We start from the raw sequence: 111130 nt of genomic DNA, 5'->3' as shown, positions 1-111130 counted from the left end.
GAATTAAGGTTCTAGTTCTAAAATTTTACCCTTGTTGTTAGAATTTTTTAGTTTAGAAAAAGATATATTTTTTATAATTTAAAATTTTAAACATTGCCTAACTAAAAACTAAAACCTAAAAACTTAAAACCTAAAAACTTAAAACTAAAAACTAAAAACTAAAAACTAAAAACTAAAAACTAAAAACTAAAAACTAAAAACTAAAAACTAAAAACTAAAAACTAAAACTAAAACTAAAAACTAAAAACTAAAAACTAAAACTAAAAACTAAAACTAAAAACTAAAAACTAAAAACTAAAAACTAAAAACTAAAAACTAAAAACTAAAACTAAAAACTAAAAACTAAAACTAAAAACTAAAAACTAAAACTAAAACTAAAAACTAAAACTAAAACTAAAACTAAAAACTAAAAACTAAAAACTAAAAACTAAAAACTAAAAACTAAAAACTAAAAACTAAAAACTAAAAACTAAAAACTAAAAACTAAAAACTAAAAACTAAAAACTAAAAACTAAAAACTAAAAACTAAAAACTAAAAACTAAGTTGATTAGGCATTTAAAAGTATCTCAAAGAAAGTAAGAAAACTAACAATTAGTTGTTTAAAAATAAATGTATTGGTTAAAGAACAAATTTTGAAAAAGAATGTTTCGAGGTATTTTCGCGACAGTTTTATGAGAAATAGAACAAATACCTTCATTGTTTAGTTAAGTTTCATTGAGTTTTGTTTAGAATTATCCATTAAAATCAGGAAAAAATCTTTGAAAAATTAGATTTAATTTTAAAACCTAATTTTTGGGATATTGCAACAAATTTTTAATTTAAAAAAATCTTAGCAATTTCACAAAAGAAGAGAGTTGTTTGAAAGAAGTATGAAGTAACTCATAGAAATATGTTAAAAATCAGACTTTTTCTAATAAAACTCTGTTCAATGAGTTTAAACTAAAAAAAATACTAGAAAAAATAAGAAATAAATCCAGCTATTTTTTTTCGCCGTGAAAAAAAAATTAATGCTAAAACAGTGCAATTTTAGTTTAAGTTATTCAATAAAAAAATGTTTTATGATTTTTTAAACCTTCTGACGCACCGTTGCTCTCCTCAAAAATTGCAGTTTAAGACCGAAAAAAACAAGAAAAGAAAACACCAACGCCGCACCAACTGTCACGATACTATATTATGAAGCCATCCAGTTTATACGGACTTGCTTTTTAGTTTGGACATTATTGCTTCTACTGCTGTAGAGACAGTGCTTTTAGCTAGGGTAATTGTTGCTATGTTGGAAAAAAAATAATTTCATAAAATTTCTTTTAGATTTTTTTGTTAAAAAATGAACAAAATAAAATTTCATAAAAATTGTTTCGAAAATTTCAAACGATCAAAAAACAGTCCAACCACTTAGTCTCCTCCTCAACCCCTTCCAAAAACAAACAATGCAAACCTCTGAGTGTTAGTTGGCACACAGAGAAGAATCGAACCCATCCAGTAGACTCGTTGAGGAAAAAGAAATAAACGCACTTTTTTGAGTCACCACACCACAGCCCATGGTTTTGGACGATTTCAGTCAAGCGCGCGCACGAGAAGAAAATGAGGAAAAGCCAATCACGGCTTGCTGTGACTCCTCACCGTGTCAAGCACGGTGAGTGATGGTGAGGAAATTTCGGGGGTCGGTTGTGAACTACGTAGTTGGTTCTAATTTTGTAACTTTTCTCTATTTGTTACTATTTTTATTTATATTTGTAGAAAATTTATGAAAAAAATACGTAGTTTTTGTTTGTTTTCCGAATTTTCTCACTCCGTACGATATTCCTAATGGAGTGGCTAAACAATTTAAACTCAACGACGGTAAGAGAGGGGTGCTTTCAGACAGAATGAGGGGCACGTGTGTGTTCCCACTGAATGCTAATGGTTTCGAATAAATCAAAGTTCCGTCACAAAGAAAAGTTTAACTTTTACTAACCTTCGTCAACATGTTATATTATGCCGATGCCGCACTCTCAAACACTCCACTATCGTTTTGCTTCGTTGACCTACATCAAGGAGCAAGTGCAATCATATCGCATATAAGAGGGGAGGAAAACTTGGCGCCTGTGCATATGTTTGTCCATTTCTTGTAGTGGGTCTGTGAACTTGTTTCACTTCCTTCTTTCCCAACTAGAACACTTTTTTTGCTGTTTTTTACTTGTCTGACTTTTGTTATATCATCCTTTTAGTATTTTCTTCCTATATAAATGGACCTGTTTTGCATTAGCTTCTCTTTTTAGTATGAAGCCGATATGTTTTGACCAAATTTATTATGTTGATTTGTGATTGTGGCCAAAATTATCTTCAAATGAAATGGAACGTTTGCTTGATGAACCGTATTCACTAGAACGGGGTCTTCAGATCCGTGTAATTTACATTTAATGTAACAATGTACCGTAATCTGGGGTGAATCGGGACTACAGTCTGAATAGGGACAGCAGTTTTAAGACCACTTAAAGCTTTTAAATTTGGAAATGGATGTACACATTTTGTTGGTCTGAGTCTGTTCTAGCCGAAACCAACCAGAAAAATCACAATATTGTGCTCCAAAATGGTTAAAACTGCTGTCCCAATTCGCCTCATGTGTCCCGATTGACCCCAGTTTGCGGTAATTTAATGTAATGTAATGAAATGCTGAATTTTCTGCACTGAATCTTCTCTAACCGGTAGAATCCGAAAATTTTCCTTATTCGCCCCATGTAATGAATAAGCCAATTGCAATTCAGATTGTTTTCAGTTGATAAGATTTCTATTTCCATTGACATGTTGAAGTTTTTTTGGGAAAATATTTGTTTTCCCCCGTGATTTTTCGTACCAATTTTGAAAAGGGTAATTTTGCAACGGCCTAACTTAAAAATTGAAAAGAGGATTCAAAAACCTCAACATTAAAGCGTTTTACATATAAAAAAAGATAAAATAAAAAAATAATCTCAAAAATCTAAAAAAAAATTTAATTGTAAATTTGAAAATTCTCTAATTCAAAATTTCGGCAGTCCTAAAATTTAAAAATCTAAGATTTAAATTTCAAAAAAAAATAAAATTTATAGATCTGAAGATTCTGCCTTAATTTTATTCTGGATAATCGATACGATATTTTTTTTTCAAAATGTGATTTAAAAAAACATAAAATATATATAAATTCAACAAAAATAAACTTTAAAAATTAAAAACTCGGAAATTACAAAATGTAGAAATTTCAAAATTTTCAAATTTAAAAATCTTTAAGTATTTTTTTAAAATTTAATCATTTGAAAAATTAGGGATTCAAAAATTCAACTATTCGAAAACATAGAAATACAATGATTTAAAAATTGTGACATTCAAAATTCAAGTTCATTAAATCATTATTAAAAAAAATAAAAAAGGGAATCCTAAAACCATAAAATTTAAAAAATTATAAACATATAAAAAAAGGTTAAAAGTAAAAAATAGGGTTTATTATAATCTAAATTTGGAAATTCTCCAAATAATTTCGGCAATTCCAAAATTCAAAAAAAAATTTAATAAAATAAATAAAATTTGAAAAAATCAAACATGCAAGGATTCTTTACCAAGATTTTACTCCGGATAATCAGCACGATTTTTTTCCAAATTTGAATCATTAACATAAAATGTGATTCCAACAATTCATTAAAGTTATCTGATTTTCTGTAATTGCGGGAATTAGGATTTGAAAAATTGTTAATTTTTATTTCATCCAATTTATTTCTTTTTAGATTTTTTGTAAATCTGAGATTTTTAAAAAATTAAAAATTAAGTATGAATGTAATAATTTAAAATTTTATAAAAAATGGATGTGTGGATGTGGAATTCAAGATTGATGATTTAAAAAGTTTATTTTACGATTCGTTTTCTGAATTGTTAATTTTTTATGCTTGAATGTTTAATATTTTTTTCAATTTAAGTTTATTTATTTATTTTTTCCTTTTGCTTTGCTGATAGTTTGATGTTTTGTATCGTAAATTTTGAAAACATATTCTAAATTTAGAAAATTTTTGAATTCATAAGTTCAAATGTTTAGATATTGAAAAAAGAAACATAAACAAAATCAAAAACTTATTTAAAAAAGAACATAATTTTTAAACTATTATTTTCAAATTCTAGAGCCGGGTCCGTGGTGTAGGGGCAAGCGTGATTGCCTCTCACCCAGTCGGCATGGGTTCGATCCCAGAAGGTCCCGGTGGCATTTTTCGAGACGAGATTTGTCTGATCACGCCTTCCGTCGGACGGGGAAGTAAATGTTGGCGCCTAGAGGATAGGTCGTTAGCTCAGTCCAGGTGCAGGAGTCGTCTCCCTGGGTCCTGTCCTGGTGGAGTCGCTGGTAGGCAGTTGGACTAACAATCCAAAAGTCATCAGTTCGAATCCCCTGGGTGGATGGTAACTAAGGTGTGAAAAGAGGTTTGCAATTGCCTCAACAATCAAGCTTTCGGACACCTAGTTTCGAGTAGGAATCTCGCAATCGAGAACGCCAAGGCGTAGAGCGTGTAGAGCGAATAGTTTGATTTCAAAAATTTCAAAACGTCTGAAATTTAAAAATTCACAAATACATACATTCCAAAATTTGTTAATCCAATTTTTTTCAATGCATTCATATATAAATTTATAGATTCAAATAATGAAAATGTCAAAATAAATTTTCAAAAATAAATAAAATTTGATAGCAAAACAAATATATTAATGAACTCAAAAATGATAAAATACATAAGATTGAGGTGTTGGAATTTTGAATTTGATTGAAAAAAATGGCATTTAGAATTAATTAAAATATTATTTAGAATTTTGTCGGATTAGGGGTAAACAAGTTTTCGCCTACTTGATACAGCATTTGACGTATTGATCATAGGGTAAATAAGATCTATTTCTTTTTCAAAAATGTTTTATTTAATTATTTATTAAATCAAAATAACAACTCCAATACTTCCAACTTACGTGAAATTGACCGAGGATTCCGAATATGACAAAATTGAGACCAAAAAGTGCCGTTTTCTTGGCCTACAGGGCAAAAACTAACGTTGTAAAATTTTTGTTCTAGAAAAATCGCAAAACTATGAGAAAAACTGCGATTGGCCAAAAAGTTAATACCGTAAGCTTATAGTCCATGAAATTACCTATCTTTTGACCTATAGGAGTATGGGTGTTCGAGGCTGTTGCAAAAAGATATTAAGGTTTTAAAAAAACCATTTTTAACAGTAATTTGCAAAAGCTATGAGAAAAAGTTAAACCAATCCTGGATGTCTATAGCACATTTTGAAGGGCTTCGAAAGACCATTTGAATGCATCTTAGAGAGTTGGAATTGATGAAGTTTTACGGAAATGCGAGCAATTTTAAGATTTTTCATGTGTTTTGGACCTCAAACTTCAATGCCCGTTTTATCCCACTTCCCTTTGTCGTAGAGGGCTCATATTTGGCATTAGTTCATCTCATGCATAGACAAACAAACGCTGAAAGTTTCATCCAAATCGGAGCACCTCGATACGACCTCTAGAACAAACCGAGCAGAATCTACAAATACTGCCTCTTAAGAATCAAAATAATAAATTAAAAAAAATCATAAATTTAAAAAAATATGGCCATTCTAAAATTTTAAAAGTCCAACAAAAAATAATAAAAAAAACTTAAAATTTAAAATTTATAAAAATTCAATAAAAATTTAAAATTTAAAAATTCAAATATCTAGGGATTCTTGCCAACGTTTTACTCTGGATAATCGAAATGATTTGTTTTCTTCAAAATTTGAGTCTTTGACCTAAAATATGATTCCAAAAATTCTCCAAGGTTATCTGATTTTCTGTAGTTAATAATCCTTTATTTTCAATTTATTTTTTTTTATATTTTGTGAATTTCCAAAATTTTATGAATTTAAGATTGTAACCTCTTATATTTTTTTTAATATGATTTTCGAATTCTTAATTTTTTATATTTTAAAGATTAAGAATTTTTCAATTCTAGTTTGAGTTATTAATTTTTTATTTCGAAACATTTGCTGGTAAGGAAAATAGGAAAACTTTTGAACTAAACTGGAACATTGAGAAAGTTCAGACCAAGACTACCCTAGCTGATTATTATTGCACACTCTTGAGTTATCCATCACAATAGGCCATGGAAAAGCCGAAAGCAACCAGGATTTTATTTGAGCATCGATAAGGCAAGGCTTCTGCAATCCTTTTTGTGATAACACAATTCTCCTAACTATTAAGCCTACGGGCTGCGTCAAAGTAAATGTTTTTGGAAGTTACCCCAGACCCCTTTTACGTCTTAGGGTAACTACATTCAAACGTTACACTTTTTTCCAACTTTTAAGACATCAGTTCAATAAAAAGTTTAATGATTAGGACGTAGATATTTCAGAGAATTTGAATTTTCTTAAGTAGGTATGTGATTAATCTCGAATAATTCCATGTTACAGCGCCACGAACACTTAGAGTGGCTTTCTCATCCGATTCCTTAAGTAGACACCACGTGCTCATCACACGGTTGGGTGGCAAATCCATTAACATTTTGCATATGAGCAATTCTCTACAAAACCGGCCGATTTCGACCATTTTCATTTTTTGTATTTTTTGATTTGGCTCAAACTTTGTGGGGGCCTTCCCTATGACCAAAAAAGCCATTTTGCATCATTAGTTTGTCCATATAAATTTCCATACAAATTTGGCAGCTGTTCATACAAAAATGGTACGTAAATATTCGAAAATCTGTAACTTTTGAAGGAGTTTTTTGATCAATTTGGTGTCTTCGGCAAAGTTGTAGGTATTGTTAAGGACTATTTGAAAAAATAGGTACACGGAAAAAAATTTCCCGATTTTTATTAACTTTTTCACAAAAACTCAAATTCCCAAAATACGTATTTTTGATTTTCGAGATTTTTGATATGTTTTAGGACAAAATCCGCAACTTTGAGCTATAGAGAACATGGTCAAAATCTGGCGAGTTATGATTTTTGAAAAACTGGTGATTTTGGAAAAAATCGAAATTTCACATATTTTTTTGACCTCATTTTTTAATGCAAAATTGAATTTGCAATCGAAGCAGATTTTTTGATAAAGGGCTCCGTTTTCAAGATATAGCCACCGAAAGTTTGATTTTAGCGAAATATTTGCAGTTTTCAATTTTTAAAAATAGTGACCATGAGTGACCATTTCTAAAATATTTTTTTGAAAAGTTCAGAAAATTTGCTATAAAATTGTCTAAGAGACCTCTGGTTGCTGAGATACAGCGGCTTAAAGAAAGAAACACGAAAATTGAAGTTTTCTAAGTCTCACCCAAACAGCCCACCATTTTCTAATGACGATATCTCAGCATTAATGGTCCGATTTTCAATGTTAATACATGAAACATTCGTGAAATTTTCCGATCTTTTCGAAAAAAATATTTTGAAAAAAATTAAATCAAGACTAACATTTTAAAAGGGCCAAACTTTGAATATTATGCCCATTAAAAATGTTAGTCTTGATTTAAAAATATTCAAAATATTTTTTTCGAAAAGATCGGAAAATTTCAGGAATGTTTCATGTATTAACATTGAAAATCGGACCATTAATTGCTGAGATATCGTCATTAGAAAATGGTGGGCTGTTTGGGTGAGACTTAGAAAACTTCAATTTTCGTGTTTCTTTTCAAGCCGCTGTATCTCAGCAACCAGAGGTCCAATCTTCAATGTCTCTTAGACAATTTTATAGCAAATTTTCTGAACTTTTCAAAAAAATATTTTAGAAATGGTCACTCATGGTCACTATTTTTAAAATCGAAAACTGCAAATATTTCGCTGAAATCAAACTTTCGGTGGCTATATCTTGAAAACGGAGCCCTTTATCAAAAAATCTGTAAAGTACTTTTCGATTGCAAATTCAATTTTGCATAAAAATGAGGTCAAAAAAATTTTATGTATGAAATTTCGATTTTTTCCAAAAATCACCAGTTTTTCAAAAAATCATAACTCGGCGCCAGATTTTTTGACCATGTTTCTCTATAGCTCAAAAGTTGCGGATTTTGTCCCCTAAAACATATCAAAAAATCTCGAAAATCAAAAAATACGTATTTTGGGAATTTGAGTTTTTGTGAAAAAAAAGTTAATAAAAAAATCGGGAAATTTTTTTTTCCGTGTACCTATTTTTTTCTAAATAGTCCTTAACAATACCTACAACTTTGCCGAAGACACCAAATTGATCAAAAACTCCTTCAAAAGTTACAGATTTTCGAATATTTACGTACCATTTTTGTATGAACAGCTGCCAAATTTGTATGGAAATTTATATGGACAAACTAATGATGCAAAATGGCTTCTTTGGTCATAGGGAAGGCCCCCACAAAGTTTGAGCCAAATAAAAAAATACAAATAAAATCCATTTCCGGTTTTGGTAGAGAATTGCTCATATCCAGATTTTTTTTTTTTTTGAAAAGGACCATTAAATTATTGTCTTTCATATTTTTATAGGACCTAATAAAAAAACTCTAGATATGAGTCACCCCCGTCGAAAAATATAATATTATATTTTGTTTTATCTGGGATAAATTAGGCCTTTTTGGATGCTTCCGGTGTCATTCGACTGTATATATTGTTAGAAGAACTCAAAATATGGTCCCACTGGCCGGTTTCCAAAACCGGTTCCGGAGGAAATCCGAAATATTGGCCAAAGGTTTTTTTTTTCGTCCTGCCAAAAATTAAAAAGTTTTTTTTTTTTTTTTTGTTACGCTGTGTAATTATTGCACACTCTTGAGTTATCTATCACAATAGGCCATGGAGAAGCCGGAATCAACAAGGAAAGCAACCAGGGTTTTACTTGTGTATCGATTAGAGAAGGCTTCTGCAATCCGTTTTGTGATAACACGATTCTTATAACGAGTAAGCCTTAGGGCTACGGCAAAGTAAAGATTTTTGGAAGTTACCCAGACTCCTTTTACGTCATAGGGTAACTATATATACATCTGTAAGACTTTTTTAAATAACTAGGCAATTAGCTATGACAGATTATACATACTGATCATCAGGTCGTGACAATACTCAGAAGCAGGGCGCCGACTCTGGGGGCACGGTACTTTTGCCCCCTAAAATTTGGCTGGGGGGGCAGCCCATACATTGTGCCCCCCAAAAATTTTTGAAGAAAAAAATTCTTATGCCAAATATAAAAAAATCACAGAAATAATTGAAAAAAAATAATATCTAAAACTTAAATGGAACATTGCTTGTACACGCGGATAGAATTCTTGTAAGCGAATCCGTAAAATAGTTCGAAAACATTTTTTGTTTCCGAAATCGCTGAAATTTTTTGAACAAAGTCGTTTACAATTTTTTGGATTTAGATGCATTTTTTTCTAAATCGACAACGTTTTAGAACGTAGATTTTACGGATTTGTTCATAAGATTTCTATCTGTGCATGTTGTTCCAAAAACAAAACCAATGTACTTACGAACTTACGCAAACTCTTGCGAAAACAATCATCATTCTGCAATTTGCCATTTTAGATCAGGATTTAGCGAATATAAACTAAAACACTTTTCAAAATGGTCATTTATTGACTGCTTGACATTTGCAAAAATGCTGATAAATTCGATAATTTTTTGGGTAATTTTAGAAAAGATTTGAAAAGATTTCAAATACATTTGTTAACCGTTAACCGTTATATATCAATTTTAGCCGAAAAATACAATTGTTTCAAAAAGAGTATTCTTTTTTTTGAAAACTAGCACACCGCGTTACTGAGAAACCAACAAATTAAAATCTAATCTGAGAAAATTCCACATTATAATCTTTAAAAAACACAAGCTATGATCGATTTAAAAAAAGCTAAAGAAATTTTAACTGCACCCTCAAAAAATATGCCAAAATTCAGGGAGAAGAGAATAATACTAAAAAACAGAAAATTTTCAGGAAATCAGCATTATTGAGTATTGGGAATCCATTATTAAACGTTTTTGGTTATCTTAAATTCTTAAATACTTAAATTCTTAAATTCTTAAATACTTAAATTCTTAAATTCTTAAATTCTTAAATACTTAAATTCTTAAATTCTTAAATACTTAAATTCTTAAATTCTTAAAAAAATAATTGATGTATCATAATTTTGAAATTATCGATTTTTTTAAACATTGAATTTTATTGTTATTTCTGATTGTTTAAATTTCTGAACTTCTGCTTTTGATTTCTGAACTTTTTTAAGCCATGAGTTTTTTTAACCTTAGAATTTTTCATGCTTATTTTTTTTAAATTTTGGATTATTGAATTTTGTGTATATGTTTTTTTTTTTTCTAAATTGCAGATTTGAAAAATGGATGTATTTTTAAATGTGTATTTGTATTTTTAAATTTATGATGTTTTAGAATTTTGCTTTTTACTTTTGTTTTTATCTTTAGAATATTTGTATTGTTGAATTTTTAAATATCTGATTATTTTTATTATTGACTATTACTTCTAGAAAACCCGGTCGGAAAAAAAATCTGGTAAATTTGAGTGTCTGGCGCAGGCGGACGTTTGTCGTGCAGTTCAGACACACTTGGCACATTTCTTTTAGCCAGGTTTTGCGTGACGCCCGACGAATCTGGCAAAAATCTGGCGGAATAACACACAGCTGTCTGGCACATAAACCAATCGGTTCAATCGGTTGAACCGTGCACGACCGGTTTGTTGCATATTCGCCAGAATTCTGGCAACATTCTTGGGCCAGTCGGGGGGAAAATCTGCCAGACGTCTTGCGCAGCTAAGTGCAGCGCCCAAGACAAAACGCCCGCCAGGCGCCCCCCTTTTCCGTCTGGGAATAAGTGAGAATATGCCAATGAAAAGGAGTTTGCCTTCCAAACATATAAAAATTTCCCCCCAATTAACATTTTCAATCACGATAATTTATTAATATTTCTCTAAAAAAAATGGATTCCGGATGAAAAAAAATCGTATCACATCGCAATAAAATTATTAAAATTCGTGATATACAAGAAACTTTAACATCTAATCGCCACTCTTACCTATCGATTTCGGAAAACAACCGTGCCCCCCAACATTTTGGACTAGTCGGTGCCCCTGCTCAGAAGAGGATTTAATGTGGAGTTTCTTTAGAAAAGGTCCACTAACTTATAAAATTAGCACGACTCATCCGACTTCTTAAGTTGACACTTGGTTGACACCACGTGCTCATCACACGGTTGGGTGGCAAATCCATTCACTGAAAAAAAATCATATCCTGCCCTCAGCAAAGCAAACTCAAACTCGCTTTTGCGCTTAGGTAATTTCTGCTGTTTCATTTCTTCCTCGTTCATTAGTGAGCTAATTAATTTCGGAATTTGCGGAAACCGGAAGCCGGATGGGACCGTGAAATTTCGGAAGAATGAAAAACCGCAAAAAAGTACTGCGACAGAAAAGGTAATTTTTATTGAGATTTTCAATTTTCAAGTTTGTTTATTTCATTCATGTAAGTTTTATGTTATTTCCGCCTAATTCTTCCGCGAGGCACGCCTCTTCATCGAGCTGCTACACTGCGGGCAGTACCACTTGCCCTTCGGCGAGGACGTAATGTTGACGCACGGATAGTGGAACCACTCGAAGGGGCACTTTAAAAGAAAAGAGAATTTCATTAGTTAAGTTGACCACATGACCACAAACCCCGGTTCAACCTACATCCTCATTATCACACGCGACCATGTCCCCGTACGAGACCTGATTGCAGATGCAGTACCGCGGCTCGTTCGGATCGTACGTCCACTCGCCCTCCGGCGTCTGCTCCACGACCATGCCGTTCTCGTTCAACACCACACCGCCGGACGGTCCGTGCGGTTGTGTCCGTCCGTGGCCGGCGGGACCGCTTGGTCCAACCCCACTGGGACCCGGGGGATTCGATGAAGATCCGGCGATGGCCGCTGCTGCTGCCGCCGCAGCCGAAGAAGCTACGCTGGAGCCACCCGCCAGGACGCCCGGAATCGTGGTCGGTTCGAGCAGGTCTAGAGCAGAGGCGGAAGAGGAAGAAGAAGAGGAAACGGTGGCCAGGTTAAGCTGCTGCTGCTGCTGTTGTTGTTGTTGCTTCTGGTGGTGATGTGCTTGTAACAGTGTTGTGGTTGCTGGTGTGACGTGACGTGACGGGAACCGGGTTCGTGTTAGCGTGTTACGGGGCAGGAGTGAAAAGAGAAGGAAATGAGTGTGAGTGAGTTCGTCTGGTAGTTGTTTCATGCAAAAGTTCTAACCTGCCGCCCCCACCGAAGTATTGGCCGTCAGCTTCTTCTTGTGCTGGCGGCGCTGTTGATTCGAGAACGCGTTGCTGGTCTCCCGCTCGACCGCCACCAGGGCATTGTGCGTGGCGCCGGCCAGTTCACGATTGATGAGCAACTCGTGGGGCCCGGCTCCGGCCGCCGCCGCTCCGTGAATCGCCTCATAACTAGCTTTCAAGCTCGCCGTACGACGTCCCTGCTGCATCTGCTGCGTCTGGGCGATGGCCTGGCTGGCCGCGGCCGCAATTGCATTCCCAGCGTTAAACTGCTGAATGTTGTAGGTCACCGGCGCCGTGTTCGGCGTGGAAGAAGACGCCGACGCCGGACCAACCGAAACCGACGAAGAACCCGTCCCAGTCAGCATGTGGTACGCTCCAGCCGCACCCCCGCCCACCACATTCGGCGTAGTCGGACGAACCGCCGCCGCAGCCGCACCAATCGCTGCGGCCACCGCAACCGCCTGCCTCTTCTCCGGCGGAGGACCACCCATCGAGTTCGAGGACGAGTTCGACGGCCCATCCCGACGCTTTTCCGGCTTCATCTTGTACCGACTGTCCGACACCCGCCCAGACCCAGACTGACCACCCCCTCCCCCACCTCCCCCTCCAACCCCACTAATCCCTCCCATCAACGTGTCAAAGTACCGATTCTCCTTCTGGTTCAACCCCCCGTTACTCGTCGAACTGTCCAGCTCCAGCGACCGCTTCTCCAGTATCTCCGTAATCCCGTTGTGGTCCGCCTCCAGCTCGCACTTGAACTTGTACAGCTCGCTGTCCAGCCGGCGCAAGTACCGATCAACCAGGTCGTACATCTGCCCCGCCAGTTGCACCTTCTCGTCCGAGTCCTCCAGCACCCGGTAGTAATCCTTCCGGATGCCGTAAAACTCCGAGTCGGCCGACGGGCCCTGCAGCTCGCCGCGCCGGCACTGCTGGAACAGGGTGCGCACGCGCTTGTCCAGCGAGTCCATGTTGTTCTGCACGGACAGGTCCATCTCGCGCATCTCGGTGAAGCGATCGCGCAGCTCCTGCGGCAGGTGCTCGATCACTGGAAAGGATTGTAAAATTATGAAAAAAAAAATTTAAAAACTCTATAGCACTAAAATTTTTAATAGTATGAAATTCTGAAAATTTGAATTTCAAAATTCAGGAATTCATAAATTGATGAATTCTTAAATTAAAAAAAAAAATCTGAAATTTTCAAATTATAAAATTCTAAATAGGAGAATTAAAAAATTCTAAGTTTCTTAAAAATTTAACGTAAAAATGTTGAAATCTAGATTTCTTAAACTAAAAAAAACTATAATCCAATAATTTAAGCTAAATATCTAAAACACTAAAATTAAAAAAAGGTTCATAACTATACAAAAATAATCCTGAAATTCCGTTTCTAAGCTAAATCCTGAAACAAAAAAAAAATCTGAAATTTTTGCAATTGAAAATTTTAGAATTCAGAATTCCTGAATTCCTTAAATCCGTAAATTCTAAAATTTGTATGTTCTAAAAATCTGAAGTCCCAAAAATCTAAATGCTATTATTTCGTAAAATTACAAAAAAAAATCTAAAATTACAAAAATTTTAATCACAAACAAAAAATTCCTGAAAATTCTAAAGTTCTCAAACCATTAGATTGTAGAGTTCTTGTATTCATATATTCTAAAATTCCAAACTCTAAAATTCAGAATCTGAAAAATTCTAGAATACATTAAAAATTCTATAATTCAAAAATCATAAATCTCTCAAAATTCTGAAATTATAAAATTTTGACATTCAAAATTAAAACATTATAACAATTCTCAAATTTTAAAATTCTAAATGATAATGTGCTAAATTTCTGAAATTTCAATTTGTCAAATTTTGAAATTATAAACTTTAAAAACAAAAATTCTAAAACGTTAAATCTGTAAAATTCTAATATTCCATATGTTTATTTTCTAGAATTTTACTAATTTAAAAAAATCTTAAAATCTTAATTCTTAAATATTGAATATCTAAAATTCCAAGAATTCTAAAATTCTCAGAATTTCGGAATATTAGAAAATTCTTAAATTCGTGAATTTAGTTCGGAAATTTTAAAATTTAAAAACTCTATAATTTGATAAAATCTCAAATTTTAAATGTTTAAGATTGAAAAGAATGGAAAATTCATAAAAATTAAAATAAATCTCGTTATAAAAACTCTAAAATTTTAATGTTTTTGGATGTCTTAAATAATATAACTTCAAAATCAAATATGATTTTTTTTAACCTTAAAAAATCTATAAATCCTAATTCCAAAAATTCTAAAATTAAACAAATTTTAATGTCAAAATTGTAAAATTAGAAAATTCTTTAACTCTAAAATTCTAAATTCCTAAATGTTAAAATTATAAAATTCGAAACCCCTTGAATTGCTCAATTCTAAAATATCAAAATTTCTAATACTCGGAAGTTTTAAAATTAGAAAATCTGGAATTTTTAAATTTTAAAATTCTGAATAAATGTTCTGAATTTTAATTTTCACAAAATCTAAAATTTTAAAGTTAAAAAATTATTAAATCCTTAAATGCCAAATTTCTTAAATTTTCAAATAAAAACTTATGGAAAAAATAATCTCAATTTGAGATATATCTATTTTTTTTTCTTTTTTTATTATTTAAAAAATTTAAAATTCTGAATTTGAACTTTCACAAGATCTTAAATTTTCAAATTAAAAAATTAGTAAAATCTTCAAATGCTGAATTACTAAGATTTTCAAATAATAAAATGCAAAAACTATAAAAACTTATTACTCAAAAGGTTTCAAAGTTCTAAAAATTTAAAAATTTTAAATTGTAAGACTCAAGAATTTAAAAATTCTGTAATTTTATGTGTCAAAAATTTTAGAATCCTCAAATTGAACAGGTTTTAAAAGAATAGAAAAAATCGAAAATAAAAAAATACAAAAGTTCTAAAATTCCTTAGTTGTTAAATTCTAAAATCTTAAAATTCCAAAACTTCCAAATTCTAAAGTTTTACAAAATTTAATTCTAAGTTCTAAATTTTGGAAATTGTAAAGTTCTTAGATTCCTCAATTGTTATGTTCTTGAATTCTAAAATTCTAGATCGACAAAATTCTGAATTTAAAATTCTTAATTTTTGATATTCTAAAATGTAGTTATTCTAAAATGTTTGCAATTGAAACCAATTTTCAATTTATTTAAACAATTTAAAAAATCAAAATGTTCCGAAAGTTATGAAACATCTATTTTTAAAAAAAAACCTTTATTGTTAAGTTCTTGAATTCTCACATTCTCATGTTCTAAAATTATAAAATCTGAAAGTTATAAAATTTACACATTTTGAATTCAAGATTTCAAAAATGTTTAGTTATAAAATATTGTTGAATTATAAAATTCAGAAATTCTAAAATTTTACCATTGTTAACTTAAAATTTCCGAAGAAACTCTTATTTTAAAATTTTATGATTCTAAATTTAAAACCTAGAATTTGGTAGTTCTCGAATTCATTTTTTTTTTTTTTTTTGATTAAATTTTACAATTACAATTTTCAAAAACTAAAAAAACATTAAATTTTAAGGATTTTTCAATTTTTCGGGATAGATATTTTTATTTTATTATTTTTGTTAATAGTTTAGTTTTACGAATTCTACAAACTTGAAAGATTCTTAAATTATATGAATTTTAATAGCATAACAAATTTCGTAAACTTTAAAAACTTCAACAAAAGTTTGTAAACATTTTGTAAACGTTTAGGATTTCTACCGATTTGTCAACTGTCACATATTTCAAGATTTTTACAATTATTTAAAGAATTTTTGCAAATTTATAATCATGCATCACACCCTTAATAATCGTCTAATTGGATGAAAATCAGACCGAATCAGTCAAACATAGGTACAAAAATTTCCTCTTCAAAAACAAAAATCCATTTCCAAACATGCGATCATTGAACGGATCACGTGCCATCAAAATTCAAAATTTCAAATCTTCCCGCCACATTCGCAACGAACGCACTCCAACGAGAAAGAAAGATGGAGCACGTTCACCGCCTCAACTTCGTCCATCTTGCCCTGTTCATCTGTCAACAAAACAAGCCAACCAGCAGCAGCAGCCCCCAGGAGGAATCGCTTCCGACGCCAGTCATACTCACTTTCCAGGTAATCCTCCAGGTACAGCATCGCGACGCGTTGCTGGGGAACGTTCCGCGGGTGGACACGACCGGCCGGAACGTGAAATTCCGGTGAAAATGGGCGAAAAACTGTAACTTTTCACACTGCGCGAGTTTGTTTTGGCGTCGGTTTGACGTTTTCCTCTGCGCGTGGTGGAAAACAGTAGGCTGCGAACGTGGTCTAGTTTTTTGATGTGGTGAATTTGCGTAAGAGGGCGGTGTCTTGGCTAAGCTTGAATGGGCGCGCACTTTTTCTCACCACTTTCACGTGATTTTTGCTAACAAAATTTTTAATTTTTCAGATTAATCATGCGTCGTCGCGAGATTCGCAACTTCACCATCAAGCTGAGCGATCTGAAGGAGTACGAGCAGGCCAAACAGGAACGGCTGGCGGCCAAGGCCAGCGAGGATCGCTCGACGGGGAGTGACGGTGCCGGAGGAGGTGGCGACGATAGTGCCGGCGATGTGGACCCGCTAAAGTCGCCGGAAGTGACGGTGACGCCGCTGCCGAAGGTGGGCGGTGCCAAGACAAAGCAGGAGATCCGGGCCCGGATAGGGTACCAGCTGGAGTTGCCGTAAAATAAAATTGTTTAATTTAAGTACTAAAACGTGAAGAATTTTCTTATTTATTTTCACAACACTCAAGAAAAACAACGCCCAGATTTGGTTTCACTTTATTTATTGAATACTTTGGTAAGTTGTCCTCTCCCAAGACTATTATTTCTAAATAATTGCTGCTGCATTTGGTTTGTCGGGGAAAAAGTCACTTTCCCAAACAAGTAAATGCCATCTCATATAAAATTGATTCTCGCACACAGTCCATCGTCGTCGTAAAAGTAGTTTTCTCGAAAAAGAATTTCAACAAAGTTGAACAAAACTTCTAGTCTATTCTGTTGAATCTGTATTTTTTAGTACGGAGGATAGAAGGATTGCGAAAGAAGAGAAGTGAATTGTATTTAGCAAAAATGCTATTCTACGCACTATATTGTCACGTTTTTTTTTTGTTTGTCTATTTTTGCTTTGTCGTACTAATTCGATTGATTAACTTTTTTGTTGTTGTTGAAAACTACGCTAAAGTATGGAACGGCTGCAAACGGAACGGAACGGCTTTGTTTTTGCTGATTACTAGCGCTAATCTGCTTAAAATATGTACTTAAAGTCTAACACAGATTAGAACGGAATGGTTGCAAGCTAGGTTGTGGGAAAATGGACAAAACTAACACACAGTGCTGGACATCTATGCTTTTTTTCCTTTTCTAACATTATTCAACAACCTGATTATTGCAAGCGATTTGAAAATTGTATCTTAACTATTTTTGATTTTCGTAGTTTGGAAGTTAGGGGAAATTCTCGTATCTTTGGCAGGTTAAGCACTCGCTCCTAACTCCATCCAATTTGCTGATTTTCACTATTTAACCAACTAATTTTGCAAAACTTTTGATAGAAACTTGCTTGCTCACTTCTTATTGGGCTATTTATCACTCGATTTCTGTTGAAATCGCTTTTAATGAGCTTTAATTGAATGTCAAAGTTCTGACCTGCCAACATTAGAGGCACGCTGGAATTAGATGCTGTTCCCCTAGTTAGTTTAGTTTTTCGTTTTTTTTTTTTAAATAGAAAAAAATACTTGTTTTTTTTAAATTTACAAATCTTTTCAAAATTCCACGATCTACACAAATTAGAAAAAAACAACGACATTTACAACGGGCTTTTTTATTTACTTTTTTTCTTCTCTCACTATTGTTCTATGTCTTATTTTTTCTTCTTTGCATTTTACGATTTAAAAAAAAATATTTATTTCACAAGCATAGAAAACTATAATGATTTTTTTTTTCACGGAAATTAAAAATTTTACAATTTTTTACAATATTCGAAGATTTAAAGAATTTTACACATTTCATCAATAAATTTGATCAACTGTCTAAATTTCAATCATTCATCTAAATTCTAAATTTAGATTTTTAATTTTTTTTCTAAATTCCAAATTGTACATTTGCTGAAGATTTAAAAAACTGATAATTTAAAATTTTATACATTTTACGAATTTTAAAAACATTACAAAAATGCCAAATTTGAGCAATTTTTTAAACTTGACAATTTTTTCAATATTCAGCCTTTTACAAATTTCATAAACTGCACGTAAATAACAAATTTGAAGTATTTAAAAAGTTTAACATTTTTTACAAATATTATTATTACAGATTATTAAAACTACAAAATTCGACAAAAATTATTCATTTTGTGAACTTCCCAAATTTAAGAAACTTAAATATTAAAAATTTAACAAATTTTACCAACTGTGCAAATTTTTAAAATTTAACAAATTATAAAAATATAGCTAATTTTGAAAAGTCTTACGGCAAAAAATGATTTCAAGAAAATTTCAAATTTTACAATTCTCAACAATGTTTACAGATTTTAAGAATTTTACAGATTTGATCAATAAATTTGACCAACTGTCTAAATTTCAATCATTCGACTAAATTCTAAATTTAGATTTTCAACATTTTTTTCATTTTCTGAAGATAAAAAAAAATCAGATAATTACAAATTTTGTACATTTAACAAATTTTACAAACGTTACAAAAATTACAAATTCGAGCAATTTTTCAAATTTGTCAATTTTTAAAAATATTCAGCCTTTCACAAATTTAATTTAAACAATTTTAAACTGTAGGTAAATAACAAATTTGATTTTTTTTTTAGAAATTTAACAAATTTTACAAAAATTACAGATTTTTAAAAATGAAACTAGAAATTTCGAAAAAAATATACATTTTGTAAACTCACCAAATTTTAGAAACTTTAATATAAAAAATTTTACAATTTTTGATAATGTTCTTAAATTGAAGAATTTAACAAATTTGACCAACTGTACAAATTTCAGAAATTTTAAAATTTTAAGAATTTAACAAATTTTAAAAATATTACTAATTTTAAAAATATAACTTATTTTAAAAAGTCTTACGGAAAAAATATATTTCACAAAAATATTGTTTTTTACAATTTTCAACATAGTTCACAGATTTCAAGAATTTTACAGATATGATCAATAAATTTGACATTCATCTAAATTCATTCTTTTACATTTTTTTTTCTATATTCCAAGCTGAAGATTAAAAAAAATCCGAAAATGATAAATTTTAGCCTTTTTCAATTTGTTTTTTTTTTAATATTCTACCTTTTATAAATTTTATAAATTTTTAAACTGTATTAACAAAACAAATTTTAAGAGTTTTAGAAATTTAACTAATTTTACGAACATTACAAACTTTGAAAACTTAATCTGAATTACAAAATATTAGAAACTTAAATATTAAAATTCTTACAGTTTTTTTTTTGGAAATGTTCTCATAATTAAAGAACTTTACAAATTATATGATCTTCGAAATTTCCCTTTAAGGCATAATTTTTTTTTTTTTATTTAAATTGCAATTGTTACAAATATACAAATATAAATTTTACAAATCTTACAATTCAAACAAATCTAAAGAATTTACCAATTTCACAAAAAAATAAGTTTATAAATTTTATAAACATAACAAACTCTACGAATTTTATAATTTAACAAAAAAAAAATAGCACATTTAAGAATTATAATTACAGATTTATTTTTTTTTATTTTTGCTTTAGCATTAAAATTAAAATCATCAAATTTTACTAATTCTTCAAAAAACTATTAAAACTGCGTTTTTTTACCAATTCTAAATTAAAAAAAAAAAAACAGCACATTTAAAAATTGTTGACCTTTTTTTCATTTTTAATTTTTTTTTTTCAATCTTACAAATTTCACAGGTTTAACGAAGACTAATTCAAATTTCACAAGAAACGTTTGCCCTGGTTGTAGTCGAGAAGAGGGAGAAAAAAAATTAAAAGAATTTAGAATTTTACTAATAACAAAATTTGTACATATTTTTTTCTCCAAATCCTCCGATTCAACAATTTGTTGTCTTGTTTTGGGTCGTTGAGCTCAAATATGACCCCAAAAATGCTTTAAAGTGATTTGTAAATTTTAAATTCAAGATTTGAACGCCAATTATAGCGTTAAGAAATATTGAAAATGCATTTGGTGATGTAACAGGCAATCAACCACTAGAATTTGACAAATGTGGGGTCACAGAACTCGAATTTGATGTTAAAAGTGAGAAAAAAGATACGACAAAAAATTGGGTTGATGATTCGTTTATCTGAAGTTTCTAAGAAAACTCGCTTGCAACAATCAGGTTGCAACTCTTTTCCCTCCCTTTATTATTATTATTATTTCCAGAGCGCTTTCTCTTACCTTGGACACACACTCCGGCTGTACACTTAGTCACACCTATACTTATAGTTCTAGTCACTTTACGTGTCGTCAAAGCGAAAAGGCGGAGAATTTAATTCTCAAAACGTTTTCGCGCACCTATCTTAACACATTTTTTATTAATTTTCTCGCAATTTCGGTACACACACACGCAGTCTCTTTTGTTAAATCACTGTGTTTTAATTGAACATAATTTTACCTTTTAATTTAAATTTTGAAGTTAACGCCATCTATCTTTTGCAATCAGCAATACAACATTTGAATGCAAGTTGACGAAATTGCACGCAACACGTCGTATTGTTCCCTCCAAAAGATAGATGGCGCATAGAAGAAAATGTAAAAATAAGCTTTTCCGGTCGCTTTGGGTCAACAATAATTCTAAAAACGATTGAGATCTGTTGAGTTCTAGTACTTTTTCTTAAAAACGTGTTTAATTCTATCGTTTTTCCCGTCCCCAATAATTGCTATATTTTTTTAACACTCTAAGGTTGATTTGCTGTCGGTTGTCTACTTTTCAAGGTAGGGAACAATCTAAAAACTAATCTTGTTTGAGATCTAAGGGGAGAGGGAGAGAGCATCGTTACGTGGAATATCTAGATCTGGTAGGAACCCAACAAGTACGTGGTTTTGTGTCTTTTTTAAAAGTCGAGTCCGGATTACCGAACTTTTCCAACTTTAGTCTGCTCTAAACTCTAAGTGTAACTCTACTTTATTAATTGTTCCTCTCTGCTTCAAATAGTCTTTCACAGAGAGAATGCTAAAAACAAATAAAAGTTCAAAACACGAATAGTTATAGAAAAACGAGGGAGAGATTTTCTTCTTTTCTAAAAAAATCTGAAAGTTACAAATTTCCTCCCACGGTGGCATTCTGATGATGCTGGTGGATGCTGGCCAGATTGTGGGGATCTTCGTCGATGCCGCCGCCGCCGGAAGACGACGTGGAGGCCAGCTGCCGGATGTGGACCCCGTTCAGTTTGCCACCCTTGCTGAGCGCTTCGACGAGCATGTGGAGGCGCTGTTCCCGTTCGGTGTGGCGTCGCTCGAGCGAGGTGACCTTTTTGGAGGTTTCGGATAGTTTTGGACAGTTTTTTGAACGGGGAGAGATGAGCTTGAATTAGGATGATGGATGTTGTGAAAAACTAGCCACTAAACTGCATGCCGATGTGGTTAAATTTAGAGAATAAAATTTACAGAGATGATTTTTTTTAATTCTAAAAAATATTTTTTAAATATATTTTTAATTAATTTTATTCTCTAAATTTTAATTTTCTTTATTAATTCAGAGCGCGAGGAAAGACAGAGAGCAAGAGAGCAACGCTCTCTTGAGAAAATGAGAGTCAAGCAGCTAAGAGAGTCGCTCTCTTGCTCACTGTCTTGACCCAAGCAAGAACTACTCTACACTTATCTAGAAAACTCATCAAAATCAAAACCAGCAGAAAAACATACGCCAACCAAACCGACTGACACAGTAAACAGTAAACCAAGCGAAAAGCACCTCTCTCTCGCTCTCTCCCTCCCTCTACTACTGCTACGTGAGCGTCGCCGAGTGACCACTTCCGGTGCCATTTTTGCCGTTCGGTCGACTTCTTTTGGGACTTCCGCTAAGCCAATGGTGGAACCGGGTGCCTCCGGATGCCGACCGGACCGTTCCGAGACTGCGCGCAATGACCTTCTTGAACGTTTGTTTACGCTGGATTGAAGAATGTGTTTTTTTTTTTGGTGGGGAAAAATTTAGTGAAAAAATCCGAAACCAGAATATCCGACGGTGAGGCAAAACGAAGAAAAAAAATCAAATGCGTGATTCGGTGTGAGAAAAAGTAAACAAAGCTCGAGTGAGTGTAAAAAATCGTGTTAATCAAAAAACGTAAACAAACTAAAACGTCAAACAAAACATAACCTCCGAAAATTTCACTTGGACCGCGACGTGGTCGATTCGGACGCACTTGTCACCTTGTTCCCCCCGCCCTGGCTTACCTTGGCCTTGAGCGCGTAGTAGTCCACGTTGTGGTTTGGCCGTCGCTTCTCCTTCGTCTGGTGTTGCTGCTGCTGGAGGTGGTCCTCCCGGTCGGCCAACCGCTGCTGCATGATCCGGACCGTTTCGTGACACGCGGCCAGCTCGCGCTCGTGGGCCGCCTGCAGCGTTTTGAGCTGTGTGTGTGTTTTGGAAATTACGATTATGACTTTTTCAGGCCACACTATGACTATGACAAGTTGCGATGAAGCAACCTTCTTGATGTAACAACATTGATTCTGGCAGATTCATCGAAAGAGCTGTCAAAATCCACGTGTTTTTTTGCAGGGAGTTGTCAAAATTACTTTTTTCAGTGTTTTTGCTGTTTCCACTCAAGCAACAATCAAAGCAATCTTGTCAAACAACAGGTCTTTTTCCAATTCTGACACTCGCCAGAATCGGAATCAAAATCAGTTCTAATTCAACTAATTTGAAGGTTCTAAAACGACAGTTTTGAAGAAACAATACTCACATCTTGCAGCCGCTTGTCATGCAACGTTTTGTAGTCCGCCTCCAGCAGTCTGATCTTCAGGTTGGCATCCTTGAGGGCACTCCCGCCGCCGCCACCATCCCCACCGTCGGCAAACTGGGCCGGATCGTACGCTTTCCCACTCTTCACGGCCGGCTTTCCACCTTCCGGCTTCAAGTACGAATCGCGCTCCTTTTGCAACTTCCGGATCGTGCGCTTGCAGTCCTCGACCTCGCGCGTCAACCGCTGCACCGCCTTCTCCTTGATGGCCAGATCGACCCGCATGCCCCGGATCGTGGCCAACAGGTGGGCGTCCTCGCGGCTCTGGATCTGCGAGTCGGACAGCGAGTTGGGCAGCTGCTTGGACGAACTGGCCGCCGCAGCGCTGGCGGACGCGGCCCGCTTCGGCTGCTGTTGACCCGCTGCTCCGGCACGTCCCGTGCCCGCCGCCGTCAGCTTGCTATCGGTTTGCACTGAAATGGACCGTGTTTTAGTACCGGAACTGTGGCTGCTGCCTGCGGGAGAGCACTCCCGCTCGGGCAGCTCTTCGGTTTGCGTGAAGCAACTGCTGGTGGCCACGTGGGCCTGCGCGGCGGCGGAAGCAGCGGTCAGCGAGGTTGCCGCGTGGCTCGTAATGCTCGACAGCTCCTCCATCTGGCGGATGATCTTCTCGTTGAGCTTGGAGTTGATCTCCTGCAGGCTGAGCACCTGCATCTCCAGGTCGGCAATGTGCGTCTCGTACTTGGCCTGCACGCTGTTGAAGCGGGCTTGCACGTTCGCGAGAATACCTTGCGCTTTCGCGTCCTGCTCCTTGGCGTCGGCCTCGAGCTGGGCGATCCGCTGCTCCAGAAGACGCCGGGTTTGCGACGAGGACGACTCCTGCTGCTGGGCACTGTTGGTGGTGTTTTTGCTGGCCACTACAAAACAAAAAAAAATCAACATCAGTCTCAACCTTCCGTCAAAACACCCACAAGACTCACCAATCAGCGCCGACACCGAGTCCGGGTGCTTCCGCATCAAGATCCGCTCCATCTCGCGGCACTGCCGCTGCAGGTCCTGTATCGTGCGGGTGTCCTTTTCGTTCAGCTCCTGGTAGCGCTTCCGGTCGCGTCGCGACTCCTCCAGCTCCGACTGCAGTATCTTCTGCAGCTCCAGCGCCGCGTCCCGATCGCTCCGCGCCGACTGCAACTCCGCCCGCAACACGTTGGCACACTCGGTCAGATGCTGCACGTCCAGCTTCAGCCGGTCGCTCTCGTCCTGGATCGAACCGTGCGTCTCCCGGAGCGCCCGGTGAACCTGCGACAGCGTGTCGTACTGAATCTTCAGACTCTCGTACCGCTCCTCGGTGTCCTTGAGCTTCTCCTGCAGCTCCGTAATGCTGAGCTCGAGCTCGCGCTCCTTTGCCCAGCTGTCGTTCAAGGGCCCCGAGTGCGTTGGCGAGGGGGCCGTCGACTTGTCGCAGAACTTCCTCGCGGGACTCTTGACTCGGCGCGGCGAAGCCGCCGTCGGTTCGTTCAACGTCAGGTTGTAGATCTGCTCCAGATCGCGAATCCTCGACTGATTCTCCTTGTTATCCTCGGTGGCCTTCCGCAGAGGTTGGCCGGAGGAACCCTTGCTCAGACTGTTGCGTTTCTTCGGAGTCGTCGTCGCCTTGGAGGGCGGCGTCTTGACGACATTCGGGGCAACGCCCGAGCTCGGTCGTTTCGTGCGCATTTCTTCGCTGCTCGCCGGAACGACCGGTGGAAGGGTGTACGTTTGGTCGCAGTCGGGTCGGAGATCCGGTTGGCCGTCGTCGAGCTCGTCGTCGGGGTGGCTGCTGATGACGAAACTTCTTCGCCGGGACTGGTCCCGTACCGGAGAGGGAGCGGACGTCTCTTCCTCTAGCGTGCGGTCGTCGTCGTCGTCATCCTCGTCGTCTTCGTCGTTGACCTCGTAGGTGGCGGTCCGAGCAGGACTGGGCTTGTGGTGCTGGAAATAGAATTAAAGGGGGGATTTTAAACGTTTTGTTAGTTTGTAGGTTAACAACTAGGTGGCACCAGCGAGAAGTTATTGACGTTATTTCATGGGATAACTAGGCAAAATAGGCGAAATATATCCATTTCCATCACTCTAAGCGGAGGTGGCTGAACGATGCTCGATAATCCGGAATGTTGCTTGAAATTTACTAAAACCAAGTACATCAACCAGTAGAGCTACTTTTTGTGAGCATTTCTGTTTAATCCGACTTTTAACAAATGTTATTCCTATTTCTTTTACAAGCATTTTACAAAAATATTTTCAAAGTCTATTGAGGTTTTGCAGCGCGACTGTGTTTCAAATGTAGGTGGCGCCAAAATGAGGTTACTTGCCAAAAATCGTATTCCTTTCTGCTAGATTGAAGAACAAAATCGCTTATTTCTCATGATTCCCTGCATCAATCTTAATGAAACTGGTTGCAAAAGACGAGAACACGAAAAAATGAGTTTCCCCGTATATATCAATGAAATAAACAGTTATATAGTTGATAACAGATGTGTTAACGTATATTCAACAATTTGTATTGATTTTTGACAGACTTTCTTGCCAAATAGTCCAAATTACTATCTTTTTCTAAATCTACAGTTTTCTCATAGAAAAATCAAACAAATATTGGAAAGTTATACACCAAATTGTTGGAAATAATTTTTCTCATCCGAATCCGGCTTAAGTTTTATAAAAATGTTGATTATGAAGGAAAAAACACATTTTTTTCAAAAAATCATAGGTTTACGCTATTTGTTCATAGGTGGCGACACGTGTCTTTTAGCTTTGCTGCAAATTCTCTATTCCCGTCTGACGAGAATACCCTGTTGCCCACGAAATTTCTATTATCGGCCTTTATTTTCTTTATTTGCCTTCGCTTCATGCTCTGTTTTCGTCAGCCTTCGACGAGAATAGGCAAACCGTCAAGTGATTAAGGCGTTTTTTTTTTTATAGCGCTTGCTAATTAATTGCATGTTTCGGGACTATTTTTCACGTGAAAAGCTAAAGCACGTGCAATCAAAGTGATGAGAAATTGTGCCGCAAAATAGAAATTTGAATCAAAAGTGCATTAAATTTGATCTTGTTGGCAAGTAAATGCAAAAACTGTAAATTTGGTTTATTGGACCATTTCAGAAAAAAAAAAACTCCAGATATGTTAAGGTTTATGTTAACATTCTATAGGTCGCCTTCCCTAAGGTGTTATGATAAGGTCCAGCTTGTTATGATATGATACACTACCTTCCCTTCACTGAGCAATCGAATCCAGAAGGGAAAAGACCACCAGTTGTGTTGGTCAGAGCCGGGATTTCAACACCGATCTACCGCTTACGAGGCGGAAGCGTTACCACTGGGCTACGTGGCTCGGTCAAATAATGACAGGTATTCTTACAAAAGCCTTCCATGTATCTACCGGATTTAATCTTAAATCATTTTGTAGCATAGTTTTAGAGTAATTTATCACACTTTATACCAATAATTTGAACAAAAACTGTGTATGATGGGTAAGAGGTGGGCAATCGAAGGAAACAAATGATTCTGACTTCATTTGCATTCGTTAAATCCTGATAAACGGAAACGATAGGATTTTTAAGTGATATTATAGCATAAAAGGCAACAAATATTTCAGAACAGGACATACATTTTTATTCAGTAGAACATGTGCCTTTTTACAATGATGAAAAAGGATATCAATTATTTCAGTTGGGTGCCTTCCAACAACTCAATCACAACCCCATTAGCTAACTCAAAGTTCTTCAGCGTAAGTTTCTTCCAGTCTTCAGTTTGAATCACCCCGACGTTCCTTCCGATAAAGTTGATCGCAGCTCGCTTCAACTTTTTCGCGTGGTACAAATCGGCAAGAACGAGTGTATTCACGGCAGTTTCCTTCGATATTTGACCACAAAGTGCGGCCTCGCAGCGAGTCTTCAGCGTCTCCAAGTCGTACTTGTCGGCTGCCTGTAGCAGATCAAAGGCCATCGTCGCCATGTCCGAATCCGCCACCGAATCGGTGTAGATGAAGCGCAGCAATTGTTCAAACACTTTGGGCTCAATGTCGGTGATTGTTACCTTGTTCTGGGTGGATTCGATCATCTCGTGGCTCAACATTGCTCGGAACACTGAGCTGCGGTGTGCCAGAACCCCCTTGTGCGCCAAGAATTCTTCTCCATTGACTGCGAGGACAACGTCGGTAAATTCTTTATCATCCAGTAAGATCGGGCCCAGCTCAAACAAGTTAGAATCCCTTCCAGCTGGCAAGCTAACATCTGCACATTTAAAATCTTCTATGATTGTTAATTCTAGGTTAAATGTGACTGAATCATCTTCTTCATCTCTTTTCATATTGACACATTCGCAGTATGTGTCTTTTATAGTTTTTCCTTCATTAGCTGTTTTTGTAATTTTTTTATCATTGATTACGGTCTCCACTTTTGCAATAAAGTTGTATGAATCACCGGAAACAAAGCGTAGGTACACATTAAATACTGATTTTGAGTTGTGTTTAAGGATCAGTTCCCAGAACCATTTTATCTTTTTATCATCACCTGATGAATATTCAGATGATCTCACGTAATCCACTTTACAGAGAGGTAAATTTTGTACAGTCCACGTGTGTTCATAGGTTGTAACTTTTGTGTCAGTGCAATAGGAGTACGGCTGCGCTTGGACTCTCCGTTTGACCGAACTGCTTGCTTCTTCCATGATTCTTAACATTTTTAAATAAAAATCAGCATTCAAAACAATTGATAAATAACGAAAAACTTACAGCGATGAGCGAAGCCGACTTTCTTCAAATCGAAACACAATAATGCGATAATGGCAGCAAGATTCCTACAAATACGACGAAAGCAAAGGGATATAGGGGAATGCAACCAACTTTCGACAATATATTAGAAAACTTCCGATTTGTAATATAAACACAGTAGATATTTAATGTTAAGGTTATTGCAAACTTTGCACCAAATTATCCACCCTTGCAAATAATATCTGCACACCAAATATTTGCACACTTGAAATCCTACCCCTTCTCAAATACAAATTAATTCAATGTTCAACAGTTATGCAAAAAAAAAACGGTAACGCTCCCCTAGTGAAACATTTTCAAAGCTCAGCAAGTTTGTTTTGTATACTCAAACGACCACTCGAAACCACTCGTACATCCGTCCGTCTGTTAACGTATACAGATGCTGGTTTTCCTATTTAGTTAGCATAAGAGAGCACAGAGGCAGCGTAATGTTGACGGTATGTGTAGTAAGCCTTTGACAACTGCAAGATATGCATTTTTTGTTATACAGCCGTTCTACGAAGAATTGTCCCTCATTCACCCAGTTAGAAGATGATAAATTATGTTTACAATTTTCTTGGTGAACAACAGCTAAAATGATTATTCCGTGAAAAATAAGGATGTAAAAGAAATCCAATGTCTTTTAATGCAATCATTTGTAAAAAAGCGATGGCTTATTTTTACTCTGAAGATAACTAGAAAATCCTTAAACTGTAATCCAGGGTGACCAAAATTTCTGGATCAATTCTAGCATTCCTAGATGCCAAACACATACCATATTTGGTTTAGATTTTTTTTTATCGAATGGCACTTCCTTTGTATTTTTTTGATTTGGATAAAATTTTGTCCATGTCATTTTGCGTCATGAGTTTCTCCTTACAAGCCTCCATACAATTTAGGGGGCCGGTCAAACAAAATGGGTATGTAAATGAATGAAATTCTATATCTTGAGAAGGGCTTTTCTGATCGATTTGGTGTCTTTGGCCAAGTTGTAGGTTATGATTAGGGCTTTTCAGAAAGAAACAAAACAGATACAGTTCTGACTCGATTATCCGAAGGCCTTGGCAAAATATCACTTCGGATAATCAAAACATCAGATAATCAAATCACAAAAAAAAAATTTCGCTGTCTTATTTTAGATTGTCGAGCTTAAGTCCTAAACTACTCTAAAGTGAATTAGAGTTTTTAAATCCAAGATGGCGGCCAAAATGACAAAGATGAAATATTAGAAAAAATGCATTTTCAATTTAATGGAGTACCCGCCGTCGAGCAGTTTTGACAGTTCGATCCATAAGAAATACATTGTAGAAAAAAGCAAAAACTGCTCGACGGCGGGTGCTCCATTGGCAATCAACCATTCAAAGTTGACTAAAATGGCGTTGCAGTAATTAATTTAAAAAAAAAAACATTTTTTTGATTCGATTATTCGCAGTCCCATACAACCCTTCGGATAATCGAAACTTCGGAAAAACGAGGCTTCGGATAACCAAGTCTGGACTGCACAGAGAAGAAAAAAAAATATTTTTTATGACTTAGGCCGTTGCAAATATTTTTCAAAGTTTATGTCGCCCCCTTCATAATTGGTCCGAAAAATCAGAGGGCAAAAAAAAATTTTTTTAACTTCTAAATTTTAATAAAAATAAAAGTTAAATCAACTGAAAAAATCTAAAACGCATTTTTCTGCAATGATAATCATATTTAGCATGTTTGGGCTGGATTAAAAATATTTTTAATTTTTATGGAATTTCAATGCAAAAAAAAACAAAAAAATATCGTCAATTCTTAGGTATTTTGGAAACCAATGATAAAAAAAACAACAGGACAGGTGTATAATGCATTTTTAAACACATTTTTCATACAAATGTTAAAACCATGGGTCGTATATAAAATTTTCAACTTTTATGTTAATCACCCTGCTGAAGGCAAAAAAAAGAAAATTTAAAAAAAAACCCTAGGTGAATTTTGAACCAAATCGGTAAAGGTTAAGGCTGGTTTTCATATTTTAAAATTCATTTTTTTTAATTAATTAGGGAAAGGTGGGGCAAGACGACCATATGGGGCAAGAGGAACAATCGCCCGTACGGCCGTAATTTGTACAATTTTGATTATTTCCAGTATGAGAAATTGTTGCTAGCAATGCAATTAGCTGATTCTACTACCACATAACCGCTAAATCAACGTAAACGCCACGGGGCATAAGATTTAATGAAGTTTTTTTTCAAAACCTTTGTTTTCTTTATTTTGGAAAGTACAAAATAAGGCTTAGGGTTCGTTTTAAGGCTCATTTTATCAAATGTTATTTTTCCTAGATCAGTAGTGTCCTTACCAATGGCTTGAACCTATTATAATGTATGATTTAACTTTGGTTATTTTTGTTGAGAGCTTTTAAAAAATCTTTTTCAGGTGGGGCAAGTGTTTGGATTATTAGTATTGAAAAAAATACGAATTGCTGCAACAACATATTTTATTGGGAAATAAATACATAAAAGTACTTAAAAACTGATTAACAGTTGTTTAAAAAATTGTCCAAGCAAAATATAGTGATAATATGAAAATTTACTATTTATCATCTGAGTAATGTTTTTTCGTAAAAACAATCAAATTTATAGTAAAATATTATTATTCAATCTAAAAATGAAAGAAACGTTCCAAATACATTCTTATCTGATGTATCTAAGTGATAACAGTTCAATTGTTAGCAAATTAACATGTTGTCTCATGCATTGTTCGTCTTGCCCCACTAGCTGAGTAGAACGTGTGGAAAATCAAAAATTTAAAAATCATTTTTTACATTAAAAAACAGGATTTTTAAAAAACTTGTTCTATCAAAGTCTTAGTCAAGACCTGGAATAAGATGATTATAAAAAAATCCGACAGATTTTTTAACGTTTTTAATAAGTTATAACGAGCATTTCCTTAGCTTGTTACACTTGCCCTCCTACTCCAAATGCCGGAACTGGTAAATTTCAAGCTCAATCATACTTTTGTACTTTTAATGATTACTTTGTTGTGGAATTATCAATTTGAATGCCGCAATACATTGTGGTTCAGATCGCAAAATTAAGTGGAAAATTGATGAAGTTTGGTCAAGTTTTAACATGTTAACCCAAGTAACATTTTTTGTTGCGGATCCTTAAATGCAACTATTTCGTAACACCCAATATGTGCTATCACAACATAGTTAGAACACTCGTGGTGCCCTAAAAAGCGCACGAAAATTTTGTGTTGGCAACATTTAGCCGCTTGTTTCAACTTTGTTACGACGAAGTTCCAGAAACAATTTGTTTGTCTAAATATGTCGGTAAAGTAGTTTGTTGTGTTGTCATGATGTTGCCGTTATGTTGTCGTTTAATTTGTGCGAAACAAAAAAACCTTTTTAGACAAGAAAAAAAACTAATTTGCCCCTGTCGGGATTCTGTACTGGTACCTTCAGATCTTCACACCTTGCCTCTACCACTGAGCCACGGATGAATTGATGAAAGGGTAAATGGTTGGGCTGAACTGTATCTAAGGATTTTTGATTTCAATATTATTCTTAGCACACAAATCCGGCTAAGTCACATGTTGCAACAATGGAACCAATAAGTTTTCAATATGTTTCGATTACAAAACGAAATGGATTGTTGCAAAATTGTTTTCAATTCGGAAGGTTTGCAACATTGCAACGTATTGTTGCTAAAAGGTCATTTTTATGTTTCTACAGCATAACAAAACAAAAACTGGACTTAGTCAAATTTATCATGTTGCCAAATGCTACTTGGGAAGTCTTGAGAATATTGTGGCAAATAGGAAGGGGCCACTTTAGACTTGGTTGAAAACAAGGGTGGTTCATGATTAAAGTGTTAATAAAATCAAACTTTGCAGAAATATTCTTGCTTTCTTCTAAAAAGTTGTTGGCAATTTTGTCCAAGGCATCAACATTTTATCTCGCTCAAAAATTATCCAACTGTATGTTTTTCTATGTAATGTTATTGACAAATTGCCACAGGATGTGGGTGTTTAACCTGTTAGAACCTTACTGGTTAATGTAGGTCAAGAAAAAAGATACCAGACCAGACTACCAATAAGTATACCGTCATCTCCGTTCTCATTATCAATATTTAAGCATTTCTCTTCGCATCTCAAGAACCGTTTTCGAAGAACAAAAAAAACAAACTTGTATTCATATGCAAATGTGATATTGTGCCATCTCCCCTTCCTTCATCAGGTAGTCTGACCAAGTGTTCTTCTTGCGCGGGAGCAAGTTCTGAATTTACAAGTACCTATACTCTCTCCTTAATGAAGGCGCGTCGTGATCAAGCGAGAAGAACGGGACCGTTGAACTCGTTGAACCGGCCGGCCAACAACCGGGAGCTGGTTCACAAAAAAACGTTATAAAAGCCAGCCGGGACCGGCCGCCGGTGGTCAGTTTCGATCGCGGTTTCAATGGTGAAAAAATGAAGATCTTTAAGATTTCAGCACCGATTCTGGTGCCTCTAGTGCTCGTGCTAAACGTTGTGAGTGGACTATCGATCGTGGAAAAGGATGGGTCGGATGCCCTGGTGGTAGATCCGGAGATTCCGGAACAGATTGCAACGGTAGAAGTAGAAGAGCAGGGTGGTTCCGCAAGGCAAGAGGCGGCCAAAGAAGAACCGGTGCCGGTCAAGTACGATGGAGCTCAGCTGTGGCGAGTGGATTACGACGATCAGGATAAGCGCAATGCGGTGGCGGAGTTGCAGGATAAGTTTGGTGTGTGATGGGAGAATAGCATGTAAATTCAATCGAACCGCTAATGTTGGCAAATAAGTATTTTGACCTGCGATTAAAACTTAGCTATTTTATTTGCTAAATAACTTGTTAGGCTAGTGAAAATCTGCAAATTGGTTGCAAATACAATCAAATCCTTTAGCTGAAAACAGGAACGATTCCAGTGACTAACCAAGCAATTCAGTCATGAGAAAGATAAGTTTATCCGAATTTAATTTTTATCATTACAACCGGAAAATCAGAGAGGTAAACAATTGTTATTTATTATTATTTGCAAATTCGGACCCATTTAAACATATTTTAAATGTTTGTGAGATTTCGTACCGCAAAACTTTTTTTCCCGAAAAAATATGTATTTAGATTTTTTGAAAACAAATCAAATTTTTGAAATTCCTTAAAAATAAATCTCGATTCTAAAAAATCTAGAAGATTTAAAAATATTTAAATCTTTAAAAATTCTGTAAATTAAAAAAAAATCTAATAATTTATAAAATTTGTAAAAAAATATTCTACAAATACTGAGGGGTTTTTTTTCTAATTTGAAAGAATTACAAAAAAATAGCAGTTTCCAGAAACGTTTAGTGCGAAATAAACATAATTTCTCAAAGAATTTATAAATAATGTTGAAAAATTCTAATTTTTACAAATATTAAGGATTTTGATACATCTTTTAAAATCAGAGAAATTCTATTTTTTTATTCTTACAATTCCATTTTTTTACAATTTACAATTCCTATAATTAGCAAAAAAAAATTCATAAAATTTATAAAAAATTTAAAATAAATTATATTTTTAAAGAAATTCAAATTCCTAAATTTCTTAATACAGTCCAGACTTGATTATCCGAAGCCTCGATTATCCGAAGTTTCGATTATCCGAGGTTCGATTATCCGAAGGTTTGTATGGGACTTCAGATAATCGAATCACGAACATTTTTTTTCTTTTTCTTGTTTTAAACATCAAATTCGAGTTCTGCAACCCCATTTTAGTAAAATTTGAATAGTTGATTGCCTATTAAATAATAAAAATGCATTTTTTCAATAATTTTTTTTTTCGTGATTTGATTATCCGAAGTGAAATTTTTCCGAGGCCTTCGGATAATCGAGTCTGGACTGAACTCAGAAAATTTAAATGATTAAAATTTATAAAACTCATATTTTTTTTTGCAATCTTAAAATTTTAAAAATAAAATAAAATTTCTAAAAATTATCTAATCTAACATAACAAAACATAACATTCTTAAAATTATTTAATTTAAAAAAATTATTATACTTAAAATTTTAAAATTCTTAAATTTTCTCAAAATATAGAACAAAAATCTTAAAGGTTCTCATTTTTTAAATATGTAAGATTTTGGAAATTCTTAAAATTTCTTGAGATTTAAATTTCCCAGAATTCCATTCGCAAAACTGCACAATTTCCCAAAATCCCATTCCCTTGAACTCATGTCCCAGAATAAATTTGATGGAATTAAAATGAAGGATATACTTTGACGAGAATTATGGAATTCGGAGAGATTTATTCACCAACTTAAGGTTCCACTGCAATCAAGGTACATTTTAGAAGGTGAAAGGAGGTAGGCTTTATGCTTTAACGGTGCACAACAACCAGAGCTTTTGCACACAGATTTTTGTTACAGACATTTTAGTATCTTCAAAACTTCAGGAACTATCGGTATAATTTTTGATTCAATCAGGGTGACCACTCAAATCCCATTTTCAAATTCCAGACTTTTTCCCGACTTTTCCATAAACTAAAAAAATAGGCATTTCTTATCTAAATAATGCATTTAAACTAAAATGTTAAAATCAACCATCGCGATGCATCCAAAACAAATCTAAACAAAATAATAAAAATCAAACTGTTTACAATTTTCTTAAAACAAGAAACTCAACAATAAACTCCTAAAAAATACTTTAAAAATGGTAGCACTCATCATATTGATTCAGAGCAGAAACATAAACAAATAAAAAAATTAGAGTTTTTTTTTATTAGGTCCTATAAACATATGAAAGACAATAGTTTAGTGGTCTTTTTTTTTAAAAAAAAAACTCTGGAAATAGTCTTTGAACCGAAAACTTAAAAATACTTAAAATTTCAATGTTATTTTTTTAAACTGGCAAACGAATAGTTTTTGATAATTTATTCCGACTGAAAATAACAAAAAGTTAAAGATAACTGAATAACATTTTATTCTTAATTTTTTCGCTTAAAACATGATTTCAAAGAATTTAGAAAAATATTTAGGGAAAAATATTCGCTTTAAAAAAATTAAGTTCCTTTAAAAAAAAAAATCTTAAACTTCAAGTAAGTTACTGAAGAAAAATTAAATGAATTTAATTTGAAAATTGTACAAAATATGACAAAATTATTCAAGAGTTAGAAAATAATTTTAAAACTATTTTGCTTGGAATTCCCGACTTTTGGACAAAAAATCTCAAATTCCAGACATTTTCCCGATTTTTGTGGATTTTGGCGAATTCCCGACTTTTCCAATTTCCCGACTTGAGTGGCCACCCTGTGATTCATCTCTTAAAGTACAGTCTACCAAATGATTTACATCAAAGTTTGACTATTTGTACAATCAGATTTTTGCAGGTTTGGGTCCGTAAGTTTGACAATTTTGGTATAAGAAGACAACAACTTCCTTGGTTGCTGTGCACCCTTAAGTAAAATGTAATTACAAAAGCCGAATCGGTCCTAACCAGGTCCAAGGACTTTTCCGAGAAAATGTATTTTACTGCAAAAAATTGTGTAAATTTACATTTTTTACAACATAAAATTTGTGTTTTGACAAGTTTGCAAATAAAGTGTTCAGTAATGCAATACCATCTTTAGCATGTATTCTTTAACTTTAAAGATCGTGAAATGTTGCCATGTTTATTTTGAATGACAATAAATATTTGAGAAACTGTTTTGATTTTCACTATTTTTATCAACTAACCTTCTAGATACCGGTGATTTGAAAGACACTTTATCAAACTTTTTTCTTATGTTTTCATTTATTGCTGTTCATATCTGCCACACTTTCATCAATTATTCACTAAACTTGTTTTTCTTCCTTTCTCCAATGACACTCAACCAGAGGCCTCCATGTGGAACTACAACGTCAACAGTTCGGTGGACGTGTTCCTGCCGGAACCCCAACTGACCAAAGCGCGCCAATTCCTGTCGGCGGCCAGCGTCCCCTTCGAGGTGGTGATCGACGACATGCAGCGCGCAATCGACGAGGAAAATCCGTCCAAGGACCAGCTGGACCTGTGGGAGAACCGAGACGGTAAGATCCGCGGAACGAACGCACCGTAAGTCCTTTCACCCGCGGAGGCACTGACTGACTGACGGAACCCCACTCGGATTGGTGGATAGTCGCAGTCAAGTCAGGTTGCCGGTTGTCACGGGGTTGTTTTGACACCCCGTTACCCCTCTTCTTAGCAAAAGTTGCGTTTTCGTGTGCGTTTTTCCACCAACTGAAAGGTGTTTGACAAAGGAGCCACTTCTCCTTGACTTGCACTTTAGCGATGAGGGGGAAAAGTGTGTCCAATTATGCATTTTCACGCACCACCCTCTTCAAGTTAGAATTGGCGGCTTTGATTGAGTTCTTTGTTGAAAGGAATCGTTTATAAATCCGTCACATTTGCGCGGCTTGAAATGTTCAACTTTCTGCAGGTCACATTCGTTGATTTATTGCATTCAAAACTTGCACGCAAGTTAGGCTGAGCGTTGTGCTGCCATCTGTTGACAAATTATTGAAGTGTAATTTTGTAATACAGTCATTCATTACAGAATTCATTAGGGACCAACCATATTTTGAATGAATTTTATAATTTTAACTAGTTTACTTAAGCTGCCCATGTTCACATAAATGTCCCATATGCAAAAACAGCAAGCTGAGAAAAACGCATTTGAAGTTTGTCCCACACATAAGGTTACGTGTTAAGTTTTCACAAAAAACTGGATTTCCTGCTGATTTCTTGAACAAAGTACTGGATGTTATAGGCTTTTCTGAAAGATCTCGCGATTATGAACAAAACTGCATCAATAACTCAAAAACCGATGAAAATGCATATGGGACATTTATGCGATCAGGGGCAGTAAGGCCATTGTAAATTCTTAAACAAGTTTTTGACTCTTCAAAAATTAAAAAAACAGGGGGCGACAAAAATATTTCTTTTTATTTTTATTAAAAATTGGTTGTGCTTGTAAACTCTTTCAAATAAATTGTACAACATTTATTTTTTGTATTTTCAATCAAATTGGACTTTTGCAAATTTAGAATTTTGGGAACAAAGATCGGAAGATGTTTTCATAAATTCATTGATATTTTGCAATTTTTTGGTGGAAACATCACAGTAATCTATTGTTTTCATAGGAAATTTGAAAAATTGACTTGTAATTTAACTTCAGCTGTAAACAATTGAGAGTACGTTGTATGACGTTTACTTACGCATTTTTGATCACAAAAGTGCTTTGATTTACATAGAAAAAGACGTAAAAATTGAAAAAAAAAACTATATTTTCATAAATTTATTGATATTTTGCAAAGTTTAGACAGTTGCAAAACTGTTAGAATAAATAAAAACATTTTCTAAATTTAGCTTTAAAATCTATCAATTTTAAGATTATATATGTTAAAACAAAGAAAAAATCATTTAAAAAACTAATTTGAATTCGAAGAATTAAAGTTTTTTTTAAATTTTAGAATTCGATATTTTTAATATTTTATTTTTAATATTTTAAAACTTTCTTCTTTCTTTTTATTCTTATTTTGAATAATTTGAAAATATTGATTTATGAATCATTTTAAAAATTTGAATAGTTAAACAAAATCAGCAATTTCAACAATTTGAAGAACTTTATTTTTTTTTATTTTTTTTATGAATTTCAGGAATTTTAAAAATTTGGTCAGTATAAATAACACGAATGTTACTGAACCTTGCAAGAACATAAAAAAAATAAATGATCCTTAAATTGAAAATTTTAAAATAGGAATAATAAATCAAGATTTTAAAGGATGCTAAAATTTCGTTTTTTTAAATTTTGTATTTTTTTTAATTCTTCATAGATTTAAAATATTTATTTTTGAAGATTTTATGAGATTTTGAAGATTTTTCATCATTATAAATTTTTGAATCTCATTAAACTCTTCTAATTCTAAAAATTAAACTGAATGGATTTTCTAAGTTTTAAAATTAAAAAAATAATTTTAAAAATATGATTTTTTTATTAAGAATTTGAAAATCTTTAAAAAAATAAAAATTTAAAGGCTTTTAAAATGTTTAAGAACTTTAAAGAGCGAAGGATTTAAAAAAATCCAAAAAAACATGATTTTTAAAATCCTAAGAATTTTAAAAATATCAAGATTTTTTTTTAAATTTGTAGAATTAAAAAAAATAATTCTGAAAATTTGAAAAAAAATATTTTTTTGTACTCGAAGAATTTAAAAAAAAATAAGAATCTCATAAATTTTAGAATTTAAAAAATATTTGTAATAAAAAAATAAGAATTTTTTTTAATTTGCAAAATTTAAAGATTTTAAAAACCTGTAGAAGATTTGTAGAATTTTTAAAATCTGAACTTTGAATAATTTAAAAAAATAAGAATTATAAACAACAACAAAAAATTAAGAAATTTAAACATTAAAAGAATCTTAAAAAAATTAAAAATATAGAAAATTGAAAAATTTGAAAATATTAGAATTACATGATTTTAAAATTGAAGAATTTGAATAATTTTAAGAAATTTAGATAATTTCAAGAATTATGGCAACTAAATAAATTACACAGTTCAGCAAAAAATCAAATGTTTCTTGTCTCTGAGACGAGAATATGTGTTCCTAGAAGAATTTTGCCTGCAGAATCCGAATCCGGGTCCAGAATTGCTCCAAATGGTCCCAATTTGAGATACACCCGTTTGAAATGTTAGTTTAGGCCAAAATTAGCTACTTTGTCGACTATTTTACAAAAGAACTATTGAATAAACAACTAAACCAATACGTGTATCTTAAAGTTCACGTTTTCCCCTTTCTGAAACACCCCTGGTTTTTTTTAAATTTGATTGTTTTTACGCATATTTATAGCCATTTTAAAAATAAAATTTGACTTGCATGCAAGTTGATAAAACTTGAATGAGAACCAACTGAAAATATAATTTTAAAATAGCTATAAATATACGTAGAAACAATCAAATTTTAAAAACCAGGGGCGTTTCAGAAAGGGGAAAACGTGAACTTTAAGATACATGTATTGGTTTAGTTGTTTATTCAATAGTTCTTTTTGTAAAATAGTCGACAAAGTAGCTAATTTTGGCCTAAACTAACATTTCAAACGGGTGTATCTCAAAATTGGGACCATTTGGAGCAATTCTGGACCCGGATTCGGATTCAGCAGGCAAAATTCTACTAGGAACACATATACTCGTCTCAGAGACAAAATCTTGTTGGACTGTGTTATAGTTTTATTTTTCAGCAAATTGAATTTTAAGAACCTTAAACTCTTTGAAATTCGATTTTTTTTAAATGTAAATGAGATTCCCAAAATTTCCATTTTTTTAATTCTTAAAATTCCAAACAAAAAGTTCATAAAACTCTTACTTTTATAACATTCTTGAAAACTTAAAAAAAATCTATTTTTTTATTAGGCTGGTACAAATTTTATTTAAAGTTTTGTCTCCCCCCTTCAAAATAGGCCCGAAAAATCAGGGGGCAAAACATTATTTTTTCATAAAACTTCAAAATTTCAATGAAAACTTAAGTGAAATCAACTGAAATCAATTTTAAATGCAATCCCCTCCTGCGTTTAGAATCATTTTTAGGTCGATTTAAAAATCATTTGAATTTAAAGAAAATTTTCGATGTTTACTGTAATTCTGTAATTCTGTAATTTCGGAATACATTCGTCCGGCTTCAGCTGAAAATTCATGCTGTCCCATGTTGCATGTTCGAGTGTAGACCTACGGAAAACCTTGCCGCGAGGATAGGTGAGTGAGAAGTACACGAACCACCTACGACATAATTCCTCGGGCGGCCCAGGTCAACTCGAAGTTACCCCAGGCACCCCCAGTGCAGGACACATTGGGGGTAGAAAGTGGATAGAATTTTCAGTGAATACAATAATTATGACAATATAGGTTCATATAATCCTTGTTCCTTGATCTTACCTTTTGACACTATCAAACCTAGCAATATTACTATTGCATCTTACCATTCCCTTTTGATAGTGTCAACTTCAAACCTTCATCCATTGTGCAATTAACACACAATTTCCGCTATATTCTTCATGCGGAATCGTCGTCTACTTTCTTCGCCTTATTATCACTTAACCACGACGCGATATTGTTCTCACATTTTTTTGAGCTTCAACGACCGATTGTTATTCACGCACTTATAAAAATACTTGTTCTGTTTCGCGGCTTTGTCTACTTTAATTTTGGACATGATTATCTTTTCACTGTGAAATACACACTGTTGGCTGATACAATGACTTTTTCGGTCATCGTATGCTCGCAAGGTACATGAAAAAGACAGAGAAAAAAAAAATGGGATTAGTACAATGTAAAATAAAATCGAACATTGAATAACAGACTAACACAGAAAGAAAGAATAAAGAAACCTTCAGAACTACCAACTTGTAACGAGAAGCTTACTAGAAAACAACTGAAGTTGTGAAATATGAGACAAGACAAACAAACTTGAATAGCTAACATATGAGCAGTTCTCTAGGATTTCGGTCATTCGATTTTTTTTGTATTTTTTAATCCGACTGAAACCCCCCTGGTGCCTTCGGTAATCCCAAAGAAGCCATTTTGCATCATTAGTTTGCCCATAAAATCTTCCATACAAATCCGGCAGCTGTCCATACAAAAATGATGCATGAAAACTCAAAAATCTGTATCTCTTGAAGGAATTTTTTGATCGACCTGGTGTCCTCGGCAAAGTTGTAGGTATGGATACAGACCACACTGAAAAAAAAATGATACACTGTAAAAAAAAATTGGTGATTTTTCCATTCAACTCCTTATCACCAAAACCCGATTTGCAAAAAAACACTATTTTTAACTTTTTTTACTCCTTGATATGTTTTAGAGGACATAAAATGCCAACTTTTCAGAAACTTCCAGGTTGTGCAAAAAATCCTTGACCGAGTTATGAATTTTTTAATCAATACTGACTCTTTCAAAAAATCGAAATATTGGTCGCAACAAATTTTGAACTTCATTTTTCGATGAAAAATCAAATTTGCAATCAAAAAGTACTTTAGTAAAACCCCGATAAAGTGCACCGTCTTCAAGTTATAGCCATTTTCAGGTAACCCTGCTGAAAATAGTCGCAATTCTCAATTTTTTTAAACTAGTGCACATGTTTGCACACTTTTGGAAAAAATACTTTTGAAAAGCTGAGAAAATTCTCTATATCCTGCTTCCTGGGACCCCGCTGATACGACCCCCAGTTGCTGAGATATTGCAATGCAAAGGTCCAAAAACAGGAAAATTGATGTTTTCCAAGTCTCACGCAAACAACCCACCATCCTTCAATGTCGACATCTCAGCAAGCAATGGTCCGATTTTCAATGTTGAAACATGAAACACTTGTGAAACTTTCCGATCTTTTCGAAAACAATATTTTCAAAATTTCCAAATCAAGGCTAACATTTTAAAAGGGCGTAATATTGAATGTTTGGCCCTTTTGAAATGTTAGTCTTGATTCCAAAATTTTGAAAATATTGTTTTCGAAAAGATCGGAAAACTTCACAAATGTTTCACATTTCAACATTAAAAATCGGACCACTACCTGCTGAGACATCGACACTGAAAAATGGTGGGCTGCTTGCGTGAGACTTAGAAAACTTCAACCTTCCTGTTTTCAAACCTTTGCACTGCAATATCTCAGAAACTAAGGGTCGTATCAACAAAGTCCCAAGAAGCAAAATATAGAGAATTCTCTCAGCTTCTCAAAAATATTCCCTCCAAAAGTGTGCAAACATGTGCACTAATTTTTAAAAATTCAAAATTGCGACTATCCTCAACAAAGTTACCCAAAAATGGCCACAACTTGAAAACGGTGCACTTTATCAAAATTTTACTAAAGTACTTTTTGAATTCTTAAAATTCTTGAAATTCTTAAAATTCTTGAAATTCTTAAAATTCTTAAAATTCTTAAAATTCTTAAAATTCTTAAAATTCTTAAAATTCTTCAAATTTTTAAAATTCTTTAAATTCTTTAAATTCTTTAAATTCTTAAAATTCTTAAAATTCTTAAAATTCTTAAAATTCTTAAAATTCTTAAAATTCTTAAAATTCTTAAATTCTTTAAATTCTTTAAATTCTTAAAATTCTTAAAATTCTTAAAATTCTTAAAATTCTTAAAATTCTTAAAATTCTACAAATTCTTAATTTAAAAAAAATAAAAAATTTCAAATGCTTAGAATTTTTAAAATTCTTCAAACATTTGATTTCTTTAGATTCTTTCAATTCCTTACACAGTTCAGCAAAAAATCAAATGTTTCTTGTCTCTGAGACGAGAATATGTGTTCCTAGAAGAATTTTGCCTGCAGAATCCGAATCCGGGTCCAGAATTGCTCCAAATGGTCCCAATTTTGAGATACACCCGTTTGAAATGTTAGTTTAGGCCAAAATTAGCTACTTTGTCGACTATTTTACAAAAGAACTATTGAATAAACAACTAAACCAATACGTGTATCTTAAAGTTCACGCTTTCTGAAACACCCCTGGTTTTTTTTAAATTTGATTGTTTTTACGCATATTTATAGCCATTTTAAAAATAAAATTTGACTTGCATGCAAGTTGATAAAACTTGAATGAGAACCAACTGAAAATATAATTTTAAAATAGCTATAAATATACGTAGAAACAATCAAATTTTAAAAACCAGGGGCGTTTCAGAAAGGGGAAAACGTGAACTTTAAGATACATGTATTGGTTTAGTTGTTTATTCAATAGTTCTTTTGTAAAATAGTCGACAAAGTAGCTAATTTTGGCCTAAACTAACATTTCAAACGGGTGTATCTCAAAATTGGGACCATTTGGAGCAATTCTGGACCCGGATTCGGATTCAGCAGGCAAAATTCTACTAGGAACACATATACTCGTCTCAGAGACAAAATCTTGTTGGACTGTGAAATTTTAAAATTAAAAAAAAATAAAAAGCTTCAGAATTTTAAAAAAGTTAAGAAATTTAAAAAAATCACAATAAAACAAATAAAAAAAAATGAGCGTTTAAGAATATAAATTATCATATTTCAAAATATAAGAATTTTAAGATTTGTTGAATGATTTCAATAATTTTAAGAATTTTAGATTTTTAAGAATTTAAAGAATTTAAAACATTTTTAGAAATTTAAAAATTTTAGAACTTTGAGAATTTTAAAATAATTCAAAAAACTTCATGAACTTTTAAACAGGTAATGAATTAAATCTATAGCTTTTATTTCTATAAACTTTTTTTTTTAATTTTTTTGGAAGTTAAGAATTTTTAAGAAATTTTAAGAGTTAAACTGAATAACCAGCAAGCATTTTTAATATTTCACAAATTCATCACTCCAACTCAAAAGTAATTCTTTCCACAGCTTGAGCCAAGCACCTGTGCATATCAAATTATAAGGTGGTGCTTTTCACAAAGCAGGTACGCTTTGAACAAAATTCCTCAAATTAAAGTAAAGCAAGTCGGCAAATTTTCGCCCAACAATGGAATGCAGCAAAGAGTGAAAAGACGAAACTTTTTCCTCCGCACCTTATAGAAAATTTGACTCATGACTTTACAAATCGGAAAGCGTGTTTCCTCCCCTTGGAAGTAACCCCTAGCTCACCAATCGTCCTCCCGACAGAAATCTAACGCAGGTTGCATTCAAAACTTGCACGCAAGTTAACTAACGCTATCGTGCTGCCATCTAGTGACAAATTTGAAAATCAGTTTCTAACTTCGCATTTTGTAGGCGGTTTTCGTCAAACCAAGGGTTATTTCCGGCCAACTATCGTCATTTTTGAATTTCCCCATCCTTTTGCACGGGTTGGGTGAAAACATTGGCGCAGCCGAATTTTGCTTGGTGCCCTCGCATGTGTGTGTGAAAATGATTGATTGATTGAACGTTCCGGCTGGTGGCCTGTCGCGCGGGAAGCAAGGAGAGGGGGAGTGGTGTTGATACAGCACACACATGTGGAACAAATTTATGATGTGCACAACAAACAGACATACATACATTTGCGGAGGGGGGTGGGATTCCATTGTGTTGCCCTTGGCAATGGATTTGGACACATGTCCAACGTCGACATTGATTAGCTTCAAGAATTGCGGAATTTCGGTCATAGTTTTCTTCATTTTTGAATTTTGTCATGTGACTCAGTCATATTTAGTTGAAAAAAATCCAATTGCAATTCAATTTCTGAACAACAACAAAAAAAAGACTGGCGTGAAACGCACATAAATCAAATCAAAAACGAATTAGCAGCAATAATTTATGAAGTTCACTCCCACGAAACTCGAAACCCCAACGCTTCCGAAAAGGTAATTTCCGGCGAGACTAAACGTTCGTTTATCGCTTATGAAGCAGCAGCTCTTACCTCGGCCAACCACCGTTCCATCCTTGATTTAATGCAACCTCCTGCTCCCGGGAGGTATTATAATAATCGCGTGTTGAATCCCTTTTCACCCCAATCTTTCGAGGGGAGAAATAAATATAAACACTTTCCAACTTTTTTTCATCGAATTCGAACCCCTCTCGATCAGCCTAATTAAAGCAATTATCCGGAGCTCCTGCAGCAACAACTTCAATTCCACGCACAAAAGAAAGCAATTTTACGACTTGAGGTGTAATTGCCGCGCGAGCTCCACGACGTGTAACCAACATCACCTTAAGCGCGAAAAAAAACTTGCTCGTTTTGTTTTATCAATACTCATTTAAGTACCCGCCACAACCCCTCCTCACCAACAAATACAACACAATTGCAATTAGTCACCCCTCTCAAACGTTGTACGCGATTACACTTCGATTTCAAGCTTCATTCCGTTCAAAATTTGTTCGTTGCATGCAACAACTTGCACGCAAGTTAAACCTCCCTCACTACCGCCATCTATTGAGCAAATTTTGACTTTCCCAGGCCATCGCATGACGTGGACGGCCTACCACCGGCTCGCGGACATCCACGAGTGGATGGACTACCTAGCGGACACCTACCCCCAGCTGTGCAGCACCCGTACCATCGGCAAGTCGCACCAGGGCCGGGACCTCAAGGTGCTCCGCATCTCCAACGGAAACCCGGCGAACGCGGCCATCTGGATGGACGGCGGAATTCACGCCCGCGAGTGGATCAGCCCGGCGACGGTGACCTATCTGGTGAACGCGCTCGTCGAGGAGTGGGACGACCAGCCGGAACACATGCGCAACGTGGACTGGTACGTGCTGCCGGTGCACAACCCGGACGGGTACGAGTACACCCAGCAGTACGACCGGCTGTGGCGCAAGAACCGCCGAAGCGCCCTGTACGGACCGTGCTCCGGGGTGGATCTGAACCGCAACTACGGCTACAAGTGGGGCGGCCAAGGTTCCTCCAAGCAACCCTGCTCGGACATCTACGCCGGATCGGGACCCTTCTCCGAGCCGGAAACCAAAGCCGTCTTCAACTTCATGCAGAGTTCGGCCGCCAACTGGAAGGGCTTCCTCACGTTCCACAGCTACGGCCAGTACATCCTGTACCCGTGGGGTTACGACCGGGTCGTCCCCCCCGATCACGAAGACCTGAAGCGAGTCGGCGACGAAGCCGCCCAGCGGATGCGCCAGTCCGGCGGACAATCGTACACGGTCGGCCCTTCGGGGAATACCCTCTACCCGGCGTCCGGCGGTTCGGACGATTGGGCCCGCGGCGAGATGAACATCAAGTACGCGTACACGGTCGAGCTGCGGGACAGTGGCCGCAACGGGTTCGTCCTGCCGGCCAGCGAGATCATCCCGACCGGGAAGGAGTCGGCGCTGTTTATCGACACGATCGCGAGTGCCGTGGCGAAGCTCAAGTAGGGGGATTGTGTTGGGTTTTCAGTTGAATAAAGAGAACTTCGCTAAACTGCTGTTTTAATTTGTATTGTTTGTTTTATTATTGCTCAAAATTTATCAACTCAAATTGCATTTATCAATTGACAAAAAAAATATGGTTTTGCAATGCTTTATTAGAGGATCTAATTAATTGTTGTTGATGTGTCCACTTTTTTAAGAGGATAAGGGAAATTCTCCACGGTATCCTCAAGTGAATTTCGCTTGAAAAAAAAGTCAAATTTCAAGCCTGATTTTTAAATTTGAAATTTCATGACTATAATTGTCATTGTCATTGTAGATAGTTACAGTTATGCTACTATCTATAGTTTGCAAAACATCAATGAATTTATGAAAACAAAATGCCTAAGCTTTTACGTTATTTACCGATCTGCGATCGATTATAAAATTCAACTTTACAATACAAATTTTAAAAATCCAAAATTCACGGTTGTGTGGATAGCATTTTGCTTGCCAATTCAAAGGACAAGGGATCAAACCACGCCGTGGGATGGAACCTGGATCATTTGCTTACAATGCCTTTAAGAACATTTTAAGTTGTTCCTTAATTCTTAAAATTTCTTTAGATTTTTTTAATTCCTTATTTTTGTTTAATTCTTGAAATTCTTTGAATTCATTAAATTCATGAAATTCTTAAACTACTTTAAATTATTTAAATTCTTTAAAATATTTAAATTCTCTATTTTTTTTAACTTCTTTAAATTCTTAAAATTTCTAAAATTCTTAAAATTCATTCTTAAAATTCCTCAAATTCTTATAATTCTTAATTTTTTTAATTTTTCGATATTCTTAAAATTCTTAAAATTCTTAAAATACTTAAAATTCTTAAAATTCTTAAAATTCTTAAAATTCTTAAAATTCTTAAAATTCTTAAAATTCTTAAAATTCTTAAAATTCTTAAAATTCTTAAAATTCTTAAAATTTTTAAAATTTTTGAAATTCTTAAAATTCTTAAAATTCTTAAAATTCTTAAAATTCTTAAAATTCTTAAAATTCTTAAAATTCTTAAAATTTTAAAATTCTTAAAATTCTTAAAATTTTAAAATTTTAAAATTCTTAAAATTTTAAAATTTAAAATTCTTAAAATTTTAAAATTTTAAAATTTTAAAATTTTAAAATTTTTAAAATTTTGAAATTTTAAAATTCTTAAAATTTTAAAATTCTTAAAATTCTTAAAATTTTAAAATTCTTAAAATTCTTAAAATTCTTAAAATTCTTAAAATTCTTAAAATTCTTAAAATTCTTAAAATTCTTAAAATTCTTAAAATTCTTAAAATTCTTAAAATTCTTAAAATTCTTAAAAATTTTAAAATTCTTAAAAATTTTAAAATTCTTAAAATTCCTAAAATTCTAAAAAAATTAAAATTCTTAAAATTCTAAAAAAAATTAAAATTCTTAAAATTCTTAAAATTCTTAAAATTCTTAAAATTCTTAAAATTCATAAAAATCTTTAAATTCTTAAAAATCTTTAAAATCTTTAAATTCTAAAAAATCTTAAAATTCTAAAAATTCTTAAAATTCTTAAAATTCATAAAATTCTTAAAATCCTTAAAAAAAATTAAAATCTTAAAATTCTTAAAAAAATTCAATTCTTAAAATTCTTATTTTTTTTAAATTCTTAAAATTCTTTAAATTTTTTGAATTCTTTAAATTCTTTGACTTATTTTTTTTAAATTCTATAGATTCTTCAAATTCTAAATTTTTTGAAATAACATGAGGCGGTTACTGAGCGGCGATAGGGGTATCGATTTTGAACATTCGGAAAAGACGTGTTTTTCAATAATTGCAGCCTGAAATGGTGATGATATGGAAATTTGGTGTCAAAGTGACTTTTATGTAAAATTGGATTTCGTATTGAACAGGGACTAATTTTTACCCCTAAGAACAACGTTTCACGCTAATCGAAGAGGGATCGGCGAATTTTTTTCCGATTTCGAGTGAGTTGACAGAGCCAAATTCTTTATTTTTTAATCCTGTAAATTTAATAAAGTCTTTAAAAGTTTTTTTTTTTAATTTTCTGAGTTCTCTATTTTTTATTCTTTGAATTCTGTTATTTAATTTTATTTTTTTTAATTTTCCATGTTCTCAAGTTTTTTAATTCTTTCAATTCATAGTTTTTTTTATTGCTTGGATTCTTGAAATTCTATAAATGTATTGAAAAAAAATCTCATATTTTTTATAGTTTTTTAAGATTTTTAATTTTTAAATAAAATTAAATTGCCTAAAATTAAAAAAATAATATTTTCCCCTATTTTACGAATCCTCTAAATTTGAATGTTTTAAAAATTTACATGTTTTTAATTTTCAAGAATTTTTAAATTCATAAATTTCTTTAAAGTTCATAAATAATCTTATAAATCTGAAAACAATTAAATAAAAATCTTCAAAACATTCTTTAAAAAAAAAATCTTAAGTTCTGTAAATTCTCCAGATGTTTGAAATCAGTTTCCGTTATTTACAACCACATAATACTCAATTTTTATTAAATCCGTTCTCAAGACGAACAATTTGGATGACTTGGGAAGAAGAAGTTTACATACAATTTGGAGGCCTTTTGTTTCGCATTTTTGTCGTGAATTGTGTGTGTGTGTGTCGATTGCGGGCGGTGGGGCAACGCGGTTGCTTGACAGGTTCGATCATTTTTTTAAGTGTCCCTTTTTCTCGCAATGATAATACCAGTCCTTTCTTTATCATCGTTGATCGGAAGGCACGCCGCCAGTTGAGTTTGTCGTAGGAATTGTTTTTCAAAATAACAGAGTGTTGATTGTGTTTCCTGCTTGCAGTCGATTGCAGGCGGCGAGGCCACGCACTTGCCTTATAGAATTATTCGTGTCTTGAGCGTTATTTTTGTTGAGTAATTGGTGTTTTGTTTTTTTTGTGCTCTGTAATCTTAATTAATTACTTTGTGATTTTAAAAGCCTTTCCTATATCATCGTTGATCGGAAGGCACGGCGTCGCGTAAATTGCGTATAAATTGTTCGAATAAGGTGTTAAATTTTCACGGTGAAAAAGCCATTTCTATCGTTGGTTAAAAGACACGTTGACATTTTGGATCGTCGAGTGAATAGTGGAGCAAAATTTTCATTTATTAGATATTGAAATAACTGTGTGTGAGTGCTTTCGATTTGATTGTTCAAAGCTTGGTTCAAGTAGAAATTATTAGGGTTAGATTACACGCCAAGCACTTTTCTTGTCAATAATCATAATTGCAGTACATTAGAAAACACCCGAATATGTATTACAAAAATTAGAGCAGCCCTACTGCGTTGTGTTTACCGTAGAGAAGATTCTGAGAACGGATCACATTTCAAAGAATCTACAGGGAAGGCAGGATGCGTGGACATACCGAACCAAACGCTCCGATTCATTAGACGGCAAAACAATGTTTTCACTTCAAGTATTTACTTAGAATGGGTATTTTTTTTTATAAGTTTCGGAGGCAATAGTCAATGACCAATGATAAACCAAATAAATTTAAATACAAAATGTGTGTTTTCAAATCCAAATCTCCCTATTTAGACTGTAATCCCGATTTGCTTAACACAATTCTTAAACCGTTTTTTTCTGATTAAGCATATAATTTAATGTTAAAAATTTGTGGTGCGATATTTGATATTAATTTTAATTGAAGACATATTTAAACATAACTTCCAACTTTGTAACACTCACGATACGCGAACGATAACCACGTTCGCAACAATGTTCCAAAATCAATACTGCATTATTCATTTTTACGGCATGAAACGTACCGCGAGCAACAACAACAAAAAACAGAAAGAAAAGGTCCATCCCACTCACCTTGGCCAACGCCAGCCGGCTCTCCTCCTCCCGCCGGGCGATTGCTTCCAGCTCCTCCAGCATGCCGTTCTCCTTCATCTCCATCGGCGTCGATTCGCAGGAAATGTCCCGCAGATCCACGCACCACGGTTCCCGGTGCACCACCACTCCTCCCCCTCCTCCCCCACCAAACAGGGGTTGCTTGCGCATCAGGCGTTCCGCCTCCCGCAGAATCTCGTCCACGGTGCGGTCATCCGCCGGATTCGTTCCGTCCAACCCAGCCAGCCGGCTCACCTGCTCCAGGATGCTGTCCACATCGTGGTCTTGCTGTTGTTGTTGTTGCTGACGGCCACACCCAGCGGCGACGCCCCCGTTGGAACCGGAAGTCGCGAGCAGGCAGCTCTGCTCGTTCCGGAGAAACTCCAGAAAGGACGATTCGCTCGTTATGTCATCTAGCTGCTGCTGCTGGGCCTCGAGCAACTTTTCCATTTCCTCCTCTTGCACTTCCCGGAAGTGTGAATCACATTAAAAAGTAGCGAGCTGTTTGTTTTTCTTGTCACGGGCACGAAAAAAGGACACAATCACGACGACACGACGCGCGGATCGAACGACGGACCGAAAACTGAAACAATCACGCAATTTCTGCGGTTCTTATCTTTCTTCTTGGCAGCCAGGGGGGGCCAGGTCGTCAAATTTTCACTCTTCTGTTTTCTTTCGTATTTTTCCACTCTGACAGGATCGGGAAAGTGGCTTGGGTGGAAAACTCAAAGTAGTCGAAGAAGAGCAGCAAGCCAAGGATAACGCGATTTGTGCGTGGGTGGGTGGGGAGGGAGGAAGTGTTTTTGTGGTGGGTCGATCGGGTCGCCAGGGTAAACATTGGAGGGGGGGTACGTTCACCGAGTGGGTTTTGTTTTGAATGAACGGAAAATCGTAGAACAGTTTGGGGAATGTGGGCTAAAATGCAGAACAAATTTGGTGATTAATTGGTTTAAGCTGTGCAATATCTTTCTTGTTTTCATAAACGAATATTAAATAAATAATTTTATCAAAATTTGATTGATTTGATTGGATTATTTAATAGTTTGAATAAATTTAACAAAATTTCTAAGGCCAATGCAAATTTTTGTTTAGTTTTGTCCCTTCCCACATTTCGAAATATTCCAAAAATATTTTATTTTATTTAAATTATTCAATAATATGTCATTAAATGTTTTAACATTATTATTTTTTATAATAAGGAGTATAAAAAGTTTTCCAAAGAACAAAAGTTGCTTAAAATGACCTCCTGAGCAAGGAAAAAAATCGGACAGTACAGGGTTAAGCATACAAACTGAGTTTTTTTTTATTAGAATTGAAAAAATCAAGAATATTAACAATAGGGTCCTCAAGCCCTAAGTAAATTTTTAAGAACAACGTAAAAAAACGCGAAAAAAACCCTTCTGATCCAAGCTTCTGATCACTTTTTTTTTATTTTTATCAAAAAAATAAATAAATTGGCAAGACAACATTTTTTAATGGATCAACTTTGGTCCCCTTTGAAGGAGCTGTCAATTAGGACCATTTCTGTCAAGATGGCCGCGAAGTTAATTTTTTTTTAATTGATATAAAACACCATTTACAATCCTTTGCGGTCGTACAAAGGGTCATTGTTTTCAGAAAAGTAAGCTTTATCGTTGTGAACAATAATATAACAAATTTTAAGAATTTGATGAGTTAAAAAAATAAAAGAATATAAAAAATTAAAAATAAATTAATTTTTTTTTATATTTTAAAAATATTTTCCTTTGCGCTGGCAGTTGACCTCTAAGACCGTTTGAGATCTATCTCGACAATTATTTTTTAATATTTATGTTTGAAGAATTTCTGTAATTATTATTTAGATGTAATTAATGCTTAGATTTTTTTTAATAATTAAAAGAATTTGAATGTATTTAAGCATTCTAAGATATTTAAGCAAGATAAAGAATTCAAAGATTTTTTTGTTATTTTAAAAATTCAATATTTTGTCTTGAATATAAGAAATTTTAAAAAGATTTAAGATTTAAGAATTCAAGATTTTTTTAGAGTACTAAAATATTTAAGAATTTTATAAATTTCAAGAATATTTAATAATGATAATACATTATTTAAGGAACATTACTTACATAATTTAAAGCATTATAAAAAGACGAGTTCAAGAATTGACGAGTTCAAAAAACCTCGAGAAAATTAAAAGTGAAACAAATGATTAAAAAAACAAGAATTTATTTCATTCAATTAACAGTTTGAAGAATTTCTGTAATTTTGAAAATTCTAATACATTGAAGAGTTTAAGAAATGTTGATTTTTTTCTTAAAACAGATATTTGTTATTACTTTAAGAATCTAACATTTTATCATATATTTTAGGAATTATTAAAATATTTGAGAATTCAAGTATTTAGGACTTTTTTAGAGTACTAAAATATTTGGAAAATTTATAAACTTAAAAAGTATTTAAAAACTAATTATAATACTTTATTTTAGGAACATTACATACAAAATTTAAAACATTACATTATTGAAAAAAAAACAAGAATTTATTTCATTCACTATTAATTTGAAGAATTTCTGTAATTTTAAAAATTCCAGATCAAGTTTCAGAAATGTTGACAATTTATCTTAAAATTAAAAAAAATATTAGAATTCTATTTTTTCTTAAATTTCTAGGAATTACAAAAAGATTTAAGAATTCAAGAATTAAAAAAAAATCAGAGTACTAAAATATAAAAAAAAGTTTCAAGAATGTACATTATTTAAGGATCATTATAAACAAAATTTAAAGCATTAAAAAATACGAGTTTTGTGAATTTGAAAAAATCAAAAACTATAAATAATTTAAAAGTAAAAAATAATTCGAAAAATGAAATTTTGAACGATTTCTGTAATTTTAAAAATTCTAAAACATTTAAAAGTTTCAAAAATGTTGAGAATTAAGAACACGAAAAAATTTAAGCATTCTAAAATATTTGAGGAAAAACAAGAACTCTTGATATTAAGGATTTAATATTTTAGGAATAAGTCGAATACCAATTTTAAGAACCTTAAGAATTTTATTAGTTTTAGTAAATTGAAGGATTGTATAAAAAAAATTAAAACGCCAAGAATTCACGAATTTTATTTGAATACTACGAATTATTTGTAATGATATCATGAATTTTAAAATTATAGTAATTTAATCTGAATAAAAAAATACGATGAGGCTGAAGAATAACATTATCTATAATTGTCAGTAATTTAATCCCGAGTGCCCAAGTTTAATTGATGCTTAGAAGGTGTATTAAGAACTTTGATAATTTTTTTTATAAATTTCAAGAGTTTTACGAATTTTGAGATTTTTTTTTAGAATTTTAAGAATAATTATTGTTAGAATTTAAAAAGATAGGGAATAATTAATTTTAAGAATTGAGATAATTATAAAAATATTGAAGTGTTAGGAATTTTAAGTTTCATTTATTTTTAAATTTTCAAGGATTTTATGGAAAAAACATATTATGTTTATTTTGAAGAACTTATTTTTTTTAATTCAGAGAATTTGAAATATTTTAAGAACCGTCATTAGGGGTGACATTGGGTTTGGGGGGTGAGATGGGCCATACAAATTTCAGCATTTTTGTATGACTTAATCTCATCCCAGACCCAATTTCACCCCTGAAGACGGAATATCAGGAATATTATTAATCTCAATAAAATAAAGAATTTTAAAAAGTTAAAAACCTAAAATTTGAAGAATTTAAATAACATTAAAATCTTAAGAATTTTAAGATTTTAAAATTTTTATGATTTTTGAGATTTTTAAACAGTAAACTTGATTTGCCATTAACTTTTATCAAAAAATCTAAATTAAATAATTGCAATTTCTTTGCCACAACTGAAAAACGGTTCATAATTTCAGAAAACTTTATTGTGCATGTGAAAAAAGACGTTTGAAAGCGTAATAAACAACTTCAAGGAACCCTCTCATTTTAAACAACATTCTCCACCAAGTAGATGGCCTCGTTGTCTCCGCCGCAAATGACCTTGGACCGGCACGAATCGAACGAGTTGATGGCCTTCCGGATTCCGCTCAGCAGCGACGTGACGGCAATTTTGCTTTTGGCCCGCTCCCCGTTCAGCCACGGGTTGTTCGTATCCGATGCGGCGGCGGCGGCCATCACCGAACTCGTGTCGTGCATGAATCCGGTCGCGGAGGCCGCACTCGGAAGCGTGTTCTGGTTCCACTGCCACAACTCACCCCCTTCTGAGGCGGAAAAGAGTCGCGAGGGTTGCGTCCGGTGGAAGGCCAACTCCGTGATGGCGTGCTCGTGCGCTTTCAGGTAGGACGCTGGGAACTGGGGCTGACGCAGGTCCCACACCGTGATGGAGCCCTCCTCGCTGCCGGCCAGAATCTAGGGGGGGATAAAAGTTAATTTCAAATTTGTTTAATGTTTCCTAAATGATTCTCACGATATGCCGCTGCGTCGGATGATACGCCAGACACGTGACACTGTTGGACCGCTTCTCGTCCTCGCAGGACACCGCAAAGCTCCCGGTCGGCTTCTGGCTCTCGGCACGAATGTCGAAGCACTTGATGATGCCCAGCCGGTTCCCCGTGAGCACCTCCTTCGGGTTCAAAAACGCCACACAGCTAATCGTGCAACTGTCCGCACCGGAAATGCTCCGCAGCACCTTCTGCCCCACCGTCGACAGCACGTTCAACCGGCCATCCTCCCCAACCGTGGCCACGTCCGTGTCGTGCACGGAAAGCGCCGTACAGGGCGCCCCGTTCAGCGTGCTAAACGTATCGAACCGGTGCAGATTCTCAAACCGGAAACGCTCCTGCAGCTGGTCCTCGTCCCGCTCCCTATCCAACGCAATCAAACTGACGAATCCCTCCGTGTTCGACACCACACAGTGCCCCTCCCCCACAAACTCCAACCCGCTAATGTCCCCCGTGAAGCAGATCTCCGCCGTGCAGCGCGGCACAAACTCGTTCTCGTCCTCCTCATCCAGCCCCCCTCCGTAATCGTTCCGCACCAGCTTCCACAGCTTCACGTTGTTCACGTCCAGGTCCCAGCTGGTCGTGATGAAGTTGCTCGACTCGTCGTACTGTTCCGGAATCCACCGGATGCGGGAAACCTTCTCCGAGATGAACGTGCTGTTCACCCGGGTCGCGGTGCCTTCCGTGAGCATTATTGGTCCGCACTATCGATCCGAAAAACGCGCTGGCCTAATTTTACCTTGGCTTTTTTTTGCTTTGCTTGGCGGATTTTTGGGGTGGTGGACACACGCGAAACGGATGAGGATCGCGAAGATGCAAAACAAACTGACGACTCGCGGCCGCGGCAGAGCGAAATGCGCGCTGTCAAAATTGAGATTGAAAATAAAACAAAAACTGTTATACGGGGTAAGTTCGCAGGTTGAAATAAAGTTTTGGAGTTCGATAACAGCAATCAGGAACCTTACAAATGTAAAGAAGGAGAATCCATTCCGAAGTTTTTTTTAAAAGGTCAGAATTTTAATGAACCTAATTTTTGTTTTATTGCTTTTTGTTGGTGTTTTTATTTTCGCTTGTTTTTTTTTCATAAAATTATTTTTATTAGGTCTTTTTCGGTACTGGGACCTGGTTAGGACCGAGTCGGCTTTTGTAATTACATTTGACTTAATAATTACAGAGAATATACTCTCAGATTCCAAAATATCTATTTAGTTTTCTTTCAGTTAGTTTTCCTTCTGTTAGTTTTTCTTCAGTTAGAATAACTCGCCTTCACACAAAGCCGTCGTTTCTGGTTTGCACCGGATGCAAAGCAAGATCGCCCCAGCAGCTGGACACCGAGTTGCGGCTGAGGACAAAACGCAAAGGCCAGCAGAGCCAACCAAGACCCCTACACAATCCCCCTTCCCTTCCCACGCCTTGTCCTTAACATCAATCCCTTCCCTACACTCCCTGTTCAACTTTCGTTGGGTTTGGTCGTCTTTCGAGCTAGCTTAGCGCGTTTTCGACGGTGTTTTGTTAACTTTCGCCGACGGCCATGTCGGCGGCCGCGACGGTGGAGAGTGAGTGGACGGAGCACAGGGCTGAGAATGGAAGGACGTTCTACTGGAACGCGGCCTTGAGGAAAAGTGTGTGGGAGAAACCGGACGGGTTTCAACCCAAGACGCAGGCGGCGACGGGCATGGAGGTGGAAGACTCCGAAGGTGGTCAAGGTTCGCCGCAGGAAGGCTAAGGAGGAAATCAACGTCGGCGATGGCGGCAACGACGGCGATGTGGAGAAACTGCTCAGCAACAACAAGTTCAGCCCGCTAGCGGAGGAGAGCAACAACAACAACAATGCGAACCCAGCAGCAGAAAAAACCACCCCCGTGGTACCAGCAACCGGCAAGTCGGCCGGGGAGAAGAAGCAGCCGCCGCTGGTGGTGAAAGAAATGAGCTTCGCCCGCCTTGCGAAGGTGATGGCGACATGTGATGTCCAGCCGGAACACAAACTGACGCGGAACGGCACCAAAATTACGTGCTTCTCGAGCGACGACTTCGATACGGTGCAAGCTCACCTGAAGAAGAACAAGGTGCAGTTCTACACGCACGGAAAGCGCAGTGCGAGACCGCACCGGGTAGTAATGCGAGGTCTACCGAACCCGGAACCGGATTACGTCAAGGAGCTGCTCAAGACGGAACATCAGCTGGACGTCTTGGCAGTACACGCCATCAGGCGGAAGCAGCAGCTTCCCGCCATCGATGAGACGCCTTTCATCGTGCTCTTCCCCAAGGGGCATACCAGTCTGAAGGAGTTGAGTAGCAAGGTAAAGAAAGTGGGACCAGTCGTCGTCCGGTGGGTGGCCTACCGGAACAAAGAACCGCACGTGACCCAGTGCAAGAACTGCTTGCAGTTTGGTCACGGAACCAGTAACTGCCATCTCAAGCCCAGGTGCAGCAGCTGTGGGGGTGCCCATAGCACGGAAAAGTGCAAAGCAGAAGAAACGGAAGCCAAGAAGTGTGTCAACTGCTCTGGATCTCACGAGGGTCTGGACCGCAGCTGTCCCAAACGTGCGCAGTTCATCCAGTCGAGGCAGCAGGCGTCCACGCCGAAGCCGCCAGCATGGAAGAAGAACAAACAGACTCCGGCAGGAGCTGCGTTCACCGCGGCGGATTTTCCTCCGCTACCTGGAACGGTGCCGTCCGTTGAACCGGAAAATAAACATCCTCGTCCCGCAGGAAGAAGTCGAGAAGATACTGGCGCCGGCGCCGGTGCAACCCCGAAGGAGCAACAAGGCGAACGGAAGCTGTACAGCGAGTCGGAGCTGTGGGCCATTTACCGAGAATACAGAGTACGCTTGAGGCAGTGCAAGACACCCGAGGAACAGATTGATGTGATCGCACACTTGCTGACACACGGCGCGGGAAAATGATCATCTTCTTCAGTTACGTTTTTTTTTCTTTTATTATTTTTGTACCATTGAACCTCGGTCCTAACCTGGTCACAGCACCTAAAAGGACCTAATAAAAATAAGTTACGAAAAAAAAAAATCCCTTCCCTACTAACCCCGAGTAGGCCGCGGGTAATCGGCTCCCCTCCCACTAACATTTACACACAAGATCCTCTGTAATTATTAAGCCAAATGTAATTACAAAAGCCGACTCGGTCCTAACCAGGTCCCAGTACCGAAAAGGACCTAATAAAAATAATTTTATGAAAAAAAAAATATTACAGAGGATCTTGTGTGTAAATGTTAGTGGGAGGGGAGCTATTTTCACTTGTTCCTGATGGCAAATTAGGTATAATATTTGACTTAAATCAAAATAAATAAACTTAATTTATAAGGGATTTTTATCGTATGCTTAAAAATAAAAATAAATTATGCATGCCAAAAAAAGTCATCAATAGTACAGTTCATAAGTTTTTTTACCTGGGTCTCGTGGCGCAGGGGTAGCGGCTTCGGCTGCCGATCCCGATGATGCTATGAGACGCGGGTTCGATTCCCGCCTTATCCACTGAGCTTCTATCGGATGGTGAAGTAAAACGTCGGTCCCGGTTTCTCCTGTCTCGTCAGAGGCGCTGGAGCAGAAATCCCACGTTAGAGGAAGGCCATGCCCCGGGGGGCGTAGTGCCAATAGTTTCGTTTAAGTTTTTTTTAAAATGTTTTTCGTTGAAATTCCGTTAAAATTAGAATGAAACTGCTAAAATGTATGCAGCAAGGTATGCAGCATCACTTTACTGTAATCAGTGAATAAATAAATTTTTAATTTATTTAAGTTATGTATGTCTATCTTTCCACAGCCGGCTGTCTAAGACTAGACCATTTCATTTAAAATTTAACAACCGATAAACGGGAAATGTCTCATCCGCAGCATCCGATTGTTTGCCTTGAGAATAATATATAACATCTTTCAACAAACACTATGATTTTGGGTCGCATCATCATCTTCTATGATGAATCCTGACCAAACACCCTATCCTACTAACAAGTTTTCAGGTTCCTGGCGCTCGTGGGGTGTAAGCACAGAGTAAATCAGCTGCCCTAGTAGCAACCTGCGCTAACTAACATTCCCGTCCCTAAAATCGAGGTCTACAAACTGACATGGCGGGCGCCGTTGGTGGCCAATGACTGTTACCTATTCGCAACTGATCTAGCTTTAGCAATCATGGTGTTTTATCTTTTCAGCGCATTCATACATGCTGTTGATAAGGGAAACGCCACTAGATCGTCGAAGCCTATAATCAGTAGTGCTGAAAGGATATTACGGTTCTGTTCAGCAACGGAGGGGCAACCATGGGTGATCTCTCATGCTCATGCTCATGCTCATTTATTTAAGTTATGTATGATTTTATGAATTTTAATTTCAAAAATGCTTAAAAAATTTAAATATTTTTAAAACTCTAAGAATTTTAGGCTTTTTATTTTGAATTTTGGAATTATTAAAAATTATAAGAATATTAAAAAAAAAAACAAGCAATTGAAGAATTTAATGAAGACAGATTTTAATAGTTTATTTTGTTTAAATTGTATTTTTTTAGTCTGACATTTTTTTTAGAGATTTGAGAATTTTTAAATAAAACTAAAATTAAATAAAAATTATACCGAATTCTATATTTTTAAAGAATTATAAGAGAATAAAAAAACTATAAATTCTAAAACAAAAAAAACAATGGAAAAATTAGACATTTAAGGAATTTTATGAATACAAATTTTAAATTTTATTTTTTTTTGAATTCTAAGAGTTTTAAGAATTTTAGTATTTTTTTAATATTAAAAGTTTTTTAAAAATTTAAGGAAATCGAAGAAACAAAAAAAACAAAAACATTGCAAATTTGAGTTTTTTTTTTATTTAAAATTGAAAAATACATAATTTGGAGATTTATTTTTTTATTATTGAAGTGTTTTGAGAACATTTGAAAAATCAAAAGGATTTGAAGAATTTTAAAATTTTGAAAAATCAAAGAATGTAAAAAAAGTTAAGAATCTTAGGAATATTTAAAATTCAGAAAAATATATATTTTTTTAAATAAAAGTATTTATAGAATTTCTGAAGATTCTGTTAAAGATTTTTAAAGAATTTTACGAATTTTATAACTATGTATCTTAAGAATTCATAAATATTATGAAGTTTATAAATTTTGTGAAGTTTATTAATTGTATTTTGATTAGAAATTATATGAACTTGAAGATTTTTATAAATTTAAAATGTTTAAGAATTCCAATTATTTACGAGTTTTAAGGCATTTCAGATGGACTTTTATAGCATCGGTAGAGTTACAGGTAAACAGTTGGACTCACAATCCAAAGGTCGTCGGTTCAAATCCCGTGGTGGATAGGAGTTTTGATGTGAAAATCGGTTTGGATTCAAAGACCTAGTTTCGAATAGGAATTTCGGAATGGAGAACGCCAAGGCCATTCTGTAGAGAAAACATTTATTTTAAAGTGAAAAAAGTTATGGATTTAAAAAAGTAATTTGAAGATTTTTTTGAATAAAAGTTCAACCATTTCAGTTATTTTCAATTAAAAAAATGAATTCCCAATGAATTTTATTAGTTTAATATTTAAATTTTAAGCATTTCATGAACTTTAAGAATTTAATAAATTTAATAAATTTGATAAATTTCACGTTTTTCTATGAATTGAATATTTTTTGTAAATTGAAAAAAATAGGAATATTACGAATTTTAAAAACCTTTAGATTTTTAAAATTTTGTATAACCTTTCGAATTTCTAAGAATCTTAAATATTCATGTGAAAAATGTCAATGGGTCAGTGTGAATTTGTATATACTCAGTCTTTCCTATTCTTGTCTTTGCATGTTTCATTAAGAATGAGCAGGACAGAGTGCTTTTGAAGAATATTCCAATAATATCAGCAATCTAAGCTTCATTTTAGGACCCAATTAACAAAATTTTATGTTTTCACAAATTCATAAATATATATTTATGAATTTGTGAAAACATAAAATTTTGATAATTGGGTCCTAAAATGAAGCTTAGATTGCTGATATTATTGTTTACAGCGATAAAGCTTATTTTTCTGAGTACAATGACCCTTTGTACGGCCACAAAGAGTTTAAAATGGATTTTTAAATCAATTTTGAAAAATTATCCTCGCGGTCCTTCTTGACAGAAAAGTTCCTACTTGACAGCTCGTTCCAAGGGGACCATAGTTGATCCATCGAAAAAATGTTGAATTGTCAATTTTTTTTTTGCATTAAAATGAAAAAAAGTGATCAGAAATGGTTTTTAAACGTGTATTTTACCGTTGTACATAAAAATTGACATAGGGCTTTAGTACCCAATTGTTACATCTTTTTGACTTTTGAGATTTAAAACTACATTTTTTTGGATATTTCGACGCCAACATTTCAAAAAGCATCATGTACAAACCATGCGTTTTGAGAAAAACGCATTTGAGTGTTAAGCATCATTTTTCAATTCCAATTTTAATATAAAAGCAAAAGAAGATGTTCTAATGATAACAAACGATGACCCATTCAATTAAATTTAAATTTAAATTAAAACAAATTCAAACTAGCAAATCCGCACTGTAATCAAACATACCAAAATCTGCAATCCCTTTCCGATACAGATCTCCCCCACGTCACTTTTGACAGCGTCCCAGCTTGCGCAGACAACTCCTTTCCACGCGCTCTGGCATCCCTGGTGTCAGCCATCATGTCGTCGTCGTCGTCGTCCAAAGTAGAGTGATTTTTTCTCCAAAGCGATTCTGCTCCGTCGATCGTCGGTCGGATTACGGGCCAAAAAACGGGTTCAATCGCACGGTTCCGGGCACCGTTGACCGTCTTGCGACTCGCTTCCGGTGCGTAGTGTAGTGAAAAGTGCGAATTTCAGCCTTCTTCCGCTCCGCGAAAGCGCAACGCCTGCTGCTGCTCCGTGAAAAAGTCACGACACACACGGTGGGTGGCGAGAGGAGTCTGGGGCTGGGGAAATTTTACCTGACCTTCTTGGCTCTGGTGCTGGTGCTTTGAAATTCCAGGAAAGATAAAGAAATGAAGTTGCCTGCGTTTCCCGTTCGTTATCAGTGGAAAATGGTGTGAAAAGTGACGCGCGGTTTTTCGCGGAGTGAACGGAAACGGGGAAGCGGAGTTGGTCGGGGTTGGTCTGTGCGTTCCGATAGAGTTGGCCTCGTCGTCCTCCCTCCCAGCAAAAGTCATCACACACACACAACCCAGCCTACTGCTGCTGCTTGTGAGGGGTGGCTGAGAAGGTGCTGAAAGAAGGAAGTTAAAAAGCCAGAAATTCAAAGAAGAAATCGACTACTGCGATCAGTTATACTGAAAAATTAACGCGAAATCAAGCAAGTTTCAAGTGAGAATTGAAAAATTCAATCTGAAAGTGAGAAGTGCAAAGATAACAAAAAAATGAAATAAAGGAAAAAATCCAACCAGAAAACGCAACAGGAATAAATAGTACGAAATAATCAACAAAACACAACATCACAAAACGAAGGAGAATGCCGAAATGTGATTTAAAAACTAGATTAATTCCGGCGACCTTCGCCTGGACTCTGCTGCTGGGCACGACGTTCCTCTTTTTCTACTATCCGTAAGTGTCCCGTTTTTTCCTTCATATTTTTGTTCGATCCGACCTTTCTTGTCTCTTGTTGTGGGACGTCGACGACGACACAATCGATATAAAATATGCCAACCTTCCCAACACACACACACTCTCGCTCGCACACACATTGCCACAATCGCTCTATCCTCCACCAACATCATCTACCCATCTCGGGAGCTGACACGGTGATAACACACAGGATAAACAAAAAATAATATAAAAAGAATCATCCATTCCCGTTTGCCCGAGTCGAGGTCATTCCCTTCTGCGCCCGCAGGTCAAGGCGTCGTCGTCGTCGTCTCCGGGAATGATGGGAATATGGTGGTAGGTCACCTGAAAAGAAAAGGGAATGGGGTCGTTGTTACTGTGAGCTGAGGTTGTTGAGAATAGTCCTGGAAGCTGGTGAAAATTAATTCCTGTTTGTTCTTGTTTGAAACTGGTTTTAATGCTGGTAAAGTTGTAAATTCAGATATCTTGTGAACTTTGCTTTTAAAAAATATGTTTCTGTCAAGTTTCTGTTTAAAATATTGAAAAAGAAAACTTAAAACATGATTCAGTGATAAAAGATGATTGAATTAAAAAAAATATCGCTAAATAAGCTCTTGATTAAGTAACTTTTCATTCCACTTTTAATTTCGTTGTTCGAGTAAATTGTTTTTTGAAGTTTTTTAATCAAGCCAGGAAAATTTTCCATAAGAATGACATATTGGCCGTTTTCATTCGCTTCTGCATCCAAATCTAAACATTATTTTAGTGGAAAAATGGGTTCAAAAGCTGCATTTGAACATTCCCTGCCACTTGGGGTGACAATTTCGAGCTTTCCCAAAGTGGATAAAAGTCATTTAGAAAAAAAACTGTAATACCAAAAATCTACCACCTTTGTAGAGTGCCCGTGAGTTATTCATTTATCCTACAAACGAAGGGAAGGAACGAAAGTTCCCCAACAGGCAATTTTATTGACATTCTTTCCCAACCGAAATTCATCTTCCAGTTTCAAGTTATGAGCATTTAGGGTGAAATTTTAGTGTAAATGTTTATCATTTTTAAATATTTAACGAAGGAAAAGCTAAAGATATTAAGAAAGTATTAGACTACGACAAACAAACTCTCTAACAAACTTTTTGACAATTTGCCTGCCTTGTTTGTTTGCAGAAACGTCAGCTTGCATACATTTGGCTTTGTTTGTGAGTTTGCGAGTTTGGCAAACTGTCAAACACAAAAAAAGTGCGTTTGCCATAGTCTAATAGCTCCTTAATATGCCCTTAATAATGCAAAACGGTTTGTTTTGACATACACAGAAAAAAAATCGACGTCGTCGTGCTATCTTGTCGTACCCGCCATTTTGACGTTCCGAGAAAAACGGGTTTTAATGTTTGACCTTGAATATACAAAAACGAGAGCACGCAATGTAAACAATAACAAACACGTTTTGTTTGGCTCACCATTCTGTGCATTGTCCCGAAGTTTAGTTGAAGTTGGTTGCTGGAGTCCCGAGTTATAATTAAAAATGTTTACGATAGTCTAGCTTGTACGTGCGACAAACGCATCCTGACTTTCCTGGCCTGAAATCCCTTTGGCCTTTTGTCTCACTTACATCAATTTTCATGGAGTGACAACATAGCACGACAAGATTGAAACTACTTTCATATGTAAAGTGACAAAAATGCACGGAGTTTTTTCGGTTTTTGTTGAATATCTCAGGATTGAAATCGAATTTTGGGGATCTGTGAAGGTCAAAAGGTGAGGCATTGTGAGCTGCACAAAATGGCGTTCTTAACTCAATTTGGCCCAAAATGCACGTACGACAAGTTAGCACGATGGCGACGAAATGATGGTAATATTCATCAGGGAATGGTGACAGATTGTGTGTCAAAAGTTGTTTTTTTTAAATAATATTTTATCAGGATCTGTCATCATTCCCTTATGAATATTACAGAGAAACCTCTTTTTACACGGTAGCGTTACGCTTTTTATTTCGTCGATCTCTCCAAACCATACAATAGTTTTGCAAGCTTCAAAAAGCGTTTTGTAGATCTGGACAAAACCTACAAATTGCTTTTAAAAGATTGCAAAAATGTTGCGTCGAAATCGACAAATTAGAAAAACGTAACGCACCGCGTAAAAAGAGGTTTCACTGTGTTATCATTTTTGGCTGTGTATATCAAAAGAAGCCGTTTTGCATTATTAAAGACGTATTAAGGAACTAGTTCCTGAACTAGAGTTACTCAAAACAGAGGAATAGTATTCAACCAACCAAATATTTAACCATCCAAAATTCAACTTTTTTTTTTCTGTGTAGGAAATACACGGACAAAGTTTCAATAGAAGCAATTAACACAAATTTGTAAGGTGTAATATTGGAAGGTTTAATATTACATCTTTTATTTTTGTAATTTTGGTAATAATACCCCAATTACAATTGAAAAAAGTGACAGGTAAGTTACAGATTTTTGTCGGTAAAATTAGTTTTTTTTTCTGGCATAAAAGATGTACCCATTCCTAGATGTTATATTTTCAGGTTTTTTTTTTTCATCTTGAACAATATTTCTTTATTTTAAAACTACGGTTTCTTTTTAGAGTGTACCAATGTTCTACAAATCAGACAAAAACTCAAAATTTAATATCAGTTATCAGAATATTACGAAAAAGTTTTTTTAAAAGATGATTAAATCATTTTAAATCATTATTTTAACATTTTTTTAGACTTTTTGGACGTTTGTTGTGGTTATAGTTCTGCTCTAAGGAAATTCCAAATTTTCGTTACTATATGTTTTTCTATGTTGCTTTGCCCGCTGAATCTGAATCTGACCTAAAAAATTAAGCCAAAGTTTGACAATATGATAAATTATGATAAAAATCGGTATTTTGACACTTTGGCCCAATTCTGAGGTTACATTCAGAACACCACGCAATAACTAGGGCATTTTTAGGCACTAATTGTTAAACTCTAATTTTCAAACATGAATATCTTGTGAACTGAAAGAACTGGATCTAGAAAAATGCGAAAATCGAGATTCTTGGTTAATGATATCAACGGCACCATCAAATTTGAACATGATCATCGAATGTTTATTTTTATGAAAAGGTCCAGTAAAGAAAATTATATTTTTGCCTTCCTCACCTTACTGAGGAAAGGCTATAAAATAACTCGAAAAACGAAATTCTTAATTTGACCTCATAGACCCACCTTCATGTATACTTATCGACTCAGAATCACATTCTGAGCAAATGTTGTGTGTGTGGTGGGATGTTGATCAAAAAAATTTGCACTGGATTATCTCGGCACTGGCTGAACCGATTTGGACCGTATTGGTCTCATTCGATCCATCTTGGGATCCCATAAGTCACTATTGAAAATTATAAAGTTTAGTAAAGTACTTCAAAAGTTATGCTAATATAATGATAAGAACAAAAGTCCGAAAGATTGTAAAAAGGGTGGTTTTTGAAAGAAACCCCGTCATGTTATGTATTTTTAGAAAGGTATTCGAAAGACCTTTCCAACGAGTTCAAAAGTTTGAAGATCTGACATTCCTATCATATATTTCGATGAAAACGGTGTCCGGATCTATCATGCGACCTGTCGATGGATAGGCGATCAAAAGACCTCTGCAACGAGTTCGATAGATTGCAGATCTGACAACCCTATCAAAAGTTATAAGCACATAAGTGCTCTGAATTATGGAGATCTGACTAACCAATCTGATGGTATGAATAATGAATCAAATTGATAGAACACTGAAAAGTCCGCCCTTTTGTATCTATTTTGGATAGGCATCAACCACCTAAGGGTGGATTAAGTAACGTTTTTTTCAAGTTCGAGTGTTTTGAATATTCCTAACTCAAGGTGGTTTTAAAAACACAAAAAAAAACAAAAATTAAACATATTGTTCTGGTTTTGCTTACAAAAAAAAACTAGAATTTTCAATTTGCTTTTTCTGTGTACGATGGGAGTGTAATGGCCCAAATTTAATTTGGATAATTAGTTTTAATTGTAGAAGATTAATCTTAAACGTTGCAATATCACCATGAGTTGCTTTAAATTTAAACCAAAAAACGACCAAACACTCTGTCTCAATTAGGATAGTGACAGTCAGTTTGTTGTTGATTGGAAAACCTTTTTTTTTGCTTCTTCTCCTCCTCCTACTCCATCACTCCATGGTCACATAGTCGACAAACGAACCACGTAATCGAATTTTCGCATGTGACACTATGTTGAACCATCATGGCCCACGCCACGCCAAACTTGGTTTTTCCACGTTCCGCTGGAATGACCGACAGAACGAACGACCGACCGACCACCTATCATAGAACACAAAATAGTGAAACCACGCGACCGGGCCTCTTTTCTAGATGTGTGTGTGTGTGTTTGTGTGGAGATATTTATGGATTGGGACAACATGTCAGGGGTGTAGTTAACTGGATTTTTGAAAAAATATCTCTTTCTTCAAGAAAATCACAAAAAATCAAATTTAATAAAATATATAAAATTGCTAATTTAAATTTTAAATCAAAATTTTCCACAAATTAATCGCCCCTGGCTTCCCCTTACACAGATCTCAGACCAACTGTGACCACCGACGATGCGTGTAACCCATCGTCATATATTTCCACCCTCCCACCCTCCTCTGACTTTTTTCCGCTCACCCGTTTTGCCATAAATTTTCCCTATTTGTTACACCCAAATGGGTGACGACGACGACGAACGGCCAGCAGCCAGTGTTATAAAAATATCCCCATCCATCGCAACGCAACATCGAATCACAGATTCGACGGCACACTAGACTAGACGCAATGACTAAGATTTGCCTGAGCTAGACATTGGCTGAGCTAGACTAGCTTATCAAAAGGGCGTAGAAAACGGAATAAATTTGCACATTTTTCTTCTCGAGTTGTTGTTTACAAAATTAAGTCAACTTATACAACAATTCAGTTGATAAAAAGCAAATTTAATAATTTATGAGACGGTTTGATGAAACATAATTGATACACTTAAAATGGTTTAATCATGCTCATTTCTGTCAAAAGTAAATAAAGTTCATTTCTCTCCGCCTTGAAAATACTCATCAAATAACTGTCTGCAAAATGCGAGTCCACAAGTGAAAGAGAAAAAAGAAAGAAAAGCCGTTTCCTTAATGATAAAACTACTCACTGTCCTGTAACTAAAAAAACTTTATGAACCGAGCAGGGCAAGGCAACTAAAATCACCTCAACAAGCACCTGTGCTGTGCTGCTTTCATTTGCACACACACAACTCACTCGTTGACATCGCGTCGTCGCTCGTTTGGCTGCACTTTTCCTCTTGAGCATAATGATTACGACGACGAGGACGAGGATGATGATGCGGCGGACCGACCAAAGTCATGTCCCTTTTGAAATGGAGGTGTCTTTTGCTTTGGAAGGATGTGGGGTTATATTTTTTTCTGATTTTCACGAATTTGACTGTTTTGCCTTCCTCACCTTACTAAGGAAAGGCTATAAAATCACTCGAAAAACGAAATTCTTAATTTGACCTCATAGACCCACCTTCATGTATACATATCGACTCAGAATCAAATTCTGTGTGTGTGGTGGGATGTTGATCAAATTTTTTTGCACTGGATTATCTCGGCACTGGCTGAACCGATTTGGACCGTTTTGGTCTCATTCGATCCGTCTTGGGGTCCCATAAGTCGCTATTGAAAATTATAAAGTTTAGTTAAGTACTTCAAAAGTTATGCGAATAAAACGATTTTAGCAAAAGTCCGGAAGATTGTAAAGAGGGTGGTTTTTGTAAGAAACCCCGTCATGTTATACATTTTTAGAAAGGTATTCAAAAGAGCTTTCCAACGAGTTCAAAAGATTGAAGATCTGACAAACTTATCAAAAGTTATAAGCACTTAAGTGTTCTTTATGAACTTTTTAAAGGCCGGATCTCATATATTTCGATGAAAAAGTTATCCAGATCTATCGTGCGACTTGTCGTTGGATAGGTAATCAATAGACCTTTCCAACGAGTTCAATAGATTGCAGATCTGACAACCCTATCAAAAGTTATAAGCACATAAGTGCCCTGAATTATGAAGATCTGACTACCCAATCTGATGGTATGATTAATGAATCAAGTTGATAGATCCCTGAAAGGTCCGCCCTTTTGTATCTATTTTGGATAGCATTACTCTCTAAATGTAAGGAAGGCATCAACCACCTAAGGGTGGATTAAGTAACGTTTTTTAGTGTAAAAATTAAAACTTTGTGGATTGAAAAAAATAAAATGAAAACTCATTCATTTATAAATGATCTGCCAATCTACTATTCCTATTTGGATAAAATTTTGCCCATAATTTCCACTTATCAAAAGAATACAATTTGTATCAATAGCTTTTCTTTATAACTATACATTAAATTTCGAGAACTTGTCTTACAAAATTTGTATGTTAATTTACAAAAATCTTCGATTTGAGGTTGTGTGTGTGTGTGTGGTCCAATCCAATACCCGCTAACCGGTAGCGATATTATGGGAAAGTATAGTTTGTATCAGACTTTTGTATATGCCGAATGCTGATACAACTTATCTCAGTCCCGGGTATTAGGTGGTGATAGCCCTCGCGCTGCTTCCAACGACCCGTTTCAGAATGACAGAGCTCCTTGCGGTCCAATTCCGAGGTCGCTGGGCATTGTTTGGCCCCGCCTGAACATAGAAGCAAGCATCTGAAGGAAACTCGATCTATATTTAGACTTCCAATCCCCTCAGGCAAATCAGGGATCAGCGCGTATTTAATATGAGAAGATAACATGTTTCAACACTACGGATCATTTCACTTCTAGAGTGTAAACCTACTGATGGCCGACTGCTTAGGGTCCCAGACCACCAATCCAAAGGCGTGATTTCGAATCCCGCCTAATTCATTTTCGTTTTTTGTTCATATTCAAAGTTCAAATTCATGATTCCAAATTTCAAAGGAACCGACCGGGATTTGATCCCTGAACCATCTGCTTGTGAGGCAGAAGCCGTAACCATTAAGTCACGGAGCCGGTCTCTACAAAAATCTTCGATTTGAGGTTATTTCCAAAGTTGATGAGAATTATTCAAGAAACAATATTGAAACATTACTTTAAATCTTTGAAAAAAAAAGAATATTACAAAATTCTAGTTTTTATGTTTAAAATATTGTTTATTCAATTGAATTGAATGAACAAAGTGTTTAAAAATGCATTTTATACATGCCCAGTTGTTTTGCAATCATTAGTTTCCAAAATACCTAAGTATTGACGATTTTTTTTTTTTTTTTTGCTAATAAAAAGTTTTTGCGGTGTTGTACATTGGAATTTCATAAAAATTCATTATACTTTTAATCCAGCCCAAAAATGCTAAATATGATTATAAATGCAGAAAAATACGTTTTAGATTATTTTAAGTTGATTTGACTTCTATTTTCATTAAAATTTTGAAATTTTTTGAAAAAATATTATTTTGCCCCCTGATTTTTCGGACCAACTTGAAGGGGGGTGCAACATAAACTTTGAAAAATATTTGCAACGGCCTTTTAAAAAAAAAATAATAATAAAATTTATAAACCATGATGGCGGTGATTAAACATTAAGAAATTTAATGTGGTAAATTTTAGGGCAATCAAATACTCAAATTTGACTGAAATAGAATCGCAAAACTCAGTTGACAGTAAGAAAAAAAAAAGAAGAAAAAATGCAGGCGTCGAGACAACGAGCAACTATTTAACAAAACCCGCAGGGTTGGAAAGAAGCTGAAGAGGCCTATTGTTCAACGCTCCGAGTTTAGTGAAAAAGTTAATATAAGGCTTTGAATTGGCATAACCGTTCAAACTGCTAAAATGCTTATCAGCCCTTTTCTTGTGTTGCTCCAGAGATAATCGAACATCGAATAATCGAAACTTTAGACAATCAAGGTTTCCGGTAATCGAGTCTGGACTTTATACTATAATATAGAATTTAGAATTACGGCCTATCTACAACCACATTACTTAGAATATTGAACTTAGCTTAGGAATTTTAATCAATGGAAATAAATCTGATCTTCTACAATGGAGAAGTTACCAAATTAAACCCTTGACGTATGGATTGGATAATTTCAAAATCTACTTTAAGTTGACGTTTCCATATTAAAGGTAAACAAACAACTGAATAGCAACGATTATCTGAGGTATCAATTACCCGAAATTCGATTATTCGAAGTTCATTTTATTACTTTCAACATCAAATTCGAGTTCTGCGATCCCATTTGAATAGTTGATTGCCTATAAAATTACAAAATGTCTTCTTTCAATATTTCATCACCGCCCTTTTTGACTGCTATCTTGAATTTAACAATTATAAATCACTTAAGACTTTTAATTTTGGAGGAGTTCAGGGATCATACTTGAGCTCGAAAATCAAAAATATTATCCAAGGCCTTCAGATAGTCAAGTTTGTACTGTATCTTAATTTCAAGCTACTTTTTTTTAAGTTTTTCACAAATTACCGTAAAATCTGGTATTTTTTATTAACATGAAAAGTAAAATTTGGAGATATTATGGATGGCCAAATTAAAAATAAAATCTAACGTTCAAAGTTGCCCCAAGGTCACAGCATGTTTTCCTTAGTTGGTTAAAGTGAAATTCTTATATCTTAATTATGTAATGCAAACGGAAACATAATTTGACTTATAAAATTAAGCAAAACGGCTACAGTAAGTCACCCAGACGTTTATGCTCCAGCAGATCAATTCCCAGGTCGTTGGCGCAACACGTTGATCATCATTTTACAATAACTACATCTTCCTCCTCCAGCTCTCGTTGAGTCGTGTCCGAGTGTATAGTATATCGATTGATTGCTTTTAGTTTAGTTTCGAGTTAGTTGGTCTCATTTACAACCAGCCAGTTCAGCCAGCTGGCATTCCTTCACTCACTCTCTCTCTCTCGCTGTCCGGGACCACATGAGTCCGTCCGTCCATCCGTCAGTGTCTGTGTCTGGTCGTCCATATCGAGCAGCAGAGGAACTTAAAACCAACAACAACAACAAGCATAAAACTCCCAACTTGGGTTGTTGCTGAATACATATTTCAACGAGAGTGGCAACAGCGCGGCAACAAATAAATTGTGCAAAAACCTATCCCTGGCCGCCGCCGCCGTCCGTGGCCAAAAGGTATAAACTAAGGTAGGGGCGTCAATTGTTGGAAAGGTTGCTTTTTTCAAATTTGTTTACAGAGTCGAAATTTGAGTGACTAATGCAAAATAATATTGTTTTGAAGAAGCAAATTTGATATTCCAACAATTCGCGCCCAGACCTTAGCCCATAAAGTGCGGTTTGGTTGGACCGACTGGAAAAGGAAAAAAAAAACGCGCCTTTCCTTCGCGGGGTGGAAAGAGAAAGAAAACTGGCCAAACCCAAAGCGGAAAACCGACCAAAAAGCAACAAATTAAAAATTCTATTTTCCTGCTGCTCGAGCCCAAGTCGTTAGTGAGTAGTGTGTGTGTTGAAGGAGGCATGAGAAGAGGGAGGGGGGAGGTGTAAGAGATCACGTTTTTGGATCGCGCGACGAAAGTTTTTCCTTTTGCAGGGTATTTTGCCTCACCACCCTCACCCTCTCAAAACGACAGAAAAACACTTGTTCGTCTCATGTTTTTTTTTCTTTTTTCGTGAGGAGGAGGTCGTCCGTTGGTGGAGGTGGTTTTATGCCGCGCCACACACTTTTGCCTTCGTTTTTGGGTGACTTTTGCTTTCTCGACGATTGGGAAGTTGTTGGTTTTGTTGGTGGGTGGAACAAACCTCCACCATGTCTCACCTCTCCTAATCAAATTGAGAATTATTGGTCTGCAAAGTTTTTGGAAGAAACTTTGAAAATTCGTTAGTTTTACGAAATGAGGTTTAAAAAAATATAATAAATTATCCGAAGGCCTCGGAAAAATTCACTTCGGGTAATCAAAACTTCCGATAATTGAATCATGAAAAAACTTTTTTTTTGTTGCCTTATTTTAGATCTTTTAACTTATGTATGACCCCTAAACAACTTTGAAGTGATTTTAAAATTTTAAATCCAAAATGGCGGCCAATATAGTGGTGATGATATAGGGCTAGTGATTTTTCGCGATTTCACGGAAGCCGCGTAATCCGTGAAATTTGCCCCTGGCCGTGAAATTTGGTAAATACCGCGGAATGCCGCGAAATTTGAAATAATAAATTTTCAAATTCAGTGTATTTTAGTTTTGATTTATTCCATTCAGACATTTCACATTCTTTCTAACAAGCATTCTGGAAGCAGTTTCCAAATAAAAAGAGTTGCGTGCCAAATTTGTAACTATTTTTTGATTATATTGATCATTACAATATTTTATGAAATGCCTTACGAATGCAGTTAATTGATTGTACATTTTCAGCAAAATTTCTTTAGTCCAAAAAATCCAAAAGGAATGTAAAAGAATGTTATTCAAAACATCAACAAGGGAAAACGCGAAACAAATTTTTATTTAAAAATCCACAAAAAAAATCATATTTATTAAGCATTTTGCAATCTATTATAATTTTCTGGAAATATTTTTCAATAAAAGTAAAAAAAACAGCTATAAATGATTTTTTGCGAATTTTTTTTGAAATACTTTAATTTCTTTTATGCTGAAATTCACAAAAACACACAAAATTTTACTAAACTTTTTTGACATATGGGTATATTTTAAATTAAATTTCTTAAATCTTAGTAAATTTTAAAATTTCAGAATTATTTAATTGAACACTTTTTTGTCCTATAAATAATTTGTGTCATGATGTTTTACTGTTTAGCTTAATCTACTGCTGATTTTTATGCACCTTTTCTGTGCATTTTTACCATGAAGTTGCCGTGAAATTCCTCACTTTTTAAATTGGCATGCCGCGAAAAGCCGTGAGAAATCACTAGCCCTGATGAAGTATTGAAAAAATGCATTTATTAATTTTTACGGCGATCAACCATTAAAATTGCCTAATACGGGGGTCGCAGAACTCGAATTGGATTTTAAAAGTAAGAATGAAAAAAATATGAAAACATTTTTTTTTGTTCATGATTCGATCATCCGAAGTCCCATAAAAACCTTCGGATAATCGAAACTTCGGATAATCGAGGCTTCGAATAATCGAGTCTGGACTGGAACACCTTTTAATCTATTCATGATTTTAAAATCGATTATCGGAAATACGTAGAACGCAACATCTTCAAACATGTGTTAATTTAGTTCAAATTATATAGGGGAACAGCATGCAATTCCGTGTTGGCAAATCAGCACTTTGACGTTCAGTTACACCTCCTAAACTTTTCTAGAAACTTTTAAAAATTAAATTGAGTTCACGAAAAAGTAGTTAAAGCAGAAAGTTGTAAGAGATAAAAATGTCAGCATAGGTCGAACATTTATCAAACCAGGTTCAATTTTTTTTCCAATTCCGAAAATCAACCACAGTGCTGAAAAGTATAACTTTTCGGCCCTTGTAACGAAAAATATTACTTTTCGATTGTGTTATTTTTGGTAGAGAAAAGTAGGCCGTTTCCAAGAATGAAATGAAAGTCGGTAGTTTCAGGACAAAATTGCAAAAATATGTTTTTCTTAAAGTTTTTAGTTTATTTCCTACTTGTGGTAAAAAAAATTAAAATAGGTTAAATTCCAAAAATGATCGTTTTTTATCAAAAATGCCAAACTGTATCCCAAACTGCACCTTAAAAAAAAAAATGAAACTTTTAGCAATTATTTTCTTAGCCCCCTCATTTTATGTGGCAATTTTGAAGGGAGGGAGACAAAAAAATAGATAAAGTTTGTACTTACTTGAGCAAGTACAAATTTCATTTAAAAGTTTTGTTTCTCGGATCTGGTCGAAATCGAGATGATTTCCAAATATTTGCATCTCCCTTATGGTACTTTCTAAAAATTGTAAAATATCGATGTTTTTCTAAAATGTCGGTCCCAAAATAAAAAATTTCCAAAAGTTTACAAGTGCCCAATTTTATTTTAAATGCAAAATACACGTTGTGCAACTTTTTGAATTATGTATGCGGAATAATTGGTTGTATTGAATTTTGAATAAGTTTGTTTTTTTTTTTTTTCAAGTAGTAATGTTCTGCTATACATTTTTTTGCATTTTTTTTCTTTGGCTCAATCTTTTTGGGGGTCAACATACTAACATTCAAAAAGGTCAAATATTCAATATTATTCAATATTGCCCTTAAGAGGGTATTGTAATTTAAAAAATATATTTAAAAAAAACCTTTTATTTTCAAATTAACAAAAAAAAACATTTGTAATGCTTTCTCACAAATGTTTAGTTTTTTTTTGTTAATTTGAAATAAAAGGTTTATCGATGAGACATAAAAAACGTATTTTTTTGTTTTGTTTTCTTGTATTCGCTGTATTTCAGAAAATAATCTTTAATGTCTCTTAGGCAATTTCATTGGAAATTTTCGAAAATAATATTTTTAGTTTTACTGTTCCTGATTGAAGACTACTTCAAAGAATCGGAAAACTAGATTTTTTCAGTTAAAACTTTAAATTAATATGTCTTGAAAACGTTGCAACGTTGAAATTATATAGTATAGTGCTTTTCGATTTTACATAACAAATTCAAGTCAACATTTGTTTTCGAGTAAAATCTCCATTTTTTTCAAAAAATCATAGCTCAGCGGCAACGTTTTTGTTCATGGCTCTTTGTCCCCTAAAACAAATCAAAAAATCTCATAAAAAATAGAAAAAAAAGTTTATTTTAAAATCGACAAAAATGTTTGCAGCGTACGATTTTTTGTCAGAATAGTTTTCATTCTACAAATTCGCCGAAGACACCAAACCGATCCGAAAATTCTGCAAAAGAAACAGATTTCCGAATATTTGCGTACCATTTTTGTATGAACAACCGATAAAATTGTACGGAGCCTTGTATGAATGACAAAAAATGGCTTCTTTGGTCATTTGGAAGGCCCCTAAAAAGTTTGAGCAAACTCAAACAAAACAAAAAATTAAAATGCACGAAATCGGTCGATTTTGTAGAGAATTACATACTTAACTACTTGTCGATGTGCCTTTCCAGCAAAGATGCTATGGGAAGGACTTGTTTGAAAGATACAATTCAGGACTCAATTTGATGTAATCTAAATGCTTTCGGGCAACTCGAAGAACTTGAAAGTTATTAGTTGTCTTATAACTCTAAGTTTAAAACAAATTATTCAGAAAGTAAAAACTTAACCTCTCCAAACGAACTCCAAAAGATAGCAACAACAAACAAAATCAAAAAGCAGTAAAACTGCCGGCTTATCGTAATCTAACCTCTTCTCTTTTGACCGTCAGATAAGCTAAGTAGCGTCGACGACGCCAACAGTAAAAATTGACTACAGCTAACCTTTGCCTTGCCTTTGTGTCCCAACAAGAGTCGATTACTGACGTCGTCGTTGTCACACATGCCTCTTTTTTTGCGCTAATCGTCCACGGCTATTGACATCGGAGATTTCTGTGATGACGGAACGGACGCATATAAAAAATAGTGCTTCCGTGCGGACTCTCGGTTCTTTCTACTTGAACGAGGAGGAGACTTGTTTAAGTCTCTCTCTCTTTCTTTTCATATGAACAGCAATTCGCAATGATTAATACTATGTGTGATTGGGAAGAGGCAGTGATTCACGTTGACAGAAATAACGTATAGAGCATTTTCACTGTAAGGGAATTTTGTTTAAGTTCATTGCATTTTTTAAGAATTATACTGAAACCAAATTTCTCGTTTATTTCTACAGATGTCGCCAGTTCTACGTCCAGCGGCACCCATGGGTTCCGGCGTACCAGGCCGTCATCACGTTCTTCGTCATCGCCAACTTCACGATGGCCACCTTCATGGATCCCGGCGTCATACCGAAAGGTGAGTTTTAAAACTCAAATTTCCCTGCAAACAAAAAAAAATCCCTCCAATTATCACCTTGACCGAGTTATATAAAAAAAAGTTCCAGCTTCAAGCCGGGCATCGTCGTCGTTTCCAACGTGCCCGGTTTGATAAATTCGATAATTATCCATTAGCAATTAGCCAGCCGGCCCATTTGCATGTGTTGCTGCTTGCCTCCTCTTCCACGTTCAAACTCGTTTGAAGTCGCAGCTTTGTTTTCAGTGTCGATCTCGGCAGCAAATAACCTTGCTCGTTCGCTGATTACGTGAGGTTTTCCTCGTTTTTTAAACTTGTTAGGAACGATTTGTTAATTAACGGGAACCAGTTTCATTTTCGTACGAGCAAATTTGTGTCGTTTGAATCGCACCGCGATTTCACGAAGTTTGACACGTCGCATGCCAGATTAGGTGGTCCGACCGGTCACCGGAACCGGTTCCGGGTTGACGATCCGGAACGGTCCGGGTGGTCCTCCGGACCGTGCGACGTGTCAAACTGCGCGGTTTTCAACAGGGAATTTAATGTCGCTACTTTACTTCAACAGCCCCGCCCGACGAGGACCGCGAGGACGAGTTCCGGGCGCCGCTGTACAAGAACGCCGAAATCAACGGCATAACGGTGCGCATGAAGTGGTGCGTCACGTGCAAGTTCTACCGGCCGCCCCGGTGCTCGCACTGTTCCGTCTGCAATCACTGCATTGAGGTATGAGGAATGAAGTTTTGAGATGTTGAATTGAAATTTATGGTTTTTTTTCTGTAGACGTTTGACCACCACTGCCCGTGGGTGAACAACTGCATCGGTCGGCGGAACTATCGCTTCTTCTTCTTCTTCCTGATCTCGCTGTCGATCCACATGCTGAGCATCTTCTCGCTGTCGCTGATCTACGTGCTCCAGAAGGAGAAGGACAAGCTGACCGAGGTGGAACCGATCGTGGCGTAAGTTTCACCGTTAACAAATTTTTGATTGAAAGTTAAAATTAACATTTTTCGTAGCATGATCCTGATGGCCATCGTGACGCTGCTGGCGATCCCGATCTTCGGCCTGACCGGGTTCCACATGGTGCTGGTGTCGCGGGGGCGCACCACCAACGAGCAGGTCACCGGCAAGTTCAAGGGTGGCTACAATCCGTTCTCGCGGGGCTGCTGGAACAACTGCTGCTACACCCAGTGCGGTCCGCAGTATCCCAGGTGAGTTGCGGGAGAAAAATCGTGAAGTTTGACACGTCGCATGGCCGATTTGGTGGACCGATCGGTCACCGGAACCGGTTGCGGGTTGACGATCCGGAACGGTCCGGGTGGTCCAAACGGGCATGCGACGTGTCAAACTTCATAGTTTTCGGTGAGGAATGCTGCGGTGGTATTGACACCGGTTTAAATTGCAGTCTGCTGAAGCCGCAAAAGTACGTTGCCCGGCGGTCCAACAAGGAGAACCAATCGATCAGTACGATCACGAACGATGGGGGCCCGGGTGGTGGCGGCAGTGGCAACGGCTCCGGCCGCCATCTCAACTCGCAGCAGCAAGCGCTGAACCCGGGAGGCTCCGGTGGCGGCGGCCAGGGCATCTATGATAATAGTCGCCACACGCAGGTAAAAACCTATATGGACCATGGCAATGGTCACGGTATTCGTACGGTCGGATCCAGCCACTACAGCAAGGTACGTAGATTTGTTTTTAGTTTTCTATCACTTCTTTCCTCCGTAAAATAGTGCTTTTTGAATGCTTTTTAAAACACTCACTATTGTTTATTTAATTTCGATTTCCTGATTTCGTTTCCCAAACCTTTCGTTGTATATTTATTTGGTTTCTTTTTCTTTTTTTTTATTTCGGTTTTGTAGTTGACAGAGCGATCCATAGTGTGAACACTCTGAAACCCCCATAAACAAAAATACTTCAAGAAAATTTGTACAGAAACAAACCCCTTGCTAAATATCACCAATACACACACATACACAAAACACGCATTCGCTCTGCAACTGCGCGAAAAGTTCTCACGCACACACACTCAAAAAAAACAAGGTGCTTCCCGACGCGATTCCCGTTTGCCGCAAACGTCGCGTGTGTGCGCACACGCATGAAAGAGAAAGAAAAAAGAGACGCCGCGTCGGCTGTGTGGATGTGAGAGTGCCCAAAAAAATGAGAGAGAAAGAGAGTCCTCAGTTAGATCTACCCACTACTTACCGATACATCTCAGTTCGATTTCGAATTTTAACTTGTAATATTTAACATAAACAAAGAGCGTTTAATTTGTTTTTAAGAACAGAAATTGTCCAAGTACTGACCCGCCGGATGTTCGCCGTCCGGAGCAAGATTTATTTAAAATAGTATTTTGTTTCTGAGTTGAAATAAATATTTCTTGCAAATTACAAACAAACAAAATGGTTTTTCTTTTTGAGTACCACAATTTTTGGTCCCGCCCTCTCTCACACATAAAAAAACGGTAGCAAACTACGTGTAACTCTCTGTGGCCGGGTCGTGCTCACGCGTCTTGGTGGTTTCTGGTTTCTCACTCTTTCACTCACTGTGCTCTCACTAACACACGCAAACGCGCGAGCGCGCGTGCTCGCTCTCTGCTCTCACTCCTAACTTTATCTTGAATGTATGTGTGCGCACTCACTCTCTTCTCTCACGCGCTGCTCACTAACACTTGCTTACACCATCGCAGTCACACTCTTCCACTTGCCTGGAGCGGTTTCTTTTATTTTTATTCTTTAAGTTTTTGATTTGCATTTTTTTAGTTTGTAAGCTTGAAATTTACTGAAAAAAATAACAAACCTTCTACCTTTTTCTGCGATTTTACATTGGATTATCTCTCTCTCACAAAATCAAAATTCTCACATTTTTCTCTCTCTCTCTGTATTTTCATCGTTCCCCCATTCTCTCTATCCCCCTCTAACATTTAGATCTCATACTCTCTCGAATCATTTTTGAACTCTAAAAACACGTTGTTTCACGACAAGGAGGTAACCACCATCATACTAAAAAAATCAAAACAAAAAAATCAAGCGCATCGCATCATTTCTCTTTCGCTCTCCCTCTTTCTCTGAAAAAAAAAAATGCTTGGTGTTGAGATTTTTTTTTAACAAGCGAGTGTGGTGCCGACAAAAAAACTCGGTTTGGTTTGTGTTTTCCGTGTGTATTTCCGTTTGTGGCTGTCCCCTTTGCGGTAATAATAAAAAAAAGCATGTGCAAAATGAGCTGCTTTTTGACGAATAAAAAAATAAGGTCGTCCCGAGTGTCCTGTCTTGTCTGCCTTGGCTTGTTTCCAATTTTCCAAGTCCCGATTTGCGAATTGAGATGTTTAGTTTGTTCCGCTTTCCAAAAGTCCCCCAAATTTCCGAAGTTTTGACAGGGGGCAAGGTAAGTTCTGTACTCTTTGAGACGATGTTTAGAGACCACCTCTAGCTCCCGTTCCAAACATAACCTCACCTTGCAGAGGGGGGGTCATTTGCAAATTACGTAGCGTTTTATTCCATTTTCAACGAATAATCTTTACGGTTGATTTAACGCAGTAGGCCTGGCCAATTAAAAAACTGTTACGTAATTTGTGAATGCCCCCCTCCGTAGTTCGGCTGTGATCCCGTCGTTAGAGCCAACCTTAGAAGACGAAACGTGTCCTGACCGTCCCCCCTTCCCCTCCCCTTCCAGTTCCTCAAGACTCAAGCAGGCCCGATCATGATTCCGCGGAGAGCTTCCGGCTCCTCCTTCTCGACGCTCCGCTCCGGCAGCAGTCTGGACAGCCTGGATCTGACCATCTACAACGGGGCCGCCCACCTGGGGGCGCTTCACCGCGTCAGCCGGCACGGCCAGCACCAGTTCAAGCTGCAGCTCGCGGCCGACGGGTCCACCTCTTCCGTGGCCCACTCCCGCGGCGGGGTTGCCGACGACGATTCCGACGATAGCTTTTTCGCTTACACTAAACGCTTCGCTGCTTCTGCTGCCGTGAATGGTTTTGGCGGCGTGAAATCGTGAAGTTTGACACGTCGCATGGTCGGGGAGGTGGTCCGTGGCCGCCACCGGATGTTCCGGGTTGCAACCCGGAACGGTCCGGGTGGTCCATCGAGGCATGATGGGTGTCAAACTTCGTGGTTTTTCGAGCGCTATCACCCGCTCTGCTTCGGTGAATGATTTGACGCTTGTGTACATATGTTTATGTAAAATATAGTTTTTTTTTATTCTCTGTCTACATTATCCGTTGTGTGAAACATACTTTTAAGAAACTAACAACATAGGTTGAACAAAACAGCAATCGTTCACAAACTTGTTTACTTTTTCACTAACGCTCCCTTTGCATCCACAGCTATCGCCGGGTCGGGACGGGTCCGACATTGACATGGAACCGCAGGGCACCCAGAGCCGGGACTGCGAGCCGACGCCGCCGCTGCAGCGGCACGGTTCCAAGAGTAACTTCTTCCTGCCCCCGATGGACGGCAACGGGGGCATGAACATGAACGGCGGCCAGGGAGGAGCTCAGGGTGGTCAAAACGGGGGCGGAGATTCCCCGCGGCAGCACATCCGGATGTACCACCCGCGGCACAGTCCCCATCCGCGTCAACGCGGACTCGATCCGTCGAGGAGTTTCACGCCGGAGGGACTATCGCCGGATCAGCAGCAACCTCCGCCGCCGATGATTACGATCCAGCAGCAGCAACAGAATCAGCAGGGAATGCCACGTGGAGGAAACAATTCGTCGGCCACGCCTACTATGCAGCAGAGAATCAAAGCGCTTGGCGTCGCGACGCCACTGGCCATGTCTAGTCCTGTGAGGAGGTGAGTTGTTTGAAGATTTCGTTGATTTTCTAAATCTTAATCGATTCATCTAAGAGCCTTCTTTGTTCAACTACCAAAAAAAGAGACCGCAAACAAGAGATTTATTGTTTGTTTCAAAATCATTTTGAATTGTGTACCACTTACTGATGTCTTTTGTTGCTTCTTCTTTTCAAAAACACTCACACGATTCAAATCAACACAAATCGAAAAAAACGGCTTCACCAGGTGGACATAGTAATCAAATCGAACATCGTCTTCATCGTTATCCGAGCTGAAAATACAAATCCCATCACTTTAAGCAAATTCCACACAAAAAACACACTCTCAAATATGGCCACAAACCTTCAAAAATACCAAAACAAAAAAGGTCTCTTGCCACGTCTCCCGGAGATGATGACGACGACGACCGCCAACCCGATGGAGCAGATCTCCGGCATCCGGATGTTCCGTGTGACTACCGCGAGAGAGAGAGAGAGAAAAAACCACACATTTTGGCCATCTAACAATTTTTCCGACAAAACAAGAAAACAAAAAAAAAATGCCACGCAATTCAAGTACCGCTGGTAATTGAATGAAATCTGTTTTTAGTTTTCAAGTATTTTAGTTTGTTATTTCTCTAAGGTGCTAAAAGTGCGTTACGCTTACCTGTAATTTTGTTGATGAATCGCAGTGAAGCACAGTTTAGAATGAAGCGACGCGCGTGCTAGAACTTTTTTTTTTCGTTATTGTTGATCTTTTGGCAGTTTCTCTAAATCGAATAAGTTGTGGCTCTTTTGTATGCGGTCCTGTTGTCTTAAGTCTTGTTGTTGTTGTTGTTGTTGCGACTTCTTTTCAAGTTCTGATACAAGCTATGCGGTGCTTTCAGGTATTATTTCGTGACAACGCAATTTTTAATTTATGTACCGATTTGTTTGTTTCAAACTTGACGTAAAGTAATTATCAATCCAAAGTCAAACCTTTTGCTTTGTAATTTCTCTTTTTATTTATGTAAAAACTGATATTTTATAATATGAATGTGAACCACGCGATTTGTTATACAACGTTTAAACATTTTCTCCATAATGCCAAAAAACGTTGCCTAAATGTTCTGCTAGTACCCGTGATCTTCACAGTTAGGGAGACTAGAGACCATTAATTGATTAATTTAAAATCATCATGTCATCAGTTTATCCATATCATTTTTCATACAAATTTTGCAGCTGTTAATACAAAAATGGCATGTGAGCAATTCTCTACCAAAACCGGAAATGGATTTTATTTGTATTTTTTGATTTGGCTCAAACTTTGTGGGGGCCTTCCCTATGACCAAATATGCTATTTTGTGTCATTGTTCAATCATAATTGTCCATACAAATACTCAAACAGCTTTTGAGTGATTTTCTGATCAATTTGGTGTCTTCGGCAAGTTGTAGGTATTGTTGAGGACAACTGAATAGATACACGGAAAAAAATTGCAGATTTTTATCAACTTTTTTCACTAAAACTCATTTCCCAAAATACGTATTTTTGATTTTCGAGATTTTTGATATGTTTTAGGGACAAAATCCGCAACTTTTGAGCCATAGAGAAACATGGTCAAAAAATCTGCCACCGAGTTATGAATTTTTGAAAAAATAGTGATTTTGGAAAAATCGAAGTTTCAAAAACAAGTTTGACGCAAAATTGAATTTGCAATCGAAGTACTTATTTTTTGATAACGTTTTCAAGATATAGTCGAAAGTTTGATTTTAGCGAAATATTTGCAGTTTTTCACATGGTGACCATTTCTTAAAATATTTTTTGAAAAGTTCAGAAAATTTGCTATAAAATTGTCTAAGAGACATTGAAGATTGGACCTCTGGTTGCTGAGGCCGCAGAAACACGAAATTGAAGTTTTCTAAGTCTCACCCAATCAGCTCACCATTTTCTAATGACGATATCTCAGCAATTAATGGTTCGATTTTCAATGTTAATACATAAAACATTCGTGAAATTTTCCGATCTTTTCGAAAAAAATATTTTGAAATTTTTTAAATCAAGACTAACATTTGAAAAGGGCGTAATATCCAAAATTTGACCCTTTTAAAATGTTAGTCTTGATTTAAAAAATTTCAAAATATTTTTTTCGAAAAGATCGGAAAATTTCACGAATGTTTCATGTATTAACATTGAAAATCGAACCATTAATTGCTGAGATATCGTCATTAGAAAATGGTGAGCTGATTGGGTGAGACTTAGAAAACTTCAATTTTCGTGTTTCTTTTTCTTTAAGCCGCTATATCTCAGCAACCAGAGGTCCAATCTTCAATGTCTCTTAGACAATTTTATAGCAAATTTTCTGAACTTTTCAAAAAAAAATATTTTAAGAAATGGTCACTCATGGTCACTATTTTTAAAAATTGAAAAACTGCAAATATTTCGCTAAAATCAAACTTTCGGTGGCTATATCTTGAAAACGGAGCCCTTTATCAAAAAATTTGTGAAGTACTTTTCGATTGCAAATTCAATTTTGCATTAAAAAGTAATGTCAAACTTGTTTTTGCATGAAACTTCGATTTTTTCCAAAAATCACTATTTTTCAAAAATTCATCGAAAATCAAAAAATACGTATTTTGGGAAATTGAGTTTTAGTGAAAAAAAAGTTGATAAAAAAATCTGCAAATTTTTTTTTCCGTGTACCTATTTTTTTCTCAAAAGTCCTCAACAATACCTACAACTTTGCCGAAGACACCAAATTGATCAGAAAATTCACTCAAAAGTTACAGCTGTTTGAATATTTACATACCATTTTTGTATGGACAGCAGCCAAAATTGTATGGAGACTTGTATGGGTGAACCAATGACGCAAAATAGCTTATTTGGTCATAGGGAAGGCCCCCACAAAGTTTGAGTCAAATCAAAAAATACAAAAAATAAAAATGGTCGAAATCGGCCGATTTCGTAGAGAGTTGCTCATGTGCAAATTTAAGAATCGGTATCTTTTGAAGGAATTTGTTGATCGATTTGGTGTCTTCGGCAAAGTTGTAAGAATGAATGAGGATTACACAGGATTGATTTTTTGAATCATTTTTTTTTATGTTGAAAAAATAAAAAAAAACTATTTTTAATTTTTGGCATGTTTGAGGGACATTTAAATGCCATCTTTTCAGAAAATTCGAGAATAGGCAAAAAATCTTTGACCAAGTTAAAATTTTGAAAAATAGTAATAAAAAATAAAAGTAAAATCCAATTTGCGTTCAAAAAGTCCTTTAATAAAAAATTTCAACCGTTTTCAAATAAGCCATTTTAACACCTAAAATCTCATACTTGAACAAAGGGTTAAAGATTTTTTTGGCTGTCCTTTTTTCCTAAAAATATGGCATGTTATGGAAAAAAAGTTTTTTTTATGGAAATCTATTTTTAACGACTCAAAGTAATTTCCAAAATCTTTTTTTGTGTAGTCCTCATCCATACCTACAACTTTGCCAAAGACATAAAAAAATTCCTTCAAAAGAGAACGAGTCTTAAATTTTTAACATACCATTTTTGTATGGAAAATTAAATGGACGAACTGATGATGCAAACAGACTTCTTTGGGCATATCGAAAGCATCCAAATGGTTTCTGGCAGGTTTAAAAATTAAAATAATAATTTAATGGCCTCAATCTCCAACTTAATTTTTTTTCCAAAAAATCAAGGGTAATGAAGTTTTTTAATTTTGAAAAATATAAATTTTCACTGTCAAAAATAAACTTGAGAGAAAGAAACTAGGTATCAAGAAATTCCAAATAAGTCCGCCTTTTTTTCGAGATTTTTTTTTTTTAATTTAGCTGGACTGCCGTTCTACGCATAATTGTCCCATGTCAGTTTTGGACGATTTTGACTTTATGACATTTTTAAGTTTAGTTTTATGTGTACTTTAAGAAAAACACATAAAATCTGGTACTTTGTTCGCAAACTCATTAAAAACAACACCAAGTCTGTTTGTCCCATCGTTGAACTTCTACGCATAATTGTCCCATTAAGTATTTTCTTACACGGAATCATCAGTTTTACTAAGCATTATGTCTTGTTTACCAGTTGTATAGCAAGATAATCACAAATAAGGGTGATAAACTGGTAACTAGGGGGATTAGGGACACATAGGGCGAATAGGAACCCACGGGACAATTATGCGTAGAAACACAGAAATCGATCGAAAAATTTCAATCGCGTTTTTCTCAGTTGCACTTTTTTGAACATGGGACAATTATGCGTAGAACGGCAGTGGACTAATTAAAACATAATGACTTTTTCTACAACAAATATCCAGTCACAAAATGACATAAGAAGGGATTTTCAGATCTATTTGGTGTATTTGGCTAAGTTATAGTTGTAGGTTATGATTAGAACATTAAAAAAAATAATAATAACACGGAAAAATCTAGATTTTTAAAGTTATTTTTTTGTCATTTTCGTATATTTTGAAAATACTAAAATTTTTGAAATTTGCAATAAGTGATAAATCGGAGTGAAATTGTGTATGCATTTTCGCTTTATGAATTATTTTTTAAAAGAATACTAAAATTTTTACAAAATATCGTTTTTTCGAAAATACTTAAAATTTTCATAATTTGCATAATTTTTATTAGATTTTTTTTTGTAAAATACCATAAAATATCGTATTTTTGCGAAAAAGCTCATGTTTTCTTAATTTGCAATATAAGTTTCAAATGAAGTAACATTTTGAACGCTTTTTCAATGTATTGAAGTATTTTTGTTAAAAACATAACTTATATTTTCACACATTATGGTATTTAACGAAGCGAAGTTTTGCATGGATTATCACTTATTTCTAGCAAAAGAATGTAATTGGGCCAAGTGTAAACAAAGCGTCTGTCCTGCTCGTAGACTCTTTGTTTACCATTCGACATTGGCCCGTTTAGATTGTTTTGTTTGAAATTTAGATTTTTTTTTTGTGAAAAACTGAAATTTACACAAAATACTATGTTACTTTTTAAGATTTTTTTTGTATTTTGTGTTTTACAAAAAAAAACCAAATAAAGTCAAAATGCATACAAATTTTGCTTTGTTTGATAACTGTATTGCAAACTTAGAAAATTTATGTATTTATAAAATACTATATTTTGTAAAAATTTTACAATTTTCAAAAAAAAATTGAAAATTCATACAAAACTTTGCTTTGCTACCCATATTGCAAATTCTGAAAATTTGAGTATTTTCGAAAAAACACGGTAGGTATTAAAAAAAAGTATTAATACTTCGAAACTTATTGTAAAAAATATAAATATTATAAAAAATATATATATTTTTAGTGAAAGTTTTGGAAAAATATTTTAATTTGGTTGGATTAGGTTAATTTTAGAAATATATTAAAAATTAGTTATCGTCATTTCTGACAAAAAAAAAACCTAAATAACTTTCTTTTTGCAAGTTTTATTTCTTTTTCTGATCTGTGGTCTAATCATTCAAAATTTGCACATTTTTTTTAACGCAATTGTTGTTTTTTTAGCGATAAGGCCATTGCAAATATTTTCCAAAGTTTATGTCGCCCCCCCTCCCACCCTCCTTCAAAATTGGTCTGAAAAATCAGGGGGCAAAAAAAAATATTTTCAAAAACCCTTGAAAATTTCCATGAAAATAGATTTTTAATTGACTGAAAACAATCTAATTCTGCATTGATAATTATATTTAGCATGTTTGGGCTTGTTTAAAAATGTTTGGAATTTTCATTAAATTCCAATGTACAGCACCGCAAAAATATTTTTTTTTCGCAAAAAAATAAAATTTTCGTCAATACTTAGATATTTTGGAATCAAATGATGCCAAAACAACTGAACAGGTGTATAATGCATTTTAAAACACTTTTTTCATTTAAATGTTAAAACTTTGGCTCGTAATTTCAATTTTTATACTTTTTTTTATTTATTTTTTGCCCTCCCCCCTCGACTTTGGCCAGAGTCGAAGGACATAAACTACAAAAAATATTTGCAACGGCCTTAAAAAGCTAAATTTATAAGTTTTGGGAGTAATAGAATTGCTTACAATAATCTGTTCTTTCTATTAATGAAATTGATAGACTATGAGACTATGAAAAACATTCATATCTTACACTCTCAACTCAAGGAGAAAAGTGCACTAAAAGGTCTTCGGAATCACGTGCACTTGTATTGGGGTTTCTTCATAATTTGTATTTAAAATCAGGCCATATTGCTCTTTCTACATATTGCCTACAATTGCTGACTTGTATGTAACAATCACGAGCTACTCTAATTCTTCATACAAACTTCGAACAAAAATCATTCGGTCGTCAACCGAATCAATAGAAAAAAGTTTACTTTCAAATGTAGAGTTAACTTCCTCCCCGATTAAATTATAAATAAGTTAGGATACTTTTGCAGAGTTTCTTTAGTTATTTAATTAGTATCTTTTGTTTTGTTTTTTATTCCTATAATTAGTTTTCAATCTGTTCTTAATGAACTCGTTAAAGCTATTTTCTAGCGGAATGATGGCAAACGCGTGCGCGTGCTTCGCGCTAGCAATTTATTTAAATCTCTTGCGTATTGCTAAATGAAAAAAAAAGTTTTGCTCAGTAGAAATTGACGCCATTACTAGTCCCAATTCAAATCAACTAAAACTCTCTTTCCAATCGCAGGTCCAACCCCGGAACGCCCACCCAGCCCCGGCGGCCCGACTTTATCGGCGTCAACATGATGAGCCCGCAGCAACAGCAACAAATCCAACAACAACAACAGCAGCAACAATTCCACCAAACCGGTCTTCCCCCAGTGCATCCGTACCATCAGCAACAGCAGCAGCAACAATCGCAACAACTTCAGCAGCAATATCCGATGGTCCACCATAACGGTGGCCTGCCCGGCCAGCAGCAGCAGCAACCAGGCCAGGTTCGACCCCCCTCGAACGTGGTCGTGTCCGCCCAGCGCCGGTACCTCTCCGAGGGCGAACTGGCCCGGCAGGGCGCCGAACTGTCGTACGCGCGCAGCAACCAAACCGTGGACAACATCCGCGAGCTGGCCGGCAGTCCGCAGCGGGGCGTGTACATGTGGAAGAACGACACCTCGCCCGGCTTCAGCAACGGCGTCGGCGTCGTCAATCCGCAGTTGAGTCAGGCGCAGCAGCCCGGTCCCGGCGTCTTTGTGAGTATGGCCCAGTCCGCCGCCGCCGGGGTGTACCAGAATCAGCCGAGTCCGACGACGGCACCTCAGCAGAGCAGCAGCTACGGCGGCGTCAGTGCCGCCCGGTACCAGCTTCAGCAGGCGCAACAGTCCCAAACGGCGGCGGCCGCAGCAGGCTACCATCCGGCGTTACGAGGGGGCGTTCCGGTGTTTCCGCCACAACCTCCCATCGTAACGACGACGGCCCAGTCCCAGTCGATCGGAGGCCCGCAGGCGCCCTCCCCCCAGATCAAGCGGAAAGCCACCCCAACGCGGCCAATGTCCTTTGTGAGGGCGCTCGAGATGACCGATTCGCTGGAGATGAATCCGACGGGGCAGGCACAAGGGGGAGATGGAAGTAGTCAGCAGGGAGGAGCCGGGGGACGAGCGACGACGCCGACGCCGCCGGATCGGGCCAGCGTGTACGACATGAACTACGAGATTTCCGTATAACAGCAGCGACAAAAGCAGCAGCAGGAGGACGGTGGTGGCAAGTCGTCGGGGTAGATTCCCGTTGTTTTTTTTTTTTTTTTTTTAAGTTTGTTTCAGGTTTTTCGTCCAGTTTTTGTTTTTAGAGAACGAGAGAGAGAGAGAGAGAGGTTTGTTCCTTGCGACTGAAAGGAAGAGAGGATGATTAAGGTTAGGGGAAATACGCATGCATCTTGACGATTCTGTTTCTGTTACAGGAGAACTGATTTTTTTTGTATCTGGTTTTTAGTTTTTGTGAACAGTTAGGTAAAGCACGGGTTTTCTTTGGTCCAAAGAAATCGAAATCAAGTTCAAAGCTTGTTCGAAACGAAAATTAAACGATTCGTTCGATTGAACGATATAGTTGATTGATAGGGTGCTTGCTGCTAGAATATAAACAACATTTAGTATATTGAAAAAACTTTTAAGTTTCTTCTAGAAAAATCATAAACATAAATTTCAACTTCAATTTCAATGAAAATAATTTCTGGTGGCAGTGTTTCCGGAGAACCCTGAAAGTCGTTCAAATACCCATTCAAGAATATGCAATGAAGTCTGGGTGCCATTTTATAACATAATTTACGACACTTGAGCATACAAATTTCACCAATTTATACTTAAACAGCGATGTCTGTGCCAGCCATTTTGGTTATTTTGGTCATTTTGTGTTCTTTGGTCATTTTGAACATTTTGGTAACTTTGATAATGTTAATCGTTTTCTTCAATTTGATATTTTTTGGTAATTTTGATAATTTTATCAAAATTACCAAAATGACCAAAATTACCAAAATGATCCAAATGACCAGAATTACCAAAATTGTCAAAATTACCAAAATGATCAAAATTATCAAAATGGTTAAAATTACCAGAATTACCAAAATTATCAAAATATCAAAATTACCAAAATCACCAAAATGATCAAAATTACCAAAATAGTCCAAATGACCAGAATTGCCAAAATTATCAAAATATCAAAATTAGCAAAATTATCGAATTGATCAAAATTACCAAAATGGTCAAAATGACCAGAATTGCCAAAATTATCAAAATATCAAAATTAGCAAAATTATCGAATTGATCAAAATTACCAAAATGGTCAAAATGACCAGAATTGCCAAAATTAGCAAAATTACTAAAATGATCAAAATTACCAAAGTGATCAAAATTACAAAAATGTCCAAAATGATCATATTGACCAAAATTACCTAAATGATCAAAATTACCCAAATGGTCAAAAATTACCATGTTGACCAAAATTACCAGAATTACCAAAATGACCAAAATTACCCAAATGATCAAAATTACAAAAATAGTCAAAATGACCAGAATTGCCAAAATCACCAAAATATCAAAATTAGCAAAATTATCGAATTGATCAAAATTACCAAAATGGTAAAAATGACCAGAATTGCCAAAATTATCAAAATTACCAAAATGATCAAAATTACCGAAGTGATCAAAATTACAAAAATGTCCAAAATGATCATATTGACCAAAATTACTCAAATGATCAAAATTACCAAAATGTCAAAAATGACCATGTTGACCAAAATGACCAGAATTACCCAAAAGATCAAAATTACCAAAAAAGGGAAAATAACCAGAATTGCCAAAAATATCAAAATTACCAAAATTACCAAATTGATCAAAATTACCAAAATGGTCAAAATGACCAGAATTGCCGAAAATACCTAAATTACCAAAATGTTCAAAATTCATTGTCTAAATTTCAGCCATTTTGATCATTTTGGAAATTTTGGAAATTTAGGTCATTTTGGTTTTTGATAATTTGGGTAATTTTTGATATTTAGGTAATTTTGATCGATTTGGTCTTTTTAGGTAATATGGTCATTTCGGTTATTTGGTCATTTTGATAATTTGAGTCATTTTGATCATTTTAGTTATTTTGATATTTTGGTTGATTTGGTAGTTTTGGTCATTTTAATATTTTGGTAAATATGGTATTTTCGGTCATTTAGTTCATTTTAGTTGTTTTGGGTAATTTTGGATAATTCGGTCAGTTTGGTCATTTTGGCCATTTTGATATTTTGGTGATTTTGGTATTTTTGGGTAATTTGGGCATTTTGGATATTTTGGTCATTCCGGTCATTTTGATAATTTTGGTAATTTTGATCATTTCGGTTACTTTGGTCAATATGGTCATTTTGGTAATTCTGGTCATTTTGGTTAACTTGGTCATTTTTGACTTATTTTTGTATTTTTGAGTAATTTCAAATCAAAATGACCAAAGTACTCAAAAATTGGAATGACCAAAATATCCAAAATGCCCAAATTACTCAAAAATACAAAATTAAGTCAAAAATTACCAAGTTGACCAAAATGACCAGAATTACCAAAATGATCAAAATTACCAAAATGTCCAAAATGACCATATTGACCAAAATTACCAAATTGATCAAAATTACCAAAATGGTCAAAATGACCAGAATTGCCAAAATTATCAAAATTACCAAAATGATCAAAATTACCGAAGTGATCAAAATTACAAAAATGTCCAAAATGATCATATTGACCAAAATTACCTAAATGATCAAAATTACCAAAATGTCAAAAATGACCATGTTGACCAAAATGACCAGAACTACCCAAAAGATCAAAATTACCAAAATAGTCAAAATGACCAGAATTGCCAAAATTATCAAAATATCAAAATTACCAAATTGATCAAAATTACCAAAATGGTCAAAATGACCAGAATTGCCAAAATTACCTAAATTACCAAAATGTTCGAAATTCATAGTCCAAATTTCAGCCATTTTGATCATATTAGAAATTTTGGAAATTTAGGTCATTTTGGTTTTTGATAATTTGGGTAATTTTGATCGATTTGGTCTTTTTAGGTAATTTGGTAATTTCGGTGGTTTGGTCATTTTGATAATTTGGGTCATTTTGATCATTTTAGTTATTTTGATATTTTGGTTGATTTGGTAGTTTTGGTCATTTTAATATTTTGGTTGATTTGGTATTTTCGGTCATTTAGGTCATTTTAGTTGTATTGGGTAATTTTGAATATTTCGGTCAGTTTGGTCATTTTGGCCATTTTGATATTTTTGAGATTTTGGTATTTTTGGGTAATTTGGGCATTTTGGATATTTTGGTCATTCCGGTGATTTTGATAATTTTGGTAATTTTGATCATTTGGGTTACTTTGGTCAATATGGTCATTTTGGACATTTTGGTAATTTTGATCATTTTGGTAATTCTGGTCATTTTGGTCAATTTGGTCATTTTTGACTTAATTTTGTATTTTTGAGTAATTTGGGCATTTTGAATATTTTGGTCATTCCGGTCATTTTAATAATTTTGAGTACTTTGGTCATTTTGATCATTTTTGGTAATTTTGTCAATTTTGTAATTTTGGTTATTTTGATATTTTGGTTACTTTGGTATTTTTTTGTCATTTAAGTAATTTCAGTCATTTTAGTATTTTGGGTAATTTGCAATTTGTGTAATTTGGGTTTTTGGTAATTTTGGTCAATTTGGTAATTTTGATCATTTTGATATTTTGGTTCATTTGGTATTTTCGGTCATTAGGTAATTTTGGTCGATTTGATCATTTTTGGTATTTTGGGAATTTTAATTATTTTGAGTAATTTGGTCATTATGGCATTTTATTATTTGATCAATTTTGACAGCTGCCCATGAAAAATTACCATTTAAAATAGACAAAATCGGAAAAACAGATTTTGCTTATCGATTTGGTGTCTTCGGATAATTAATAATTATTTTTGAAGAAAATTGTCTGGGTACTCGACTTTTTGGAAGTGTTGCCGTTATTTTTTTTTCTTATTTTTTTTTATTTTTTAATTATTTTTTTAAGGCATGATAAATAATGCCGATTTTTCTCATTTTTTATTAACGACGTTATTTCAATAATAACCTTTTTTTGATTGGCACTGCTGCCAAATGTTTTTTTTTGTTATTTGTACAACTTTGCAACTCCGGCTAAAAAAATTAAAAAATTCTGAATGCTTCATTTTAATACAGTCCAGACTCGATTATCCGAAGTTAGATTATCCGAAGGTTTGTATGGGACTTCGGATAATCGAAAAACGAATTAATTTTTTTCTTATTTTTTTATTTTCTATTAAAATAGAAAATGTATTTTTTCAATATTTCATCACCGCCATTTTTGCCGCCATCTTGTATTCAAAATGTTTAATCACTCTAGAGTAGTTTAGGGGTCATACTTAAGCTCAGCATTTAAAAGAAAGACCACAACAAAAAATTCTTGTTCAATTTGGAAAACTTTCAAAATATGTTATTTTTTATATTTTGTTAGCTTTATCTATTGACGCTCTCTAAAAGAGAAAAATGCATAAAAAAGCTTCTGAGAGAAAAAGCTCTCTCATGCAAGATTTATCAGTTTCGGGATGATGCTGTCGCAAATATTTGTTTAAAACGACCCAAAATCAGGGGGCAAAAACAATATTTTTTCAAAAAACCTACCAATTACAACGTAATTTTAATTGTAGCCGGCTGAAAACAATTTAAAATGCATGACCCCAATGCATTCTAGCTTGTATTTTTTTAAATCACTTCAGCAAGCATTCTATCGGTTGAGAAATATCGCGAGAAATAAAAGCCAAAATCCCTATAATTAAACTGCAGAGTGCAAACAATAAAGATTTCTTTAAATGAAAAAAGCAAACGCAATATTTAACGTCTATAACGCAGAGTACCGACTGAGAGGTGGGAAATGCCTATTATCCTGCTCACATTGATTCCGCCCGCTGATTTAGCATCCGTTTTTTGTACATTTTCTTGATTTACAAGTTGTTTTGGGGTTTCGCTATTATTTATTGATTAGGATGATTTCTTTTTCTGTTTTATTCGACTATTTGATCTAAAGAGAAAAACAGGAAATCTAGTGGCATTTGTGGGTAAATAGTTGAGCGAGAGAGAAAGAGTAAACGTTTGAGCTGCTATAAAAAAAGATTAAGAGAAAGTTGGCAAATTTAAGCCAAGCAAAAAAAAACACGAAGAAGAAATATATTTAACTCCTCTGTAAATAAATCCTTATAAGCCCCCTCAAAAAAAAAAAAAAAACACAAACAGACACACACACTTAAACAAAGAGTGTAAAACAAAACAAATTTGTATAGAGAGAGAGAAGAAAACACAAATATTCCCCCTCCCATCATCACATGAAAACAACATCATTTCTAGTAATGTTTAGCAAAGTGGACAACATAAGAACTGCTAGGTTATGTTTTTATAAATATGAAGTTGTGTGCGTGCCACAGAACAATAGCAAGAAAACTAAATTTAACTGAATGATGTGTTTTTCTTTTGTGTTTGATCTAGAAAATGAAGGTAAAATTCACTGCCCATTGTTAGAGGAGAAAAAGAAAGAGTCCCACGAAATATTTATAGCTGAGAGTAGAGAAGAGCACCAACACTGGCAACACTGTTGGTGCGGGCACGAGAACGAGTTGGTCACATCACAAATACAAACACAAACACTAACACACACACAGTCACAGTCTCGCAGAGAGGTTTTTTCGCTAGTGGGAGAGGATAAATCAATTTTTGTACAATGTATATTTGTTAGGTTATTTGCTAGTTCCATCGACAAAACCAATGAATGTGTGGGGTTAACGTACGTGTAGAATTCTAGAAATTTTCCAGCATTTTTTTATTTCGTAAGAAATAACAAGAAAATAATCGAAAAGTGGGGGAAAAAATGCGGTGAATAATAGTTTAATGTTGTTGAGAAAAAAAAACAAGAACACAGAAATTCACCACACTCACTTCCCCGCGCACGGAATAAATCACATTCTTATCGGTTCTTCACAAAAAAAGAAAGAAAACAACTCAAAACACCTTAACCCGTACTGAACTTAAATTAAGTAGAAAGATAACAAAAAAGAAAAACAAGAAAAATCGTTGAAACTAATCAAACAATCAGTTTTGTTCGCGCCACATTCACATTTCAAAAAAAAAAAACTCACTCAAACGGTGAAGAAGAAAACAAACGGAACGCGCTTTGTAAAATAGTATAGCAAGGATCCAGATCCAGGCGATCCCAGAATCCCAGACTCTTCCCCCTCGAATCACACACCCACACAAACACACACATGAATTCACACGAAAAAGAGTGCACTAATGTGGAGGCGCACCTTAACAAAAAAAAAAGAATAATTTCGATGCGTGTTTGTTCAAACAAATCTAGAGAAAAAAAAGTTGTATTTATGCGAGCAAACATGAAGATTGTGGTGAGAAAGTGAAGAAAAAGATCAGTATACCTTCCTTCCCATCTTTTTGTGTGCAGCAAACGGGCGGTCAAAAATGACGATTAAAGAAAAATGAAAAGCGCTCTAAATATACAAAAGAATACAGAAAAAGGTAAGCAAAAACATTATATATATGAGGAAGAAAAACTGTAATATTTCACTGTGAATATATATACATAAATAAAAATTTAAAAAAATGTGAAAATCTGTACCAAGCGCTACTTTTTTTTGTGAGAATGAAAAAAAAATCACCCTGAAATTATCACCCTAAAATAACTGTCAGCCAATGTGCGTGAGTCCAGCCCTGCGTCACTGCCTGTCGGCGCTGCCAACCTGACAGGTGCAAAATTTTCACTCCGTTTTGCGAGACGCGAACAACGAGAAACGTCGCGAGATGGATGATTTTTGTCCCATTCCTGGAAATCGGGAGCGGAAGAACAAGAAGTCACCGGAGCTGTCGTCGGAGAAGTGAAAGCGTAGCAGAATCTGCTCAACAACAACAAGTTCAGCCCGCTAGCGGAAAAAAACAACAACAGCAATAATGACAGCCCGGTAGGAGGAGAAGACGCTACGGCGGTTCCGGCACCCGGCCAGTCGGCAGGTACACAAAAGCAACCACCTCCGGCGGTGAAGAACTCCACGGCGTTTTTACAAGTTCTTGAAGATAGTGGACGGATGTAAATTTTGTTTCGCGCCGATTTACAAACTAACCAGATTTGGAACCTAGGTGATCTGCATCTCTGTCATAGATTTTGACAAGTTGCAAGAGCTTCGCAAGAAGAAGAAAGTGGAATTCTATACCCACGGCCGAAGAAGCGAACGATATCATCGGGCGGTTCTTCGTGGTTTGCCTGATGAACTGAAACCGGATGCGGTCAAGTACCTGCTGAAGAGGGATCTCAAGATGGATGCGCTGGAGGTGCATGTCATCAAGCGGAAGGAAAAGTCCACCGTGGACGAAACTCCGTACATTGTGGTCAGGAACTAATTGCAGCTGGGTCATGGAACCAGGAACTGTCACCTCAAGGGGAGGTGCAACAACTGTGGGGGTCCCCAAAAGACGTACAAAGTCCAAGAAGCCGAGCCTAAGCAATGTGCCAACTGCTCTGGTGCCCACGACGCCACAGACCGAAACCGCCGGTACGGAAAGCGGAGAAGCAAAGCCCAGTAATTCCGGCGTTCACACCGGCGGAGTTTCCTCCGCTGCCGGACGGACGTCCCGGTCGAAGAACCGAAGGATCGCTCTCGACCCGCAGGAAGCAGTGGCCTAGGCAGTGGCTCTCGGTGGAGCCACGAATGAGTAAGCCAACCCGGTCGGAAAATAATCTGGTAAATTTGAGTGTCTGGCGCAGGCGGACGTTTGTCGTGCAGTTCAGACACACTTGGCACACTTCTTTTAGCCAGGTTTCGCGTGACGCCCGACGAATCTGGCGGAATAACTCACAGCTGTCTGGCACAAAAACCAATCGGTTCAATCCTTGGTTCAATCGGTTGAACCGTGCACGACCGGTTTGTTGCATAGTTACCAGAATTCTGGCAACAATCTTGGGCCAGTCGGGGGGAAAATCTGCCAGACGTCTTGCGCAGCTAAGCGCAGTGCCCAAGACAAAACGCCCGCCAGGCGCCCCCCGTTTCTGTCTGGGACCGTTTAAATCCCACTCGGAAAATAATCTGGTAAATTTGAGTGTCTGGCGCAGGCGTACGTTTTTCGTGCAGTTCAGACACACTTGGCACACTTATTCTAGCCAAGTTTTGCGTAACGCCAGACGACTGTCTGGCAACAAAATCAACCGGTTCAATCGGTTGAACCGTGCACGACCGGTTTGTGTCATATTCGCCAGAAATCATGGCAGAAATCTGAGGTAAATCTGGGGGAAATTCTGCCAGATTGCTGGCGCAAGCCCCCACACGGACGCCAGAATTGTGCCCGCCATTTCCGACCGGGGACCGTTTAAACCGATTGATTTTTGTGCCAGACAGGTGTGAGTTATTCCGCCAGATTTTCGCCAGATTCGTCGGGCGTTACGCAAAACCTGGCTAAAAAAAGATTGTGCCAAGTGTGTCTGAACTGCACGACAAACGTCCGCCTGCGCCAGACACTCAAATTTACCAGATTATTTTCCGATTGGGGTATCGAGATTCTAGTTGTGCATCGATAATGCAAGGCTTCTGCAATCCGTTTTGTGATACCACACATCCTTTATCCAATTTGCAAATAGCCTTGGAACTACGGCAAAGTTAGTTCTCCTTTTTTGTAAGTTACTCAGACCCCATTTACGTCACAGGGTAACTTATTTCAAATGGTCACAAAAATCCCGGAATCTACATTGTAGCTAGCTAACTAGCTAACTAAGGTATTTTAAACAGTTTCGCAGTTATCACTGGAACTTTGTTTTAAGTGTGATTGTCTCTCAGTCTCGTCTCAACACTACCGCAAACATACTCGCATACCTTGTTTGACAGTTACCAAACTCGCAAACAAGACAAAACGTATGCAGCAGCACAAACAAATGCATGCAGTATGTACAAACAAAGCAGGCAAACTGTCAAAGTGCGAGTTTGTTTAACACATTCCTCCGGATGGGCATGTAAATGTTGGCTCCGGATTATCTTTTGTAGTTAGGTTGCTTGGAGAAGGTAGGTAAACTATTGGTCAGATGGTTGTATTCAAACTGTGCGCGCACCCAACAACTCGCCGGGCACGCTGTCCAGAAAATGATTTCCGTAATGATAATATCACATTGTGAATGTATTATGCCAGACCCAGCCTTACTACTGTTCTGGTGAGCGTTGCACAAGTGATATTTATTGACCATAATCGGAGAAGCTTCAAGCAAGCAGGATGGGTTTCTGCGTCGAGGGGGCAATTTTCTTTAAAAAGTATAAAGTTGTATGGCCCACTAGCACATGTAGTCAATATCAAAGTATTGGAAATGTTGTTAATTGGAAATAATTAATTTTGTTTTCATAGAATTAGTTTAATTAGGTCCTTTTTTAATGAAATAATTTTGTTTAGGTCCTTTTCGGTACTGGGACCTGGTTAGGACCGAGTTGGCTTATGTGATTACAATTGACTTAATAGTTACAGAGGATCTTGTGTATAAATGTTAGTGGGAGGGGAGCCGATTACCCGCGGCCTACTCGGGGTTAGTAGGGAAGGGATTGATGTTAAAGACAAGGCGTGGGAAGGGAAGGGGGATTGTGTAGGGGTCTTGGTTGGCTCTGCTGGCCTTTGCGTTTTGTCCTCAGCCGCAACTCGGTGTCCAGCTGCTGGGACGATCTTGCTTTGCTTCCGGTGCAACCAGAAACGACGGCTTTGTGCGAAGGCGAATTATACTAATTGAAGGAAAACTAAATAGATATTTTGGAATCTGAGAGGAACTGATAGATCGGGTAGAGAACATCATGGTCTTGTTGAGCTAACGCGTCTCGCATCGATATTTCTGGTGGTCTTTTCCTCGGGCCCTGAGGGTATCTTTCAAATTAATTCTGTGAGCCTGGTGATCTGGACACGCCCATATGAGATAGTCGATGTCCTGATATTCCTGCTCACAGTCGCCAAGGTTCGTATCACTCATGTTGATACGGTATGCCAGACCCAGCCTTACTACTTTTCTGGTGAGCGTTGCTCAAGTGATATTTTTTTACTACAATCGGAGAAGCTACAATCAAGTAGGATGAGCTCTGCGTCGAGGGAGCAATGTTTTTTTTTAAATATAAAGTTTTATGGCCCATAGTCTTCGTTTCTGGTTTGCACCGGAAGCAAAGCAAGATCGCCCCAGCAGCTGGACACCGAGTTGCGGCTGAGGACAAAAGCAAAGGCCAGTAGAGCCAACCAAGACCTCTACACAATCCCCCTTTCCTTCCCACGCCTTGTCTTTAACATCAATCCCTTCCCTACTAACCCCGAGTAGGCCGCGGGTAATCGGCTTCCCCCCACTAACGTTTACACACAAGATCCTCTGTAATTACTCTTAGCTTTAAGTAAAATGTAATTACAAAAGCCGATTCGGTCCTAACCAGGTCCCAGCGCCGAAAAGGACCTAATAAAAATAATTTTATGAAAAAAAATGGAAGGATATTTTTTTTGTCACGATTCACTTAGTAGGGGAACAGCATCTAATTCCAGCGTGCCTCTAATGTTGGCAGGTCAGAACTTTGACATTCAATTAAAGCTAATTAAAAGCGTTTTCAGCTGAACTCGAGTGATAAATAGCTCAATAAGAAGTGAGCAAGCAAGTTTCTATCAAAAGTTTTGCAAAATTAGTTGTTTAAATAGTGAAAATCAGCAAATTGGATGGAGTTAGGAGCGAGGGCTTAACCTGCCAAACATACGAGAATTTCCCCTATCAAATAATGTTTTTAATATTTTTAATGTAAATGAATTATTTAAGGAACAAAGACATTTCAACGGATCAACTTCACTCCTCCGCTTTGAGTTTGGACAATCGGGTCAACGATTTCACCGCCGCCGTATGAATCTTGGGGTCCAGAGTGTCTACAAAAATGGGAGAAAAAAAAACATAAATTTCTTAATTTTCAAACATTTTCAATGGAAAACTCACAGATTTTATGCTGGCCCCGGACGGGGAACCGAATCGGTAGCTCCTGCGCATCGGTACACACAAACACGAACGGACTCTCGGATTCGCCCTCGGGAAACTGCTTCCGGTACTCTTCCTGCGGCAGCACGTCCTGCACCGAGACGCAACCCAGCAGGCAACCGGTGGGATACTGCGACGGAAACTGGATGCTTTCGTCGTTGTACAGTACTCGGTAGAAATTCTCCATCTGGCGGACCTGCTCCAGCTCGACCGGTTTGACGGTGGCCGCAATCCAGAGGCGTCCACGGTGCGACGAGTACCAGGTGCGTCCTTCGTGCTTTTTTATGCCGGCCACAAGCAGCGAGGCCCACGGCTGGTGCATCGAAATGCAGTGCCGCAGGTCGGACATTTCCAGGAACTCCTTGTCCTGCACCTTGCTGTACACTCCGTCGTAGCCCGGGTTGAGGGCGCTCGGGACGGCCGGATGTTTGCTGCCGGAAAGGGCGGAACCGACGTTGATGAACACCGGCGCTTCGCCCACAATTCCCGGGTGGATATCGTCCGAAAGATCCGCGTCCGGCTGTCGCCGATTCCAACCCTGCTTCGCCTTTGACTCTGCCGCCGTTTCTTCCACAACGGATTGCGCGATTCGCTTCAAAATCTCATCCTCGACGTCGACCTGCGGCGCGTCAATAACCTGCCGCCCGGCGAAATCCAACGTGACCGCCTTGGCCAACCGGCTGGCGTGCTTCTTCTCGCGCATCTCCACCTCCAACTTTTCCAGCTTCTTCCGCTCCGCGTCCGAAAGCCACACCGAGTTCGACTTGAAGTAATCCGACTCGTCGTCAATCACCGTCGTTCGCTTCTCGCTGTTCCGGTCATACTCGAGCAGCCGGTTCCGGGTCGCGACCGCTTCTTCCCATCCCTTCGGACGATTCTGGTCCATCAGCGTGCGCCGCAGGTTGTCCCCCTTCTTAGACGAGCTGTCAATCATCCGCTGTTCCTCCTCAGTACACACCAAGTTGCCACAAAACAGACACGGACCACTGCCCTCCTGCTCGCACACGATCCGGCCACACTGCAGACAGTTGTTGACCAGCTTGTGCTTCGCGGCCTGGCAATCGCACAGGTGCCGACCCTTCAGCAGGACCACATTCGCCCTTCCCTCCTGGTCGTACAAATTCACGTACTTAGTGCGCTTCTTCGTGGTCGTCGTCACCGCAGACTGCTCCGGCTGAACCGGTTCCACCTTCACCGGCTGCTGCTTCGGCTGGGATTTCCCACCCTTCTGTCCCTTTCCACCTGCTCCGCCACCGCCGCGCCCACCACCATCGCCGGGACTCTTTCGCAGCCGCTGCTTAAACTCGTTCAGAAAGCCCACGTGTTCCGGGTTGCCCGAGTCGAGCAGCGTGCTGAAGTAGTTGTCCAGATCCTGGGGGCTGCGCAGCTCCAGGATGTAGCTGTAGATAAGAATGCACGGATTGCACAATGTTTTGAAAAAAGAAACAAGAGTTTCGTTTCTTACCTGACCATGTCGTCCGGCACCTCAAAGCAGAGGTACTTGGAGAGACGCTCCTTTAGCCAGCTGTCCATGGTTGGTTCTTGGATGAATTCGAAACTTTACCGGGAAAGAAACCTTTTTAAAAAGATTCCACAAAGTTGTAGCGCTGGCAGAACGACCCGGCTCAAGTTAGCCTTTGGAATGGAATGGGCTGAAAATGGAACTGTTTGTAAACATCAGCTGGGAAACGTCAAACTGAACGTCTCTCAAACGCCTGAAGCGCCACCTGGATTTGAAGTTATGAAAACATGGTGTTTTAGGGCGTCTCCACTTGGTTTTTTATTTAATTTTAATCGGTTTAAGGGTTATTTCCCGCATAGTTAACAACCATACAGTCACCATTTGTCGAATGATTTTTCCTAAATGGTCTTGATAATACACCAAATAGGGTGCAACCGTACATTTTCGATTCCCCAAACAATCCTACAGTTTATTAAATAGGTCGTTAGGTTATGTTACAATACACTGCCCACCATTGAAAAAACGGCTAATATCCACTTTTGCCAAAAACGAGATGTTAGCACTAGGTGATAGAGGATGTTCCAACGCATCTTCTGGAACTTGAATTTCACTGAAATAGTGTTTAGACTTGGCTGCCGATGCGAAAAACCAAACGGCTAATATGCCACTCTTATGGGAAATTGCCTTGACGGAGATTTTGTGACAAACACTAAAACGCGTTTTTCTCGGAATACTTGATTTGGCATAATAGCCAAATCAAGTATTAAGGATCTAAAACGTTTCTTAATCCACCATAAGGTACCAACCACCTTACTCACATTTACAAAGTAATTCCACTCCTAGGAAAGATTTTTTGCTCTGAATAAATACAGTAGACTCTCTGGTTGTCAATATCCAAGGATTCCAAGGGACCGTCGAAGAAGAGAATCATCAGTTTACAGAACGATGAAAAATGAAGACTCGATTGAAAATATGTTTTTCTTGGTACCCAGCTATGGGAGAGAATCATGGCAACGTCCATCAAACAAAAACAAACACAAATGTCAAACACCCTTTAAAGCTTCGTTTCGCCAAGAAAAATGTCTATGCAAGCCGTGAGAAAGTGAAATTATTGACAACCGGAAGAGATTTTTAAAGCAAACAGAATCCAAGGGACCGTCGAGGAAGAGATCCTTCAAGCAAGGGAAAATATCGAGGAATGAAGATAATTGAAGCACAGACAAACAGACATGACTCTCCATACAAATAATTTTAAAAATTCATCGTCCTTCATCAAACCACCAAATCACGGCGACGCCAGTGCTGCCTGGTGAGCTTATGCAGCCCAAACATACCAATACAAACCCATTACTGTCATGCGTCATGTCAGTGTATGCGTGAGACAATCAAGCCTTAACAATGGAGCAATTCCATTCGAGCAGTTTTTGCTTTTTTCTACAATGTATTCCTTATGGGAGAACTGTCATTTCTACCACTCGAATCGGGTGCTCCATTGGTAACATCAACAGCTGATTGAAATAATGTTGTTGTTGCATATCGTCGGTACTCGGTGAAATTAAAATAAACACCTGCTGCTCATCTGACCCTGGTCGAAACTGCCCCAATCTTGTCCCGCAAAGCCTTAATTGTGGATCACCGTTAAAATTCCTGAATTCTATCACATTTTGTTTTGTTTTCAATTGCTGCCACGTGCTCACGCTAAACTTTGCATCAACAAAAACACATAACATACACTAAGGAAAGACGGGCGAGCTGTCACGACAGCAGCGCCATCAGCGCCGGGTGAGTGGATGCCGAAGCTAAATTGCATTTGAAATAACCGTTTTTGGCTCGGTTATTGAAGGACGATGGTTCCGCACTCGAGTGTCCCGTCTGTTTGTCTGTGATTGAAGTATGCAGATTGAAGGGACTGAAGAATTCATCGATAGATGGAGAATTATTGATATCGAGAAGATCGACAGCCAGAGAGTCGACTGTAATATCAATTTGCCGAAAAAAGATGGAGCAGTTCTTTGTTCTTCAAGACCTAATGAAAAAGATAGAAATGCCGAAAAAAATCAAATTTCAACGTACAGTTTTTGCCTTCCTCTCCTCAATGAGGAAAACCTTTAAAATCACTCAAAAAATGAGCTTCTTTATTTGACCTCGTAGACCCACCTTCACGTATACCTATCGACTCAGAATCAAATTCTGAACAAATGTCTGTGCGTGTGTCTGGATGTGAGTCCGTGCACCGAAAAATATGCACTCGATTATCTCCGGACTGGCTGAACCGATTTTGACCGTTTTGGTCTCATTCGATCCGTCTTGGAGTCCCACAAGACCCTAGTTAATATTATGAAGTTTAGAAAAGTACTTCAAAAGTTATGCTTAAAAAAACGATTTTAGCTAAACTTCGGAAGATTGTAAAAAGGGTGGTTTTTGTAAGAAAACCCTTCATGCTATATATTATTAGAAAGGTATTTGAAAGACCTTTCCAACGCGTTGAAAAGATTGAAGATCTGACAACCCCATCAAAAGTTATGAGCACTTAAGTGTTATTTATATGCTTTTTTGACGCCGGATCTCCAGTATTTTGATGAAAAAGTTGTCCGGATCTATCATGCGACCCATCGTTGGATAGGTAATCAAAAGACCTTTCCAACAAGATTGAAGATCTGACAACTCTATCAAAAGTTATGAGTACTTTAGTGTTTTTGATACACTTTTTTGAGGCCGGATGTCAGATAATTTGATAAAAAATAGGTGTTATTTATACACTTTTTTGAGGATGTGTAGTGTCTTTACTTTTTGAATGTGAGGAAGGCACCAATCACCTAAAGGTGGATTAAGTAACGTTTTATTCTTTATGTTAAAGAATGAGCTATTTTGTACTTTGTTAGTTCACGACGAGGTTCACGACGTTCTAGCAGAGCTTCAGCATATTCTAGCAGCATTCTAGTAGTAAGGTTTCATCGTTCTATCAGGATTCGTGCAGAACTAGCTCTGCTAGAAAATTCCGTGACTGCTGGGACGGCGTGCATGGCGGAACCACTGAGAAAAAGCAAAAAAAAAACTGCTCGAAGTACGGTGTTTTCATTTTTGAACGGAGCACCGGATTCGAGTGATAGAAATGACATAGAAATGACATCTGGCATCTTCTCACCGTCATTGAAAACGGTCGTGGATAGACCTAGAGGTTCCCAATCGGTGTGAAAAAGTGTTATTCATAGAAAAATTGTGGATTATAATTGTGGATTTAAATCACTTCTCCGACATTTTTAATTCAGTCGGAAAAATATTATTATTCTTAAAAAAAATGTCATTTTTGACCATCATGATCACCCCTTATTCTGGCTCGATGCCGCCATCATGCGACCGCCCAGTTAACTCGATCCGAATTCTGAAACGGAATCTAATTAGAATCGTATACAAATTCCGTTTCAAACGCAACAACCGGTTCCGTGTTCGATAGGGATCTTCATTTTGCAGGGCCATTATGTGCTTACAACTTATGATAGGGTAGTCAGAACTCCAATCCAATTCGTGCTCGTTGAAAAGTTCTTTCGATTATATATCCAAAGATAGGCGCATTAAAGATTCGGACAACGTTTTAATCAAAATATCATGAGATCCGGCCTCCAAAAAGTGCATAAATAACACTTAATAAATAAAACTGTTGATAGAGTTGTCAGATCTTCAATATCTTGGACGCGTTGGAAAGGTCTTTTGATTACCTCTCCAACGATAGGTCGCATGAAAGATCCGGACAACGTTTTCATCAAAATATCTGAGATCCAGCCTCCAAAAAGTGCATAAATAAAACTTAAGTGCTAATAACTTTTTATAGGGTTCTCAGATTTTCAGTGTTTTGGACTCGTTCGAAAGGTCTTTCATTTTTAAGAAGTTCATTTTTCGAGTGATTTTATAGCCTTTCCTCAGTGAGGTGAGGAAGGCAAAAGCAAAAACTACTCGAATGGAAATGCTCCATAGAGTAATCTACGTGCGTATGTATTGCGTGTACGTGCACGAAAAAAAAGTGAGGTTAAATTTTGTCCGGCCAGCAAAATCAAATGGTGCCAAGAATGGTGCGCTAGTGTGCGTACGTGAAACGTCATAAAGCTCTATTGTGCCATTCGAGCAGCCTCCCAACTCCGACACAACTTCGCAGTGTACCCTGTTTCACCCAGTTTTTCACTGTTTCCCTCTCACCGTGCAAAGCGTAAACAACGTGCTCGACGACGACGAGCAGAAGAAACGTCAAACCGCCGAATGAAATCAAAACGTGTGCGCGCTCTGCTAAAACTTTTGCAAATTTAAAATTTGTTGGATTTTTGCGTCGTTTTGTGGTGAATTAAACAACGTTCAAGAATATAAAACTACGAAGCCGCCCCAATGGCCGGACTGGAGCTGATTATCGGCACGTACGAGGAGTACACCGTCGGCTACAAGGTGGAACCGTTCAAAACGGATTCATCCCGGCAGTACCTGAAGGAAATCTTCTCCACCCACAACCACACGGCGTCGGTGCGCGTGCTCGCGAGCCACGGCAAGCTGTTGGCTTCCGGCGGAGCCGATGACCGGATTTGTATCTTCGACCTGGAGACGGGAACGCTGCGGGACGAGCTGCTGCACCACAACGGAACGGTCAACTGTTTGACGTTTTCGGCGGACGGGAGCTACCTGTTTAGTGGCAGTTCGGACGGGACGATCGCGGCGATCAACGTGAAGAAGCTTGCGGTGGACAAGACGTGGCGGAATGCGCACAAGGCGGCGGTGCTGACCATTACGATTCATCCGCAGGGAAAGTTGGCGCTGTCGCTGGGCGCGGACATGACACTGCGGACGTGGGATTTGGTGACGGGGCGGACGATCTACACGCGTGGGTTGAAGGGCGATTCGCGGTTTGGCGGGTTTTTGTCGTGGGTCGAGTGGAGTCCGGACGGGGCTCATTTTGCGTTGGTGGGGAACCGCGTGGTGGATGTTGTTTCGGTGGACACGACCAAGTCGGCGCGGACGGTGACCTGCTCGAGTCGGCCGGTTTCGCTCTGCTGGATCTCGGACACGGAAGTGGCCGTCGGGTTGGACGACGGTCACCTGGTTATGTTTGATTTGGGCGATGGAGCGGAGGTGGAACCGGAGAAGATCCGAGCGTACGAGACGCGCCTGAAGGCGATGGCCATCGTGGGGAATCATCTGGCAACGGCGTCGAGTTCCGGGGACATCAGTCTGTGGGAGATTGACGGCAGCGAACTGCACGAACTGTGCACCACCAACATCGGCTGTCGCCCGACCTGTCTGGTGCTGGTCGAAGCGGACAAACACGGCCTGCACAAGTACCTCCAGAAGCAGGACGATTCCAAGGAGGACCTCAAGAACCAGCTGAAGCGAATTCACGCCATCGGCAAGGTCATCGTGGAGCACGAAGATCCGCTGCAGGCCGCCGCCACGCAAAAGGCGCAGAAAAGGGCCAAAAGCAAGAAGCGACCTGCCGGCGGGGAACCTGCGGAACCGCCGACCGGCTTCAGCACGCCACTGGCCAAGAAGGCGAAATCGGCTCAGAAAAAGCGCGCCGCGAATACGAGTGTGGCGTCCGGGATTTGGGAAGAGGAGGACGTTGGGGAGGTGGAACCGTCGGAACCGGTCGGCGAGAAGAAAAAGAAGAAAGGCAAAAAGGGGGACGCGCTGAGTCAAACGATTTCTGGGGCGGTGAAAACGGGGAAGAAGAAGGAAAAGCGAAGGGGATCGCTGTGAAGAAGTTGTTCTAGAATCTAGAATGTAATAAATGGAAAACTTTTCAAATAAAAGCCTTATTTTTTCACTCTAAAATTAGTATTTTTTGTTGATCTTATCTCATCCAAGTAATCGATGCTGTTCGAACGTCAATCAAAATTGCTCGACTGTCGATATTCCATTGATATCGACCAAATTCGATGCTTAGCTAAAACAAATCGATTTTTTCGATCAATTCTGCTTGATGTTGCTCAAACGAAGAAAAAAAAAAACATTTCGAATAAGAAAAAATAAACAAAATTCACGCAACTTTACTGGTAAGTATGAGTGAGTGAGACCTTTATTTGGTTCCATCCTGGAGAGGAAAAAATAATAATCAAACATTTCGTTAGTGCTTTCTTCCGATGTTTCCTGGCATCATCATATGTATTACATATCATTAGTGTGGGGTTCGGCGCGTTCTCAGCTTAAAGCATACAGGATTAGACACGTGCACGAGTAGATAGCGTATGAGTGTGGGTTTGTGTGTTATGATAAGGCGAAAAAATGTGTGTTTAAAAAAAAAAACTCGGAAAATCTTTGCTCGACAAAGGCCCTAAACAGCTAAGTTGGTTGTTACAATTGTGTGTTTTTTGCTTGTTTTACTGAGAGGAAAGATTAGAGTAAATTATGAAGTCGTTTAGCAGTAGCCACGGTCCGGGACGCGCTTACGCGGGGCGCACTTGATGATGTTGTCCACGCGCAGGATCATTTCGGCGGCTTCCGACGCGGACAGCAGCACCTGTCGCTTGACGGCGAACGATTCCGTGATGCCGAGCTCCTTCATGCAGCCGACCTTGCCCTCGTACATGTTGAGGCCGAGCGTGTTCTTGCCCTGGGCGTGACCGGCACGCAGTTCCGAGATGAGCTGGGCCGAATCGTACCCGGCGTTGTCGGCGATCGTGATCGGCAGCTGGAGCAGAGCGCGTCCGAACGCTTCCATTGCCATCGATTCCTTGCCTGGGGTTTCCGCGGCCAGTTTGAACACGGCAGATGCCATCAGCGTTTCGGAGCAACCTCCGCCGTACACGATACGGGCCTCTTTGACGGTAGCGGCCAGCACGCACAGGGCGTCGTGCAGCGAACGATCCGCCTCGTCGATGATCTGCTGGGTTGCCCCACGGATCACGACGGTACAGGCCTCTCCGAGGGGAACTCCGCTGAAGCGCAGCAGCGTGTCCTCACCGATCATGACCTGCTCGATCAGATCGCAACGACCGAGACGAACCTGGTCCGGGTTGTCGAAGGTCGACACGATTTCACCTCCCGTCACCAGCGCCAACCGTTCGATTCCGTCGAAATCGGCATGCTCGATGGCCATCACTCCGGCGTCGGCAAACAGCTGCTCCGGGTAGTTGTAGATCAGCTGACGGTTGATAAACACGTTGCAGTTGTGGCCCAGGATGCGGTTCACCTTGTCCTTCATCTTCTCCTTCTCGGCGACCTCCAGTTCGGCGATCTTCGCCATCGAGTCCACCTTGATGCTCGACCCAAACACCTTGATCTTGTCCGTGTCCATCGGCGTGTTGGCAATCAAGATCTTTGCGTTCTCGATGCGCTTCGGCTGGTGCACACCGGGCTTCTTGTCCAGCAGGAAACCCTCGTCCAGGAACGAATCCTCCAAGCAACCGCCGGTCTTCTTGATGCGCTGAATCGCGGTCAATTCCCCGGATCCCTTCAACCGCATCACGGCGTCGACGGCCAGCTTGGCAAAGTACTCCTTGTGCTGGGACAGAATCTTCGAGCTGAGCGTCGTCCGGGCAATGTTCATCAAATCCTCCCGGAACCTGTCCGCATCCTTGGAGTTGTCCTGGGCCGCGGCAATCAGCGCCGAACGGGCCGCCTGCGTGGCCGCTCTCCACCCGGCGATGATCGTCTGCGGGTGCAACTTTTGCTCGATCAGCTTCTCGGCCTCGCGCAGCAACTCCGACGCCAGCACCGTCACGGAAGTCGTTCCATCGCCAACCTCATCATCCTGGACGCGACTCATGTCCACGAGAATCTTCGCCGCCGGATTGTCCACGCCGACCGCCTTCAGAATCGTCGCCCCGTCGTTGGTGACCTCAACCTGGCCGGCGCTGCGGCCGTGCGCCACCAGAATCTTGTCCATTCCCTTCGGGCCGAGTGTGCTCTTGACCAGGTCGCCGATCGCGATGGCCCCCACAAACGAGGACAGCCGGGCGATTTCGCCCTTCTCCTCTTCGGCTTCATTCTTCAGGATTCGAACCGGATTTAGCGAGACCTGAAAAAAAGCAAAAAAAAAAAACATTAGTCATCGATTCTAACCTCAATCAATCGTAGTAAACAAAGCACAGTTATTTTCAGCCCCTGGACTAGAACATTCCCGGAGGGGTGTTACGCCCCCCTCGTTACTCAAACCAACCAACCGGAACGGAATCGCAACTTTAACGTGGTCCCTCAAACCAGCTGCAACGAAATCGTCCGAGAAAGCCGTGGGCGAAACCCAGTTTTCCCGACCTCACGTGCTGAAAATGCCGGACTGACACCCGGTGCGAGAAAAGTGCTGTTTTGGGGAAAAATCCACCTTTAACCGGGAAACTCCACCGCATTTCGCTTGCCCACCCATCAAAGCGTGCTTTTGCGATGGTTTAGGGCGATTTTCTTACCATTTTGAACACTTTTCACTGAAAATTAACTTGCACAGAGGTCGGTCTTTGCGTCGCGGTCGAAAAAACTGAACGGGGAATCAAGACTGCTGCGATGGACGAGGTTGTGCGGCCGACCGAGACTTTTTTTTTTACTTTTTGACAGGCAGTACACGCTCAGCCGAAATCGGCTGACTCCACAAGAACTCAGTTTTGGGGTTTTGGGTACTCTTCAAATTTCAATTTCAGCGTAGTTCTTTTGAAACTGGAACAAAACGACTAGACGAAAATTTAACAAAAATGAATTCATATCCAGGTTTTTAAGCGAAGATGGCGTTCGAATTGTGAACGTCCGAAATGTCAAAATCACTCAGTAGCAGCAACATTAGAAAAAAAAATTTGGCTGTCATGCCATGGCACACTTTTTTCGTAATGTTGGTACCACTGTGTGACTTTGACATTTCGGGCGTTCACAATTCGAACGCCATCTTTGCTTAAAAACCTGGATACTGTATTTTAAGGGCATCTCCACCGCAGAGATCTAAATGCGTGGCAAACCTATCGGTTGGATCCCCATTTTAGCTTTGCTCCGTAGCTAATACACGTTTTCGCACCGCTGGGAGCTAATTTGGCTACCGAATCAAGCCCACCGCGGGGATCTAATTTATTTATTTTCAAATTCTAGCCGTTTTGTTTATCGAAATCAATAAAACTACATTCTAGCATGATAGAACATGCTTCCAGTTGCATTATATGTCCTAATTGTTTACTTACATCAATAAAATATCATTTTCAAATTTTTAAAAGAGTTCATCCGATTTGCTCCCGACATGTTTGCACCCCAACTTTCGCACCGCGGGTAGCAGAGCTAAAGCTAAATTAGCCTTCGAGTTCATTCAGCGAAGAAAAAGTTCATCGGGGATCCGTCGAGTAGCCAAGATAGGTGTTCGAGAAGTCGTCGAGCTACCGGTGGCTAATGTTTTCAGCGATTTTTAGAATTATTTGTCTTTGTTTGGTTGAAGTTGCATTTATTTTGATTATCAAATTTGAATAAATATTGAAGAAATCAGTAATTTGGTTCAAAAAGACTTTATTAAATTGAAAAATTGTGTTATTTATCATTATTTAGTATTTTTTAAATAAAAAATAATAAACCACCTATATTTGATATAAGCAAATCATCACAGAAAATTTAAACATTTTTTAATTATGTATTTAAATTCAAATATATACCAAGAATTTTCCTTTTTGTATGCAACTGAAACTCACAAACGTTGAAAATCCCCGCCGAATCTCATGCAGAATTTTTAAATTAAATGGACAGATATAGTTTTTTGGTCGAAATGAGTAAAAACAGAAGTTGTCATTATAGCTGTCAGTCACTATTTCTAGTACCAACCAGCAACCTCTGGACTGAGTCCAGTGCGCTGACTAATTGATCCACACGGATCGAAATGAAGTAAACCAGAGTGAAAATAAATTCTTAAATTCTTAAATTCTTAAATTTTTAAATTCTTAAATTCTTAAATTCTTAAATTCTTAAATTCTTAAATTCTTAAATTCTTAAATTCTTAAATTCTTAAATTTTTAAATTCTTAAATTCTTAAATTCTTAAAGTCTTAAATTCTTAAATTCTTAAATTCTTAAATTCTTCAATTCTTCAATTCTTCAATTCTTAAATTCTTAAATTCTTAAATTGGGTACTAAAGCCCTATGTCAATTTTTATGTACAACTGTAAAAAACACGATTAAAAACCATTTCTGATCACTTTTTTTCATTTTAATGCAAAAAAAAATATTGTCAAGACAACATTTTTTCGATGGATCAACTATGGTCCCCTTGGAACGAGCTGTCAAGTAGGAGCTTTTCTGTCAAGAAGGACCGCGAGGTTAATTTTTCAAAATTGATTTAAAAATCCATTTTAAACTTTTGTCGTCAACAAAGGGTCAATGTACTCAGAAAAACAAGCTTTATCGCTGTAAACAATAATATCAGCAATCTAAGCCTAGGACCATTCATCTCTAAATTTAAATTCTTAAATTCTTAAATTTTCTTAAATTCTTAAATTTCTTAAATTCTAAATTCTTAAATTTTTAAATTTTAAATTCTAAATTCTTAATTTAAATTTAAATCTAAATTCTAAATTCTTAAATTCTAAATTTAAAATTTAAATTTAAATTTAAATTTAATTCCTAAATTCCTAAATTCTTAAATTCTTAAATAAATTTAAATTTAATTCTTAAGTTCTTAAATTTTAAATTTAAATTCTTAAATTCTAAATTCTTAAATTTAATTTATTCTTAAATTCTTAATTCTTATTCTCTTCTTAATTTAAATTCTTAAATTCTTAAATTCTTAAATTCTTAAATTCTTAAATTCTCAAATTCTTTAATTCTTTAATTCTTAAATTTTTAAATTCCTGATTTTGAATTCAATTTTTGATCAAAATAGTGTTTTTGAATATTAGAATTTAGGGTTTTTCGTAAATTTATATTTTCGAATTTCTAAATTTCAGATTTTTAAGCTTTTGTAATTTTGACATTTAATTTCGAAATAAAATAAATGCTTTAATATTAAAATTATTCTTCAAATCTCCATACTTTTAATTTAAAATGTTCTACTATTGAGTTTTTCAGTCAGTTTATAGATATTTGTATGATAACT

The 111130-nt window shown here is 36.7% G+C and overlaps 10 protein-coding genes across 13 annotated transcripts; 4 read left to right on the top strand and 6 right to left on the bottom strand.

The window, feature by feature from the left end:
• Window positions 1–11355: 11355 nt before the first annotated feature.
• LOC6041772 (inhibitor of growth protein 3) lies at window positions 11356–16522 on the bottom strand. Of its 2 annotated transcripts, none has more exons than XM_038248794.1 (4): window positions 16338–16522; window positions 12187–13254; window positions 11627–12063; window positions 11356–11559 (listed from the first exon to the last, which is right to left on the bottom strand). In XM_038248794.1, exons 1-4 carry the CDS (start codon window positions 16363–16365, stop codon window positions 11443–11445), a joined length of 1650 nt encoding a protein of 549 aa, XP_038104722.1. In that variant the 5' UTR covers window positions 16366–16522; the 3' UTR covers window positions 11356–11442. The 2 variants fall into 2 exon arrangements, with proteins under 2 accessions (XP_038104722.1, XP_038104723.1); XM_038248795.1 differs by having other exon boundaries at window positions 11627–11946.
• On the top strand, window positions 16236–16954 carry LOC119765270. Its single transcript, XM_038248796.1, has 2 exons — window positions 16236–16344; window positions 16658–16954. Exon 2 carries the CDS (start codon window positions 16665–16667, stop codon window positions 16932–16934), a length of 270 nt encoding a protein of 89 aa, XP_038104724.1. The 5' UTR covers window positions 16236–16344; window positions 16658–16664; the 3' UTR covers window positions 16935–16954.
• Window positions 16955–20052: 3098 nt separating this feature from the next.
• On the bottom strand, window positions 20053–50346 carry LOC6041771 (centrosomal protein of 162 kDa). Of its 3 annotated transcripts, XM_038257377.1 has the most exons (6): window positions 49518–50346; window positions 24116–25103; window positions 23139–24052; window positions 22630–22803; window positions 22151–22345; window positions 21578–21709 (listed from the first exon to the last, which is right to left on the bottom strand). In XM_038257377.1, exons 1-5 carry the CDS (start codon window positions 49983–49985, stop codon window positions 22184–22186), a joined length of 2706 nt encoding a protein of 901 aa, XP_038113305.1. In that variant the 5' UTR covers window positions 49986–50346; the 3' UTR covers window positions 21578–21709; window positions 22151–22183. The 3 variants fall into 3 exon arrangements, with proteins under 3 accessions (XP_038113297.1, XP_038113305.1, XP_038113302.1); XM_038257369.1 differs by lacking the exon at window positions 22151–22345 and having other exon boundaries at window positions 20053–21709; XM_038257374.1 differs by lacking the exon at window positions 21578–21709 and having other exon boundaries at window positions 21726–22345.
• Window positions 26756–27980, bottom strand: LOC119767818 (speckle-type POZ protein B-like). The gene is made up of 2 exons (XM_038257389.1): window positions 27901–27980; window positions 26756–27840 (listed from the first exon to the last, which is right to left on the bottom strand). Exon 2 carries the CDS (start codon window positions 27834–27836, stop codon window positions 26829–26831), a length of 1008 nt encoding a protein of 335 aa, XP_038113317.1. The 5' UTR covers window positions 27837–27840; window positions 27901–27980; the 3' UTR covers window positions 26756–26828.
• On the top strand, window positions 32278–45732 carry LOC6041770 (carboxypeptidase B). The gene is made up of 3 exons (XM_001850936.2): window positions 32278–32646; window positions 35750–35941; window positions 44773–45732. Exons 1-3 carry the CDS (start codon window positions 32355–32357, stop codon window positions 45684–45686), a joined length of 1398 nt encoding a protein of 465 aa, XP_001850988.2. The 5' UTR covers window positions 32278–32354; the 3' UTR covers window positions 45687–45732.
• Window positions 50347–53399: 3053 nt separating the features above from the next.
• On the bottom strand, window positions 53400–54862 carry LOC6041768 (nucleoporin Nup43). Its single transcript, XM_001850934.2, has 2 exons — window positions 53960–54862; window positions 53400–53901 (listed from the first exon to the last, which is right to left on the bottom strand). The coding sequence occupies exons 1-2, from the start codon at window positions 54683–54685 to the stop codon at window positions 53479–53481; spliced, it is 1149 nt and encodes a 382-aa protein (XP_001850986.2). The 5' UTR covers window positions 54686–54862; the 3' UTR covers window positions 53400–53478.
• A 5763-nt stretch (window positions 54863–60625) lies between these two features.
• LOC6041767 (palmitoyltransferase ZDHHC8) lies at window positions 60626–87983 on the top strand. The gene is made up of 8 exons (XM_038260843.1): window positions 60626–61539; window positions 75278–75399; window positions 75962–76119; window positions 76177–76352; window positions 76410–76604; window positions 76799–77072; window positions 79715–80184; window positions 86798–87983. Exons 1-8 carry the CDS (start codon window positions 61448–61450, stop codon window positions 87768–87770), a joined length of 2460 nt encoding a protein of 819 aa, XP_038116771.1. The 5' UTR covers window positions 60626–61447; the 3' UTR covers window positions 87771–87983.
• A 10398-nt stretch (window positions 87984–98381) lies between these two features.
• Window positions 98382–100297, bottom strand: LOC6041766 (activating signal cointegrator 1). The gene is made up of 3 exons (XM_001850932.2): window positions 100112–100297; window positions 98608–100046; window positions 98382–98540 (listed from the first exon to the last, which is right to left on the bottom strand). The coding sequence occupies exons 1-3, from the start codon at window positions 100177–100179 to the stop codon at window positions 98464–98466; spliced, it is 1584 nt and encodes a 527-aa protein (XP_001850984.1). The 5' UTR covers window positions 100180–100297; the 3' UTR covers window positions 98382–98463.
• A 4034-nt stretch (window positions 100298–104331) lies between these two features.
• LOC6041765 (p21-activated protein kinase-interacting protein 1-like) lies at window positions 104332–105916 on the top strand. Its single transcript, XM_038260951.1, has one exon. The coding sequence runs from the start codon at window positions 104483–104485 to the stop codon at window positions 105839–105841; it is 1359 nt and encodes a 452-aa protein (XP_038116879.1). The 5' UTR covers window positions 104332–104482; the 3' UTR covers window positions 105842–105916.
• Window positions 105917–106120: 204 nt separating this feature from the next.
• LOC6041764 (T-complex protein 1 subunit beta) lies at window positions 106121–108615 on the bottom strand. Its single transcript, XM_038260944.1, has 2 exons — window positions 108487–108615; window positions 106121–108101 (listed from the first exon to the last, which is right to left on the bottom strand). The coding sequence occupies exons 1-2, from the start codon at window positions 108487–108489 to the stop codon at window positions 106500–106502; spliced, it is 1605 nt and encodes a 534-aa protein (XP_038116872.1). The 5' UTR covers window positions 108490–108615; the 3' UTR covers window positions 106121–106499.
• Window positions 108616–111130: the final 2515 nt, after the last annotated feature.

This window comes from Culex quinquefasciatus, chromosome 1, assembly GCF_015732765.1.
Source record: "Culex quinquefasciatus strain JHB chromosome 1, VPISU_Cqui_1.0_pri_paternal, whole genome shotgun sequence".
NCBI lineage: Eukaryota > Metazoa > Arthropoda > Insecta > Diptera > Culicidae > Culex > Culex quinquefasciatus.
The sequence above is the reverse complement of the archived record's forward strand: the minus strand, read 5'-3'. Positions and strand labels throughout refer to the sequence as shown.

Bases quoted from the DNA above. Each gene is read 5' to 3' on its own strand.
- LOC6041772 (XM_038248794.1), bottom strand. From the start codon at position 16,365: ATGCTGTACCTGGAGGATTACCTGGAAA. The intron at 13,255-16,337 runs GTGAGTATGACT...AATCCTTTCCAG, and splicing joins CCTGGAGGATTACCTGGAAA to TGATCGAGCACCTGCCGCAG. The intron at 12,064-12,186 runs GTTAGAACTTTT...ACGTCACACCAG, and splicing joins TACTTCGGTGGGGGCGGCAG to CAACCACAACACTGTTACAA.
- LOC119765270 (XM_038248796.1), top strand. From the start codon at position 16,665: ATGCGTCGTCGCGAGATTCGCAACTTCACCATCAAGCTGAGCGATCTG.
- LOC119767818 (XM_038257389.1), bottom strand. From the start codon at position 27,836: ATGGAAGAAGCAAGCAGTTCGGTCAAACGGAGAGTCCAAGCGCAGCCG.
- LOC6041770 (XM_001850936.2), top strand. From the start codon at position 32,355: ATGAAGATCTTTAAGATTTCAGCACCGATTCTGGTGCCTCTAGTGCTC. The intron at 32,647-35,749 runs GTGTGTGATGGG...ACACTCAACCAG, and splicing joins GGAGTTGCAGGATAAGTTTG to AGGCCTCCATGTGGAACTAC. The intron at 35,942-44,772 runs GTAAGATCCGCG...TGACTTTCCCAG, and splicing joins CCTGTGGGAGAACCGAGACG to GCCATCGCATGACGTGGACG.
- LOC6041771 (XM_038257369.1), bottom strand. From the start codon at position 49,985: ATGGAAAAGTTGCTCGAGGCCCAGCAGCAGCAGCTAGATGACATAACG. The intron at 25,104-49,517 runs GTGAGTGGGATG...TTCTATTTCCAG, and splicing joins GCCGGCTGGCGTTGGCCAAG to CACCACAAGCCCAGTCCTGC. The intron at 24,053-24,115 runs GTGAGTCTTGTG...TTTGTTTTGTAG, and splicing joins CTCGGTGTCGGCGCTGATTG to TGGCCAGCAAAAACACCACC.
- LOC6041768 (XM_001850934.2), bottom strand. From the start codon at position 54,685: ATGCTCACGGAAGGCACCGCGACCCGGGTGAACAGCACGTTCATCTCG. The intron at 53,902-53,959 runs GTGAGAATCATT...ATCCCCCCCTAG, and splicing joins ATCCGACGCAGCGGCATATC to ATTCTGGCCGGCAGCGAGGA.
- LOC6041767 (XM_038260843.1), top strand. From the start codon at position 61,448: ATGCCGAAATGTGATTTAAAAACTAGATTAATTCCGGCGACCTTCGCC. The intron at 61,540-75,277 runs GTAAGTGTCCCG...TTATTTCTACAG, and splicing joins TTCCTCTTTTTCTACTATCC to ATGTCGCCAGTTCTACGTCC. The intron at 76,605-76,798 runs GTGAGTTGCGGG...TTTAAATTGCAG, and splicing joins TGCGGTCCGCAGTATCCCAG to TCTGCTGAAGCCGCAAAAGT.
- LOC6041766 (XM_001850932.2), bottom strand. From the start codon at position 100,179: ATGGACAGCTGGCTAAAGGAGCGTCTCTCCAAGTACCTCTGCTTTGAG. The intron at 100,047-100,111 runs GTAAGAAACGAA...TCTTATCTACAG, and splicing joins GTGCCGGACGACATGGTCAG to CTACATCCTGGAGCTGCGCA. The intron at 98,541-98,607 runs GTGAGTTTTCCA...CCATTTTTGTAG, and splicing joins CCGGGGCCAGCATAAAATCT to ACACTCTGGACCCCAAGATT.
- LOC6041765 (XM_038260951.1), top strand. From the start codon at position 104,483: ATGGCCGGACTGGAGCTGATTATCGGCACGTACGAGGAGTACACCGTC.